The sequence below is a fragment of the Stegostoma tigrinum genome, chromosome 37 (genome assembly GCF_030684315.1).
Source record: "Stegostoma tigrinum isolate sSteTig4 chromosome 37, sSteTig4.hap1, whole genome shotgun sequence".
Lineage (NCBI taxonomy): Eukaryota > Metazoa > Chordata > Chondrichthyes > Orectolobiformes > Stegostomatidae > Stegostoma > Stegostoma tigrinum.
The window spans coordinates 4,926,322-5,070,500 of NC_081390.1; the positions used below are offsets into that span (position 1 = coordinate 4,926,322).

The 144,179-nt window shown below is 45.9% G+C and overlaps 2 protein-coding genes across 3 annotated transcripts in view; both read right to left on the reverse strand.

Moving 5' to 3' along the window:
* Positions 1 to 26,473: 26,473 nt before the first annotated feature.
* On the reverse strand, positions 26,474 to 84,001 carry LOC125467621 (E3 ubiquitin-protein ligase MARCHF4-like). Of its 2 annotated transcripts, XM_048563736.2 has the most exons (7): positions 83,577 to 84,000; positions 50,788 to 50,838; positions 42,478 to 42,557; positions 40,855 to 41,685; positions 32,666 to 32,846; positions 30,561 to 30,708; positions 26,474 to 28,562 (listed from the first exon to the last, which is right to left on the reverse strand). In XM_048563736.2, the coding sequence occupies exons 1-7, from the start codon at positions 83,604 to 83,606 to the stop codon at positions 28,258 to 28,260; spliced, it is 1,626 nt and encodes a 541-aa protein (XP_048419693.1). In that variant the 5' UTR covers positions 83,607 to 84,000; the 3' UTR covers positions 26,474 to 28,257. The 2 variants fall into 2 exon arrangements, with proteins under 2 accessions (XP_048419693.1, XP_059496302.1); XM_059640319.1 differs by lacking the exon at positions 42,478 to 42,557 and having other exon boundaries at positions 83,577 to 84,001.
* Positions 84,002 to 142,709: 58,708 nt separating this feature from the next.
* Positions 142,710 to 144,179, reverse strand: part of zfand4 (zinc finger, AN1-type domain 4) — an 81,411-nt gene continuing 79,941 nt past the window's right edge. The window contains exon 10 of the mRNA XM_048563738.2: positions 142,710 to 143,799. Within this exon, the coding sequence (XP_048419695.1) occupies positions 143,664 to 143,799 (136 nt within the window). The 3' untranslated portion in view covers positions 142,710 to 143,663. The remainder of the gene's footprint in view (positions 143,800 to 144,179) is intronic.

Genomic DNA, 144,179 nt, shown 5'->3' on the forward strand with positions numbered 1-144,179 from the left:
ACTTCAGTGCTTACGGCAATTAAAAAACCTGTCAGTTAAATTGCTGTAAATAATTACCATGGTGATCAGACATCAAGACCCCAGGGTCAGCCAGGTTTGAGGCTTGTCTCCATGTTATCGACCCAAGTCCAGTCATGGAAACATGGAGACTTTTTGGCCCATCATGATCACACCAGACATTTGGATATGCTAAGTCCCATTCCCCTGCCTTATCCCTAATTTTTTTTCCCTTCCTTTTTCAAGTATTTGCCAATTTTGAAAGTTACTGCTGGTTTCCAGCCTCCCATCATGGGGCAATGGCACCAGCACAGGGGTAGAAGGGAGCTGTTCTGCTGTGGCAGGCTTCACTTGATCTATGCTGGGACCAGTGTCTAGCGAATTGAATAACCAAAGCTGTAGACAAGGCTTTAAGCTAAAGGATGAGGGTAAGGAGACAGAAAGCATAGGCCTACACAGCAAAAGGATAAGTGGCTTTAATGGGGTGCCAATTTAGACAATAATACCCAGAGTGGGACAGAAAAGGACAGAGCATACAGACCTAAAAACAAAGAACAAATAGGATCAAAAGGGGAAAGAATGGTAAAAGCATTTAAAATTAAGTTCTGTTTAATCAAGGGCATGTAGTATTCAGAACAAATTAACAGCACAAATAGAGATTAGTGGGTATGAATTTATAAGCATTATGAATAGATGGTTACAGGAAGATCAAAGATTTGAACTAAATATTCAGAGATAATAGGAACTGCCGATGCTGGAGAATCTGAGATAACAAGGTGTAGAGCTGGATGAACACAGCAGGCCAAGCAGCATCAGAGGAGCAGGAAGGCTGACGTTTCGGGCCTAGACCCACAGGAAAGCTGAGGTTTCGGGCCTAGACCCTTCTTCTGAAGAAGGGTCTAGGCCCAAAACCTCAGCTTTCCTGCTCCTCTGATGCTGCTTAGCCTGCTGTGTTCATCCAGCTCTACACATTGTTAATTAAATATTCAGGTATTTGACTTTTCAAAAAGACAGGCAGGAAGATAGGTCAGATGGCCAGATAGCTTTGTTAGTATGAGATGGAATATGTACAATCAGAAAAAAATAATTTGGATCAGATGATGTAGAATCCATATGGATGGAGTGGGAAATAAGAGAAGATCCTGTGGGAATAGTCTGTAAGCCCTGTACTGTATAATAGGACAGGGAATAAATTAGGAGATAATGAAGGTGTATAAAACAACAGCAAATTAATCCTGGATAATTTTAATGCTCATGTAGATTAGCAAAGTCAAATTGGTAGAACCAGCTATGAGTGAGAATTCATACAGTGATTTCAGGCAGTTTCCTAGAACAATATGGTGTGGCTGTAACCAGGGATCAGACAATTTTAGATCTGGTGGTGTGTAATGAGGCATGGTTAACAATTCATCTCAGTAAAAGATTCCAGAAGGAACACTGACCCTAAGAAGGTAGAATATAGCATTCAATTTGAGAGTGAGGAACTTGGGTCAGAAACAACAATCCAACTATTCGTAAATATATAACTGTTGTAAATAAATGTAATTGTGTAGAGATAAGGCAGGATTGCCTACAGTGGCTTGGAAAGGAAGTTAACAGAAGAGAGGCGTGAGGAACAATAGCAGATGTTTAAGAAAATACTTTATGACTCACAGTGAAGATATTTCCCAATGTGAAAGAAGGGGATAAGTCAAACATGATTAACCGGAGGACTCGAGGACAGTATCAAATTGAAAGAAAAAATACACAATGTGGCAACGATTAGCAGTAAATCAGAGGGCTAGGAAAGTTTTAAGAGCTAATAAAAGATGATTTAACAAAGAATAAAGAAGGGGGAAATAAACTGAGTACAAATTAGCAAGCAGTATAAAAATGGGCAGTAAGAGATTCTTTAAATATGTTCAAAGGAAGAAAGCAGTCAAAGTGAACATAGACCACTTGGAGAATGAAGCTGGAGAACTAACAATGAGTGATTGGGAAATGGCAAAGGGATTGAATTTGCATCAGTCTTCATGGTAGAGGACATTAATAGCATTAAAAGATATTAAATAATTAAGAGACTAGAGTTGGAGGAGGCAGGTGAGGGTGATACATAAATGCAGTAACTATACCTAAAAGTACTTGGAAAACCTATGGGGCTAAAGCTCGATAAGTCCCCTGTACCTGACAGCATCCTCGGATATTAAAGGAAGTAGCTACAGAGATAGTGGATGGGCGTAATCTCCCAGAATTCCTTGGGCTCTGGAGAAGTCCCAGAGGATTGGGAAAATGTTCAAAAAGGGAGAGACACAAAATCATGCTAACCATAGGCCAGTTAGATTCACCTATGTCACTGGGAAAATTTTAGAGTTATTACAAACAGAGCACTTAGAAACACATAATATAATTAAGCAGAGTCAGCAAGTCTTCACAAAGGGGGGATCATGCCTGACAAACTTATTGAATTTTTTGAGTAGATAAAGGGGAACCAGCAGATGTAAAATTTTGGATTTCCAAAAGGCGTCATTCAGATACCATTCATAAGCCTACTTATTAAGATATATTAGCATGGAAAGAGGATCAGCTAACTTACAGAAGGCAGAGAACTGGGATAAAGAGAATTTTTCAGGTGGCAACCTGTAACTAGTGGAGTGCCCCAAGGTTCAGTGTTGTGGCCCACAATTATTTATCACATATATTAATTACTTGGATGAAAGTAAATTTCATCACCAAATTTGTGGTGACACAAAAATAGATGGGAAGGCAAGTGGTGAAAATGATATACAGTCTGCACAGGGATATATACAGGTTCAGTGAATGGGCAAAAATTTGGCAGGTAGAATAGAAAGTAGGAAAGTATGAGATTATGTACTTTGACAGGAAGAATAGAAGAGGTGAATATTATTTAATTGGAGAGACTGCAAAGAGTTGCAGCACACAATTATTTGCATAAATCACAAACATCGAGCATACAAGTTCAGCAGGTAAAAGGGAAGGCAGATATTGGCAGTTACTTCAAAGGGAATAAAGTATAAATTAGGTAAGTCTTATTAAAATTATACAAGATACTGTTAGACCACACGTAGAACACTGTCAACAGTCTTTAGATCCTTTATGTAAGAAAAGATATACCAGCATTGGAAACAGAGCAGAGAAGGTTTACTGGATTGATTCCATGTTTGGAGGGACGGTCTTCTTGAGGAGAGGTTGAGTTGTTTGAGCTTGTACACTTTAGAGTTTAAAAGAATGAAAGGAGATTTCATTTAAATATCAAAAACTCTTAGGGGACTTGACAGGGGAGAGGCAGTTCGCCTTATGGGAAAGTCTAGGAACAGTGAGCATAATCTCAGAATAAAGGAATCACCTATTTAATACAGAGATGAGGAGAGATTTTTTTCCTGTGGAATTCTTTACTCCAGAGGATTGTTGAGGCTGGATCATTTGGTATATTCTCAGCTGAGATAAACACATTTTTAATCAGTAAGGGAACCCAGGATTATGGGGAAAGGCAGGAAAGTGGATTTGATTTTCAGCCATGATCTCATTGATTCAATGGGCAGTGGCCTAGCTGTGTTTCACACCTAATGGACCATATCTCATCCAGATCCTGCCACCATTTTTCCCATAGCAGGCAGCTTTTCCTGCACAAGATGGTTGTTTCCAATGGGACGGCCACAGGACATTTTCACATCCCTCAAGCCTAAAGCCTCTCCAAGACTAGACCCCCTTTATGCCCATTGGTCTCACAGGCCCAGTTCCCAAACCACCCTCTCCTGCTCAGCCCAACTCAAGCCAAACCCACTCCGATAGACCAGACTGGCCTCCATTAGCTCCTTTTCTGCAGACAATGTCTGTAGTCCGCTGTTCTCCATTGTTGGGATGTCAGGACCGGTCTCTTGGGACGGGCCTTCTTCCCAAATTGAGTCAAGACCACACGGCCTTCTCATGGGTTTCAGTTTGGGAGGGATGGGGCACTCTGCAGGGAATGGGGTGGCCCGTAAATACAACCCTTGGATTCGAATCTCGCTGCAGTGGCTGGCAGAATTGCAGTCTGAAAAAAGTAAATATGGAGGTGAAAATCCAGTTTTAGTTACGGTGGTCATGAAACCACTAGATTGTGATTGAACCCAACTGGGTCCAGAAATGTCCTTCAGGAAGTCCAGTCTGCTGTCTTGACCTGGTCAAGTCTGTAGCTGCACATGACTCCAGACCCCACAGCAATGCAGTTGATCCTTAAATGGTCTTAACAAGCCACTCAATTGCATTCAAGAATCTTGCTCCCCAACACCTTCTCAAGGACAATAGGGAACAAGTTGCAAATACCGGCTGGGCCATTCCATCACTTATCAAAAAATCAACTTTGGGAAATTAAGATTCTGCTACTATGCAATGTTGCAACATCCAGATGAATTAATCCCACAGTTATGGACGAGATTCAAAATTTCTAGGGACAAAGTCAACAGCAAATAAACTATTTTAGTATGCCTGGTCATGAGGCTCAGAAGGGCATGCACAGTGTACAAGGCGAAAAACCAGTTGTAACCTCAGCCAGGAATTAACTCCTACTTTATCAGCAATAAAAAAGCTGCGGATTGATTAACACTTTGCAAATACTCTCACTGTGTACAGTGCTGCAGCATAAAGTAACTCAAGGCACACAGGTTATTTATTTTAAATATTGATTTATCACCGAGAATTATTTCAAGAATACGCTCTTGTTATAGTGTAGCAAACTGAACAATTCAGTTTCATCTAATTTCTTTTCATAAAATCGGTGGAGTGTACTCAAGGGTATTGGAGACAGCTTTAAAAGTAACATCAAAACAGAGTTATAAGTAAATCAGGAACAAAAGCAAAGTTGCTGGAAAAGCTCAGCAGGTCTGGCAGCATCTGTGAAGGAAAAAACAAGAGTTAACATTTCAGGTCCGCTGACCCTTGCTCAGAACTGCAAATATGTTTGGGTTGTGGAACGTTAACATGGTTCTGTCGGTCATTCTCTCACTTGTGAACGTTGAAATGGTTCCCAATCGCGGACTTGAGCTCAAAGGTTCAAGGCATGCTGAGAGGGTGCTGCACTGATGGAGGATGAGATGTTAAACTGACGCTCATTCTTTGCCCACTTGAGTGAATGGAAAAGGTCCCATTGACACTGTTTTAATGAAGAGCTGGTGAGTTCTCCCCGATGTTCTAGCAAATGTTTATCCATCCCCCAACCCCACGAAAGACAGACAATCTGGCTGTTCACGTCTGTCTGTAAATTGGGTTGCTGCATTTCCAATACAGCAATATTGATTCCACTTTAAATGTCCTTCTTTATGTTGAGGTATCAAGTGATTGTGAAAAGTGGCTGTAAATGCAGATCTTACTTTATGCATTTGGACACCTCTTCCACAGGGACATGGTGTAAGTGTCCATGTGATGCGCAGGCTCACTGAATCCACGGTATACTAGGCCTGGATGAGCAATCTAGATTTGCACCAGGTCAGTTCTTTGTTGTGAAGTTGAATTCAACAAAGTTGGTCACTTGTGAGTCAATAAAAGGTCTAATATTGTAATTGAGGAATTTCATTGACATCCCTTAGAGAGGTCATCCTCTGACCCCACCCGGTCTGGCCTACATGACCACAATCCGTACTTCTAGCATTATCCTCTCTGCTAAATTATTCCAACACGCCAGCAATCACAGAGACTGCCTCCATGAGGCATAGGCAATAAACATCATACAAGCCTAAGAACAATTTAAAAACCTGTTTAATGGTGCCATGTATTTTATTCTAGTCATGAACTGCCCTGCAGTCTTCAGTCCCTTTGGTGGTCTTGCTAAAGGGCAGGATGTGGGATACAAAATGGCTGCCCCCAGCTACGAATAGCCATACAATGACTGAAAGCCCGATTCTGATCAGGCACAATCCTGGATCTGATGGCAAGGCAGCTATCAGGCACTGGTCTATGGTACAAATGACTAGAGAACAATCAAATGTGTAACAGGGTGAACAAAAGGGCACTGCAAATGTTAAATTAGAAGAATAAGAAATGATCTAATTAAGATGATTAAAGGAATCGACACTGTGTATGGGAGAAACTATTTCGTCAAATATTTGTAAGTGGTGAAATTAGAGGGCTACGGAAGTAGAGATGGAGGATGGGGTTAGCTGTGTCGCTCTTTCTGAAGCCAGTACAGACTTAATAGGCCAAATGGCCTCCTTGTACAACGTAAAATTGTACAATTTTATGATATTAACTGGGGAAGCTCAGAACAACAAAGCATAACACTAAAATTAGCAATACACCATTTAGGAAAGACCAATAGTGATGGAAAGTGGAACTCAGCACTCCACCAAGAGAAAATATGTTGGGGGTAAAGATCAATGGTATATGTCAAAACTGAGAGTTCTAATAAAATTAAACATTTTGTTGAAAATTTTTCATTTTTCATACATCAGAATGTTTGTAAGAAATACCAACATAAAGGGGAACAAAATTTTTATACTTAGAGTATGAGAAGAGTATGATAATTGGCTGGGAAATGGTTTCTGATTGGTGACGGCATTGCATCGGTAATGCAACTGCCAGATGACAACTGACAGTTAACTACCAAGGTTTTTTTTAATTTAAACCAGGCTAGTTGACTCTTAATTTGTCAATATCCCTGAAAAATGAAGCAGACAATGGCTGTCACAGTTTTGTTGAGTTGAATCCTGTGGTTTGTATGTACATGTCCTTTCTGTCTGCTAAGATTTGAGCCTCACATATTAATGTACGTGACTTTCAGTAAATACCAGTAGACCACACTGTGAGCCAAACTGACAATCTTATAATCGTTGTCATCTTAATTAATAACACCATCTAGATTATTCGGCAAATAATGTCCAACTGCGTAGGTACATCTAATCTCAGACATCATTTTAAGTTTTGTGAACACAGACTGGTTGGGGGTGAACAGCTGAACAAATATACTGTTAGATACAGTGCCCTAGTCTTTGGGATTTCCGGCATGCATACCCCACAAGGTACTCCGAGGTAAGCTGGGTACTTTTCAGGACCAAAGATGACGACTTTGGACTCCTCTTTGTAATTTAGGTAATCTGCATGTTCACCACATGCAAAGTTAAAAGGTAACTTGTTTAAATCAATAATCTAGCAAATGTTCTAAAGAGTACACAATGACAAACTCTGACAAAATGCAACTCTCTCCAGCTTCATTCATGTTCTGTGACTACTGAGATTGTTCGTCCAGACTGTTGTTTTAATTCTCTCATGGGATGTGGGCATCACTGGCATGACCAAGGTCTGTTCCCTACCCCTAGATGACCATTTCAGTTAAGAATCAACCACATTGCTGTGGGTCTGGAATCACATTGTTATAAAGCAGAGGTCAACCCACCACCCCCAATAAGTAAAACCGAAACACCCAGAGAGGCTTGCCCTGCCATTTATTGAAAGAAGCTTGAAAAGTGGTTTAATCTGCCTCTCACCCTCACGCTGTGAGAAAGGGGAAGTTAAAGGAAGTGAACACCTGACAGTTACTCTGTAATCAACAGGTAAAAATTTATTTATTTAACCATAAAAGTGAACTAATTAACTGAACTACAAACAAACTGAATAATTCCCCCTCAACCACTAACTATTCCCAAAGAAAACAAAATTCTTAATGGTATGCTGTACCAATAAGTACAAGTCCCACTTATATAAACCAAATTCATTTAAAAAACTTAAAACGTAGTGTCTCGAAATTACAGCCAGGATACTTCTTCCAGAATGTTCTACGTCATCGCCGCAGTCCTTTGGTCAGGAACACCTTTCTTTGTTGAATTCTTGTGTCACAAATATTTGCTAAGAGTGCCACTATACCTTTAGTCAGATGATGGTTCCTCTGAGAGCTTAGAGTATTTTGAGAGCCAGTGATTTTCTCTTTAGGGTTGCTGATTGTTAACTCTAACAAATGGCAGTTTGCTCTCACACTGATTTTTCAAATACCCTCTTCTTTTATACCCTTTATGACCTATCAATTTCTTACAAGAGGATTGGTCCTAGATTGTCAAAACCATCAGATTTACATATAATTGGTTTTTAATCTCTAAGTGTCTGGCTTAAATTAATTGGCTGAATCAAACCGTTTGCCTCAATATCAAAACGAGACTGCTGCTTGGGTGCTAACCATATAACCTTTGATACAAATGTTTCAATTGCAAGAACTCTCTGTGGCTACTGCTGCTTTCAGACAATCTTATAAGTCTAAAAAAAAGCACATCCTGTCTTAAAGGGATCACATTCTTTTTACCACTCTCATTTTACAAACAATTTCTAACATCTTCCAATCCATAAGTATTCCATCCAACTTTACATTAACATGTCGTCCAGACCAGGTAAAGATGGCAGATTTCCTCCCCTAAATGACATTAATGAGCTTAATTTTAAAATAGTGCTCAATAATATAACTGCTATTACTGAGAGTAGCTTACAATTCCATATTTATTTATTAATTTAATTTAGATTTCTCCAGCCACCGTGGTGTGGTTTGAACCCAGAGTATTAATCTAGGCCTCTGAATTACTAGCCATTGACATGACTGTCATACCACCAGCATCCTCTGGGAGCACGTTGAGTACGTGGGTTTAACAGATATAAAAACCGTAGACCAATTGAATGGCAGAAAAGGGTGGTGGGGCTAATTGGCCATTGACATAAGTTCTACAGCCCTGCAGACAGGAGAGGAGTCTGAAAAAGAATCCTTTCAGAAACGAAACGTTAACTCTGTTTCTCTCTCCATGGGCCTGCTGAGTTTCTCCAGTGTTTGCCTGCAATTTTGAATTGCTTCAAATGGGTGCCAATATTTCACTTCACCTTACAATGACTGATAGAATCTGCCACTGCAAAGCTGGGCCATAAATTAGTTTGGAAGCAGGCCTCTCTACATGAGCATTAACAATTTAGCTCCTCCCAGAATCGTCAATGTCCCCTCGAAGCATGTTGGTGATGGGAACACCCACAGGAGTGGCAGTGTGCCGTGGGCCTAGACAAGGATGGGAGGGCAGCTCCTGGTGTGAAATTTGGCAGAGCGTTGACCCAGCAGCCACTCTATGATCTTTACTTAGTTTGAGCTTAGTCTCCTGTCCCCACTTGGGGGGAGGAGGCCCCCATCTCTAAGAGCCTATGGCTGGCAGCTCAGCAGTGCCACCAGAAGCCAAGGCGCCTTCTGGGATAGCAGCAAGTCGCAGAGGGAAACGATGGAGCCGGATCTGAAAGTAGGACTGGGGCCTGGTGAGGGAAAGGTTGGCATGTCCTTGTCAGAGGTCTGGTGATGTGGCCAGACAGGGGAGGGGGCAGAGGGAGAGAGGATTGGCAATGGACTGGGGTGTGTGGTTGGGGCTGGTTGAGTTTGTGATATCTGGGGCTAACTTCCTCTTCCTCCACCCTATGCCATGTGAGTCAAATCCCAGAGCAGGCCAGCAATCGGCTATTTTCTGCCTATCCCCAAATTGAGTGGCTTCTCAGGGCATTTCCAAGGGCAATCAAGAGATAACAGCTTTGCTGGGATCCTGGAGTCACGTGGAGGTCAGATCAGGTAAGAATATTAGTGAAGGATATTAGTGAAGAAGAGGGTTTTTTACAACAATCTTTTACAGATTGAATTACATTTGTCACTTTTCTGCTCCCTCTTCCCACTCCATTGATATATTCCTGCAGTTATGTTCCTGGCTATCAACCATGTTGTCTATCATTGGAAAGTCTTGTGACCACAGGCAGCGTGTTTAATTCACTGTTACATACATGTTATAAACAGCAAGAGAAACCGAACCGAGCTCTATGAAACCTCATCATGATCGGGAAGACAGGCCAATTCCTCCCCAGGCCTCCTTGAAATTGAAAAATACTCGGGATTACTAGGGAGTGGGATTAAGAGGATAGCTCCTTCAGAGAGCTAGTATACATGTGATGGAGGGAATGGCTTCCTTCTGTGACGTGCCAACCACTCGCAGACCAGACCGGGAGAGAGACTGAAACTAAAAGCAAAACGCTGCAGAAGCCGGAAATCTGGAATCAAACTGGGAATGTCGGAGAAACTCTGCAGGTGGAGAGTCAGAAACACGTCATACAGGACTCGAAACATTAGCTGTGTTTTCCCCCTCCACAGATCCTGCCCAATCCACCAAGTTTCTCCAACATTCTCTGTGTTTGCTTGACTCTGAACAGCCTCAAATTGACCCGGTTTCCTGAATTCTTCTGCACTTCTTGCAGAATTGGGCTTTGATCTTCTGGTTGGCGGGTTCCTGAGATCACCCACCCTGCATGACAATATTGAGCAGTAGGTGGCCGTGAGTGGAGATGTGGGGTGGATGCAGGTAGGGATTGTAGGCAGGGAAGAGCGAGTGTGGTGGGAGAGAGGGCAGTGAGCCGGGTGAGGCCAGCTGTCCATTTATGAACAATTGTACATGCCTTAGTGACCATCTCTTTGTTTCAGGTGGATTCACCTTATGCTGCAGGAAGAAGCAATCTCATTGCCTTCGATGTCCAACTTCTCAGACTCATAGAGGTAATGGAGCAGCCCCTGGTCGGAGCCAGCTGGGCCCTGCATGAGCTCTGCGATCACTAATGTCTGTTTCCATCTTGCGTCCACACTGACAGAGTCAGTCTGCTCAATGGGTCAGAGGTCAGGTGAGGTTAGAGGGGGTGAAACGTTACCACGTGAGGGATCGGAGGCCAGACACCTGAGCGGTAGATAATAGAAATGTGGGAGGTCAGAGTGTAAACAGAAGGGAGGTCAGTGGGCAAGCATGCGGGAGATCAGAGAGCAGACCCCAAAATTGGGATATTTTAACCAAATCCACAGGGTGGGCATGCTGTGGGATGGGACGAAATGCCAGATTTTTAGCCAGCCTAATAGACCCTTCAGCAACCTGCAAACAAACAGGAGACTCAACCCAGAGTTGGTCCTTCTACCACCCATCTGCCAAAGGGCAAGGCTGGGCTAGAGGCCTGCACCATCGCCCAGACTGTCCTGGAGTGAGAGGTGGGGTGGGAGGAACAAACATTCCTCAGAGTCACGGGAGGGCCGAGGGGAAAAGGCCTCAGCCATTGTCTTGGCATCCTCTTGCTGATCTAGAAACCTGCTCGTGAGCCTCTTAGTCATTTAAAATCACAAAAGAAAGTAAGAAAATTCCTCACTCTGAAATATTATACTTCAAACACAAAAATACCTGGGGTTACTGGGGAGTGGGATTAAGAGGATAGCTCTTTCAGAACAACGGTACTGGTTGATGGGTGAATGGCCTGCTTCCCTATCACATGATTCTACAATGCCAACCACTGACTGACCTCACCAGGAAACCGAAACTAAAGCAAAATACCACGTATGCTGGAAATCTGAAATCGAAACAGAGAATGCTGGAGAAACTCTGCTTCTGTGGAGAGAGAGAGACACGGAGTTAATATTTTTGAGAGCCATACAGGACTCGAAACATTACCCCTCTTTTCCCACTCCCAAGATTCGGTCTGATCCACTGAGTCTCAATTTCCCAAATTCAGTTACACATTCTTCAGCGCTGAACTTTGAACTCCCAATTTCTGGACTATGGATCTGATGGAACAGACTCCCCTCTCTCTCTCTCCCAGAGATAGTGGGAACTGCAGATGCTGGAGAATCTGAGATAACAAAGTGTGGAGCTGGATGAACACAGCAGGCCAAGCAGCATCTCAGGAGCACAAAAGCTGACGTTTTGGGCCGAGACCCTTCATCAGAAAAGGGGAAGGGGGAGAGGGTTCTGGAATAAATAGGGAGAGAGGGGGAGGCGGACCAAAACCTTTCTGATGAAGGGTCTAGGCTTGGAAGGTCAGCTTTTGTGCTCTTAAGACGCTGCTTGACCTGCTGTGTTCATCCAGCTCCCCTCTCTCTCCCTCTCACCCTGTTCCTTTAACGGACAGAAGTGAAAGAAAGAAAGAGAGAGAGAAGTAACTTTCAGCTCACATTGTCCTGTGCGTGCCATCAAATTCAACCCATCCAAGGAACCCTTTAGCTGGACTTTCCATTCTCTAACGGCAACCCTGGCTGGAGGCCATTCATACCAGACAGATGGAGGCCATTCATACCATTTTGCTAGTACTAATCTTTGAAAGAGCTACCCAATGTCTGAGGAAGGGTCTAAGCCCGAAACGTCAGCTTTCCTGGTCCTCTGATGCTGCCTGGCCTGCTGTGTTCATCTAGCTCTACACCTGGTTATCCCACTTAGTCCCACTCCCTGCTGTGATCACATCCAGAAGGAAAAACCGGTGAATGGGACACACCGGCCGGACTCGTACACTCCATTTCCCACTGCTACCTTTATTTATAATTGACATTGACCCTCAAATCCTTCTGATTTATCCACATCATTTTGATACTTGTTTGTGGCCTTTCTGGCAGTGTATTCCAAACCACTAAAACCTGCTGCAGTAAATATTCACCCTGTACCCGCCCCCCGGCCGGTTCAAGGCCCCACCAGGTTTCTAAAGCCTCTCCTGTGTGTCGCTGTGCTCTGAGGAGGACAGTGCCAGCTTTTCCAGCTTCTGGATATAATGAAGACCCTCATGTCTGGCACCATTCTCACAAGGTCCAAACTCGAGAGATGGATTGCTGCAATTCGCATCCCAGTCAAGAGAGGGAGCACTTTGCAAACTCTCCAATCGAGATGGCCAAGTCCCTGATGACATGTACATGGAGGGGATTAAGCTTCTGAACAGAATAAATCTCTCGGGGCACTCGGAGATAAAAAAATTGCAACATTTACGAGCTTGCCATTTCCTATCTCCTGAATGGAATCAAGAATAGATAGCTTGCAATGAGGTTCTTGTAACTCGGTGGAAATGTCCCTAGCTCTGAGCTAGGAAACCCAGGGTCAAATTCCACCTATTCCAGAATTGTGTCATTACCATCTCTTAAAAAATATCTACGAGGCCTGATCTGGCCAAGTGAAGCTGAATAAGGCCGTTGGTTCAACTCACCAGCACCACCACCAGTCCTTCCTCAGTACTGCAGCTAAAGCAAGTTTAAAGCCAAATTCAAAAAATCACCAAAACGTCAGCATTTTCATATCTAGTTTCTCTTTCCTTCAATTCTTCAGCCCTCCTCATCTGCGTATCCCACTGAGACAGAATCGCTGCTGAGATTTGCCCTGGTTTCCTTCCTAAATTGGGAGGGTTTGAGTGTTAAATGGAGATTAGCCATGCTCCCTTGCCCATGCTGACCTACTAAGAAGTGACAGTGGAGCGAGGTTGAGATTCTCAGCCTATCACAAGCTTCAGCGTTGGCATGCCAGGTTACCTCAAGCTGTTGGCCAACAGTACTGGGTTTGCAGGTTCACCATCTGGGGCCTAACCTGGAAGGGCTCTGCTGATGATGAGGTGGGTGACATTTATCAGCTTGCTGCAGGTTGGGGGGTGGTCACAGGAAATTGGGGGGTTGGGAGTTGACAGGGTTGAAAGCAAGGGCACAGGGTTCGCTTTCAAAGGCCAACTTCTTACCTGTGATCCATGTCTCTGATTGGTCCCAAATCAGGTCAGTTAGAGGCCCATCAACCGAGCAGGCCGGTCACCCCGGTTTCCCAAAAGTAGCCATTTAGATCATTGCGCGTGCACGTGTGTGTGCGTGTGTGTGTGTACGTGCATGTGTGTGTGTGTTTGTACGTGCGTGTGTGTGTTTGTACGTGCATGTGTGTGTGTACGTGCATGTGTGTATGTTCATGCATGTGTATGTGTGTGCAGGTGTGTGTTTGTACGTGTGTGTGTGTGCATGTGTGCGTACATATGTGTGTGTATGTGTGTACATGCATGTGTGTGTGCGTGTGTATGTGCATGTGTGTACGTGCATGTGTGTGTGTACGTGCGTGTGTGTGTGTATGTGCGTGTGTGTGAACATGCATTTGTGTGCATACGTGTGCGAGTGCATGTGTAACTGTGTGTACGTGCATGTGTGTGTGTACGTGCATGTGTGTGTGTGTACGTGCATGTGTGTGTGTGTACGTGCATGTGTGTGTGTGTATGTGCATGTGTGTGTGTATGTGCATGTGTGTGTGTGAGCATGAAAAATGCATATGTGTGCGATTGTGTGTGTGCGCGCTTGCAAGTGCGTGTGGGGTGAGGGCTGGGGGTGGAATCTCACAGAAAGCTATAAAATTCGAAAAAGATTAGACAGAGTAGATGCAGGAAGGATGTTCCCAATGGCTGTGGAGTTCAGAAGCAGGGGTTCACAGCCTGTGGATACAAGGCAGGCTGCTTAGGTCCAAGATGAGGAGAAATTGTCCTGAGAGTGGGGACCCTGTGAAATCTCTGCTATAGAAAGCAGTTGGGGCCAAATCGTTGAATTTTCTCAAGAAATTAGTTCTCAAGGTTAAAATAATCAAAGGATTTGGGAGCAGGGGTCTGAGTTGGATGATTAACCATGATCATAAGGAATGATGCAGCTTGCTTGAAGGGCCGAATGGCTCACTCCTGCTCCTATTCTCTAGGTTCCTCTCTTTCTTACCTGCTGGGAAGATGGTGTGTCAAATTGAGGCTATGAATTAATCACTAATTGGCCACTTCAGGGCCTAAATTGCTGGCAAGCTGAGAAAGTTCCCAATGGGCTCTCCTGTCTTACATGGTTTGGAGCAAAGGTGGCACGGAGGCACCGGGTTTCTCTCAGGGACGGAGGCAAACCCAGCCAATCGTCTCTGCTTCTCACCACGCACCTCTCATGCCACCAAAAGCGAGGGGAAAATACTGCCCGCTGTGTGTACATGACTAGGGCAATACAGGACAGAAACAGGCCATTCAGTCCAAAATACAGGACAGAAACAGACCATTCAGCCCATTCAGTCCAAAATACAGGACAGAAACAGGCCATTCAATCCAAAATACAGGACAAAAACAGGCCATTCAGCCCATTCGGTCCAAAATACAGGACAGAAACAGGCCATTCAGCCCATTCAGTCCAAAATACAGGACAGAAACAGGCCATTCAGCCCATTCAGTCCAAAATACAGGACAGAAACAGGCCATTCAATCCAAAATACAGGACAGAAACAGGCCATTCAGCCCATTCGGTCCAAAATACAGGACTGAAACAGGCCATTCAGCCCAAAATACAGGACAGAAACAGGCCATTCAGTCCAAAATACCAGACAGAAACAGGCCATTCAGTCCAAAATACAGGACAGAAACAGGCCCTTCAGCCCATTCGGTCCAAAATACAGGACAGAAACAGGCCATTCAGTCCAAAATACAGGACAGAAACAGGCCATTCAGCCCAAAATACAGGACAGAAACAGGACATTCAGCCCATTCAGTCCAAAATACAGGACAGAAACAGGCCATTCAGTCCAAAATACAGGACAGAAGCAGGCCATTCAGCCCATTCGGTCCAAAATACAGGACAGAAACAGGCCATTCAGCCCATTCAGTCCAAAATACAGGACAGAAACAGGCCATTCAGCCCATTCAGTCCAAAATACAGGACAGAAACAGGCCATTCAATCCAAAATACAGGACAGAAACAGGCCATTCAGTCCAAAATACCAGACAGAAACAGGCCATTCAGTCCAAAATACAGGACAAAAACAGGCCCTTCAGCCCATTCGGTCCAAAATACAGGACAGAACCAGGCCATTCAGTCCAAAATACAGGACAGAAACAGGCCATTCAGCCCAAAATACAGGACAGAAACAGGACATTCAGCCCATTCAGTCCAAAATACAGGACAGAAACAGGCCATTCAGCCCATTCGGTCCAAAATACAGGACAGAAACAGGCCATTCAGCCCATTCAGTCCAAAATACAGGACAGAAACAGGCCATTCAGTCCAAAATACAGGACAGAAGCAGGCCATTCAGCCCATTCGGTCCAAAATACAGGACAGAAACAGGCCATTCAGCCCATTCAGTCCAAAATACAGGACAGAAACAGGCCATTCAGCCCATTCAGTCCAAAATACAGGACAGAAACAGGCCATTCAATCCAAAATACAGGACAGAAACAGGCCATTCAGTCCAAAATACCAGACAGAAACAGGCCATTCAGTCCAAAATACAGGACAAAAACAGGCCCTTCAGCCCATTCGGTCCAAAATACAGGACAGAAACAGGCCATTCAGTCCAAAATACAGGACAGAAACAGGCCATTCAGCCCAAAATACAGGACAGAAACAGGACATTCAGCCCATTCAGTCCAAAATACAGGACAGAAGCAGGCCATTCAGCCCATTCAGTCCAAAATACAGGACAGAAACAGGCCATTCAGCCCAAAATACAGGACAGAAACAGCCCATTCAGTCCAAAATACAGGACAGAAACAGGCCATTCAGCCCAAAATACAGGACAGAAACAGGCCATTCATTCCAAAATACCGGACAGAAACAGGCCATTCAGTCCAAAATACAGGACAAAAACAGGCCATTCAGCCCATTCGGTCCAAAATACAAGACAGGAACAGGCCATTCAGTCCAAAATACAGGACAGAAACAGGCCATTCAGCCCATTTGGTCCAAAATACAGGACAGAAACAGGCCATTCAGCCCAAAATACAGGACAGAAACAGGCCATTCAGTCCAAAATACCGGACAGAAACAGGCCATTCAGTCCAAAATACCGGACAGAAACAGGCCATTCAGTCCAAAATACAGGACAGCAACAGGACATTCAGCCCATTCAGTCCAAAATACAGGACAGAAACAGGCCATTCAGTCCAAAATATTCGACAGAAACAGGCCATTCACCCCATTCGGTCCAAAATACAGGACAGAAACAGGCCATTCAACCCATTTGGTCCAAAATACAGGACAGAAACAGGCCATTCAGCCCATTCAGTCCAAAATACAGGACAGAAACAGGCCATTCAGTCCAAAATACAGGACAGAAACAGGCCATTCAGCCATTTCAGTCCAAAATACAGGACAGAAACAGGCCATTCAGTCCAAAATACAGTACAGAAACAGGCCATTCAGTCCAAAATACAGGACAGAAACAGGCCATTCAGCCCATTCAGTCCAAAATACAGGACTGAAATAGGCCATTCAGCCCAAAATACAGGACAGAAACAGGCCATTCAGTCCAACATACCGGACAGAAACAGGCCTTTCAGTCCAAAATACAGGACAGAAACAGGCCCTTCAGCCCATTCGGTCCAAAATACAGGACAGAAACAGGCCATTCAGCCCAAAATACAGGACAGAAACAGGCCATTCAGTCCAAAATACCGGACAGAAACAGGCCATTCAGCCCAATCAATCCAAAATACAGGTCAGAAACAGGCCATTCAGCCCAATCATCCATGCTACATTTATCCTCCACTCTGTCGTTTTCCCATTTCAACCCATCTTAGCCCTGTTCACCTTCATTTGTTCATCAAGCTCCTCCGTAATTCATTGTTGCTGTTCTCTTCAGAGACAGCCAGCAGGTTGATAGTGTATGATTGTATGACTGGGACTGAGAAGAGATATTTACAGCAGGGTGTGTGCATGTGCAGGGCTTTGCCCAACCTTTGGAAATATCAGCTGTGTCATTTTGACAGCTGCTGTCTCAGCTTCATTTCCTTTCCTATCTCGACAAAACCCTCCCCACTTCCCCTCAGACTGAACCAATCACACAGAGTTTCGAGCAAAGTGATCACACAGATATAATCTAACAGTGAACACCACAGTGAGCTTCACACTCTGTGGATGGAGAGGTTCCTTGTCCTAATTAGATTTTGTGACTGTCTCGTACCAGTTGGTCTGTCATTGTAGTACCCCTCCAATTTCAGCCATTCTTCAGTCCCCCCACCTGCTACCCCATTGATGTCAGCAGTCAGGACCCATGCTCTGGCAATCCACACCTCAAAGTTGCTAGCTCCCCAAATTTATTTCTGTCTTCTCCGTTCCTTTAGAAACTTATTCTGTCCTAATCTTTGTTTGATGTCTATTTTTGTGTGATCAAGCTTCTCCATAGTGCCTGGGGATGTTTAAGTAAGTTAAGTGGACAAGATATATGGGGAGTTAAATTGTGATCAGAGATAATAGGAACTGCAGATGCTGGAGAATCTGAGATAACAAAGTGTGGAGCTGAATGAACACAGCAGGCCAAGCAGCATCTCAGGAGCACAAAAGCTGACATTTCGGGCAGGGTGCAGTTGAAGTATGAACAAAGACACTGGAATAGAAGCTGTAAATGAAATTAATGCCTGAGTTCATTTGCCTTACATACAACATATGACTTGTGTTGAAAATGCTGCTCCAATGAACAACTACATCTGAAGCAAGTTTGTGTATGAGTTAACTAAACAGCAAGACACAAAATCATAGCGAGGCTGTGTCAAATCTGATTGCAGGTAAGGTGTACAGAATTCCAATGGGCCAAATGGCCTATCACTGCTCCTGTTTCCGAGAATGCACTACAGAATACACACAGGGGAGACACAGATTTCACACTGCAGTTTTAGTCCAGTTTAGTGCAGGTTCAGTTACTGATGGTTACAATTGCTTGTCTCTATCACTGGAGTCATTATGAATTAACAAACCTCACATTGAGATGGAGACTCAAGTGGTAGGTGGAGCCATAGAACTGAAGGTGATGAGATTTAATGATTCTCAGATCAGCCATCTTTGAATAGTGAATTAACCCCATGGACCCAAATTCTTATCTGTGCTCCTGTGTCTATGAGGAACCTCCTCCTGGGATCTACAGCCCCTCGGGATCATTGAGACTTGTTTAGTTTTTGATTTGAGAGTTAACAGTGATATGCAGCAATAACGTCAGCATTCATTTGAAGAGCAGAGGTGTACTGCTAAGGCTGTAAAAGGCTGTGGTCAGACTGCATTCAGGATATTGCCAGCAGTTTTGGGCCCTGCATTGAAGGAAGTTTGTGCTGGCATAGAGAATCTAGAGGAGGTTTACAGGAATGATCCTGGGGGTGAAGGGCTTGTCATGTTGAGGACGCTGGGTGTCTACTTGATGGAATTTAGAAGAATGAGGGGCTGATCTCATTGGAACTTACAGAATACTGAGAGATCTGGATCATAGAATCCCTACAGTGTGGAAGCAGGCCATTTGGTCCATCAAGCCCATACTGGCCTTCCAAGGGCACCCCACCCAGACCTAGCCCCTCACCCTATCCCTGTAATCCTGCATTTCCCAAGGCTAAGATAATAAAATGTGAGGCTGGATGAACACAGCAGGCCCAGCAGCATCTCAGGAGCACAAAAGCTGACATTTTGGGCCTAGACCCTTCATCAGAGAGGGGGATGGGGTGAGGGTTCTGGAATAAATAGGGAGAGAGGGGGAGGCGGACCGAAGATGGAGAGAAAAGAAGATAGGTGGAGAGGAGAGTATAGGTGGGGAGGTAGGGAGGGGATAGGTCAGCCCAGGGAAGACGGACAGGCCAAGGAGGTGGGATGAGATTAGTAGGTAGGAGATGGAGGTGCGGCTTGGGGTGGGAGGAAGGGATGGGTGAGAGGAGAACAGGTTAGGGAGGCAGAGACAGGTTGGACTGGTTTTGGGATGCAGTGGGTGGAGGGGAAGAGCTGGGCTGGTTGTGTGATGCAGTGGGGGGGAGGGGACGAGCTGGGCTGGTTTTGGGATGCGGTGGGGGAAGGGGAGATTTTGAAACTGGTGAAATCCACATTGATACCATTGGGCTGCAGGGTTCCCAGGCGGAATATGAGTTGCTGTTCCTGCAACTTTCGGGTGGCATCATTGTGGCACTGCAGGAGCCCCATGATGGACATGTCATCTAAAGAATGGGAGGGGGAGTGGAAATGGTTTGCGACTGGGAGTTAAGGCCTGTCATGGAGCACCAACTGGGTATGAACCTACAGGGGTTGCTGGGAGAGATGATGACTCGATAATCTCGGTGCCCCATTGAGTACGAAGCTCCTTCTTGTCCTGTCCTTTCTATTTGTCGTGCGTTACACAGTCCTGTGTTAGTGTCCTGCGTTACATACTCCAGTGTTAGTGTCCTGCGTTACACACCCTGGTGTTAGTGTCCTGCATTACACGCTCCGGTGTTAGTGTCCTGCATTACACGCTCCGGTGTTAGTGTTCTGCATTACACGCTCCGGTGTTAGTGTCCTGCGTTACACGCTCTGGTGTTAGTGTCCCGCATTACACGTTCCGGTGTTCGAGTCCTGCGTTACACACTCCGGTGTTAGTGTCCTGCATTACACGCTCCGGTGTTAGTGTCCTGCATTACACGCTCTGGTGTTAGTGTCTTGCATTACACGCTCTGGTGTTAGTGTCCTGTGTTGCATGCTCTGGTGTTAGTGTCCTGCATTACACGCTCCGGTGTTAGTGTCCTGCATTACACGCTCCGGTGTTAGTGTCCTGCATTACACACTCTGGTGTTAGTGTCCTGCATTACACGCTCTGGTGTTAGTGTCCTGTGTTGCATGCTCTGGTGTTAGTGTCCTGTGTTACGTGCTGCGGTCACTGCTTGCACAGAGGAATCCAGGGTGTGAACTTTCTTTCCTGACTGCTCCCTAATGGTTTCTCTTACAGCCAAGGCCACGAAGCTGTTGATACAAAAGTGCGCGAGATGCTTGAAGGAGAAACCTCACAGCCGCGGCAGAAAGCCCTGGAGTCCAATCATGCCCCTGCCTGGGGCATAGGGCGTAGCCCATCCCTCTGAAATCAGCAGTAAAAACTCACAGCAGTGAAGTTCATCAATCATTCCAATAACCGCACCTTCTGTCAGCAAGAAATATCTTTCTTTTTTTACAGCGCACCAGAATGGCACCATGCTTTCCCAATTATAGCACCTTCTGATTAAAATCGATTAGCTCATGTTGCTTATCTTTCATTCATCGCTTCCTCATTATTTGTTGAGATCATGACCAACAATCTGGTCCACCCACCACTCTGAATCCCTACAGTGTGGAATTGTCCCTTCAGGCCATCGAGCCTACACTGACCCAGAAGAGGATCCCACCCAGACCCACCCTATCCCTGCATTTCCCATGGCCAGCCTGCACATTCCTGATTTAGTTTGGCCAATTCACCCTAACCTACACTTGGTTGGACTGTGTGAAGAAACTGGATAAACCCTGCACAGATATGGGGAGAATTTGAAATTAGAGTTGTCAGTAACATATTCCAAGTTTGACAGGATTGGTTGCCCTGGGACACACGTTAGGTATCTGGAAACATGCACCTGAAAACAGTGGCTGTAAAACTCTAAATTTTAAAAAAAATGCATTCACAAGATATGGCCCTTACTGGCTGGAACAACACTTACTGCAATGCCCTAACTGCCCTTGGATGGAAATTCTTTCTGGTTACTTTGGACCTCAAACCCAAACGTTAGTCAACACTGAGGATAATCTCACTGATAAAGATGAGATTCCAAGAGGAATGAAGGGGTTGTGTGTGTGCATGTGCAGGAAACTAGAACTATGGGACACTGCTTGAAAACAAGGGCTCTCCCATTTAAGATGGAGAGGAAAGAAAATTTATTTTTCCCTTTCTCTGATGCCCATGAGTCTGCGGAATCCCCTTCCCCAGAGACCACTGTCCTTCAGCATTCTTTGGAGGTATAATCAGATCAATGATGCTCTGACTGAATGACAAAACCGACTCATGGGGCTGAATGGCCTATTCCTGCTCCTATACTTTTATATTTTTTACTGAATCTGAATCGCTAGCAAAGCAAAAGTTGAAACTTAACCACAAACTCTCTCGTGGTTTATATGTTTAATGTTTCGCCACTCCTCTGGTACCCCTAACCATAGCATTGTTCCATTGTTGTGGGGCAAGAGGTGGGGTGGGTAACATTGATGACAGAAACACGCCTGGGGAGTCCAAGGAAGGGCCATTCTGACCCGTGAAAAAATCCTTCCACCATCTCTTGCATGTTCCGTTGGTCGAACAGCTCATTCTGTTATTTTATTGGCACCGAGCCTGCAGATGCCGTCCAAATGATCCAAATGAGTTAAGAAGCTTTGATGGACTCTCTGAAGTCCATTGGTGTCAGATAATAGGCTTTAAGTGTCCTTGAACCGTGGAATCCTCTAAATCAGGCAGAGCTCCAGAGCTGTGTAACTGAGTCTGGGATACTGATAGGCCTGAACATTTCTCAACATATCACTGAGGCCTAAATATGCAGAACATGAACTTCGTAACTTGTCCAGAAATGTAACAAGATTTGCTCATTTCCAACTTCTCTGAAACTCATTGCTATCTCAGGAACAACCTGCGCTGGTGACTTTACAAAGCAACAAAGGACATTGGCACTACAATGTAACAATGCCATAGCGACAACATGTTTGTAGGTTTCTATAGCATATCTGTGATTAATGCCTGTGCATGAACTTGCGAATTGCGAGCATTTGATTCTTTAATTAAACACATTTACCCTTCACATGTTGCTTTCTTTGAGAAGTTGTGCTATTTAAAGAGAAAACGCTCACAACAATGTTCCGCAGAATCTGAACGTTTCTTGCGATCTCCTAAAGCCACATTTTCCAACCATTCAGAAACACATTGCATCAGCTTCAAGTCAAAGTTAAATGTTCACAAAGAGAGTGAGATCCCATTGAACGGTATTGTCTAAGGTCCAACTGTGAGGCGGTATGAGTTAGTCAATGAAGTAGGAGGCATCTGGGACTTGTTTGGCAAAGAGAAGGGATTTCAGGTGTAGAGAGGATGTTTCCCCCTTTGGGACAGTCTAGAATGGGAGGTCATGGTTTTAGGATAAGGGTTTGCAGATTTAAAACAGAGATGAGAAGATATTTCCCTCAAAGGATCGTGAACCTGTTGGAACTCACATTCCAGACTGTGGTGGGTGCTGGGCCACTGGAAAAAGTATAAGGAGGAGATAGATTTTGAATTAGCAATGAGTTGAAGGGTTATGGAGAGCAGGCATGAAAGTGGAGTTGAAGACCTAATGAGATCAGCCTGGTGGAGCAGACTCAAGGGGCTATTCTTAGTGTTAGCATGGGCCAGCATTTATTGTCCATTCCTAATGCCCCTAAGAAGGTGATGTGCAGTTGGGCCTGAACTGTCCAAGTAAGCCATACTGTTGAAGGTTAACAAACGACAAATTCTGGCATTGTCAGCAATGTCCATTTCCACGACAGAATCAAGACAATGAGCTTCCTCCTTAAACACTGCAGTCCACCTGTAACAGGAATACTGACACAGCTTGTTATGTTGCCGTGGTTTAATACAACTGCTGGGCACTTGCAGAAGCAGTGATTGAGAGTCACCACATTGCTGTAGCTGTCCTGTGGAGCCCCAACTGGGTCAGGAGCAGTATTGATGGGATCAGCATTGTATTCCACATTTATTCCTCACATTGAAATCCCACATGTGCCATGGTGTGATTTGAAGTCTTGGCTCCAAGCCATTTGGCCAGGCCTTGGAGTTAGGTTACCACCACGCTGTGAAACCCATTTGAGGAATGGCCAGTTTATTGTCCTAATGGGTTGCTATCTCTTAGCTGTGAGCAAGGGCAGGAAGATTCATGGGTATCGTTCATGTTGCTACTATCACAACGAACAGAATCCTACACAGAATTCCTTCCATGTGGGGATGGGATGTAAAGTTGGGGATGAAACACTACAAAAGGAAACTTGTTGGGGCTAATAACCTATTTCTACGTTTTTATTTATAGAGAGATGTCATTAGTCTCAAAAAGCTTCGCTTTATTGTGTTTCAGTTCCGAGGAAGGGTCACCTGACCCGAAACATTAACTCTGGTATTTTCTTCACAGATGCTGACAGACCTGCTGAGCTTTTCCAGCAACTTCTGTTTTTGTTCCTGAGTTACAGCATCTGCAGTTCTTACAGTTTTTATTTGACATTTGAGATCATAGAATCCCTACAGTGTGGAAACAGGCCCTTCGGCCCAACAAGCCCAGACCGACCCTTGGAGCATGCCCATTCAAAAGTCTGATAACAGTAGAGAAGAAGCTAGTCTTGAATGTATTCACATGTGTATTCAAACTTTTATACCTTCTGCCTGATAGAGGAGGCTAGAAGAGAGTATAACCAGGATGGGAGGAGTCTTTGACTATGTTGTTTGCTTTCCCGAGTCAATGGATGGGAGCCTGGTCTGGGTGATGTACTGGGCTGTGTTCACAACTCTGTAATTTCTTGTGTTATCGGGCAGAACAGTTGCCAAACCAAGCTGTAATTCAGATAGGATGCTTTCTGTGGTGCATTTATACAAATCAGTAAGACATGGTAAGAATTGGTAAAACTTCAAACAGGTTGGACACTTGTCACTTTTGGAGTGTTTGAGGGTTATTAGTCAACACATAAACGTTCCCTGAACCAATCTCAAAACAGCACTTACAAACATTAATCTCCCCCTGCGAATCATCAGCGAATAGCAAACTGATTCTTCAACACCAGCTCCTCTATGAATAAATTAAACTTGAATTTTCCTCAGCCTGCCCAGAGACACTTTCAAAAAGCAAGCAATCAATGAAACAAACAACGCCCCCACAAGGGCCACCGCAACCAAGCAGTAAAGGAACCTGATCACGTTAAATTGAAAGCGGACTCCCAGGTCCAGTAATGTTCTCAGGTTCCGGCAATGCCAGTGGGTTGTGAGATGCCTCAATGAGACAATGCGTGCAGTGCAAGGACACACCAGCTCCCACACAACTCCAGGTGATGGGGACAGACAGGTTGTTCAGCTGATCAAACCCCTCAGCAGCCATCTTGGCCAGGCTCTGGAGGAGGCCCACTCCACACTGAGTGCCCAAAGATCAGGAGCATTGGGCTGAAGTGCAATCAAATCCCTTCAAGCAACCCCTGTGAACGAAATATAAATTAGGTGCTACAATCTCAGAGCCTGCAGTTACATGGAACATGGGCTCGAGGTAACAAAGGAAACCGATCTGAGATCACCCTGATCATATTGGCCAAAGTGATTGGGAGAGAGCATGTGGGAACAGAGAGGCTCTACATAACCTCAGTTTTGAAGGTGTGGGACAAGTTAAAAACTAATTTTCAGGCGTTTTTGAAGAGAATGAATTAACTTTTGTTAAACTTTGAATAAATACAGGTAATGTCCCCGTTACTTTATTTTTTTTGGCATGACACTTTGAGAGGGATATCAAAACCTGGGAGATGCTGTAGAAGAGATTGACTAAAATGGGACCAGGGATGAAGCACCTCAGGCTGGAAAAGCTGAGGGACGTTGTTTTGTCTCGAGCAGAGGGGTCGGGGTAGATTTGATGGCAATGTTCAAAATTATCAATGGAGTAAATCAGGAGTTTCTGCTGCCGGATCAGATTCAGTAACCAGATTTTTTTTACTCATTCATGGGATGAAGACATCGCTAGCTAGACCAGCATTTATCATTCATCCCAAATTGTCCAGAAGGCAGTTAGGAGCCAATCACATTGCTGTGGGCCTGGAGTCATATGTAGGCCAGACTAGGTAAGGATGGTAGATTTCCTTCCCTAAAGGGCACTAGTTGTCGAGATGGGTTTTTCCCCTGACAATCAACAGTGAAATCATGGTCATTATTAGATACTTAATTCCAGATTCTTTATGGGGGATTTGAACCCAGACTTCAGAACATTATCTGTGTTTCTGGATTAATAGACTAGCAGTAATACCATGAGGTCATTGCCTCCCCAGTGGAATGTGGTTGGCAAAAATAAAATCAGAGGTAACGGGAGAAAATATTTTAAAACAAAAATGTTTTTGCGAGCTGATGCACTGCTCAAAAAGCTAAAAAATAATTGGATAAGTTTCATATTAAGAGAGGTATAATGTCATGGGGGTAATAGCACTGTGTTAGTAAACCTGAGGCATAGATTAATGTTTTTGGGACACAGGTTCAAATCCCAACATGGAATTCAAACGCAGTTAATAAAATCCAGAATTATGCACAAATCTCAGTGATGTGGACTTGATTGCCTGCTGTGAAGTTAAAAATCCCACCTGCTTCACCAATATCCTTTCAGGAAGGAAATCTGTGATCTGGTCCACATGACTCCACACCCACAGCAACGTGGTTGCTCTGAACTGCCCTCTGAACTAGCGCGCCATTCAGCTCAAGGCCAATTAAGGGCAGGAATAAATGCAGATCTCACCTAGCGCCATCCACATCCCACAAAAGAATGAAAAATAAAAGAGAGTAAATAGTCCCAGGGCTGGAGAGAGGTAGGATTAGATGTTGCAAAAGGGTTAGCCCGTGCACAATGGGCCAAATGACCTCATTCTGTGCTGTGGCATTTTGTGATGATTTCTGGTCGCCCCATTGGAATGCTTAGTTACACCATCCAGTGTGAACACCACTAATGAAAGACAGGTAGACACTGGAGTGTAACTCTGTCCTCAGGACGTCCAGATTGGGTAGGGAGAGACGGTCACTATTGTCTGACTTGCGGTAGAACGTGCAGTTGTGAATGTGAGGGTGAAAGCAGGGCTGATTTTCCCCTTAGTTACATGGCCTGTATTATGAGTCCCTACCTATTCCAGACTGATTCAGATCCAATCCAAGACCACAAATAAATCACACGCATACAACAAAGTCAAAGTTTATTGGTAAACTATGCAACAATGTAGTAGACTATACATTTAACACTGTACTGTGAAATAAAAACACAATGAAGTACAAAACTATACATTTTAAATACAGTTCAAGTAACTGTACCAAGAAATTCCTTTCACCCAACTAATGAACTAGGCGGAATTCTCATCCCAAAAGTGGCACTGACCACTCCTTGAACAGCCACGGAAATCCATTCAAAAAGGAGCCTCGAATTTAACTTAACTTTCTTTTTAAAAAAATGCAGAATTCCAAGTGCAGGCTAGAGCTATTTGTGACGACATTCACAAAAAGTCAGGATTGGTGATGGATTGCAGGATTATATTCGCAATGTAGTTAAAGAAAAAACAAAATGACAACATTTTTTGTTAATGAATCTTTTTCCCAGGTAATTATATCTTGTTTCTGTGCTGTTAAAATTATTTTCATTGAAGGAACGTTCAATTAAAAGTTCGTGTTTATAAGAAATTGGTTTCGCTCATTGACAATCCTGTCAATTATTGGGCATCATGGGAAAATGGAGAAGATTATAGAATTTTCTCCCCCATAAAAACACATTTCCAGATTCCCCAACAACAAAAAGGAGTTTGGCGTTAATCTCCATGTCAACACTGGCCTGGTGGTAAGTCGCCCATGTTGGAGCATGCACATAGGTACTGGGCCTTTGAGTTCAAAGGTCAGTGGTAAGTGGCCACATTGTGCCCTCAAGTTCAAATATTGATGGTGAGTGACAGTACAAATTTAGAAACTTTAGATGCAAAAAGCTGCTACATTTATAAACAAATAGAAATAAATGATATCTTAAAATTTATATTAATAACTTACTGAAGTAGTAATCGTTTCCCTTTCTCTTACTGCTTATAACAATGACTAAATAACAAATCTGCATATAAAAGGAAAGACTCTGGTCCCAGACTTTCCAAGTGCATTTTTTACTCATTAAATTTCCAATAAATAATTATCCAAAACAATGAAAAGACAACAGAAAGAGCTGGTTTCTAAAGATGGAGACATCATAAAATTAGAAAAGAAACAATTTAACAAAAATAGGGGGAATAATTGCACTTGAGATGTAGCCAGTGAGATTATCTTGGTAAATAAAATCTTTCTCAAGGTCCTTTTGGAAGAATCATTGAAAATAATAAACCTGACTGTCGTGAGGTTTAATTGTTCCCAGTCTGAAGATATTACAACTCTCATCAAAAACTTCTTCAAAGTGAAATAAAAAGTATTGGGAGAGTGACTTCCATACAATCAGAATTACACCGAAACATACTGTCACAGAACACATAAACTTTGATACAAAAGAAAGCCTCATTAAAAGTGCTAATTTGCTACTTGGTGTTTCCAGTAATTGTGGAGTCTTTTTTTTGCAAAGTCACTGGCAAAATGGAGTCTTTGATTGAGATTGCAGTGATATCAGCAAGCGATCACCTCAGCAGTATGTGCACTCTTGAAATGTCGATCTGAACAGGTGGGTTTCCAAAGATCAGAAGTCCCTCTCACCCTGTAGCAAAACTTTAGAGTCACAGAAAAACAGGGAGGAGACAGCAAGTGTGTGTGTGTGTGTGTGTGTGTGTGAGAGAGAGGGAGAGAGAGAGAAAGGGGGTTGGGGGAGCAATCTTAACCATAATCGCCAGGCATGACAAGATCACCCTGTCCAGTCCACCTTCAATGGAGATCAAAGTTAGGCCTAGCTGGCAATATAGTGTTGCACATCATCACAGCAGTGTCTGACAGGGCACATAAGGTCAAAACTGCACCCCCTTGTAGAGAGTCCTAAGTAGTGTAAACCCTACACATTCAGTATCCCCACCCCACAGTCCTCAGGCTCCGTGCAATGCAGGGAATTAATCCCTAACCGCTGTACTGAAGACGCTTCCTTGTTCTCCACATTCTGTTCAGTCAGTGGGGGCTTCTCCCCTGTGCATTTCCTGCTGCTCTCTGGGCAGTTCTGCACATAGATAACCCTGTTGTATGCCTTGAGCCTCTTCCACAATTGCACATACACTTTGCACTGCACGTACATGAACACAAGTCCCCCAGTGAAGCCAATTGCCACAACCACCAGCTTAGTCCAAAATGGCCACTCCAAAATACCTGCAGAAATGGATTTAAAATGCGTTAATTAATACACAGTCATCACTGCCTTATGTTGGGCTGGGAGATGGAATGAACACCTAATTATTCTTGGCAATATGTGACAGGCTACTTTCAAACCCAATGCACCACCTCAATATTTTTATCCCTTGGCTGTCGCCTGTCTGAATTCACAAATATACAATTCGCAAACTAGGTACATGAGGAACCCATTCAGGTCTGCTCTGCCCTTCAATAAGATTGTGGATGATCTGATTGTGCTTTGAATTCCAAATTCCACCTTCTCATCCATCTCTGATGACCTCTGATTCTCGGGCCTAACAGGAGTCGAGCCACATCAACCTGAAAAATATTGAAGGACTTTGCCTTTAGTGCCTTCTGAGGCTGTGTCCCCCAAAGTGTCTCAGAGAAAATAGAACGACCTCCGAGCTTTCCTTATCTCCATATCGAACCCTCAACTCCCACAGTATGCTCTGCCAATTCCGTGAGACATCTCTATCCCATTCACAGAGACAGTTCTGCACACCCTCTGATATCATTCCTGAATGCCCACAGCTCTTCAGGCTCCACCCATCTCCTTCACCTGTCCTCTTCACTCCTCAAATCTAGGTTCTTGTTTCTCCCAGTCCAACATCAGAATGAAGAGATGCAGCAATCTCACTGGACACACAAAGTCCCTCTCTCAACCCTGGAGCTGCCAATCTGACCACCTCATTCGTCAAAACTCCAATATCACACTGTGTGCCCTATACCATGCCCCAGTGTTATACAATAACACATCTGTACCAATGTTATACAGTGATATACCTGTCACCACCGGTACTGTACCCCAGTGTTATACAGCGACAGACCTGTCCCCACCGGTACTGTACCCCAGTGTTATACAGCGACAGACCTGTCCCCACCGGTACTGTACCCCAGTGTTATACAGCGACAGACCTGTCCCCACCGGTACTGTACCCCAGTGTTATACAGTGACAGACCTGTCCCCACCAGTACTGTACCCCAGTGTTATACAGTGACAGACCTGTCCCCACGGGTACTGTGCCCCAGTGTTATACAGTGACAGATCTGTCCCCACGGGTACTGTACCCCCCTGTATTATAGTGATAGATCCGTCCCAGTACCCCATCTGTATTGTATCCCAGTGTAAATAAGGACTCAGAGTCAGAGTCGATACAGTGTGAAGCTGGAGGAACACAGCAGCTCAAACAGCATCAGAGAAGCAGGAGAGTCTAGGCCCAAAATATTGATTCTCCTGCTGCTCTGATGCTGCCTGACCTGCTGTGTTCCTTCAGCTCCACACTGTATTCAACTCGTACCCCAGTGTTAGACATTGATAGACCTGTCCCCACCATCACTGTGCCCCAGTGTTATACAGTGACAGGCCTGTACTCAATGGTACGAAATAACCAAAGATCTCTTATGGTAAGGGGCACCAGGAACTGGCAGTTCCCAATTTTAACTTATCAGCTGAGGAGGTCGTATGAAGTGACACCGATATCTAATAGGGTCATGCGCCCTCATCTGCCCAGTGCAGCCAAGCTACAGGTTTCAGGAAATGGCTGAGATTTCCACTGGTGACCCTGACAGGAGCCCCCAAACAAAAACACTGGTCAAAAAGGGCTATACTAATGGGGGTTCTCCGTAAGGATCCATGAGGAGGATTGTGGTCTCCATCTCTACTTTTGAGCACATGATTCAGCTGAGCCTCAGCTGTCTCAGACCCCGAACGGGCAGGGTGTTGGTAGGTTGCTGAGGGAGTAGGTGAGGATTTGGTTGAGGTACAGATTACGAGGAAGTGCAGAAACTAGAAATATCCACAGACTTCATCCCTGGGGCAACAAGTGCATTTCTAACCTGGATCCCACGCTCAGTGATTAAACAGACTGTTCAGAGAGATTTACCTTTATATTCACGGATAGGAGCACAGACATTCTGGACGGCACAAAGAAATTATCAGTTATTTGGCGAGGAAGAGGAGGGGAATGCACCTACCGCTTGTCTGGCCTTGTTTAATCTCCTCTGCTGTCCTATCAATGAGGACATATAGTGACCACACCACACAGGTAATTGCGATGATATGGAATGTGACAGAACACAGTATCTTTCTCCTCTCACTGGAAGTCATCTGCAACCTCTCCCACTGTGTAAGGAAGATGATAACTGTTAGACTGAGAAGAGGCCATCAGACCATAAGACATTCAGCCCATTGAGTCTGCATTCGATCAAGACTGATAGGTTTCTCAACACCATTCTCCTGCCTTCCACATTATAACAAAGTGCCAACTCCATCCAACCTTCGTTTCTAGATTCAGAGGAACGTCAAACACTCAATCATTGATGGGCAGCTTGGCTCAGCTGGCAGGTCTCTCGGCCAAGCCTGAAGATGGTCTGTGCCAGACCAAGGCATGAACACAATCTTGACCAATACACCAGTGCTATGCCAAAGGCTATATTAAGATACCCCTGATGAGCTCAGAGCTAATTTGAATCCCAGATGTCTTCACAGGTACGTATCACTCAATGAACTTTGCCAGCTCTATCTGTGTGCAGATCTCGCTCTGCACAGATTGGTTGATATGCTTGTCCACTTCATGTACATTAGAAAACTTATGGAATAGTTTTGGACGGGTCAAAAATGCTACATATATATGGGTTCTCTCCTTGTGATAGGCAGACAAGCAAATGCATATTCAATCTTTGACCAACTCAGTGCTGGATCTGAATGGCACAGAGTGGGGGGCACCATTGGGCACACAGTGTGTTGTTTCCCTGCATCTGTAACCAGGACAATTTTCCCGGCTCTGCGAACAGGCTTTCCTCCTACACACATGTACTCACATACTCTCACAGACACAAACACAAGCACTGATATACACACACACACTTACAGACACACACATAGACACTGACATACACATACACACAGATACACACACACACATATACAGGCGCGCACACACACAGGCACGCACAGGCACACACACGGACACACAGACGTAGAAGCACACACAGGCACAAAAAGAACTGCACAGCAGAACAAGGAAAAAAATAATTTAAGAATAAAAATGAGACTTTGCATCTCTGAAGCACCTTCCACAGCCTCAGACATCCTGAAGGACTGCATGCCCCAGTGAAGTATGCTTCAGAACTACAATACAGGAGGGCTCAGGATAATGAGCCCACAGCAAAATCCTGCCGTTTTCGGGCCACCTAGTGCTTTTGAGGGGCTGGTTCAAGGAATAAATATCGGTGTGGGCACTGGGCACAATCATATGGCCCTCTCCTCCTAAACAATCCCCACGAGGTATTGCCAAGGCCAGGCACAGCAGAAATGACATAGTTCCCTTGGGCCACTGGCTGGTTTGTCTTGGTGCCAGGAGATGTGGGCAAGGGCTTCTGATGCCTGTTCCAGACGGCGTTAAAGTAAAACAAAAAGGAGGTGGCAAGGTGATGCCACACCCTTGAATTCCTTCCAGTGTTACTCCTGATTTGCTCAGTGTAATGTCTGCGTGTTTCAGAGAAAAAAAACAGAAATTGCTGGAAAGCTCAGCATGTGTGGTAGCATCTGTATTCACTGGAATTCACCATTTTTAAAATTGCCCCACCCTCGGCCTCATCCCATGATCAACCCTCTCTCTCAACCCCACCTCCTTGACCTGCCACAGGCTGTCCATCTTCTCTCCCACCTATCCGTTCCTCCCACCTCACTGTCCAATCCCCATCACGCCCTACTCGCACTCACCTATCACCATCCCACCGACCTTCCCCAGCCCCAACCCTCCTCTCTCTATTTATTTCTGAGCTCCTTTCCCCCCCCAACCATTTCCGAAGAAGGGTCCCGACCCGAAACGTCAACTCTCCTGCTCCTCTGGTGCTGCCGGGCCTGCCGTGTTCCTCCAGGCAGGAATGCATGCTTTAATTGTGGTGGGAGGAGAATGTTAGCTTCTTTCCTCGAGAAAGGCCAATTTCTCCTCAATGACCTTCTCCACTTCTGTAGGCATTGATGTCAAATGTAGGGGATCCCACTCTGCCATTCCCTCACTCCACATCCCCAAAAATCCCAGCAGAATCCTTTATTCCTATTGCTTCGTACATACTTTCCTCAGCGGTTTTAATTTGGTTTCCATGATGAACTCATATTTGCAGAGCTCGCAGCAGCGAGTATCGGAGCTCTTGATCCACTGCTGTAGACAGGCCTGGTGCACATAGCGGAGGCTCCCAGTGCAGTGACACGGCATGATGAGGGGTCCTTCATCATCTCCTTCGCAGTGACAGATCCTGAATAAAAGGTAGGGCCAATTAATCACAACCCAGAGCAATTTCACTCACACACACCCAAAATCAGAACCTCTATTTAACCAAAGCAGTAACCTATCACAGCTAACAGGGACGATATGCATTGCCTTCCCCTAATCAAAGCTTCGCTACCACTGCCAAGGCATCAGCACAAACTATTAACTATAGCAGCCACAAGAATTAATAAATAAATAAACACTTTATGGGGACAGAACTTGAGCACTGCTGAGGAAAAGACATTTTGTCACAGCTTTCATCAGGACACTTCACAAGAATGTGAGATTCAAATATTCATACCACATGAGAGGATAGCGCATATAGGTTGGCAATTTGAGTCTGATTGGTTGAGATTTTGCCATGGAGATTCCACCAATTAATTGACTAATCATTACTTGGTGAGTTGTCCATTGCAATGCCTCTGCCAATTGGGGCCCACTTGCCAATCTATTAACATTTTCCTGAGATAACACGGCGTGGAGCTGGATGAACACAGCAGGCCAAGCAGCATCAGAGGGGCACGAAGGCTGACATTTCAGGTCTAGACCCTTCTTCAGAAATCATTCTCTTGTACAGGCTAAATATCGACTTTTCTCTTGAATTGGTATTCTTGTGAATTGTCCTGATTCACCAATGTCCCACAAAGTAGTTTTCGAACAAGATTCATAAAGGCACCCGCATGAGAGCTGAGCTGTTGCTTTTGTCATGAACTCAACTAAATGAGGAACACGGAGTGGGTGCGGCCGGGGGACAGGGTTTGAGATTCAAAGAGGAGGCGGCAGGAGTTTTACGGAAATGGGGTAAAGGAGAGCTTCCCTTGGGGCAAGCCAAATGGGCTCACCCAAAGTGCAGGCCAAGCAGTTCAAAGTTCACAGTCACTATTTGACAACCACAGGCTTACAAAATGTCATGACTTCCTCCAGTTTGTTGGGCCTTCTGTACTTCGTTCAAGTCAACAAAGAAATACGGGTTAAAAGAATTCCCACCTGATGCCAGTCACTGACTGCCTCCTCCAGTCTATGCCAAAGTCCTTGGAAAATACCAGGACAGCTTTATCCTGAGGCCCGCTGGCCCATTGGCCCATTCTAGTCTAGATTATAAACTCCAAATCAGGCCTCCAGGATGACGGTCATTTGCAAAAAACATGAAAAACCAAGAAGAGCAGTATCCCATGAAATGCCGCTCCCTTCAAAATCTTTCCCCTCACTCTCATTTCCTCCATCTTTTCTTTTTGAAAGTCTATTCAGGTGAGACCCGTATTTGCAGCCCATCCTGCATACCCTAGAACACAGAGATTGGCTCAGCCAATTCAATTAAGAGTCAACCAGATTGCTGTGGGTCTGGAGTCACATGTAGGCCAGACCAAGTGAGGACGTCAGATTTCTCTCACTAAAGGTCATTAGTGAACCTGATGGGATTTTCTAACAACCATCATCATCACTGACTCTTGGATCACTTTAGGCATGCGAGAGCTTAACCATCTTTGGTCACTTAGTTCCATTAAAGACTTCCTTCAAGATCCTCAGTTATGTCTGCGCCTCTGCTTCAGAGAGTATTTGAAAACTGAGCTCTGATTTGGATAATTTTCCATCCCAATACAGGGTAAGGCTGACCTGGCACACTGCACCCCATCCCAGTGAGGAACATCCAATGCTAAGGAAATAACAAAGTCAGAAATCACACGACACCATGTTATTGGCCAACACCGGTTACAGGTCAGCGCTGCTCCCAAAGCTTGTGTTTTCACATAAACCTGCTGGACTATAACCCGGTGTCATGCGACTTCTGACTTTATCCAGCCCAGGGCAACATCAGCACTTCCACTTCAGGGAACCAACAAACACTTCATTACGTTTAAAAGAAAACTTGAGCTTGTCACCAGCTTTCACTGGACCCTAGAGGCAATGAAAAATCAAAAACAAACAGAGATCAGAATGTGCCTGCAATAACAATATTCAAATGGCTGCTCGTGACTCTCCAATTTCCTAATGGTAATTTCTAATTTAAGCAGAACACAAAATGTTTGTAGTACATGAGAGGATACTGCTTATTGGCTGACAAGTGGAGTCTGATTGTTTGATGTGTTACCATGGAAAATGCACCAAGTAATTGAGTGATTAATCTGGGAGAAGTGAAAGCTTGGCATCATCAAGCCCTACTGCACAGAACAAAAAAAAAGCCATTCAGCCCATCACTAATGGAACAGTGCGATCAAACTGCAGCCTGGACGTCACATGGTCTTTCTTCCCATTTCTGATGGGACCTCCACCAACGGTGAACCTGAGAAAGGCTTGGAGGGAGGTAGGCAAGATGTGATTGTTTGGTTGTTGCCCTCAGTCATGTTTCCATCCAGAAAATAAAATATTAGCAGTTAAACTGTGCCCCTCTCCAGCACCCCCACCACCAATCGTCCTCCCCCATATACTCCAGGGTTGTCTCTCTCTGACTCAGGACTGGACAGCCCTACTCATTAAAACTGAGAATACAGGAACATGTCATAGACGATAGACAATAGGTGCTGGAGTAGGCCTTTCGGCCCTTCGAGCCAGCACCACCGTTCATTATGATCATGGCTGATCATCCACAATCAGTATCCTGTTCCTGCCTTATCCCCATAACCCTTGATTCCGTCGTCCGGCTGAACCGATCCATTCTAGCACTTACACTCTACAGATGTTTCCTCCCACCTGCGAGAACTTTCTGAAATCCCTTTTACTTCACCGTTTCGTCCAACCTCCCCTTTAAACATTGAAGTTGTTGTCTTCACCCGCTCTTGGCAATACTGAGTTCCGTGTTATCAGTAAGTCTCTGCATGAAGAAGTATCTCCTGAACTCACTATTGGATTTATTGGTGATTCTCCCAGACCCACTGCCCCGGATTTAGAAGCCCCAAGGAATACAAACATCTGAATCAACTCGTCAACAAAAACTTACAGAGTGCATTGGGTATCGAGTACAGTCATCTATGGTAATGCAGGGTTACAACTGAAGAGTGTGTCAAGGCTAGGTATTGAGTACAGACATCTAGCCACGAGAAAGGAATAAGATGTTGTGAGGTCTCCTTCCTTCCCTAAGCTCCGAGGGCGGCCATGTTGAAAATTCAGTAAACAGTTACCTGCCTCATTTAGCCTCCGAGAGTTATTCTCTTTAGGGAGTCACTAGCACCTTGCCTCACTGCTGCTTCTACTAAACAAAGGCTAAAAGATCAGGCCTCAAAGGCGCTGGCAGTGTGGGGAATGCTGTCCCTTGGTAAATTAGTTCCCTGGTGCCCAACCTCAACATTGTACCCCAGCGTGAAGCACCTCACTGTGGACTGGCTGCCCATTAGACATGTCTAAGGCAATGGACGTAAAAACCTTGACAGATGAGCCTAAAGATGTACAGGATAAGTGGATTGGCCAGGCTTAATTTCCCCCTGGTGACCAGGGATGTGCAGGCTGGGTAGGTTAGACATGGGAAATATGGGGTTGTAGGGATAGGGTAGGGGTGTGAGTCTGGGTGGGATGCTCTTCAGAGGGTCAGTGTGGACTCGATGGGCCAGAAGTCCTGCTTCCAGACTATATGGTCTATGAATGTGCAGACTAGGTGGGCTAGCCATGGTAAGTGTGGAGCTACGGAGATAGGTTGTGGGTGTGGGGTTAGGTTGGGATGGGGTTCTCTTCAGAGGGTCCATGTGGACTCAATGAGCCAAATGGCCTCTTCCACCCTGTAGGAACTAGATGATTCTATAAGTGGCTGAGTTTTGGCTGACTGTGAATGACGATGGTACAACGTCAATACTTAGTCTCTGCCTCCAGACTCACTCTGTGATGCAGAAATCAATGCGCTGATAAAATGCCAACAAGCCAGTACATCAAAGAAAGAGAGAAACAGAGAGGGAGAGAGAGAGAGAGAGGGAGAGAGAGAGAGAGAGGGAGGGGGAGAGAGAGAGAGAGAGAGAGAGAGAGAGAGAGAGAGAGAGGGAGGAAGGGAGGGAGAAACAGAGAAAGAAAGGGAGAGAGAAAGAGGCAGAGAGCGACAGAGAGAGAGAGGGAGAAAGAGAGAGAGAGAGAAACAGAGAGAGAGAGAGAAACAGAAAGAGAGGCAGAGAGAAGGAGAAAGAGACACTGAGACAAGGAGAGAGAGAGAGGCAGAGAGAGAGAGAGGGAGAAAGGCAGAGACAGTGAAAGATATCTTAAGTCAAAAAAAAATCAACAGTCAAAGGTCAGAAAATCCTCATCTTACAATTAAATGGCTTATGCACAAGAAGCATAGCAGCAGGAGCAGGTCATTTGTATCTGCAACACCATTTGCTGGGATCACAATTACCGCCCCCTTGATCATGATCGCAGCCCCGACGACCAAACCATCTCCCAAACCATCCCCCAAACCATCCACAACCTCATCAGCTCAGGTGACGTCCCACCCACAGCCTCCAACCTCATCATTCCCCAAACCGGCACAGCCCGCTTCTATCTCCTTCCCAAAATCCACAAACCTGCCTGCCCTGGTCGATCCATCGTCTCCGCCTGCTCCTGCTCCACCAAACTCATCTCCACCTATCTCGAATCCATTTTCTCCTCCTTGGTCCAGAAACTCCCTACCTACATCTGTGACACCACCCACGCCCTCCACCTCCTCCAGAACTTCCAATTCCTCAGCCTACAACACGTCATCTCTACCATGGACACCCAGTCCCTATACACCTGCACCCCCATGCAGATGGCCTAAAGGCCCTCCGCTTCTTCCTGTTCCACAGGCCCAGCCAGTCCCCCTGCACCAACACCCTCATCCGCCTAGCCGAGCTCGTCCTCACCCTCAAAAACTTCTCTTTCAATTCCTCCCACTTCCTACAGATAAGCTGTGCCTGCCTCTATGTAGGTTACGTGGAACAATCCCTCTTCTGATAGGGTAGGGGTGTGAGTCTGGATGGGATGCTCTTCAGAGGGTCAGTGTGGACTTGATGGGCCAAAAGGCCTGCTTCCAGACTATATGGTCTATGGATGTGCAGATTAGGTGGCCCAGCCATGGTAAGTGTGGAGCTATGGAGATAGGTTGTGAGCGTGGGGTTGGGTCGGGGTGGGATTCTCTTCAGAGGGCCCGTGTGGACTCAATGAGCCAAGTGGCCTCTTCCATCCTGTAGGAACTAAACCCCACCTCTTCCTCCGTTACATTGATGACTGTATCAGTGTCGCCTCATGCTCCCCCAAGTAGCTCGAACAGTTCATCCACTTCACCAACACCTTCCACCCCAACTTTAAGTTCACCTGGATAACAAAGTGTGAAGCTGGACGAACACAGCAGGCCAAGCAGCATCTCAGGAGCACAAAAACTGACATTTCAGGCCAACGTTCACCTGGACCATCTCTGATACCTGTCTCTCCTTCCTGGACCTCTCTGTTTCCATCTCTGGCAAACACCTGGAAACCGACATCCATTTCAAGCCCACTGACTCCCACAGCTACCTACAATACACCTCCTCCCACCCACCTTCCTGCAAAAATACCATCCCCTATTCCCAATTCCTTTGCCTCCACCGCATCTGCTCTCAGGATGAGGCATTCCACTCCTGAACATCTCAGATATCCTCATTTTTCAAGGATCGCAACATCCCAGCCCTCAGTGGTTGAGAACGCCCTCGACCGTGTCTCCCGCATTTCCCGCAACTCATCCCTCACACCCCCTCCCTGCAATAATAACTAAAACAGAATCCCCCTCATCCTCATGCACCACACCACCAACCTCCAGATCCAACGCCTCATACTCCGACATTTGCCACTATCACAATCCGACCCCACCACTAAAGACATTTTTCCCTCCCCACCCTTATCTGCTTTCGGGAGGGACCACTCTCTCCGTGACTCCCTTCTCCGCTCCACACTCTCCTCCAACACCATCACACCTGGCACTTTCCCCTGCAACCGCAGGAAGTGCTACCCCTGCCCCTACACCTCCCCACTCAGCCCCATCCCAGGCCCCAAGAAGCCTTTCCACATCAAGCAGATGTTCACCCGCACATCTGCTAATGTGATATACTGCATCCGCTGTTCCTGTTGTGGCCTCCTCTACATTGGGGAAACCCAGTTGAGGCTTGGGGACTGTTTTGCAGGACACCTACGCTCGGTTCACACTAAACAACTGCACCTCCCAGTTGCGAACCATTTCAACTGCCCCTCCCACTCCTTAGATGACATGTCCATCCTGCAGTGACACAACGATGCCACCCGAAGGATGCATGAACAGCAACTCATATTTTGCTTGGAAACCCTGCAACCCAACGGTATCAACGTGGATTTCACAAGCTTCAAAATCTCCCCTCCCCTACCTCCCAAAACCAGCCCGGCTTGTCCCCGCCTCCCTAACCTGTCCTTCTTCCCACCTATCCCCTCCCCCCACCTCAAGCCCCACCCTCATCTCCTCATCCTGCCCCCTTGACCTATCTGTCCTCCCCAAACTAACCTATCCCCTCCCTACCTCCCCACCTACACTCACCTTCACTGGCTCCATCTCCGCCTCTTTGACCTGTCTGTCTCCTCTCTACCTATCTTCTCCTCTACCCATCTTCTATCAGCCTCCCCCTCTCTCCCTATTTATTTCAGAACTCCCTTCCCCTCCTCTGTTTCTGAAGAAGTGTCTAGGCCCGAAATGTCAGCTTTCCTGCTCCTCTGATGCTGCTTGGCCTCCTGTGTTCATCCAGCTCCACACCTTGTGATCTGATTGTGTCTCGACTTAGTTTTCGTGTCAGTATAGGCACAGGGTTAAGGTGAGAGGGGCAAGATTTAAAAGGGACCTAATGGGATAACATTTTCATGCAGAGGGTGGTGCGTGTATGGAATGAGATGCCAGAGGAAGCGGTGGAGGCTGGTACAATGACAACATTTAAAAGGCATCTTGATGGGTATATGAATAGGAAGGGTTTAGAGGGATTTGGGCCAAATGCAGGTCAATGGGACTAGATCAGTTTAGGATATCTGGTCAACATGGACGAGTTGGGCTGAAGGGTCGGTTTCCATGCTGCACAGCTCTACAATTCTCTGATTCTACGTAGTCTCACCATAACTGCATCAAGGGACAGCTGTTTTCAAAAACAGAAATATCTTAATTCAGTGAATGATCACTCATGTGCTACTGATCAATTAACTTTATATACAGAGCCACCAATTAAATCTCTATCACTGCCACACAGCCAAACTAAGGGAATATCCATTCTCTAACTGTTCAGACACTATGAGACATCTCTGGAGCAAGTGGGACTCGAATCCAGGCCCCTTGGGCCACAGGCAAAGATACTACTGCTGGGTCACAGGAACCAAAGCAAGGGATATCACAGCTGTAATGACACATCACTGGAGCAAGTGGGATATGAACACAACCAAGGCACATCAACAAACAAGCAACTATTTTTCTGTAGCGTGTTCACTTAAATATAGAGGCGTTCTACAATCTTTGCGGTGATGAAACAGGCTATTCAGCCCATCAAATCCACACCAACCCCTTGAAGAGCATCCCAGCCAGACCCAAGACACCCATCCTGTCTCTGTAGCTCTGCATTTCCCATGGCTAACCCACCTAGCCTGCACATCCTATGATGCTATGAAACAATTTAGCATGGCCAATCCACTCTAACCTTTGGACTACGGGAGGACGCCCACACAGACAATCGCCCAAGGCTGGAATGAAACCCAGGTCTCTGGCCCTGTGAAGGCAGCAGTGCTAACCATTGAGCCACCGTGCTGACCCGGGTCTCTCAGTTTTGGCTGTACTTCAGGCTCGTGTTTCAGAGTTATTCGATAAATCGTGCTCCTCCCAGTGGAAAAAAAAATGGCAGCTCCTACAACAGTCAGCGGCTGTCGCGAACGAAGAGCAGGAATCCATCAACGCTTGCAAAATTAAGTGCCTACCAAGCACAAACTAGGCAATCACTGAAGGGAACACAGGGGGGGGGGGGGGGGAGATACAGAAGGTTTTAATGTTTAAGGGAGGGTGGGATGGGGCTATTACTTGAAGCACCAACCTGCACACTTCCCAGGATGGTGAGAGAGGGGACGTGGGGCACCATTTGAGAGATGTCAGGGAAGGACGTTCAATGTCACTGTCTCTCTCGAACGAGCAGAGCGGAGCTCTCTGGCCTCGGTCGCTCCCTTCCAAGCAAGGGGCGGCGGCGTCGTCGTCGTCGTCTTCGAAAACATCATCGTCCCCGACGTCCTCGGAGCAGAAGGAGTCGGCAGGCGACCTGGTGGCGGGAAGCCGCGGGCCGCGCCCCCCGGGCTCCGGCACGGTCTTCAGAGTGCACGCGCTGGACGCGCGCGACGACGGCAAGAAGATGCGGTACAGGTACGACATCCGGCTGCTGGGCTCACCCTCGCTGATGGCAACCTCCACCACGCACAGGCCCTCCCCAGCCACCCGGCTGCCGGCGAAGGCCGAGCCGAACGGCAGCATCGGAGAGCTCAGGCTGTATCTCCGCGTCTTGGAAGAATGCTCTTGCTTCTTGCCGCGCTGCGGCTTCTTGGCCTTCGACTCCATCCCGAGCAACGGCGTCAGCTTTCCATCGGAGCACGTCTTGTCACCGAAGCTCAGGCCGCTGTGTGACCGGCCGCGGGCCTTCGTGTGCATGTCATTGAGGGACTTGGAGTGGTTCAGGTGCTTCCCGGGACAAAGGAGATGGGCTAACTCCTCTCCCACAGAGCTTCGCTTCCTGGGTCTCGGGGCCAGGCCTTGCCCAGTGACGGTGGCGGTGACAGCCCCATGTGTCGGGGAAGGGCTGCTATCGGGCCTACTCGGGAGGACAACCTCAGCCTGCACGGGACTGTGTGCCGCACGCTCACGGGGAACAGCATCTGAGCTGCATGCAGGGAAAGCAAGGAGCATGAACAAACAGGAAAAAGGTGGGGGGGGAGAAGAAATGAAGAAGAAAAACAAAAACTCAGGATAGATTGTATTTACACTCGGGACGGCTGTGCCGAAGTCGGTCACAGGAACCTTTCTTCAATCTTTGACAACACAAGAATGATGGAGGAAATGCACCGTTACACACTGGGCCATAGGGCCCCTTTCCACACCGTAAGAACTCTGTTGTGCCAAAATAAACACACGGTCACATTTTAAATAAAACACACTATCCCACTTTAAAAGGGATTGACCCACACCCAGAAAGGAAATTATTAGCACCAATTTACTCCCCTTTTAAGAAGGTATTGCGACATTTGTAATGCAATGGTTCAGAGCATAGGAGCATGGGTGATTTTAATCGCAAAACTGTCCTTTTAATCATGGAGCTGGGATCATGTTGTTATTTAACTACTGAAGCATTGCTGTCAACACTGATGAGAAATCCATACACGGGTAATCTCCAACAAAGGCTACTGGATTAAAGAGAAAGGAATTTTTATTTTACCTACTTCCTCCACTTCCAAGGAGGTAAATCCGAGCACATTGAATAATGTCACGCTGGGAGTTTAGTTTGTGCCTCACCGGACTACCTCGGGCACTAAAGCTGCAATGAATGCAGCCTATATAGCATCAGTGCTTCTCCAGACAGTCATGCAATGAGGTGGATGCTCAAAGGGAGAGAGGTAGGAGACCCCAGAATATGAATGGTGTTCATTCAATGAAGGAGCATGTTAGAGGGTATTACCTGCAGATGTCCTGATCCGACGGACTGACCGAGGTCTGGGAGAAACTTTGAGGAGCAGTCCCTGAAGTCGGGCTACCAACCTGCCATGACATCAGACGAGGCACATTACTACAACAATGTAGTCAGTCATTGTCAACTCTGTCAGACATAATTCCTGAGCCGAGAGAGACCCTCACCCAGTATCCCACACTTCCCTTCTGTTGCTGGCAGGATACCTCCACCCAGTGCCCGGGTGAGAACACGCAACCTGAAGGAACTGTGGGTTTGCCCCGTGGCACAATGTGCTGCCCAGTGGCAACGGTGACCCTCAGACACAGCAGGGCAGCACAGAACAGAGGGGCACTGCCAGGTTCACATCACCACCATCCCCCCTGCCCCCGCCACCCCCAAGTCAGCAAGGGTTTAATTGCCGATGACCTGAGGTGGTCACAGCTTTTAGATGAACTTCTGCCACTTTTCAAAGGATGGGCTTATAGGATGAGGGTGTTGCTAGATTGGTCGCCATTCACCGCCCGTCCCTAATTGCCCTGGAGAGGTTGGTGGTGAACTGTCTTCAGGAACCACTGCAATCCGTGTAGTCGGGACACAAGGACATTGTTAGGGAGGGAGTTCCAGGATTCTGACCCAGTGCTAAAGAAAGGATGATATATTTCCAAGACCGGATGGCTCGTGGCTTGGAGGGGAGTTTGCAGGTGGTGGTACAAAAATGGAAGTTGCGGGAAAAGTTCAGCAGGTCTGGCAGCATCTGTGAGGAAACGATCCAAGTTAACGTTCCGGGTCCAGTGACCCTTCCTCAGAAGTTTGCAGGTGATGGTGCACCCATGCTTCCCAGTATCTGCTGCCCTTATCCATCTAGATGGTAGTGGTTGTGGATTTGGAAGTTGCTAACAAATGAGTCTTCATAAACTTCTACAGCGCATCTTGTAAATGGTACACAGTGCCGCGACCATGCATCGTTGGTGGAGGGGGCAAATGATGATGGTGGTGGATGTGTGTAGAGCTTCTTGAGTGCTGTTGGAGCTGTCCTCATCCACGCAAGTGGAGAGTATTCCATCACACTCCTGACTTGTGCCTCGTCGATGTTGGACAGGCTTTTGGGAGTCAGTCAATGTGAAATTCCCAGCCTCTGACCAGCTCTTTTGGTCACTTGGCTGGTCCAGGTCAGTTTTCAAATTCGGTAACCCCAGGATGTTGATGATGGACGACCTTAAGTGTTGATCATGCAATGCAGCAGAACAAAAGAAAGTGTTGTTTCAACAGATATTTAAGACCATACAATGTTGGATGGGAGCCACCTAGAAGCCAGACCAGGCAAGGTCTTTCTTCCCTTAGGATATTGGTGTACCCAATGGGTTTTGATCACATCTTCATGGTCACTTTTACAGGCAGAAACTTTCACATTCCAGTGTTTATCAAAAGAATGGAGTTCACATTCTCAAACAGTGTCCATGGGATCAGAAGGACAATGTGCTGAATTGTCCCAGAAACATGGCCACAGTAAAGCTAGGCCTTTCCTGTCAAGTTGCAGTGTTACTTCAGAGTTCTTCCCTGGCAATGACTGTGCTCTGTTTAGTCACAAAGAAGCAAAGCCTGAAGGTGCAAGCAGGCCGCTGTGACACTAGTGTCGGTTGCCAGTGTCATTATGGCAAGATCCCCAGACCAGCAACCCAGAATGCCAAGCTAACGTTCAAAAGGCATGGGTTGAAATCCCACCATGGGAGCTGGTGGAATTTCAATTTAATAAATAAAATCTGGACGACCAAAGTTAGTCTCAGTAATGTTGACCATAAAACTATCATGGATTGTTGTAAAAACCCATCTGGTTCACCAATGTCATTCAGGGAAGAAACTATCTTTTTCAAGACACTGGGTCCAAGGGCTATTTGGAATAGACAATAAATGATACCCACATCCCATGGAAGAATAAAAAACAGGTGACTTAAAGGACCAGGCACCCTCATGGTGGGTAAACGTTACAAGCAACATTCTAAGAATGAGCAACTTCGGCGATGAGGATAGGTTGAAGAAGTGGGACTGTTCTCCTTGGGGTGGCATGGTGGCTCAGTGGTTAGCCCTGCTGCCTCACAGCACCAAGGGCCTGGGTTCGATTCCACCCATAGGTGACTGTCCGTGTGGAGTTTGCATGTTCTTCCCATTTCTGCGTGGGTTTCCTCCGGGTGCTCTGCTTTCCTCCCACAGTCCAAAGATGTGCAAGTTAGGTAGACTGGCCGTGCTAAATTGCCCCATAGTGTCCAGGCATATGCAAGCTTGGTGAGTAAGCCATGGGCAAGGCAGGGATAGGGTGGGAAGCTCTTCACCAGGTTGGCGTGAACTCGATGGGCCAAATGGCCTGCTTCCACACCGTAGGGGTTCTATGCAGGAAGAAGGCTGGTAGTTTTCAAAATTATAAATGGGCTGGTAACTCAAGAGAAAGAAGCTCTTTGCACTCTTAAAACAAACAAGAATAAGGTGCCGTGGATATAAAAGGAAAATCTAAAGAGGCAACGACAATGTGAGAATTTTTCTTTTTGCACACAACAAGTAGTTAGGGTCTAGAATGCACTTCCTGAAAACATGGTGAGGCAGGTTCAAATGAGGTTTTCAAAAGGGCATTGGTTGGTTATTTGGAGAGAAATGGTGAGCAGGGATTATGAGGAAAAGGCAGGAGATTGGCACAAGGGAATGGAACCTTGCTGAGCCTCTGGAGTTGCATGTAGGTCAGACCAGGTTAGAATGGCCAATTTTCCTGCCTAAAGGACATCAGCACAATGGGCCAAATGGCCTCCTCCTGCACCATAACAATTTCACGATTTGATGAAGTTACACTTTTAGACACTTTCCTATTGCTCTGGAGTCTTCTTAAAAGTGGTCTTTGAAACATTTTTGTATTTGGACAGTTTTTGAAAGTATGACACATCAGTCCTGTGAAAGCACAACCCTGCACCCTCGACCCTGCAGAGGAACACGGGATGAATATTATCCAGAACCATCATCATTCAGACAAAGAGATGGCAGGGCTATGAAAATCTCACTCAAACTACTGGGTTCTGAGGGAGGTGGTTAAAGGAGGAGGGAGAGGGTTTGGAGTCATGTGTAGGCCAGACCCAAGAAAGGTTGGCAGTTTCCTTCCCTAAAGGCCATTAGTAAACTAGATGGGTTTTTCCAGCAATGGTTGCCTGGTCATCAACAGATACCCTTATCTCAATTCAGATTTTTATTGAATTCAGATTCCACCATGGCAGGTTTTGAGCCTGGGACTCCAGAATGTTCTCTGGATTAATTGCCCAACAATAATACCATTAGGCCAACTCCTCATGGACTGAGTTTGTGAAGTGCATCTCACATTTTGACACCTGAAGACCTGACCTCAATTGGCAAGGCAAACAAAGTTTGGGGGTAGGGCCAGGACTCCAGAGAAGACCAGAGTCACAGGAATGGTAAGGGGCAAAGAAGTTGGCAGGATTGCAGGACATTAACACTACAGCTGTGTGGTCTACAGCATAATAAAGGGTAGGCACAATATCCCATGAGAGGGGAAGGGAAGGACCTATTTATCCCTCACATGATGGGTACTCAAGGTCAATGAGATGTGAGTGTTGCAGGCTAATTGCTACGATGCAGGGGGAGGGCGGGTGGTGGGGGCAGGCCATCAAGTCCACAGTAGTCCTCCATTGAGCATCCCACCCAAATCCATCCCCTATCCTATCCTATCCCTGCATTTCTCACCCTGAACACTACGGGCAATTTAGCATGGCCAATTCACCTAACCTGCACATCTTTGGACTGTGGGAGGAAACCGGAGCACCCAGAGGAAACCCACACAGACACAGGGAGAACATGCAAGCTCCTCACAGACAGTCACCCAAGGCTGGATTCGAACCCAGGTCCCTCGGGCTGCGAGACAGCAGTGTTAACCACTGAGCCACTGGGAACAAAGCTGTGAGTTTGAAATGAAAGCAGCACACATTGCAATCTGCAGCAGGGATTTCAATCTCTGAGTGTGCAAGAAGGTTAAAAAGTGACAAGACCCACAACCTGTTGTCCCTTAGTTCATTGATTTGCCAGAGGCATAAGGTTTTAAGGTTTCAGCAGCAACTTTAAAAGGAGTAGGCCGAAGAGGAATTCCAAACTTTCAGGCCAGGAGGCTGACAGCATGGCTGCCAATGGTGGAGCGATTAAATGAGTCGGTTTATAGCCCACCTAATGGCTACAAGGGGCATGAGACACAAGCGCATAAGAGATTCTGAGTGAAAGTTCCATCAGTGAGTTTGAAAATGGGTCAGTTAAGGCCCACACCTAAGGTTCATTTAGACAAGGCAGTTGGAGAATGGGTTATGACATCTCTCTCAGTGGTTTTTTTCTTCTAAATTCACTCACAGGATGGAGAGGGCGTCACTGGCTAGGCCAGCATTTATCCCATCCCTAATTACTCAGAGGGCAGTTAAGACTCAACCACATTGCTGTGGGTCTGGAGTCACATGTAGGCCAGACCAGGTAAGGATGGCAGTTTCCTTCCCTAAAGGACATTAGTGAACCGAATGTTTTCCCTGACAATGATTTCACGGTCATCACGAGATGAATCATGACATCAGACAGTAGACTTTCAACTCCGGATTTTTATTGAATTCAAATTTCACCATCTGCTGTGACGAGTTTAGAACCTGGGTCCCCAGAACATTCCCTGGGTCTCTGCGTTAATAGCCCACTGATAATACCATTAAGCCAACTCCTCCCCAATACAATATTAAATTTAACTTTTAAGGAAGTGATTATGGTTTGAATGTGTGAAGGATGCAGGCCCCTGAGCTGATCAATGCCTCAACTCAATTCACTTGAATCCCAAATCACCAGAGAATTTACTTCTGGTTTCTGGACCCTTTTATCATTGTTTGTTCTCTTACCGAATCCAATAGCTACTCGACCTTTTAGAAAGGGCTAGGCTGCAGCAATGCCATTGTCGCTGCCTGTTTAATTCCCTCAGCTTTTGTTCAATCATTTAACAGTGCTTTCAGAGACAACAAACTTGCAACTTCATTTCCTCCCTCACCCTGTAAAACGTCAAGTAAATAGCTGGTGACAACACAGTGTGGAGCTGGAGGAATACAGCAGGCCAGGCAGCACCAGAGGAACAAGAAAGTAGACATTTCGGGTCAGGTCCCTTCTTCAGGCTATAAAGTGACTGGTGCCTGTGTAGTTTGACCAGGAGTCTAGAAGAGCTTTCCTTTAACTTGGCTTCCCTTAACATTCCTCTTTCACCTCACAGTGAGCCCCTACCTCGCTGTATGTTGTGTCACTCTGACTCCAGCATCTGCAACTGTTTTTTTCCTTTTATTCATTCATGGGATAAAGGTGTCGCCAGCTGGGCAGAGGGCAGTTAGGAGTCAACAATTCTGGAGTCACATGTAGGCCAGATCAGGTGAGGGTGACAGATTCCTTCCCTAAAGGACATTAGTGAACCAGATGGGTTTTCCAACAATCATCAATGGGTTCACAGTCATCATTAGATTCTTAATTGCAGATATTTTTATTGAATTCAAATTCCACCATCTGCCGTGGCAGGATTCAAACCCCAGGCCCCAGAATGTTATCTGGGTCTCTGGATTAACAATCCAGCAATAATACACTGGCTATTGTCTCCTCTTGCTTTCTCCAAGTAGTCTGAGAATTCAACTTCCAGTCTTGAAAGCCTGGGAATGCAGCAGGTGGGTGTTTAGGATATGAGTGAAGTGGTTAGGCCTCAGGGGAGTGGGAAGAGGCCTGTGGTTAGACTTTGAGCTCAAGTATGCACAACATAGAACCCAGGTAAGATGTAGGCTGTGCACAAAGGAACCAGAGGCTACAATTAGGTACCTTGCAAAGAAGTATTGTTTGGCTGAATGTCTTTTAAAAGTTTTAACCCAGATTTGAGAAACTCTCAGCAATAGTCTGAATGATTCTAAACAATAAAAAGCTGACGTTGAAACAGCTGAATTATCGTGAATCGGATCGAGTCACAAGTTGCAAAACATCGCACCTTAGCCCAATATACCATGCCCATGTGACCAGGGACCTGTTGCCTCTGAATTGTAGAGACCTAGTGAGCAGCCATACATGAGCAGTAACTGCATTTCTGAAGAAGGGTTCCAGCCTGAAACATCAGCTTTCCTGCTCCTTTGATGCTGCCTGGCCTGCTGTGCACACTGTGTTGTCTCTGACTCCAGCACTGGCAGTTCTTACTAATTCCAAGCAGTAAATACTGGCCTTGACTGAGACACCCAAAGCATAGGACTGAACTTTCCAAAGGAAAGCCTGTGTGAATGTTGAGTCAGTTGCAGTCGTTCACAGGAGATTAGAACAGAACAGCCAAGATCCATCAAGATAAGTCAAGAAGGTGAAGTGTCTCCTGGAGGTTACTGCCCAGATTAAACAGATGGCCAACAAAGGAATTGGGCAGTTAAAATGGTCAAAGAACCAAGACAGGCAAATGCAGCCACAAGGCAGGTCAGACCTGGTTGAGTTGGTTAAAAATACCACACAGACGCTGGAAATCTGAAATAAGAACAGAAAAAGCTGGAGAAACTCAGCACGTCTGGCAATATTGGTGGAGAGTGAAACAGAGTTAACATTTCGTGTCTGATATGGCTCTTTCTTGGGCAAGATTAATTTGGCTTTTCCTAGATTCCCCTGAAGGTATGTTTGGGGTGGGGGGGGTGGTGGGGGCAGTCCCCAGTCAGTGTGTGCTTTGAAATTAAAACTAAACGAGAAGAAAACAACTCTGTTACTCATGCTGGTTTCAGAAATCATACCTCCCTGGCCCGCTTCTGCTTTAGTTGAAGTGGTGATTAACGGGTTAATTGTCCAGACTGCTAAGGACTGTATTAATCAGCTATTATCTTTAAATCCGAGGGAACACTGCTGTCATCTTTCTGTCAAGCCAATCAATCAGTGCAACTTTAACGAGAGGCTGATGGGACCAAGGCTTTTAATCCAAGGATAAATGAGCCAGGACATAAGGACCCTTGTGACTCAGTGATAGTGTCCCTGCCTCTGAGTCCAGGAGGCCCTGGTTCAAGTCCCACCTGCTCCAGAGGCTGATTTAAATTAATTATGTTAAACAGGAGTCCTGCACAGTGAAGCTGTTCTCAACAAAAAGACTGTTAGAGCAACAATAATTTACAATAAACTCACCTTCATTATCATCCAGCAGTGTCAAACAGATTGGCTCTTGAGGTGCAGTGGTAGGGTACCAAACTCTGAGCCAGGAGGCCCAGTTTCGAGCTCCGCTCCACCCACCCCGCACTCGCATCTGCTCCGGAGTTGTGTAGTAACAACCCCAAACAGATAGTTTACTAAACTGTCTCTGTCACCCCTTGTAGGGGGTTATGCTTCAGTTATACAGGGTACAAGTGAGACCACATCCGGAGTACTGCGCACAGTATTGATCTCCTTATTTCAAGAAAGAATGTGAACATGAGGGGCAACTTTTTCACGCAGAGGGTGGTGCGTGTAGGGAACAAGCTGCCAGAGGTGGTGATGGAGGCTGGTACAATTAAAAGGCATCTGGATGGGTACACGATTAGGAAGGGTTTAGAGAGACATGGGCCAAATGCAAGTAAATGAGGCTAGCTGAGTTTAGGGATATCTGGGTCGGCATTAGACTAAAGGGTGAATTTCAATGCTGCATATTCTCCACGACTCTATGTCAGAGGCAGTTCAGAGATGATTTATTAGTTTATTACCTTGCATGGAATGGAATGCCCAATGTGGAGGAGTTGGACAGGTTAGGCTTGTACCTGTTGGAGTTTAGAAGGTGCAAGACTCCGAAAGCTGTGTTCTTCAAATAAACCCTTCAGACTATAACTGGTGTTGTGTGAATTTTGACCTTGTCCACCCCAATCTGACTTTGGCACCTCCACATCACTGTTGGAGTATTTCAGAGGAGGAAATGACTGACTTCAATGCATGAGATCCTTGGGATGGAGGAGGGCGTTGACGGGGAAGAATAAGCAAATCTAGAAGTAGGGACAACTGCTAAATAATCGAAATTTTCCCCTTTAAAACAGAGATTGGGCAGCTTTGTTCTCTCACAATCTTCGTAACGCTCTTCCTTAAAAAATGTTGGAGAGTTCTTGAATATTGTTAAGATGGAGGTGAGTGGATCCTTGTTAAAGGGTGAAAGGTTATCAAGGGGACGACTGGAATGTGGATTTAAGGCTCCAATCAGTTCAATCTTGATCATATTGAACAACAGAGCATGCTTGAGGAACTGAATGGCCTACTGTTTATTGATATGTTCAATGACAAGGCAGGAATTGAAAATTCAGGACATACCTTTGAGATGTTGCTAGAACGACTGGCAGAATGGCCCAGAGTCTTTTCATTCTGTGAAGAAAATAAGCAACCATGTTATTTCTGCTCTTTAAGATGTCACCGAGCCAAAGGTATGCTTACGGAAACAGTTTTCTTCAAAAGTTGGCTTGAGAACTTCCACAGTTCTGAAAACCAAGCAAAAATCAAACAGAGATATCAGGAACTGCAGATGCTGGAGAATCTGAGATAATAAGGTGTAGAGCTGGATGAACACAGCAGGCCAAGCGGCATCAGAGGAGCAGGAAAGCTGACGAAGAGTCTAGGCCCAAAACATCAGCTCTCCTGCTCCAATGACGCTGCTTGGCCTGCTGTGTTCATCCAGCTCTACACCTTGTTATCTCTGAAAATCAAACAGAACCTGCATTTATGCAGCACCTACCACTGCCGCTAGATGTCCCAAAGCTCTCCACTTGGTCATCATTCCTCTGTAATTTGCAGGCACAGCAAGCTCCCATTATTAACAATGTGATAACCATCAGGTAATCGGATTTAGTGATCTGGCTTCGAAGGGTAACTTTTGGCTGGAACTTCAGAGTGAATTTCCCTTTTAGGAAAAAATAGCATCATGGGATGTTTTCCTGCCATCTGATGGTACAGACAGGGCCTTGGGGAGGCAATGGTCTAGGGGCATTATTGCTGGACTGTTAATCCAGAAATTCTGGTAATATGCTGAGGGCCAGGGTTCAAATCCTGCCATTGCAGATGGTGTAATTTGAATTTTTTTTAAAGTTTGCAAACAAGAGTCTAATGATGACCACTGTTCATTGTCGGAAAAGCCCATCAGATTCACTAATGTCCTTTAGAGAAGGAAACTGCCATCCTTACCTGGTCTGGCCTATAAAAGCTTAAACACGCATCCCACCAGATTCAAGAACAGCTTCTTCCCCGCTGTTAGTAGACTTCTGAATGGCCCTCTCCAATTTTAACTTTAGTATTGATCCTATCCTTTGTGCACCTTCTTTGCAGCTGTATCATTGGATTTCTCACTCCGTTCTATTACCCTAACGCACTTTGTATGGTATGATCTGCCTGTACTGCATGCAAAATTTTTCATACCTAGGCACACGTAACAATAAGGCATATCAAATCAAAACATGTGACTCCAGACTCACAGCAATGTGGTTGACTTTTAACTGCCCTCTGGGCAATTAGGGATCAGTAATAAATGCTGACCAAGCCAGCGACAACCATATCTCATGAATTAATGAATTAAAATAGGGAAAGGGTTTCAAAGATAGTAGGAACTGCAGATGCTGGAGAATCTGAGATAACAAGGTGTTGAGCTGGATGAGCACAGCAGGCCAAGTAGCATCAGAGGAACAGGAAGGCTGACATTTCAGGCCTTCTTCATTTCTGAACAAGGATCTGGACCTGAAACGTCAGCTTTCCTGCTCCTCTGATGCTGCTTGGCTTGCTGTGCTCATCCAGCTCTGCACCTTGTTAAAACAGGGAAATGCTCCTTCCACATTAGCAGCTTAGATTTTGTTCAGGTGTCAGTGGGATTTGAACTCACAATCTTCTGAAGCTGGCTGCACACTGAGCCACAGTTGATCGAATGGTTAGACTTGGGAATATTCACCTCCTTCAGCCTCACACTGGTAATCTGCCAGCAGGTTTGTTGAATGGGGGAAGAGACTGGGTCAACTGGGCTTGTATTCACTGTAGAGGTGAACTTTAAGAAATAGTTAAGGTTCTAGAATCTACAGGCATCGAGGAATTATCCTAATTGGGGTGGGCTTGATGGGCCGAATGGTTTGTTTCCGCACCTGGTTTAGAGTCATTGAATTCCTAGAGTGTGGCAAAGGCCATTCAGCCCATTGATTTTCAAACTGACCCTCTGAAGAGCATCAGAGATAATGGGAACTGCAGATGCTGGAGAAGCCAAGACAACAAAATGTGAGGCTGGATGAACACAGCAGGCCAAGCAGCATCTCAGGAGCACAAAAGCTGACGTTTCGGGCCTAGACCCTTCATCAGAGAGGGGGATGGGATGAGGGTTCTGGAATAAATAGGGAGTCCGGAGGGAGGAGGGTAACTTCTTCAGGTTAGGCATCCCTGGAAGAGGCTTCGCAGTGAGGTTAAAATAGTATCAGAGATAATGGTTCACCTGCACATCTGCCAATGTGGTGTACTGCATCCACTCTACCCGGTGTGGCTTCCTCTACATTGGAGAAACCAAGCGGAGGCTTGGAGACCGCTTTGCAGAACACCTCCGCTCAGTTCGCAACAAACTACTGCACCTCCCAGTTGCAAACCATTTCCACTCCCCCTCCCATTCTTTAGATGACATGTCCATCATGGGCCTCCTGCAGTGCCACAATGATGCCACCCGAAGGTTTCAGGAACAGCAACTCATATTCCACCTGGGAACCCTGCAGCCTAATGGTATCAATGTGGACTTCACCAGTTTCAAAATCTCCCCTTCCCCAACTGCATCCCTAACCCAGCCCAGTTCATCCCCTCCCCCCACTGCACCACACAACCAGCCCAGCTCTTCCCCTCCACCCACTGCATCCCAAAACCAGTCCAACCTGTCTCTGCCTCCCTAACCGGTTCTTCCTCTCACCCATCCCTTCCTCCCACCCCAAGCCACACCCCCATCTACCTACTAACCTCATCCCACCTCCTTGACTTGCCCGTCTTCCCTGGACTGACCTCTCCCCTCCCTACCTCCCCACCTATACTCTCTCCACCTATCTTCTTTTCTCTCCATCTTCGGTCCGCCTCCCCCTCTCTCCCTATTTATTCCAGAACCCTCACCCCATCCTCCTCTCTGATGAAGGGTCTAGGCCCGAAACGTCAGCTTTTGTGCTCCTGAGATGCTGCTTGGCCTGCTGTGTTCATCCAGCCTCACATTTTGTTGCCTCTGAAGAGCATCCCAGCCCTCTACCCTATCCCTATAGCCCCACATTTCCCATGGCTAACCCACCCAGCCCGCACATCCCTGGTCACCAGGTGGAAATTAAGCCTGGCCAATCCGCTTATCCTGTGCATCTTTGGGCTCATCTGTCAAGGTTTTTACTTCCATTGCCTTAGTCGTGTCTAATGGGCAGCCAGTCCACAGTGAGGTGCTTCACCCTGGGGTACACTGTTGAGGTTGGGCACCAGGGAACTAATTTATCAAGGGACAGCATTCCCCACACTGCCAGCGCCTTTGAGGCCTGATCTTTTAGCCTTTGTTTAGTAGAAGCAGGAGTGAGGCAAGGTGCTAGTGACTCCCTAAAGAGAATAACTCTCGGAGGCTAAACGAGGCAGGTAACTGTTTACTGAATTTTCAACATGGCCGCCCTCAGAGCTTAGGGAAGGAAGGAGACCTCACAACATCTTATTCCTTTCTCGTGGCTAGATGTCTGTACTCAATACCTAGCCTTGACACACTCTTCAGTTGTAACCCTGCATTTCCCACAGCCAATCCACCTAACCTGCACATCCCTGAACACTATGGCTAATTTCCCTCGGCCAATCCATCCTAACCTGCACATCTTCAGATTGTGGGAGGACACCTACACAGGCACAGGGCGAATGTGCAGACTACATCACAGACTGTAACCCATCAGTGGAACTGAACCCATGAGGCATCAGTACTAACCGCTGAACCACTGTGCCACGGTCTAGATTTTCTTGGTTTCTAATCTGAACCCTATGCCACAGAGGATTGTAAAGCATAAATCCACAGGGGATTTAAGTGAAGGAGCAGATCACAAGGGGGACTGAGCTCCTGCTGCGGGTGAAATCAGGCAAAGTTGAACCTGGTAACTAATTGGCTCTCTCATTCACTGGCTGCTGAAAATGGGTCACACCAAGCAGAGCAGAAAGGGCAGCTGGCCAATGGGGGGCACAGGTAAACAGGACATGAGAATGGGTAACCGCTAGGGGCATTCCGCTCAGTCACCCAGAGAAAACGAAGAGGACCATCTAAGTGATGGGATTCACGATTATCTGGTCCAACTACAACAACTTCTCCTATTTATGCTGCACCTATAACGTACAAAATAATCCAACCCCAGCGTATCATCAGATTAATTAATGCTGAGCTAAAGGCAGAACTCTTGGGTGGAGAAGTGAGGCCAAGCTTAATGTTGGCGGCTTCATTGATCAGATAATCCTACTGCAGCAACTTCCAGGGGCTCCAAGTGGATTGCAAGTTGGTTACACTGTGAGCTGCCTGTCACCAGGCCTTGAGAAGGTGAACAGTCCGCCTCCAAGCAGCAGGGGGAATGCTGCAGGCAATAAGACAGCCAGGCTTGCAGGACAGGGGCAGATGGTAGCCTCACTGAGGGGTGCAACCACACAAGTGTTACTGGACAGGGGTGATCAGTGTGAAGGGGTCGTGAGGACTCTTGGAGCAGGGGGATGGATGAATTTGCTCCAGAGGGTTACATCCGAGGCCCAACCCCCAAACACCACAGGATAATGCTAGCATGCACCTTCGCTCATGGAGCGGAACAAGGCTCGGCTGGTAAAGTAGCAGCGAAGATGGCACGAGATACAAGCCTTAGTTGGTCATCTCAATCAGAAGAATCTGAATTGGGGGCAGGGGAGAGGTTAATAAATGCCAGCCCACAAATCAGAATTGAGAGTAGGCCATTCGGCCCCTCAAGCATGTTCCAACATTCAATAAGTTCACGGCTGATTTGACTGTATCCTGAACTTTTCCCTTTGGCTCCATTGGTCAAACTCTGACTTAAAAATATTCCAAGACCCCATTCCCCAGGAAACAGTATTCCACAGACTCCCAACCTTCTGAGAGAAAAGATTTCTCCTTGCCTCCATCTGAAATGGGAGATTCCTGTGTCCCTATGTCTCAGCCTCATACCTTAAAGGTAAACTTAATTCCAGCATCCACATGACCAAGACGCTGAGGATCACCTTTCAACTGGATCTCTACCCCATGCCTGTCCACCCAACCACGTGCCTCCCCTCCATTTCCAGGACTCTCTTATGGGATATTAACTTCCTTAGAGGAGTTCTAATCATTGGGGAGCAGAGGTCACAAGGTTTAGGAAGGTCATTACAGTACCACCAATAGTGGAGCAAATCGAGAGCAGGAGATGAACAAAGGACCAAACAAGACCCTGGCAGAGAATTGAAGGAGAAGAAAAGCAACACACATGGTGGTTATACTTCAAAATCTAATGTGTCATTCCAGCTTACTTTTCTCCTTGCTGTGGATGCACTCAGTTTTCAATTTAGATTCAATATCGTCCCTCTGTTTATGTTGCAAAACTCCAAGTGGACATATCCTGGGTGGTCTGACAGATATAGGAGCAGAATTAGGCCATTCAGCCCATTGGGTCTGCTCCACCATTCAATGATACGTTGCCCAACCTCATCTCGTGCCTTCTCTCCATAAGCTTTGATCTCCTCACTATTCGGAAGGTACTTGTTTGCCAATATTTGCCTCACAGTTTTGAGCCAAGGGGTTTTGAGAAAGAGGCGTTTTCCTGTTATTGGGCAAAGCAAATTTGAGGGTACAAAGCTTCGCACATGTCCCGTCTTATTCTCAGCAATACCTGAATGATCTACCTGCTGTCCCAGCAGACTCCTGGACACTCATCTACAATCCTTCCACCATCGACAAGGCACAAGTGAGGAGTGTGATGGAATACTCCCCACTTCCCTGGACGGGTGCAGCTCCAACAACACTCGAGAAGTTTGACCCCACCCAGGACAAAGCAGCCTGTTTGATTGGCATCTCATCCATAAGCATTCACTCCCTCCACCATCGACACTCAGGAGCTGCAGTGTGTACTATCTACCAGATGCAGTGCAGAAATTCAAAGATCCTTTGACAGTACCTTCCAAACCCACAAACGCTTCCACACATCCACCACAAAGGGCAAAGGCAGCATATACATGGAAACAGCACCACCTTCAAGCTCCCCTCCAAACCACTCATCATCCTGACTTGGGAATATATTAATGTTGCTGGGTCAAAATCCGAGAATTCCCTCCCTAAGGACATTGTGGGTCAACCCACGGTGGTTCAAGAAGGCAGTTCAGCACCACTTTCTCAAGGGGCAACTAGGGACGGGCAATAAATTCTGCCCAGCCAGCGACACCCATGTTCCACGAATAAATGAAAAAATATTCTGGGATGGTTGACAACCCAATTTCTAACCTGTTTTTCGTTGTTTTTATCTGATATTTCAAATCAGTTTGTGCCTCAGCCTCAAGATTGATTACATTCCCTGTTCAGCCACAACTAAAAAGGATATCTTATTCTAACACAATCAGAGTGTTAAATATTACTTTTTCCCTGACATCTTTATGTCTGCACTTTATTATTTTCAAATGATGCCGTTGCTACAAATTACGATTTCACAGCTAGGGACACCATTAAGTTCTGTCAAGCCACAAGTCAGATGTAAAATACATTGGTTGTGTGCCCCAATATCAAACACTAACTTAAAAGCTTGAAATTTTAAAATAAAGTTGTGCGACAAAAATAATTGGAGGTAATTCCTAATTATTTAATGAATCAGGGTGAGAGGAGCTCCAGTACAGCCAATCTCTGATTAACTTATGATTGACTTCACGGGCAGGAAACACATTGAAGGGGCTTGTAGTCACTTCCATCACGTCAGTGGTTCTTGGTGCATTAGCCCAATGATACAGAAGGTGAAACTGAGTTGGTATTTTTATTTTTCAGTATTTTTATTGTTCTAGCATATCCAGAGGCAATTGTGTTGGCAATAGCCATTGACATTAACTGTTATCTCCTAACCATGACCACTAACCCTCCCAAGTAATTACTATCCCTAAACCCTCAACCAACCACTAACTTTCACCCTTAACCACCAAGCCCCAGAACTCCATTCTTAACCATAACCCTAACTGTCATCCTTAACCATTAACCCCAAATCCTCATCCCTAACCCCAAACCCCATCTTTAACCACTGACCCCTAACCTTCCATCTGCTATTCCACCACCCACTAGCCCATTTGACAAAGATTTTGTACTCTCCAGTAACCTTCTTCACTGCACATAATTCCACCAATTTTGGTGCTGTTCGCAATGAGAGAAAATGAATAAAACAGCCTCATCGCCATCCCACCTGTAAAGGGATCTGGTGAGATTGAGGACAGGGAGATCGAGTGAAATTGAATGTTGGAGGGACCTAGTGAGCTGGAAGATCTGGTGAGATTGAGGGTCAGGGAGACCGAGTAAGATTGATGGCTGGAGGAATCTAGCGATATCAAAGACAGGAAGATCTAGTGAGCTTGAAGTTCGGGGACATCTAGTGAGACTGAAAATGAGGGAGATCTGGTGAGACTGAAAATGAGGGAGATCTGGTGCGATTGAGAGATAGAGCAATCTGGTGAGAATGAGTGCTGGAGAGATCTAGTGAGTTTGAGGGTCAGGGAGATCTGGTGAGATTGAGGATGAGAGAGACCTCATGAGATTCAGGATGAAAAAGATCTAGTGAGATTGAGGGTAGCCAAATGATGCTGGGTGCTTATGGGACTGTTTGAATGAGGCTCCATTTATATAGCAACTCCAAAGCAAGGCAAACAGTCCAGTGAAGAGCCAAATGACCACAGTCCAGTCTGATGTGGCATTATTTTAATGAGATAATAAACCAAGGCATCAAGGTGGAAATTATTTTAAGAAGAGTCAGTGGGGGGGTGGTGGTGTGCGTGTTCTCTCAGACATTCTGGTCAATATTTATCTCTTGAGCTAAAAGTCACTAAAAACAGATTATCTAAGCAATGGCCAATGTGGGATCCTTTTTGTGCACACATGGGATACAATGTTCCCTATGATATATAAACCACAAAATCATTGAATTGGTTACAATTTGGGAGAGCAAGGGGTCAAAAAAGTTCATTGAAGATTTACTTGACTCATTCCTGGGATACATGTCATTTCTTGTCAAGAAAGATTCATCTGCCTGTCCCCACTGGAGTTCAGACGAACAAGATAGGGTTAAGATTAGGGTTTTCAAATTATAAATGCTGAGGGGACATGGACTGGGCGGATACGAGGATGATGTGAGAGACACTTGAACTAGAGAACATAAAAGAGGTTGCCCCTTTAAGACAGAGACAAGGAGAATTTATTCTTTTATCTCTGAGGATTGTTGATTGTGGAACTCCTAGAACACAAGGGAGGCTGCATTTTTGAATTTCTTCAAGGCTGAGTTAGATAGGTTTCTGATAACAGACAAGGGAGTCAAGATTTACAGACAGATAAGTGTGATTGAGACCACAAGCAGATCAGCTATGATCTTATCAAACAGCACAGCAGGCTTGAGAGGCCAAATGGCCTACATTTGCTCCTATGTTCATTAAAAGACTAAAATAGCTGCAGGTCTTCCCTTTGGGATCAGTACATGGTGAGTGGGAAAATCAATATTGGAGCAGTCACACAATGGATCATTGATTCTGACTCTGAAACACCTCCATTGGAAGTTCAAGCACACTACACACAAGTTTATAACTCCTTTTCACTCAGAACTTCTCACAAGCCCAGGCATCACCTGCCAACAAATACTAATTGTATGGAAATGTACAAAACAGACCATTCAACCCAATGAGTCCATGTTGTGTTGATGTTCTACACAAGCCTCCTCCTGTCTCTATTCATCTCACCTTCCAACATTTCCATCCTCTCTCTCTCGTGTACGAACAATGCTCTTTTCAAAGGCATCGATATTGTTGGACAATCAAAACTGCAGATCCAATTGGACAATCAAAGAGGTGAGGCCAATGCAACTCGAAAATTACAGTGTCCAGGGGGGATAGGGTTAAGGGCTGACACCAAAGCCTCAGACAAAACTAAGTGTGAAGTTAAGGGGCTAGATCTTCCCCATTTCAGATTGTTGAGGATGTGTGGGGTGGGGGGAGCAGGGGGGAGGGGGTTGTGTGTAATTGGGAACAGAACTACCCACAGTGTAGAATCAATTCAGATGACCACCCCAGGACCTTGGTGGGGGTGGGGAATGGGGGAGTGGGGGAATTGGATTTGCTGGAACCTTTGGCATTCAAGAGGAACTGGAGGTTAGGGGTGGGTGACCTTTGGATAGGTGAGAGTAGCATTGCGTGATTTACCTAAAGGGAGAGGAGGCCCAAAATGGTGTGACTAGCCCCAGGCTCCACACCCCCTAGGGACAGCTCTGATAGGCAGCGTTGAATACCTGTGTACTAACAGTGTGTAACCTTATGAAACAGTTCCCATTTAGCTAAAATATTCTTCTTTTTAGTTCTTTCATGGGATGTGGGCATCACTGGCATTTATTGCCAGACCCTAATTGCCCTTGAATACAGTGAACTTGGTAAGGCTATTTCAGAGGGCTGTGGGTCTGGAGTCACATGCAGGCCAGACCAGGCAAGGAAGACAGATTTCCTTCCTTTAAAAGGAGATTAGTGGATCGGATAAGCTTTTATAATAGTCAACATAGCAGACACTAGTTTTCAATTGCAGAATTATCAATTGAATGGTGGAATTCTAATCTATCGTCTCCAGAGCGCTACTTGGATTATTGGCCCAGCGACTTTACCAGTATATCTTCAGGAAACATGATAAATATTCAGCAGTCTGATGAAATGGCATTAACCTGGAAGGCTATCTCAGCATTTACTACCACAGATATCTTCCGAGCTGCAAACTGCTTCGACCACAATCTTAATTATAATGCATAACAAATTCCATAATAGGTTCGTCGCCAACCTTTCAGGATTCTAAAAGTGATTCCAGGATATAGCTGTGAGCAAGAGCCGTAGCACATCAAGAATACTGTGTTCATTTTAATGTATTTTTTTGAATCCGTTAGATTTTTAGCTGAACCTCCGTGGCTCAGAAGATTCACTTAATTGGATAAACGGATACTATAAGAAAATTGCTTTCATTATTCACTTGTGGAATGTGGGTGATGCTAGCTGGGCCAGCACTTACTGCCCCTTCCTAGTTGCCCCAAATAGGTGGTGGTGATCTGTCTCTTGAACTGCTGCAGTCCATGTGCTGTAGGTTGACCCACAATGCCATTAAGGAGGGAATTTCAGGATTTTAACCCAGTGACAGTGAAGAAATGCAATGAATTTCCAAGTGAAAATGGTGAGTTGCTAGGAGGGGAACTTATCGGGGGTGGTGTTCCCATGTATCTGCTGCCCTTGTCCCTCTAGATGGAAGTGGTTATGGGTTTGGAAGGTACTATCTGTGGATCGTTGGTGAATTCCTGCAGTACATCCTGTAGGTGGTACACACTACTGCTACTGAGCATCGGTGATGGAGGGAGTGAATGCTTATGGACGAGATGCCAATCAAACGGGCTGCTTTGTCCTGGGTGGGGTCAAGCTTCTCAAGTGTTTTTGAAGCTGCACCCATCCAGGCAAGTGGGGTCTATTCCATCACACTCCTGACTTGTGCCTTGTAGATGGTGGACAGGCTCAGGGGAGTCCGGAGGTATGTGGGACAAATGGTATCTTTGTCAGCATAGCAACATGATTCAAGTGCAGGAGAAGGTTACCTTGCTGCAATTGTACAGAGCTTTAGTGAGACCAGCCCTGGAGTATTATGTGCAATTTTAGCCTCCTTATCTGAGGAAGGATGGATGTTCCGGTTACGGAAGCAGTGCAACCAAGGTTTACCAAACTGTTTTCTGGGATGTTAAGACTGACATTTGAAGAGGGATTGGATGGGTTAGACTATAGTCACTGGAGTTTAGAAGAGTAAGGAGAGATGTGATAAAGCTATAAAGTTCTAACCGGGCTAGTCAGGGTAAGCTCAGGATGAATGTTCCCAATGATCAGGAAATCTGGAACCAAGGCTCTTAGTGTAACAATATGGGGTAGATCATTTAGGATTGAAATGAGGAAGGATTTCTTCACCCGGAGAGTGATGAACCCGTGGAATTCTCTGCTACAGAAGGTGTTTGAGGCCAAATTATTGAAATTTTTGAAGAAGGAGGAGTTAGATATGGTTTTAAGGGCTCAAGGAATCAAAGGGTATGGGGGAGAAAGTGGGAAAAGGGGACTGAGTTGGATGATCAGCAATAATCATGTTGAATGGGGTAGCAGGATCAAAGGACCGAATGGCCCACTGAAGCTCCTGTTTTCTTTGTTTCTGTGTATTCCTAACTGCTTGCTCTACCAGCATGTTAGCTGTCAGTGATTTATGAACAAGTTCACTTCAGAATCTCATTTAAGAAACAACCCTCTCGCTCACCTATTCAGCCCATGCAAATCCCCACGAAGGTCCTTTGCAACATCTCGTAACACATTCCCACCTTGTTTTGTGGCACTCCCATCTCCTGTGAAGGGAGTGCCTTCCATGCCTCCCCTACTCTTCATCATTGTAAGCTCCACATTGAAGAAATCATGGAACAGGACAGCACAAAACAAAGCCATTCAGTCCATCGACTCTGTACTTGCTCTTCAATGCTGCACCCATCTCTGGGTAAAACAGAAAAGTTGCTCCCGATTGGATTTATCAGCAGCAATTTTACATTGATTGTTCCCTCATTCTGGTCTCCCTGACAAAAGGAATCAGGTGTATGAATTTAAGCACTGGTGTAATACCAGGTAAGAAAATTGTAATTAAGATGGATTGTATCAAAATGCACATCTCTTCAAGCCTCCCAGAAAGCAAGAATCAGGGCCCATTACAGCTTTTCTGAATAAACAAATGCAAAAAGCAAACAATAACTCCCTGGTAAATTCACCATGACTCGTCACAGCTAACTTGCCAATCAATAAGTATTTTTCTCATGCAATATAAATGGTTATTCCCTTTGAAGTTTGCTATTCTTGCTTCCTATGTATATGTACAAAAAAATGCTTTGAAAGCACATTTGTCTTATCCAGTAATTCTTTGTAAAAGCTGTGCAAGATCAGACAACACTCTAGTTGATGTTGAACCAGTATTATTTTACAGTTCATCATAACATCTTTGGTTTTGTACTGTATACCTCAATTTTTATAAACTGCATGACATTGTAACTACTTTCTCTGCCTGGCCTGCCATGTTCAACATTGACATTCAAAAAGGATTTACAACTTGTATTTATCATTGTCCAAACACAGGAAACAAGTCTGCATGACATTGTAACTACTTTCTCTGCCTGGCCTGCCATGTTCAACATTGACATTCAAAAAGGATTTACAACTTGTATTTATCATTGTCCAAACACAGGAAACAAGTATAACCATAGGACCATAGGGTATAAAAGCAGAATTAGGCCATTCAGCCCAATGAGTCTGCTCCACCATTTCATCATAGCTGATGTGCTTCTGAACACCATTCTTCTACCTTCTCCCATTACCCTTAACGAATGTTACAGGGACAGGGGAAGAAAGACAACAAACATTACAGTGGAACAGGGAACTGGTGGGGCAGGAGGAGGACTAGAAACATGGTTAAGGATGGTCTGAAAAGGGCGATCTGGCAAGAAGGTTGATGGTTAACAATACAAGTGAAATTCTGTCCTAAAACAAAATGGGTAGATGTAGTGCAAGAAGGCAATAGCCTGTCCAAATATCAGGAATCGCAACATGATCATCTTCCAAAAACAAAATAGACAATCTCACTCCATCCACAGTAAGTTGCCCCATAAATAGAAAACCCATCCAGCTTCCTGATTCCCAGGGTGTCCCTCTTCACCACCAAGTCAGAAGGTCATGAGTTGAAGTCATCATTCAGAGTTGACAAGATTTATAGAGTCTGATACCTCAGAGCAATGCTGAGAAAGACATTCATCATCATAGAATCCCTACAGTGTAGAAACAGGCCCTTCGGCCCAACCAGTCCACAATGACCCTCAGAGCATCCCACTCAGACCCATCTCTGAGAACCCACCTAACGCACACATCCCTGAACACTATGGGCAATTTAGCATGGCCAATTCACCTAACCTGCACATCTTTGGACTGTGGGAGCAAACTGTAGCACCCGGAGCACACCCATGCAGACACAGGGAGAACGTGCAAACTCCACACAGACAGTCGCCCGAGGCTGGAATCGAACCCAGGTCCCTGGCGCTGTGAGGCAGCAGTGCTAACCACTGAGCCACAGTGCTGCCCACGTTGGTGAGGCTACTTTGAGAATACTGCGTTCAATCTGCTTGCCCTTCTGTAGGAAGGGTGTTGTTAAACTTGACAGGATGTAGAAAAGATTGACAAGGATGTTATGTGATGAGAGGGTTTGAGTTATAGGGAGATGCTGGATTTTTTTTTCCCTGGAGTATCAGAGGTCGGGGGGGGGGGGGTAAGGTGGTGACCTTATTGACATTTATAAAATCATGAGGGACACAGATAAGGTGAATAGCAAAGGCCTTTTTCCTAGGCTGGGGGAGTCCAAAAGTAGAGGCATAGGTTTAAGGTGAGAGGGAAAGATTTAAAAAGGACATACGGGGTAACTTCTTAAATGCAGAGGATGGTGCATGTCTGGAATGAGCTTCCAGAGGAAGTGGTGGAAGTAGGTACAATTACAAGATTTAAAAAGTATCTGATGGGCACGGAGTAGGAAGGGTTTCGACGGATATGCAAATAGGGCTAGATCGGTTTCAGATATCTGGTCAGCATGGACAAGTTGGTATGACTCTAATACTTTAAGAATCCACAACAACACTCTAAAGAACAACAAGGGAGTTCTCAGGCCGTTTCTGGACAATTTTCAACACCTACTCAATGTCACTTAGACGCATCATTGTGTAGCTGTTAGATATCTAGCCAACAGCTTTGAGAATCAGTCTCTTCCTCTCTATTCTCCAGAAAGACAATCCTTAAGATCTCTCTCTTTATTCAAGCCTCTTTTCAACTACTCTCATATGGTTCAGCATTAAATTTGATTCAGTCATCATATCCTGGCATGTTTGACTGCATTGGAATGAATAAATGCAGGTCGTTGCCATAACTGCTATTTGTGGAAATTTGCACTGTTCACTGAGACTTTATTTTTCGAACAAACTTGTTCACACGGTACAGTGTTGCCAGCCGAACCAGCATTTCTTGCCCACCTTTGTTGAGCTGCCTTCTTGAACTGCCATACTCCTTGCCCTGTAGCTGCACCTCACGGTGCTGTAGGGAAGGGAGATCCAGGATTTTGAACCAGTGACACTGAAAGAATGGCGATATATTCCCAAGTCAGGCGAGTGGCTTGAAGGGGAGTTTATAGGTGAGCATTGTCCCCATGTATCTGCTCCCCTGGTCCTTCAACAGTGACTACATTTCAAAACAGTGCTTCATGGAGTGTAAAGCATTTCATGATTGACTGTGGACATGGAAGCTGCTATGTAAATGCATATTCTTGCTTTTTAGGAGATAAAATTTCTGTCATTGAGAAAGTACTCCAAGGGGTTGTATTTTCAGATATATGTCGACTGTATCACCTTCTCTAAATGGCATGCCAACTGGGCAGCCCACCTTACCAGGGAAAGACAGCGGATTGCCTACTAATTGGCAGCTTTCTTTGTGCCAAGATACAGCTCACACTCAGGGTTTTGACACAAAGGAGCCCATAACACTCCATGTTAATGCGAACATTGCAGTTCTCTCATTTGGCAATGAATCTGGAACAAATCACAAAGGAAATCATCTGTGCGACAGTCGCTAGGATACCATGCATCCCAGGAGCATGTATGAGTGATCACCACACAGCACAGAGCGACTGACATATTCATCAGTATACCTTTTGAAGCAAAAAAAATGAATGGCAAGAGTAGAATTTCTAGTGATACAAACACTGCTTCAGCTTCCCAACCTCTCTGCAGGTTGTTTAGAAAAATAGGCTTTGTTTTCAGGAAGAATCAGGCACCTTCAGCATGAGGCCTACTTGCTCAAGCTTCATGTGTGGGCAATAAACAAGCTGTTCGACCACAAGTAACCAAATAGGGAGCTATCTGCTGGTTCTCTCTTCCTGCTCCAATGTCATCTGGTTTTAGCTTTCAAAACCCAGCCCAACTGGGAGGACTCGGAATAGGAAGAGCTGGGACCTTCCTGATTTATACAGTTCATTCCAAAACAATGTGCAGTAATTGTTCACCAAAAGGAATTAAAGGAGAAAGAATGAGGAGGAGGAAGAGGACAAAACAGGTTTACACTTGAATAGCACCTTTTGTGATACAGCGTGCCAAAATGCTTGGCAGCAAACTGAGCACCTGTGAAGTGTGGCAACTGCTACACTGTGTGAAGTCCCGGTGCTGATTTGTGCACAGCAAGACCCCACAGCGACTCAATATCACTAGATAATCTGCTCTTAGCATGTTGGTTGAGGAACAACATTGGGCATGGAACACCTCTCTCATCTTTGAACAATGTGGAAGGATCTGCTACTCAAGAGAATACCCACATCCTCAGTTTAACATTGCATTGGACAGGCGGCATCTTCCTGAGAGGGCAGGGACAATGCTGGGGCAGAGTGGAGTCTGAAGGTGTGAACGGCTGCATGTTGAAGTTTCCAACTCGGGGGGGCCAATGCCGTGTGCTCTTTGTAGCCCCCGGACGAACTGATGTGTCTGAGAGGAGGGGAGGTGACTGTACATCCACCATCGGCTGAATCTGGAAACTGCTTGGGGTTGTGGAGCCCAGTCAAGGTTTCGGGAATTCCTGCAGAATTAGTGGCTGGAGCTCTTAACGTGCTGATGCATTTGAGAACATGGTCCATGCGTTCACTCAGCAGGAGTCAAGCTTGCTCTTCTCAAACTCACTCTGAGAATGAGTTAGGGTTTCAAAGGACAAATCACTTTGATTAGAAAACTGGGTGAACTTCCAGCTTCACCAGAGGTGCCCGAGTTCAAGTCCCCTGGGGACTACAGGGTAGAGAGTTCCTCTGTAAAGTGACTATAGACATTCTGCAGAATACAAAATAAAATTCACTGCTCACACTCATAAGATGACGAACAAAAAAATCGAAATGGCAGCAGGGAGCTTGAGACTCCAGCTTAGTCGAGTCTGTCACTGTGCAACTGCAGGAGAAATCAAAAACATGACACACTTCCCCTTCTGTTGACCTGAATACACTAGACTAAGCAAGTCTCAAAAGAGACTTGGGATATAGCTGTTGTTAGCAAGACTGGCATTTACTGCATGCTCCTGTTGTGTGGGGCTGTTGGAAGATGCTACTGGGATGAAGTAGGGCTTAACCTCAGGGCAGAGCAGCCCAGGGAGATATCCAAATCTTTAGGTTGCTCTGTCAGACAAAGTTCACAGACTCAGCTCTGTCAGAGGCGACTTGACTGAAACATGCTGAGGCTTCTTGACAGGGGAGACGTGCAGAGGACGTGTCCTCCTGTGCGAGGCTCTAAAAAAAGGTAGCCTGTCCATCCCAGTCGCATCAGCGCCCACCCAACCCCAGCTCCTGCAGTTCCAAGTGAGGAGTCACCATTTCCCATGATGGGAATATGATTGTAGAGATGGAGAATGTGACTGATAGGAACGCTGTAAGGTTTGGGCCAACACTTTGCTGGAAGTCATTGTCAGACAGTTGTGGTCTGAAAGCACATGTGCACAAGGCCTGGAATCTATCCCGTCTCATGAAGTGACAGCAGCTGTTCCTGAGTTTCACAGGTTGCATTGTGTTGGCAATGGCACCATCACAGTGAGATGGCTGTGGTATAGTGGTGCTCTAAGGTCCTGTGATCAACTCCTACCATGGCAGATGGTGAAATTTCAACTCTGTAAAAAAAAGTGGCCTAAAGGTGACCGTGTAATCATTGCCAATTGTCATAAAAACCCAACTGATTCACTCATTCTGTTCATGGAAAGAAATCTGCTATCCTTACCTGGTCTGGCCAACATGTGACTCCAGACCCACTGCAATCTGGTTAAGTCTTAAATGTCGCCTGGATACTGGCCCAGTGCTGCCCACATCCAGTGAACAAATTTTTAAAGAAGAAAAATTTGAGCCCAATACACCTGTGAATACTAGATATTGTCGCTTTTTTTTAGTCCTTCTAAGTCATAAAGTGTTATATAGAAGCCCAAGCCTGAAGGCAGTCCTTGTGTTGGAAGGCGAGGGGTGCGGAATTGAAAGCAATAAAGAGGAGAATGGGCTTTGTGTTCTCAACCAGACCCCAGACCCACGGATGTGCGCCTCAAACCACATGACGCGTTGCCCCTCCCATGTATCATTTGTCAGTTGCAATGAGTCTCTGTTGCCCAAGCAGCAAGGGTTCCAGCCCACAGTTACCTGATGACCTCAATCCTTTTGTGGAAGAGAATGAAGAGGTGGCCACAAGTTGGTATCCTTGGCGACAGAAGCCTCCACAACTATATCAATGAGCTGAGGTCATGGGCAACTGGACCCACAACAGTCAGCCAATAACTAGTTAGGCAACGGTTTCATTTATAAACTTCAGATGGATAGACCTGTTGGGGGGGGGGGGGGGGTGGTTGGGGAGGTGTGCTAAGGTCTTTCCCACTCAGCTCCTGAGTGCCAGTAGTGGTGTTAGCTCTCAATGTTCTCAGCTCCAAACCAGAAGGTTTAGGTCTCACTGCACAGACTGTAACACTATCCACAGAGCCAGGGCCTCCTCCATTGAATTCTGGCAAACATTTTGCCCCTCAAACAGCACCAAAAACATTCTATCCCATCATTACTGTAATGTGCGAGCTTGCTGTGCACACCTTAGTCTCTCGCCGTTTCCATATGACAACATTGACTTTGCTTCAGAAAGTTTGACTGCAACGTTCCACCCTGAACGGTGCGCCCAGAAATTCAGATCCTTTGTTGTAAGATTGAACTCCACTGACCAATTCTCCTGGATCTCTGTCCTTCTCAGTGGTGTTGTCCCTAGGTTAGGTCTTTGTCCCTTCCCCTTCTGAATAAATCCCTCTGCTTAAAAGCTCAGATACAGGGCATGAATGTTGCACATAGGAAAAGTCAAATAGTCACACATGTGGTCCCCAAGCTGGGGCTATGTGGTTAGATGATAACGCTAATCCCAGTCAGCTCCTTAGCAGTTACAGGCGCACCCGGGTTTCGGGTGTCCTCCCTCGACACAGTGTGGGAAGAGCGAGATTCCTCGGAGGTTTGTAGTCTTTTTTTTAAAAATTGGACCCAGATGGACCTCTCTGTTCTTGGTTGTATTTTGGACAGTATCTCAAGTGTGAGTCAGCCACAAAAAGGATGGGAGAAAACACAGTCTCTCTGGAAGACCAAAAGAAAAAAAGCGCACTGCTTTGTTGGTTCTTAACTGGGAAAGTCCCTAAAAATGGTGCCGTCTCCCAGATACTGCAATCATTTTTGTTACGTGTTGCGACTGCTTTTCTTGGGACTCACCTCCTTCCCGGGAATACTAGGGACCCACTCCTTTCCTGGGAAATGCTCGGGACCCGCTCCTTTCCCGGGAATGGTCAGGACCCACACCTTCCCAGGAAATGCTCGGGACCCGCTCCTTTCCCGGGAATGGTCAGGACCCATACCTTCCCAGGAAATGCTCGGGACCCGCTCCTTTCCCGGGAATGGTCAGGACCCACACCTTCCCAGGAAATGCTCGGGACCCGCTCCTTTCCCGGGAATGGTCAGGACCCACACCTTCCCAGGAAATGCTCGGGACCCGCTCCTTTCCCGGGAATGGTCAGGACCCACACCTTCCCAGGAAATGCTCGGGACCCGCTCCTTTCCCGGGAATGCTCAATGCAACATGGACTCTGTGTTCTCCGTTTTTCAATACACCCCTCCATCAAACCAGTATGGGAACTGAAGAAGTGTTCTGAATTGGGTGCTGTCGGAACCAGCGTGAAATGGCTCGGCTGTGAAACAACAGGCTGTCAATTTCCAGCACCACACCCTTCCCCGAACCGAGTGCCCATTCCCGACGGTTTTGGACACCCCCATCCCTCCTTCGATCTGGTTGATGTAGCAAACTGTGTGCCCCACAGACCCCACAGTGAGTTGGGATTTTCCCACCACACCCTTCCTTAGAGCTGCGACATCCAGGCCGGAGTCTGACAGCTGGAGAACCACATCAGAAATGTCTCAACGCTGAACTAAAAAGCACAGATGCTGGAGGCGCTGAACCAAAAGCAGAAATTGCTGGAGATACAGACAATGGGAACTGCAGATGCTGGAGAATCCGAGATACCAAGGTGTGGAGCTGGATGAACACAGCAGGCCAAGCAGCATCTTAGGAGCACAAAAGCTGACGTTTCGGGCCTAGACCCAGCAGTTTATATTTCATGGTTACTCTAAAAACATTTGTTATTAAATAAAAGCTCAAAGCTGTTGCTTGACTGAATTTGATCTATTCATGTTGGTCAGGAGATTTGCTTTAAAAAAAACATGATCGTCTGACTGAAATAAGGTCCAACGTCATGTCTGATCACCACTTCCCCATGGGACCAACGATGGAACCAAAAGGTCAGATCTGGAGACCAGCGGTTACAGTCATTCCATGTGACTTTGCCAACATTACCCCCTCCCCTCCCCAAACAAACATCACCAACAAAAAACTGCACATAATTTGGTTGCCACACTTTCCGCACTTGTAAGTGAGTTCCAAAGCTCATGGCTGGTTTTAAAATCCCCTGAGGCCTCTTGAAATCAGCGAAAGCATTTTATAAGATCCAGCCTGTCTGTCTTTTCTTCATTTGAGCTCTCCACCCAGACATTCTCCAGATCAATGACCAGCAATAATTAATCACCACTCGAAAATCTTCTTCGATGAGCTCAACCACTGAACAGGTCGTTAATAGAGAGCAGACATCCCACTGCATTCCCTGCTGTTCTTCATTAATAGGATGATGCATCGTTGCCTCATGTAGGTTCAGGCAGAAGGTGACCACTGTCTCTCTCTCATTCTCCCTCTCTCTCTCTCCATCCAACTTGGCTCAAAACCAGCCATATGCATCTCTGAATCTATTGGCCCTGGGACCTGGGAACCTGCAGAGAAAGTGATTAGTACAGGAGCCTACAGGGTCTAGGGCCCAAACAGACTACTGAGCCTCCAGGAAGCTCATTATAAGCACAGAAACCACATATAAAATTAACGGAACAAATTGTTTCAGCCTTTCATAGAATCCCTACACTGAGCAGTGCTCATTCACATGCTTTTTAAAAATTGACGTATCCCATCTTTATTACTCTCTCAGGCAGTGCATTCCAGATTCCCACCAACGTTTGAGTAGAAAACATTATCCTCAAATCCCTCCTACCTCTCACCTCAACATTATAGGAGGATATAGATGGGTTGGTCAGATAGGAGATGGCATTTAACCTTGAAAACTGTGAGAGGTGGAAAGAGTAACAAGATAAGGGGGTACTCAAATGAATGGCAGGACACTAGAAGGCTCAGGGGAACAAAAAGTACTTGTCCTCAGACCTTTGAAGGGGCCAGGGCAGGTTAACAGGGTAATTAAGAAGGCATATGGGGTACTTGCCTTTATCAACATTAGTTTCCACTGGTGTACCACAGCAATCAGTGCTGGCCCCCTTATTGCTTGTGATAAAAACAAACCAGAAGAAGATGACAAGTAAGTTTGCAGGTGATGCAAAAATTGGCTGAGTGGTTAACAGTGAAGAAAATGGGAGGATTTTCTACATGGTTCACGCACTTTAGTACATGTCTGTGTTTCATGGAGCAGGAGGCCAAATTATTTATCCAGGAATTCCAGGACATTGTCTAATCCCTAGAATATCTAATTGAAGACATTGCTGTTCATCTCAGTCTAAATTGGCCTGCCACATATCCTGAGCCCCTTGTTCTGAAGCCCCAACCAGGAGAAATATCCTCCTTGCATCCCCTCTGTCCAGTTCTGTGAGCATTTTGTGTGTTTTAATGAGATCCCCTCTCATTCTTCCAAAATCCAGTGAATACAGTTGACCCAACTTTTCCTCTTGTGACAATTTCACAATCCTGGAAATCAGTCTGGCAAACCTCTGCTACATTCCCTCTTTGGTAAGTACGTCCTCTGACAGATAAGGAGTTGAACTCTGCACATGATACTCCAGGTACAGTCCCACCAAAGCTCTGTATGGCTGCAGTTAGACATCACTGCTCCTGCACTCAAACTCTCTTACGAAGAAGACGAACATACCAATTGCCTTCCTAACTGCTTGCTGCACCTGCATGCTTATTTTCAACGTACATCAATATTTCTGAAACCATCACTATTTAAATAATAAACCACAGTTCGCTTTTTCCCACTGAAGTGAACAACTTCACATTTATCCACATTATATCACATTTGGCAAGTATTTACCCACTCAACTACTTTGTCTGAATAGCCTTCAAGACTCTTCACGTTCTCTTCACCAATCGCTGATCACAATTACTTCTAGTTGTGTGGACAGCAAATTTGGAAATATCACATTTATTCCCTGATCCAAAGTATTATATATATATTGCAAATAGTTGGAGCCCCAGCACAGATTCCTATGGTAACCCATTGGTCACCACTTTGCACTCCAAAAAGAATCCATTTATTCCCACTCTGTTTCCTGTCTGCTAACCAATCCTCAATTAATGTCAGTGCATCTCCCGTAATACCATGTGTTTTAATTTTGCACATTAATCTTTTATGTGGGACTTTATCAGAAGCATCCTGAAAATCCACTGACTGGTTCTGCCTTATCTGTTCCACTAGTTACATCCACAAAATCTCCAGCGGGTTTGTCAAACATAATTACCTTTTCATAAATCCATGTTGACATTGCGTAATCCCATCAAAATTTTCTAAGTGCCTTGCCAACCCAGCATTTGCATTTTCCTTACTGCTGATGTCAGGCTAACTGGTTTGTAGTTCTCTGTTGTCTCCCTTCCTTCCTTTGGAGGTCACATTTGGAATATTGTGTGCAGTTCTGCTCATCACACTACCAGAAGGATGTGGATGCTTTGGAGAGGGTGCAGAGAAGGTTCACCAGGACGTTACCTGGTCTGGAGGATTTTAGTTTTGAGGAGAGGTTGGATAAACTCAGATTGTTTTCACAGAGGCTGAGGGGAAACCAGATAGAGGTCTACAAAATTATGGGAGGCATAGATAGTGTGGATATTCAGAAGTTCTCCCCAGCCCCCAACCGAGAGTGGAAAGGCGAGCTACAAGGCGGCACAGGTACAAGATGAGAGGGGGAAAGTTTAGGGGAGAAGTACAGGGAAAATCTTTCACACAGAGGGTGGTGGGGTGCCTGGAATGCACTGCCAGTGGAAGTGGTAGAAGCAAGTATGTTAGCGATGTTTAAGGTTTATCTTGAGAGAATGGTGAACACAGGGATAGAAACTGTGCATAGGCAATAAGTAACAGGACTAATATGGGTTAGATGTCGGCATGGAGCCTATTCCTATGCTATATTGAATTATACTGTTTTGTATTTTATTAGATATTTTGTTATTAATTTCCTTGTGTTCCTCCCTCTTACTACACCCTTGATTCCCTAGCATTTCTGGGAAGTCATCTGCATTTCCTTCTGTGAAGACAGAATAAAAGTAGTTGCTTGACTGCTCTACCACTTTCTGCTTCTCCATTATCCATTCTCTATTTGAGCTGTTTGAGAGCCTTTATTTGTTTTCACCTTTTGTTTTACATAATTACAGAAGCTTTTACAATCTGTTTTTATGCTCCTTGAAAGTTTACATCAACCTCAATTAAGAGTGGGGACAAAAGAAATCTATTGGCTCTCTGCTAGATTCTATACTGCTCCCAGTCCTCAGGCTTGCTACTTTTTCGAGCAACTTTGGAGAATTCCTTACTGGATCTAATACTATCCTCAATTCTTCGGTTAGCAATGGTTGAACCACTTTCCATACTGTGTTTTCTTTTATAGCAGAAAGGAGTGTATAATTGTGCATTAATGCATTATTTTTTTCAATATTTATCACTGCCTTTCCAGCCTCATGCCTTTTAATGAAGTTCCCCAATTTATTGTAGTCAAATCAATCCTCACACCTTCAGAATTTCCTTTGTTTATATTTAGGACTCTAGATTGTCCTGCCTCACTTTCCATCCCAATGGAGAATTCCAGATGCTATGAACAGTCTGAAGGATGCTGTGCATAAAAGATTGTTAATTAACTCCTTATCAATGCACAATGCCAAAGCTAAGACAGCCTGTTCCCTAGTTGGATCCTCAAAGGGCTGCCAAAACAAAATCCCTCCAGGTACTCATCACCACACTGTTTCCTGCTAAAGTGGCTTGTCCAGTCTATATATAAATTGCCATGATGTGGAGGTGCCGGTATTGGACTGGGGTGGACAAGGTCAGAAATCAGATGACACCAGGTTATAGTCCAACAAGTTTATTTGAAATCCCAAGCTTTTGGAGCGTAGCCTCTTCTTCAGATGCTGTCAACTTGGTCCATGCATTCAGATGCAGTACCTTTAGCTGTGGCATCCAACAGGACTGGGCAGGGTAGATACAGGGAGGATGCTCCCCATGGTGGGTGCGTCCAAAACCAGGGGTCGCAGTATGAGGATTCGGGGTGCGTGATTTAGGAGGGAGATGAGGAGCCATTTCTTCACCCAAAGTGCAGGGAGCGTGTGGAATTCATTACCACAGGAAGTAGTTGATGCTAAAACATCGAGTGTATTCAAGAAGCGACTAGATATAGCACTTGGGGCAAATGGGATCAAAGGTTGTGGGGAGAAAGCAGGACTAGGCTATTGAATTGGCCGATCAGCCATGATGGTGACGAATGGCAGAACAGGCTTGAAGGACCGAATGGCCTCCTCCCACTCCTATCTTCTATGTTTCTATTTTTTAAAAATACTTTTTGCACTTTTTTCTACTATATCTGTTACTATTCCAGTCCTTACACTTGTCCTTACTTGCTCTGCCTTCCTACTTTTGCTGTCTTTAATATCTATGTCTGTCTCATGAGTCCACACTTCTCGAAGCCTGCCCCATGGGACCGGTGAAAGCCCTTGCGAGGATATTAGTCCCCATCCTGCTAGAGTACAACCTATCCAGCTTCTACAAGCCCCATCTTCCCCACAATGAGTCCCAATGCCTCAGAATCTAAATCTATCCCTACTATACCATCTCCCCAGCCATGTATTCTTTGAATCTATTCTGTCATTCCTGATCTCACTAACACATGGCACTGGGACTTATCCTCAGAGTAAATGGGAATTGGAGCAAAATCTCTCCCCGGTTGAAGTGATATTTGGCATAAAGGAAGATGGACATGATTGACGGAGGTTAGTCATCTCAGCTCCAGAACACCTCTGCCAGTAGTATCTGTCTCATGGCGTGTCCTAGGCTCAAACATCTTTATCTGTTTCATCCATAACAATCCTTCCAACAGAAGCTCAGAATGGAGATGTTTGCTAATGACTGTCCAATGCTCAGCACCAACTCCTCAGTTACTGAAATCAGTCCATATCCAAATGCAGCAAGACTTGGACAATATCCAGGGTTGGGCTGATAAGTGGCAAGTATCATTTGTGCCATTCAAATGCCAGGCAATAACTATCTCAAACAAGAGAGAATCTAACCATCACCCTTTAACATTCAATGGCATCACCATCACTGAAAGCCCCACCATCAACATCCTCGGGTTACCATTGACCAGAAACTGAGCTAGATTAGCCATATAATTCCTGTGGCTACAAAAACAGAACAGATTCTTGGAATCCTACACAAAGTAACTCACCTCATAAATCCCTCAAGCTCATCAATCATCTACAAAGCTCAAGTGAAGAATATGATATAATTCACCCCACTTGCCTGGATGGGTGCAGCTCCAACAACACTCAAGAAGCTTGACACCATCCAGGACAAGGCAGCCGCTTGATTGGCACCGCATCCACAAACATCCATTCACTCCACTACTGACACTCAGTACTGGAGAGTGTACTGTCTAGAAAATTCACAGCCAAAATTCACCAAGGCCCCTTAGACAACAGCTTCCAAACCTGTGATCTTTCCCATTGGAAAGAACAAAGGCAGCAGATGCATGGGAACACCACCCCCTGGAAGATCCCCTTGTCATCCTGATGTGAAAACATATCGCTGTTCCTTCACTGTCACTGGGTCAAAATCCTGAGTCTACTCCCTAATGACACTGCAGGTGTACTTACAGATGTAGCTGCAGGAACAGCTCTCTGATCCTCTTCTGGTAAAATTCCCTATCTTTTTGCCACCCTACTCTTACTTCTCCATCGAAATGTAGTGTAGGTGAGCCACTCATGCTGCCGTGGACTTCTCTTGCTGCCTTCTCCTGTTAAACCATTTCCCCCAGTAATTTCCAAAATGCAAAATGTGATAGAGGGGCTTATGGAGTTTTTTAAACAATACAATGATATTTTCCCCCCGTTGAACATACTGGCAATGATAAAATGGCCGGAGGTGAGAATCATCAAACTGGGAACCAAGAGTCGGTTTGGATGCCAAGGAGTGTGTGTGAGCAGCAGACTGTGAGGATTAGCAAGTAGGGCATTTGATAGCAAGAGTAAGTGGGAAGGATAGTTCGAGGCAGCATACATCTGATAAAACTGCCAGATTGAAAACTCCAGCCTGGTTACTGAGTGAGCATTTTATATTTTTGTGGAATAGAACCTGCCTTTAGGATGGCACAGTGGCTCAGTGGTTAAACACTGCAGCCTCACAGCGCCAGGGACCCGGGTTCAATTCCAGCCTCGGGTAACTGTGTGGTGTTTGCACATTCTCCCCATGTCTGTGTGGGTTTCCTTCCACAGTCCAAAGATGTGCAGGTTAGGTGGATTGGCCATGCTAAATTACCCATAGTGTTCAGGGGTGTGTGGGTTATAGGGGGATGGGTCTGGGTGGGATGCTTCAAGGGGCAGTGTGGACTTGTTGGGCCGAAGGGCCTGTTTCCACACTGTACGGAATCTAATCTGAACTGACTGTTAACTTCCGCTTCCCTCAGTGTGAAATCTTCCAAATGGTAGAAAAGATCCCACTGTTGTTATATTTTCAACATTTGACTGGGCCTGTGCTAATTTCAAGTTTCCAGCTCAGCTGACAATCTGCCTTTGCACCTGCTTCAACATTTCTCTTTGCATTTCCTCTCCACTGGTCAATTTGCCTTCACTGTCTGCTGCTAGGATAGCTACCACCCACAAGAAAAGACACAAATCTGATCAAAGGCTCCAGGCGCAAAGAAGTTACAGGTCCCCAGTAGACAAAAAGTCCTTTGGGACTAAAACTCGGTGGATTCGGCAGGACTTCAATAATTTCACAGAATCTTGTGTGAATGATTGAAGATTCCAGCATTTGATAGACTTTTGGTTTCACTCAGTGAGTGAGGGCAGGTTAACATGTAAAATGGATGCTCATTGTCAGAGAAAACTGTTTAACAAATTGTTCGCTTGCTTTTGTTGTCCTGTAATTGGTAGCTTTTCCACTATTTTGCTGCAGTCACTGAGTAATGCTTTCTTTGATGTCATGATTTCTTTCTGATACTGTTCTAATCCACAGGGGATTTGAACCAACAACCATATTTTGTCTCAAGCTGAACTTTTAAAGGTGTGATGTCCTTTGAATAAGCATTAGGCAGTGACTTAATTACACAGGAGGGAAGCCTTGGGGTTTACAGCACGCCACTAAGAGCTCTCATCCTTGTGTTCAAATCCCTGCCAAGCCTGTGGGCTCCTCTAGCCTGACGCCCCTCTGAGATCCTCCAGATCAGGGTCCTTTTCATCCTCTTTCGCGGGATGTTGGTGACCCTGGAAAGGTCAGGATTTGTTGCCCATCTCTAACTGCCCTCGGACTGAGTGCATCTTCGGCCATTTCGGGGGGGCCGCAGTTAAGAATCGGCCAAATTCCTGTTGTTCGAGAGATGCATGTAGGCTAGATTAGGTATGGGCGACAGATTTTTAATCCTGAAAATGGGGCATCAGCCAGGCAGGAAAAATGTTCAATCACGAGATGTGAGCCACACTGGCTCGCCTTCTTTGGCCAGAGGGCACTGTTATGAATCTGGAGTCACGTGTAGGCCCGAGCAGGTAGGGATGACAGATTTCCTCTTCTCAACACCATGAATGAACCTAGTGGTTGTGGTACAACCTTTGGCATTTACAACATTGTAACCTTGAAATTAGCTTTCAATTCCAGATTTTTTTTTTTGCTTGATTAAATTCAAATTTCACCATCTGCCATGATGGGATAATGAACTCAATATCCTGGGAATTCCTTCCCTTAAGGGCATTGGGGGTCAACCTACAGCACGCGAACTGCAGCAATTCAAAAAAAGGCAGTTTACCCCCACTTTCACCAGGTCAACTCAGGTTGGGCAATAAATTTTGGTGCTGCCAGTGATGCCCATGTCCCTCAAGTGAATAAAACAAAACCCACAAAATTATCTAGGGTCATAGTAGTGTCCTAAAACACTTGACACACCCTCTAGAATGAAAGGCTTGCTCTTCTAAAGTGTACTTCATGATTTGAGACCTTCCAAACGCACTTTATAATTAGCAGAGTGCTTTCTAAGTGTAATCACTGTTGCAATGTAGGAAGCTGTAGCAACAATTTGCACGTTGCACACCACGGCCAACAGCAATGTGATAAATGATCTGATCACCTGTTTGAGTGATGTTGGTTGGGGGTCACACTGCCCTCAGGGAAGGCTTAACTGCTCTCCTCTGAGAAATGCAGTGGCACCGTTAATAACCATCTTAGAGTCAGTGAGGGTATCTGCTTCACGTTGTATCTGATAAGAGGCACTTTAGACAGTGCAGCCCTCCCTCAGTTCTGCACTCAGTGTCAGATAGGAACAAACCTTCAGAGGCATGGTAATGTTTAAAATTTGGTTCAGAAAGTAACAATTAGATCTGGTTACCATCAATATTTTTGGCAGCTTGCAAACTCCATCTCCAAAACCAGAGATTCACCGTGCTCAGTGTTAGCAACAGAAAGTTCTGCACTGCTCAACACAATCTGGCAATTGTTCAATTAGCTATTGGAGTGGGTAACATTCTTATGTTGGATTCCAACCACACTCCATAGGCTGGAGCACACAATCCAGGCAGACCTTCCAGTGAAGTGCTGAGGCAGTACTGCACTGTCAGAGATACCGTCTTTCAGACAAGAAAGTCACCCATAACACCACTGCCATTTTCTCTGAGGGCAGTAAAAGACCCCAACACTGTTTTATTTGCCACAAAGGTGTCCCCTGTTCCTTTCTTTTGGTGTCCTGGTCAACATCTTTCCCTCAATCCATACTTTACAACAACAGACACTCAACAGAGAATGCAGGAAGTACTCAGCAAGTCAGGCACCATCCATAGAGACAGAAACAGAATTAACATTTCAGGTTGATGGCTTTAGACCGTAAGACTTTTAAGAAATTGAAGCAGGAGTTGGCTGTTCAGCTCCTCAAGCCTGGGCCACCAAATAAGGTCCCACATTCCTCACATCCACTTTCCTGCTCTTTCCCCATAACTCTTGATTTCCCAATGTTCAAGGATCTATCGGATCCCTTAATGACCTGGTTCTTTATTGCATGGTGCTGTGCACACAGCAACTCCCATGTTATGTTACAAGCAACTTCCCAAATGAATTGGGGTTTCACTTGCAGAATAATCATCACAGTGGATCGCATGGCAATGTGGTAATGACGCTGATGTTGAGAAACTAATAAGTATTGCCCAAGGATAACTTCTCTGTTCTTCATTTTTCCAAAGCATTTTTCACAGACTCACACAGTTTTATCTTAACATCCCACTGGAGAAACAGTGCCTCTGACAGTGCAGAGCTCTCTCAACACCTGATTGCAGCATCTGAAAGCCCTAAAGTGTGATTCAAACCCAGAATCTTGAGACTCTAAGCCATGCTGAGACACATTATGGATGCATGTCTAGTATACATATAAGCTCATTGTCAAAACTGCCAAACCTGCCTCCTATCATTTGAACTTCCATCGCTACGCTGAACATTCCCAGTCACTTACCCTGCTTGCTCATCATTGAAATCAATCCTGGGCATTGGATACTCTGGTGCAGGATGAAGCCATTCAGCCCGTCATGTCCGCACTGACTTTCCAAATGAGGAGTCTGACCTAATGCCCATCTCCTGCCTTTTCCCTGTCCCTTGTACATTTTATTTGAAAAGAGGCAAATTTAGTTTCCAAAAGAATAACCAACTTGAATATCTCAACATATCTCCAGAAACTGGATTACAGCTAATTAATGCTGCATTAGTCAGTGTAACCCCCTCCCATTAGATAGGGAGTGTTAGTAACTACACTTGTCCATCCCTTTTCCAATGGGGCAGAATCAAATATCAATCTCGTGGGAGAGTCTAGGTCTGGGGGGCATAATCTCAGAATAAGAGGGTGTCCAAATTAAGACAGAGATGAGGAGGAATTTCTTCTCTTGGTGGGTCATGAATCTCTGGAACTTTTTTAATGCGCTGGCCTATTAAGATGAGGTCATTAAGTATAATCAAGGCTGAGATAGACCAATTTTAAAACAGTAAGGCAATCAAGGGTTTTGGAAAAAGACAGGCAAGTAGATTGAGGATTATTGGATCAGCTACGATCTGATTGAATGGCAGAGCAGACTCAATGGGCTGAATGGCGTACTTCCGCTCTTACATCTCATGGTCTTAATATGACACCACAAACGTTCATCATGATGTCCTTGATGTTGCCCCGGTGCCTCTATTTATAAAAGCTAGGACTCCACATGATTTTTAATCACTTTCTTGACCTGTTCTTCCACCTTTAAGAGCTTGTGCATAAAAGCCTCTGCTCCTTTCAGAACCCAGACCATACAATGGTTGCTTTGCATTCGATTGGGAACTATTATAATGTTACCAGTACCTGTACAGTATGACCTAACCCAGTCTGAGACTGCAAGCAAAGCATTCAAGAGGGAGTTAGACCATAACCCAAAAAGGAATAATGCGCGGGCGATACATGGAGAAGACAACAGAATGGCACTAGGTGAATCTGGAGAGTGAGTGCTGATAAAGTAGGGTGAAAGGCTGAATTATCACACTGTAACAAACCTGCGATTAGCTAAAGAAAGCATTTGGAATAATTGTATGTCAGCGCTGAGCAAGTAACTGTGCTACTATTTAGTTAATAGCCACACTAACTAGACTCCTGGTTAGTTAATTTGTCTGTAGTTAACACACTGCAAGTCTCCACTATGCATGTGGGGCAGCACGGTGGCTCAGTGGTTAGCACTGCAGCCTCACAGCACCAAGGGACCCAGGTTCAATTCCAGCCTCAGACAACTGTCTGTGTGGAGTTTGCATATCCTCCCCGTGTCTGTGTGGGTTTCCTCCAGGTACTCTGGTTTCATCCCACAGCCCAAAGATGTGCAGGCTCGGTGGATTGGCCATGCTAAATTGCCCGTAGTGTTCAGGGGTGTGTGGGTTATAGGGGTTGGGTCTGGGTGGGATGCTCCAAGGGGCGGTGTGGACTTGTTGGGCCACACTGTAGGGAATCTAATCTAATCATTTTGAAGCATTTCATTGAATAAATAGTTCCATCAAGGCAGTTATTTCTCAAGGATACCTACAGACATTTTATATTATCATTTTATAACTGGAGGTATAAATGAGAGGATTCTTAAAATAAACGCAGGTCAAAATTATCCAGTGGAAGATTGGAAGATTATCTCGACAATCTCCTGCCCTCCATCCCCCCAACCCCCGATCCGTGAGTTAGTCAGTTCGATAATTGCTGAACTGGTGGCGTGGCAGCTGGTATTGATAACCAAGAATAAACAGAATGCAGATTAAACACTGACACAGCATGAAATGCTAGCTGCCCAGCTCTACACACTTACCTGAGCCAAGATGGCAAACCTGATTCAGGTGCTATGCGTAACAACAGTATTTGTGAATTTATATAGCACCTCGAACACAGCTTTGTTTTAATTCATTCATAGGATGTTGATGCCCTGAGGGCAGTTGAGAGTCTACCATATTGCAATGGGTCTGGAGTCACATGTAAGGATGGTAGTTTCCTTCCCTAAAGTGCATTAGGGTACCAAATGGTATTCTTTAATTAAAAAAAACAACAATTAGCTCTTAGTTCCAGATTTTACTGACTTCAAATTCCGCCATCCACCTGGCAGGATTTGAACCAAGATCTCAGAGCCTTGGGACTAATAACCTGGTGATAACCACTAAACCATCACTAGCCCCCAGCAAACACTTAACAGCAGCATCATGAAGCAAACGACACACACAGCCTAACTACAGAAAACACCACTGAAACTGGCAATAGGTTTTTCAGGAGCCCTTTAAAAGGAGGGAAAGCAGACTGGCTTAGGTAAGGGATTCTGAAGCTTTGGACCAAAACAGTCAATGATGGGGCCTTCAATAAAATTGAGAATGCCCATGAGATCAGAATTTGATGAGTGCAGATGTCTCAAAGGGTTGTGGAAGTGAGACAGTGAAGGAGGGAGGAGCAATAGAGAAGTGGCAATAAAAAACGGATGAGAATTTTTGACACCGAGGCCCGGAACTGGTGTGGGTCAGTGAACCCTGGGTGAGTAGGACTTGGTTGTAACAGACTACAATTGGGCACCAGACTATCACGACAGTTACATTTGTTTTCCTGTTACTAACCTCCATATTGTGTAGGAGCTAAGCAAAATCACCAGCCATAACCACCATCCCCCTCTCACTTGCTGCTTTGTGGCAGCTCGCTGCGCAGTGTTGCACGGCTGCATTCCACTGATTGCCCGGCGCAACGGAGATCGCGGTTCCGCGCGGCGCTACATCAATGCAACTCTTCCCATTCACGATGTCTCGCTGCCGGATTGGAGTTCAGTAACACCGTCCCTTGCCCCAAACCTGTGCTAAAGGCGGGGGGGGGGGGGGGGGGGAGGAAGGGGGACAGAAACTATGGCACCAGTTGCCAAAAGTCGCCCAGCTCATCCGAACAAATGGTGTTGTTGAGACTGACCTGAAATGAGAGGTGCTGCATTTTAAATGACCCTCCTAGAAACACAAGCAGGAATATTGGATTTCAGGGACTGGCTCGTCAGTTTCCAGGGGTTTCTGATGCCACATAGGCAAGGCATGTCTTGACCATTCATTTTTTTTGTTACAAACGCTCACTGATCTGTTTTGGGGCTGAGGGGTAAAGGAACAGAGAGCAGCACCTGCTGTAAACCACACATACACACACACCCAGGTCCTGCTGCTGTAATATATATAGAGAGAAAAAAAACATGGGCAGCACAAAGTGGTAGCCTCCATAAAAACAAAGACAGCAGTAAATGAAGGGGAAGCCACGCTCACTAATTTATCTTGTCTCCGTGTCAAAAAAAAGCTGCTTCACATCTAATGATAGCTCACGGTCCAGCCTCCATTTTTATAACAACAGCTCCGAGGGAACACAGACACACACAAAATCTGCAGCAGACACCCTCTCCCCACCCCGTATCAACACAACCTCCTTCTTACTCATTCCAGCAATCCCACTCCGCCCCCTCTCCCTCCGGGAAATGGAGGGGGGGCGGAGGGTGAAATCTGCCATTCCAAAATTGACACATTTCAAAACAAGAAGGAGACTGTATTCTCAATCTTCACACCAACTCATCCCGACTAGGACGACAAACTCAAAGCTGCACTTATCAAAAGCTGGTAAGCTTTCAGCAAAAACGGGGGTGTTGGTGGGTTGGATGGAGAAACACTCGAGCAAATCTAATGTAAAAATGTCGACCCTCAGAAATGAGCTGCTAGATCAGACTGGGCCAATAAACAGGAAGAGCAGACTGGATCTTAAAGCCGAGTAATGATAAAGCCAGCTGGAGAGATGTCTGATTCCACCAGCAACACAAGCCCTTTTGTTCAGGCTGACTGTGGTAAGGCTACAATAGCACAGTGGAGCTGCCCAGGATTGTATTCCAGGCTATCACTCCCATAGACGCCAGAAGAGAGCATTGTCACAGTACCTGCAGTTTCATTTTCCAGCAGCTTTGCATTTGCGTTCCCGGAGTCTCAAATATTTCCTCCCTTCGTTATCACATTGTTTCTTTGTTGGGGTTTGGGGTCGGAGGGTGTGGGGGATGAGAGATCGTTGACCCAGACCGACTGCCCTACATTTGTCAGCGAGAAGCCGGTCGAAACCAGAAGCTGCCTGGGCTTGTTTCAAAACGCTGCTGTCAAACCTTTGTCATCTTCAGCCCCCACGGTGCGCTCCCTTCCTCCAGCTGATTGCCAATGGAAGAGGCGAGAGTTATCAATTATTCAAGCCACTCCTACCATTCCCCTCCCTCCTCGGTCTCACAAATCCTGCTGCTTCTCTGCAGCAACAGAGAGAGAGAGAGCAAAAAAAATGACATATTTCCTGTCCCTCAAACAGAGGAAGCTCAGCTTTGCTGCTGGCCGCAACTCTCCAGTTTCTCTCTCCCCGTCTGCAGATTTTAACCCTGTCTAGCAGCTGCCAACTCTATAGCACGGCTCTGGAGTTTCCAGGAATGAAACGTTTCCTTTCTAGGATGTAAAAACAATTCGAGGCTGCCCAACCAGTCATGGAGCAGCACAGGAAAAGGCCCTTCGGCCCAACAAGCCTGTGCCAGTCGCCATCTATTCTGATTCCATTTTCCAGCACTTGGCCCATGGCCTTGTCATTGCACATATCGTGACTAATGGCGTTCTTCAGGGACCACCGCTGTTTACGATATAAATAAATGACGTGGATGAAAGTGTAGATGGGTGGGTTAGTACGTTTGCAGACAATAGAAAGATCGTTGGAGTTGTGAATAGTGTAGAAGGTTGTCAAAGGACACAACAGGATATAGATCAGTTGCAGATATGGGCGGAGGAATTGCACATGGAGTTTAATCTGTGTCAGGTTGCTGCACTTTGGGAGATCAAATGTTAAGGGAAAGTATACAGTTAATGGCAGGACTCTGAACAGCATTGATCTACAGAGGGATCTTGGAGTTCAAGTCCATAGCTCCCTGAAAGTGGCCACGCAAGTAAACAGGGTGGAAAAGAAGGCATGTGGCATGCTTGTCTTTTTTGCTCAGGGAATTGAGTACAAGAGTGAAGATATCATGTTGCAGCTTTATAAGACTTTGGTTAGGCTACACTTAAGAATACCACATCAATAGAAAGGTGTGGAGGCTTTGAAGAGGGTGCAGAAAAGGTTTACTAAGATGCTGCCTGGATTAGAGGGTACGAACTATAAGGAGAGGCTAGAAAGACTCAGGGCATTTTCTGTAGAGTGGCAGACGTTGAGAGGAGACTTGATAGAAATCTATAACATTATGAGGTGCATGGGTAGGGCCGATGGTCAGAATCCTATTCCCGGAGTTGAAATGTCTAAGACGAGGGGACATACATTTAAGGCAAGGGGGGGAGTTCAAATGAGATGTGAGGGGTGACTTTTTACACAGAGTGGCAAGCGTGTGGAATGTGCTGCCGGGGGTGGTGCTGGAGGTAGATATGATAGATGCATTTAAGGGGCTTTTAGATTAGTACATGAAAATGCAGGAAATGGAGGGATAAAGAACATGGGAAGGCAGAAGCGATTAGTTTAATTTGGCATCATGTTCAGCACAACAACGTGGGCTGAAGGGCCTGTTCCTGTGCTGTACAGGTCTGTGTTCTGTTCTATGTTCTAAATCATGGCTGACCAACTCTGTCCCCTCTTCCTGCTTTCTCCCCGTTCCCTTATAGAGGTTTATAAAATTGTGGGGGGCATGGATAGGGTGAATAGCCAAGGTCTTTTTCTTAGGCTGAGGGATCCAAAACCAGATGGCATAGGTTTAAAGTGAGAGGGGAAAGATTTAAAAGGGACCTGACACGTATCTTTTTCACACAGAGGGTAGTACATGCATGGAATGAGCTGCCAGAGGAAATGGTGGAGGCTGGTACAATTACAACATTTAAAAGAAACCTGGGTGGGCACATGAATAGGAAGCATTTAGAGGGATACGGCCAAATGCTGGCAAATGGGACTAGATTCATTTAGAATATCTGGTCAGCATGGATAACTTAGACTGAACGGTCTGTTTCCCTGTATATAGCTCAATGAGTTTCATTTCTTTAGAACTGTACAACACTGTGGCAAGCAACAATCCCAGGAAAGACAAAATTAGAGAGGCTTTTTAATTCCCTTTCTCTATTTTTTTTGTCCAAGGCTATGGATTATTATTTCCAAAAAGGTAATAAGGACTTACAGTCAAATATCAGCCAATCCTTTGCTTTCTGATTGGGGACCGTCATTGAGATGGACATGTTGGGTGACCCATGGCTGGAGGAAGTGGGAAGATCTCCAGGAATACGTCCAGCTAGAGTTGGCAAGCTGCTCCCAATGGAGATGGGTTACCTACTATGCACTGTATCCTGTGACTTTAACCCACTTCCTGCAGCAAACAAGAGATTGAGTTAATAAGTATCACTTCATGTGATTCAGGCACAGCTCTTACGCAATTGTCCTCAAACCAAGTGGTTTATCTGCAAAAACCAAAAAAACTGTAGATGCTTTAAGTCAAGAACAGAAACAGAAGTTGCTGGAAAAGCTCAGCAGGTCTGGCAGGATCTGTGAAGAAAAAAAATCAGAGCTAAATTTTGGAGTCTGGTGACCCTTCCTTAGAACAGCTCTGAGGAAGGGTCACCGGGCCTGAAACGTTAACTCTAATTTTACAGATGCTGCCAGACCTGTTGAGCTTTTCCAGCAACTTCTGTTTTTGTCCTCGGTTTACCTGCAAGTTTGGAGTCCACCACATTGCCAAGCTTCAGGAGTCACATGCAGACCAGGCTGTGTAAGCTTGGCCGATTTCCTTCTCTAAAGGGCATGAGGGCAGCAAGATGGGTTTTTAACAAAATAAAGATACTTCTGTGCTTACCATTCTTGGAACTGCCTTTTAATTCCCAGCATTTTTGCTTGAGTCATTGAATTTAAACTCCAGCCAGTTACCTTGGTGAAATTTGAATCCAAGTTCTGAGAATATTGAACTAGATTACTATGGCCAGTGCTATTTCTACTACACCACACTCTCCCCAGTGTTGTAAATGGTGACTTGTAAACTTTTCACTGTACCCATGTGAGTCCGTGTGACAATAAACCTAATTCATTTAGTCACTCTGACATGAGGAATTGTGACCAGGAAAATGGGAGGGTGCCTGTGGTTTCTAATGGGTCTCCAGGAGTCCTTGGGCCTCCCTTATCCCAAACTGACTTCCCAAACACCTCCATTCCAAGCAAGCCAGCCAAATGGACAGCAGGACAAAACATCGACCCAGTTCGCCAGCTAAAACCAATTGTAGAGCCTGGGACTTACGATGGCACAATCTCCTCGCTGTGTGAAAACAAAATGACAGTCGGGCTTCAGTAAGGTAACCCAGCTCAGGGTGAATCGGGAGGCTGACAGCAACTGGTGGATGAAACAACAGTGCAGGTTGACGTTTTGTAGCTTTCTAAAAGGTGCTAGTGAAGAGCAGAGCATCGGCTCTACCATTTGTAGACAGTTTTAGCTAAGAGGGAAAGATTTAAAAGAGGCAATTTTTCAACACAATGCATATATGGAATGAGCTGCCAGAGTAAGTTATTAGAGGAGGCTACAATGACAACATTTAAAAGATATTTGGACAGGTACGTGGATAGGAAAGGTTTAGAGGGATATAGGCCAAATGCAGGACAAACGGGACTAGTTCAGTTTGGCAAACCTGGTCAGCGTGACGAGTTGGGTTGAAGGGTCTGTTTATGTCAAGGGCTACGGGGAAAGTGCAGGGAAGTGGAGTTGAAATGCCCATTAGCCATGATTTAAGTGGCGGAGTGGACTTGATGGGCCGAATGGCCTTACTTCCACTCCTGTGTCTTATGGTCTTATGGCCTATGTAAGACATAATTCTATGACTCTAGGAGGGAAAAGTTTATATATGTTGAATAGCTGGAAGATGTAGATGTTCAGACAAATTTGTTGGGAAATTTTGCAGCTATTTCCAGCTGAAGACAATATCAGGAGGGTTGGTGATGCAGTGGTAATGTTACTGAGCTAGCAATCTTGAGCTCCAGGTTAGTGCTCTGGGTCTATGGTTCAGATGGAAGCTGGTGAAATATAAATTTATTTAATAAATCAGGAGTGTCAAACTAATCTCTGTAATGGCTCATGATCCAGTCTGACCTCCTTCTGACTCCAGACTTACAGCAATGCAGTAAGTTCTTAATTGCCCTTGGAAATGGACTACACTCATAGGGTCTTACAACTTGCAAACAGACCCTTTGGTCCAACTCATCGGCACCAACCAGACATCCCAATCTGATCTAGTCCCACCTCAAGGACAGTTAGGAATGGCTATCAAATGCTGGCTGCTTTTTCTTCATTCACAAGATGGAGGTGTCTCTCGCTGGACAGTATTAATGGCCTATCCACTAATTGTCCTGAGGTGATGAGCTGCCGTCTTGTATTGCTGTGGTCCATGTGCGTAGCCAAGCCACACTGCTATTAGGAAGGAGTTCCAGGATTTTGACCCGGCAACAGCAAAAGAACAGGGATATATTTCCAAGTCAGGACAATAAATGCCTTGGAGAGGAGGACACAACTGGTGCTGTCATACAGTTGTTGCTGTGGTCCTTTGAGATGATGGAGGTTATGAGTTTGGAAGGTTCTGTTAAATAGGTTTGTGTGAGTTAATGCAGTGCTGCTTGTAGAGGGTACACACTGCTGCTACTGAGCTTCGATGGTGGAGGGAGTATTGGTGTTAGATGAAGTCCCAATCAAACAGGCCACTTTGTCCTGGATGGTATCTAAGTTCTTGAATTTATGAAAGTGGAGGGTAATCCATCATAAAAACATCAAAGATAGAGCCAAGACTAGGCCATTTGACCCCTCAGGCCTGCTCTGCCACTCATTATGATCATGGCTGATCATTGAGCTCAATACCTGACTCCCATACTCCCATTCCCATATCCCATAATCCTTTTAGCCACATGAGCTGTATCTTGAAAGTACATAATGTTTTGGCCACAACCACTTTCTACCGTAATGAATTCACCCCGCTCTGGGTGAAGACATTTCTTCCTAGCTAAAAGGTTTACCCCTTATCTTTAAACAATGATCTCTGGTTCTGGACTCCTGCACCATCGGGAACATCCTTCCTGAACCTAATCAATCTAGACTTGTCAGAACTTTACATATTTCTATGAGATCCCCCTCATTATTCTAAATCCCAGTGAATATAATCCTAACTGGCTCAATCTCTTCTCATGCATCGGTCCTAGGAATCATTTTGGTAAACCTTCACTGCATTCCCCTTATAGTAAGAATATTCTCAGATAAGAAGATTAACACTGCGCACAATACTCCGGCTGTCATCTCACCAAAACCCTATACAATTGGAACAAGATATTTGGGACAAGCTAGGCAGAGACAGGAACAGGAATTCCTAGAAGCCTGGTACTCCACAAAGAAAGCCATCAATAAACACACAGAACTTGACCCCATATACACTCCACTATGAAGGAAACCTGGAAGTGAGGCAATCCAGCTCAATGGACCCCAGAGTTTAAAAACCAGGCGGGAAAACACACCGACGCTTCATTGGAGACTACACTGAGGATGTTACCCAGCATGGTAATGAAACATCTGCAGAACAACAAACCAGCTCAGCGAGTCAACCAACCTCAAGACATTCCTGCTCCAGTCCTCAAATCCTCTCGCTATGAAGGACAACATGCCGTGTGTCTTTTTCATTGCTTCCTTCACCTACATGCTCACTTTCAGATGACTGATGCAGGAGGACACCCAGGTCTCACTAAACATGCCCCACCGTCAATTTACAGCCATTCAAATAATAATCTGTCTTTCTGTTTTTGCTACCAAATGTATATTTAGCCACATTGTACTGCATCTGCCATGCATTTGCCAAGTCACTCAGCCTGACCAAACCACACTGCAACATCTCCGTATCCTCATCACAGCTCAGCTTTCCACTCAGCTTTGTGTTATCTGCAAATCTTGAGATATTACATTTCAATCCTTCATCTAAATTATTAACATATATTGTGAATAGCTGGACTCCGAGAACCAATCTCTGTAGTGCTTCATGAGGCAGAAAAGATCCGCTTATTCCTACACTTTGTTTCCTGTCTGCTAACCAAATTTCTACCCATCTCAACACACCACCCCCAATCTGATATGTTTTCATTTTACACATTATTATCTTGCATGGGAAAGTTTACCTTTTTCCTTTATTTTTCCACTTAATATTAGGAAGGGCTGTAATGTTAAACATTAACTTTATTTCTTTACTACTTATACTAAGAACAACAGTCATGCTTTATTTTTAATTTTGTTTCCCTATGTTATTATTTGTACCCCCATGCCTTTATACCTAAGACAGCGCAGTGTGCGATGACATTATACACTTATCACTGTACTTCTGTACTTAAATACATGTGACAATAAAGCTTAAATCTTGTTGAAAGCCTTCTGAAAGTCCGAATAAACCACATCCACTGGCTCCTCCAATCAATTCTACTAATTACATTCTCAAAGAATTCCAGTAGATTTGTCAATCATGATTTCCTGTTGTAAATCCTTGCTGACAGTGTTTGATTCTACCACTGTTTCTGAGTGCTCCACTGTAAAATCCTTGATAATGGACTCTAGCCTTTACTCCACTACTGACATCAGATTCACTGGTCTACAATTCCCTATTTTCTCTCTAACTCACTTTTTAAATAGTGTGGTGACATTAGCCACCCTCCAAGCTGTTCCAGAGATAATAGAATCATAGAAGATGACCACCAATGCATCCATTATTTCTAGGGCCACTTCCTTAAGCACTCTGGGACGTAGATTATCAGGTTCTGGAGATTTATCAGCTCTCAGTCCCATCAATTTCTCTAACACCATTGCTATACTAATACAGATATTCTTCAGTTCCTACCTCTCACTAAACCTTGTGTTCCCCTATATTTCAGACATGTTATCCGTGTCCTCCTTTGTGAAGACAGAAGTGCAGCTTGTATTTAGTTTGCATCCATTTCTTTGTGCACCCCTATTATAAACTCCCCATTTCTGACTGTAATGGATTTGTATGAATAGAGTCATAACTATGGAGCCATAGAGATGTTCAGCACAGAAACAGACTCTTCGGTCCAACTCATCCTTGCTGACCAGATATCCTAAATAAACCTAGTCCCATTTGCCAGTATTTGACCCATAACCCTCAAAACCTTTCCTATTCATATACCCATCCAGATCCTTTTAAACACTGTCATTGTACCAGCCTCCACCACTTCCTCTCGCAGCTCATTCCATACACGGACCACACTCTGTGAGAAAATGTTGCTCCTTAGGTCCCGTTTAAATCTTCCTCCTCTCACCTTAAACCGCTCCCCTCTAGTTTTGGATTCTCCAAACCCAGGGAAAATAGCCCCAACCTATTCAGTCTCTCCCTATAGCTCAAACCCTCCAAAACTGGCAACATCCTTGTAAATCTAAGGATTGCAGATCTGGGATTTTGACCATTGCGTCAAACTCTATTTCAGCTGCTGTTGGACAGTTTTCCTGTCTGGTTAGGGGCAGTGAGCTGACTCAAAGCTGGAGAACCAATCAAAGGTCAGCAAGCTTCAGAGAGACAGTCAATTGCAGACCAGGGAATAGACCACACATGGAATATTGCATACAGTTCAGGTCACCACGCTACCAGAAGGATGTGGACGCTTTGGAGAGAGTACAGCAAAGGTTTACCAGGGTGTTGCCTGGTATGGGGGATTTTAGTGATGAAGAAAGTTTGCATAGACTGCGTTTGTTTTCACTGGAGCGCAGGAGGTAGTTTATAAGACTGTGAATGGTATGGATAGAGTGGAAAGTATGAGGCTTTTACCCCAAGATTGATCAATTACTAGGGGACATAGGTGCAAGGTGTGAGGGGGGAAGTTTAAAGGAGATATGCAAGGCCCATTTTTCACACAAAGGGTGGTGAGTGCCTGGCACACACTGCCAGAGGAGGTGGCAGCATTCAAGAAGCACCTGGACAAATACATGAATAGGAAGGGAATAGCGGGATATGGATCCTGTAAGTGAAGACAGCTTTAGTATGGAAGGGCGAAGTGTGTCAGCACAGGCCTGGAAGACTGAATGGCCTGTTCCTATGCTGCACTGTTCTTTGTTCTTTGGTGAATCACCAAGAGAGGCCTTCAACAAATGAGGGTGTCACCCCACATCCTCTTTAGAAATTACAGTCATAGAGATCTACAGTGCAGATAAAGGTCCTTCGGCCCATCGAGGGCTGTTAGGGAATAACAAATGCCTTGCCAGTGATGCCCATATCCCATGGAAGTGTTTTTGAAAGTCATGTCTGAAATAACTCAACAGAAGCTGGTATCAATCACAGAGTCACCCTTCATTTCCGCATGAGCAGCCCTTCACTCTAATACTGCCTCATTCAGAATCAGGGACCAGAGTGTCACTATGGTTGCCTGGTTACTGCCTTCGACAATGGTTATTTACTTCACACAAGAGGAAAAGAGTTAAGTCTGTATTAGCAAACAATCAACTTTATTAGTTTTGTTTAACTGACATACAATTCGCACTGTTTGGTTAGGGAAGGTTAAAAGCAGAAACACAATTCATACAAGTCTAAAATCAATGCACACACTCATTTGGTTTCTCAGACATTCCCTGGACTCTCTCAGAAAATAAAGGCTAATACCTGAGAGTGAGAGTTCACACTGGCCGGCTCATTCCCCTGGTGCATAGTATAATCCCTACCCTTCCAAGCATGGGGTTCTCCACTTAGGAGAAGGTTGACCTCCAAAGTTTCCACTGCCAGCACATCCAAAATCCTTCATTTTTCCCCTTTTCCCTCACCTTCCTGAGCTGCTGTGTCTTGCTGTAGATGGTTCTGGTTCATCAGCTGAATTTGTGTCTTTTCTTGTGTAGGCTCCAGCCCAAGGACCCGGATAGGATTACCTCATTTACTCTTCCACCAACAAAAGATTTACAGCTTATGTCACTCCTCTGAGCTGTCCTGATTCAAACTGGTTCCAGCCAGCACAAGATCTTGTGTCAGATAGGGTCTTGGGTGACTTGAATCCACAATCCGCTGCTTTTATGTGTGAGCAACCCCAGGCCAACACTATCTACGACATTGACCCTTTTTGTATGTCAACCAAAGCTCCCTGATTGGACCAAATTAACAGCCCCCGTCAATCAGGAGACTCATATTTTATGAGGCCCAGCTAGTTGGTATCATTAGAATCACCACAACACACCTACCTGGGCATAGGTTCTGTGAAGTGGCTATACTTAACAGAGCTATCCCTGTGCCCTGACGGTATTCCCTTGCCTACTCCTCCTTGGAAGAGGCAGAAGAGTGGAGAGTCCTGAATCCATTCTATTGTTCAAGGCAAGGCCCACATTATAACAGTGATTTCAAAGAAAGAAGCGATGGACCACAAGTGGTTCCTCAGCCTTTGTCTCGATACAGTTGAGTGATCAAACTCTGATGGATAACAGATCAGTGAGTTATAGCTCACCAGACCTCCGCTAAATTCATTTCCTTGCTCAAATTCCATTGGGTGCATAATCTGCAGCTAACTGCAGAAATGGCAGATTAATGGTGATAGCTTTCCGTGGGATGCATGAAACATGTTAAAAATAGAATTCTGTACGTGTATTGACAGGCCCAATTTAATCGACTTGAACCAGACATTGCATGTATGTGGACATCTGAAATACTTTATTCATTAAAATTCGACATACAATGACTATTTCTTACTGTATACAATTAATATGGAGGATGTGCTGTAACACAGACAGCTGGCATTGGATCAGATTAATGCTAACAACACGGGGTTTGTTTTCTACTCCAGCTTAGGCAGATTCAGGGCTTCTCTAAACAAAAAGAAATACAAAAGAACGGCAGTAACTGGAAATCAGAATCAAAATCATAAATTGCTGGAAAAATTCAGCAGGTCTGGCAGTATCTGTGGAGAGAGATCAGAGTTAACATTTTGGGCCAGTGACCTTTCTTCAGAATTCAAAGAAGGGCCTATCCTGAAGAAGCATCTCTGGACCCAAAGAGTTAACTCTGATTTCTGTCCACAGATGTTGCCAGACTTGACGAGATTTTCCACCATTTTAAGGTTTTGTTTCAGGGCCTCTCATCCCAACCAAGAATGGCTCAGTGCTCACCACTGCTGTCCCACAACACTGAGGGAGCCGGGTTTGACTTCAGCCTCGGGTGACAGTCTGGGTGGAGTTTGCACATTGTCCCCTGGCTGGGTTTCTTCCGGCTTCCTCCCACTGTCCTAAGGTGTGCATATTACGCTGGATTGGCCGTGCTAAATTGTCCAGGGATGTGCAAGTTAGGCGGATTGGCCATGGGAAACGTGGGTGCATAGAGTAGGGAGTGGGTTTGGGTGGGATGACCTTCAGAGGGCCAGAGAAGACTCAATGGGCCAAATGGCCTCTTTCTGCATTGTAGGGATTCTAATCTATCTGTATTTTTACTTAAGTGGTTCAGTGTGTAATCAGCAGGGACCTGCCACCAGGGAGTGGACTGAAGAAGGAGTTCAATAATTGCATCAATGCATCAAATACATAAAATTAGACTTGTGTCAACTTTACAACTCTTCCGAAATTAATGTTTATGTGGCTTTTATATTTTATGTATTTTCTTTACTTTATTTTTAACAAACTAATTGAAGACTTTACTGCTTCAAACACGATGCCTGTTTCTGTTTGGTTTAGCCCTCTCAAATAATCCAAATACTTTGCTGCTTCTTTCTGTTGATTCTTGCTGAGCTGGAAAAAGCCTGTAGTTTATCACAGACTGTAAAAGACGAAGGCTAATGTACAGACCAAATGAACCTGACAAGGGGCAACACACTGTGTTGTGTATGGAAGTAGGAGCCTGTGAGCAAAAATGGTCTAAAAACCAGGGCTTGAAGCAGAACCACCAAATTGTTACAGTCGGAAGGAAGCAATTCAGCCCAAAGTATCACTTCAAATCAGGAATCTTTATATGCTGCTAATTTCTTTTTCTTTGTCATGTCCTTGTACATTATTTCTGTTTAAATAAACATCTAATGCCCTTTTAAATGCCTCTATTGAACTCCATTTCCAGGCAGTGCATTCATACCCCGACTACTTGCTGTATGAAACAAAATATTTTCCCTATCACAATTCCTTCTTTTGCAAATCACTTTATCTATTCCCTTTTACTCTTGTTACGTTTTACAAGCTTCTCCCACTCTGCCCAGTCCACTCAGGATATTGAGAACCTCGGTCAAGTCTCTCCTCAGCCTTCTCTCCAAGCTTAACTAGTCCAGCTTCTTTAACCTAACTTCTTCACTGAAGCGAATCCATTGCCAATTGTCGGAAAAACCCATCTGGTTCAATAATGTCCTTTAGGGAAGGAGACTGCCGTCCCTACCTGGTCTGGCCTACATGTGACTACACACCCACAGCAATGTGGTTGACTCATAACTGCCCTCTGTGCAATTAGGGGTGGGCAGTTATTGCCAGCAACGCCCTCATCCCATGAATGAATAAAAAAAAGTTTCTCATTCCTGGAACAATTAGAGTCACAGAGTCAGAGGTTAAAGAATCATACAAAAACTGACCCCTTGGCCCAACCAGTCTGTGCTAACCAAAATCCCAAACTAAACTAGTCCCTCCTGTCTGCACTTGGCCACTATCCCTCCAAACCTTTCTTATTCATGTACTTATCCAAATGTCTTTTAAATGTTGTGACTGTATCCACATCCACCACTTCCTCTGGAAGCTCATTCCATGCAAGAACCACCTTCTGTGCAAAATAAAATTGCCCCTCGTATTTTTTTAAATCTTTCTCCTCACTTTAAAAATATATCCCCCAGTCTTGGAGTCCCCCACCCTGGGGAAAAACTCCTGCCTTTCACCTTATCCATACCCCTCGTTATTTTATAAACCTTATAAGGTCACTTCTCAACCTCCTATGCTCCAGTGAGAAAAGTCCCAGCCTATTCAGCTTCCCCTTATAACAAAAACCCTACTCTTGTAAATCATTTCTGCAGTTATTCCAACACACCCACGTCATTCCTGTAATGTGGCTCCCACAACTGTACACAACACTCCAGTTAAGGTATAACAAGTGTCTTGGTCCAAGTTCAGGTATCTCCTACTCCAATGTTATGTAATAACATTTCTGAGCAGGTTGATTAGAAAATTGTTGATTATCTATGTGTTCTTGTACTTTATACTCCTATTAATGAAGCTGAGAACACTGTATGCATTATTAACTGCACTGTCTATCTGTTCTGCTACCTGCAATGATCTGTGCACATATACACCCAGGTTCCCCTCTGCTCTTGCACACCTTTAGAATTGTACGACCTATTTTGTATTGTCTTTCAATGTTTATTGTACCAAAATGTAGTATTAGGATCTTCAATTTAAGTAGGCCACAGTTTATGTACACGCCACGTCCGTGGTAAATATTCCAAGTATGGCCAAAGAATACCTCTGGTGAGGCTGTGTGCCAGGATAGAGGGGATAAGTAAAAACATTCCTTTCTGTAGATGGGATGCAGGATGAGGAGAACAATAGCAAAGAAAGGGGGAAAGGATGCAGGACGGTATAAAAGTGTTCTGGTTGCGTTGTGTATATACAACTTGTGATCCCATACAATGTTTAGGAAAGCTGTGCCTTCCTCCCTCTTTACTGTCTGCCGCCTGGCAACTCTGGGCAGAGCTCAGGACGGGAGCTGAATTTTAAGATTGCATGTTATTGCCAAATGCATCCTGCTGTAGTTATCCCTCTTGTCTGTGTTAAACTCATTGGCTGATGATGTGTCACTCCAACAAATCGACCACCACTTCCATCCGAGCTCCATTTTGCCCTCACCATCCACCGACACTTGATCAGCTGCCCCTGTCAGCTCAGTGCTGATGAGAAGTGCCCGCTGGCAAGGATTCTGCCAAGTATTCAACTGTGTAAAGATCTCCTCTCCCTCCCTCCCTCCCTTCCTCAGTGCCTAACCTTCTGTGCTCTTTCAATCTAATCTCTACACTGTCCGGCTGATCTGAGATGACTCAGACTGTCTTTGGGAATTGAGCTGGCACTTTGGCAATTTTATTTGTGCATTCTTTCCGCATTTCTCTTAAACAGGAAATAATATGGGATATCATATCCAGGGAGATGGATCGTGCTTCTCATGGATTTCCTCATTGGCTCTCCTTTACCAAGTTTAGCAGTGGTAACAGGTAATGAGGAGATGATGACTGTGTGATCTTATCAGTGGACTGTTAATCCAGATACCCAGGTAACGTTCTGGGGACCTGGGTTTGAATCCTACCACAGAATTTGAATTCAATAAAAATCTGGAAGTTGGAATCTAATGGTGAAGACATTGTTGGGGGAAACTCCAACTAGTTCACTCATGACCTTTAGGAGAAGGAAAAGAGTCCTTAAATACCATCCCACCAACCTCTAAATACAATGTGTTATCCCCCAACATTTCCACCACCTACAATAGGCCCCACCACCAATGTTCCTTCACACCCATCTGCTTTCCACAGGGACCATACACTCCATGACTCCCTCATCAGCTCCATATTTCCCACCAACCCCTCCAACACACCCGGTACCTTTCCCTGCAATTGTAAGAGGTGCTACACCTGCCAGTACACTTCCCTCTCACCTCCATCCAAGGCCCAAACAATCCTTCCAAATCCAGCAGAGATTCACCTGCGCTTCATCCAACCTCATCTACTGTATCCGTTGGTCCGGATGTGGTCACCTCTATATTGCAGAGACCAAACACAGGCTCGGGGATCAGTTCATCTTGCACCCATACCCTGCATGCACCAAGCAACCTGACCTTCTGGTTGCCATCCACTTTAACTCCCCCTCCCACTCTCCTGGTGACATCTCCATCCTTGGCCTCCTCCACCTGTCACTATCCCCCGATATTTTGCTCGGGAGCTTACAGCCCAATGGCCTGAATATTGACTTCACCAGTTTGAAAACTTCTGCTCCCCCTAACCGTCCATCTTCCAACTCACCTCTCTGCTCCACCCTTCACACTGTCCAACCGCAATAACCCCCCAGCTGCATCCACCTATCTCCATTCCATCTACCCTCCCCCCAACAACCCCACCCCGCTCTCTGTTTATTGCTGGGATTCCCTCCCCCTCCCCAGTCCTGACAAACAGTTTCAGCCCAAAACGTTGACTTCCCTGTTCCTCCGATGCTGTCTGACCTGCTGTGCTTTTCCAGCTCCACATTTACTGACTCTAGCTTCCAGCATCTGCAGTTCTTACTGTCTCCATGAAACAGCCACACTTACCTGGTCTTATATACATGTGACTTCAGACCATAGCAATGTGGCTCGCTCTGACTGCTGGTGGTAATAACTTGCCAATCAATGCTGATCTGGCTAGTGGTGACTTCATTGTGTGATCGAACAAATGACTTAAAGAAAACAAAATTCTGGCAGGGTGGATGCAGACAGGAGTTACCCTTTAACTGGAGGTCAAGGAATTTCTTTGGAATTCTCTGCCCCATGAGCATATGGAGGCTCAGTTACTGAATATATTCAAGACAGAGATCATTAGACTTTTAGATATCCAGAGGCATGGGACTAGTGCGGCAAATGGTGCTGAGTTAGAAGGTCAGCCGCACTTTAGTTGAATGCTGGAGCAGGATCAAGGGGCAGAATAGCCTACTCCTGCTCTTATTTCCTATGTTCCTAACACCTTAACTGAGAAGCTGTCAATAGACTGGAGAAACAATGCATTGTGTCAAATGGCTATGTACACAAAATTACCACTCAGTTGGGTCAGACTGCTCTTCAGAAGTCAGAAAGTCTCACTAGCATCTTCTCAGGGAAAATAGGAATTATCAATGATTATCAGCCATGTCCAAAATAGTTCATTTTTATAAATAACAGATAATTTTAAAAAAACATTGGTTCAGGCAATTAACAGAGGGACTAGCATAGATAAACCATTATGGAAGACAAAAACAGTGATGCTAATCCAGAATTTGATCATGTGAGAAATTTTTTAACCTACTCAAATTGATATGCTCTAACACAACAGGAGAGAGTTGATCCCAGACATTGGGACATTATCACTGTATCACAGGGAGGTTTATAACAGCAGGCTGGACTGTGTTGACTTGTATCCATGTGGATTTAGAAAAATAATGGCTAATCTTATTGAGACATTTAAAATCCCAGGTGACTCAACAGCCAGATGCTGAAAGGATGTTTCCCGTTGTGGGAAAGATATGATGGAAGACAAACACAGTGACGCTAATCCAGAATTTGATCATGTGAGAAAATTTTGTAACCTACTCATTTGGATACTCTCTAACACAGCAGGAGAGAGTTGATCCCAGACATTGGGACATTACCACTGTATCACATGGAGGTTTATAACAGAAGGCTGTACAGTCTTGACTTGTATCCATGTGGAGTTAGAAAAACAAGGGCTAATCTTATTGAAACATTTAAAATCCCGAGCGACTCAACAGCCGGATGCTGAGAGGATGTTTCTCACTGTGGGAAAGACTAGACCTATGGAGTACAATTTAAAAATAAAGTCACCCTTCTTGAGACAGAGAGGAGGAGAAATTTTGGACCTGTGATGTTCCTGAGTCATTAGAACGTTCTTCTGCTGAAAGGGATGGAGACGGGGTGCCTGAACATTTTTGAAGTCGAGATGGGTAGATTCTTAATCAGCAAGAGGGTGAAAGGTTATTGAAGATAGTCAGGAATTTGGAATAATCAGATTAGCCATGATGCCATTGGATGCTGGGGTAGGCTTGAGGGCTGAATGGCCTACTTACGCTCCTAACTTGTAAGATACAATCTTGTTCCGAAATACTTTGTCTTACATTCATCATCAAGTAATTGAGAAGAGTCCTATTAATCTAATGTAAAGCCAGCATTGTCTGTGAGGCAACGATAGTGTAGTGATAATGGTTTGTTTGATTAAATACAGGCACTTAAGACAGCAATGGTTTGGACAAATCTGGTGTTGTAATGGAAAGGCAATCAAGACAATATCCTGGGATAGCAAGCTCATGCTCTGGGGACGTGAGTACAAGTCTCTCTGTGACAGGTCATTCAATTTTAACAAAACAGAAAACTGTGGATATTGAAATAAAAGCAGGAATGGTTGGAGAAACTCAGTGGGTCTGGCATAAAGAGTCACAGAGTCATACATCACTGGAACAGACCCTTTGGTCCAACCCATCCATGCCAACTAGCTTTCCCAAACTAAACTAGTCCTATTTGTCTGAATTTGGCCCATATCCTTCTTATCCTTTCCTCTCCATGCATTTGACCGAATGCCTTTTAAATGTCGAGACTGTACTCGCCTCTACCTCTTCCTCTGGCACACACCATGGTCTTGTGAAAAAATTGCCCCTGGGGTCCTGTTTATATCTTTCCCCTCTCTCCTTAAACCTATGCCTCCTAGTTTTAACTCTTTACTGTAGGGAAAAGACCTTGACCATTCACCTTATCTATGCCTCTCATGATTATATAAACCTCTACAAAGTCGGCCCGTCAGCCTCCAATGCTCCAGGCAACAAAATCCCAGCTTATCTAGCATCGTCTTGTAACACGAACCCTCTGGCCTCTGTAACATCCCTGTAAATCCTTTCTGCACCCTTTCCAATTTAATACTCACCTTCCTATTGCAGGACGACCAGAACACTATGCAATACTCCAAAACTGGGCCTCACCGATGTCCTGTACTCCTGCAACAACTCCTGCACTCAGTGTCCTGAACAATGAAGGCCAGCACTCGAAACGCCCTCTTTACCACTCTGTTTACCTGTGACACCGTCTTCAAGGAACTATGTATCTGAACCTGCAGCTCTCTCTGTTCGACAACACTCCCTATGGCCTTACCATTAACTGTGTAAGTCCTGACCTGAGATAATGGGAACTGCAGATGCTGGAGATTCCAAGATAACAAAATGTGAGGCTGGATGAACACAGCAGGCCAAGCAGCATCTCAGGAGCACAAAAGCTGACGTTTCGGGCCTAGACCCTTCATCAGAGAGGGGGATGGGGGGAGGGAACTGGAATAAATAGGGAGAGAGGGGGAGGCGGACCGAAGATGGAGAGTAAAGAAGATAGGTGGAGAGGGTGTAGGTGGGGAGGTAGGGAGGGGATAGGTCAGTCCAGGGAAGACGGACAGGTCAAGGAGGTGGGATGAGGTTAGTAGGTAGCTGGGGGTGCGGCTTGGGGTGGGAGGAAGGGATGGGTGAGAGGAAGAACCGGTTAGGGAGGCAGAGACAGGTTGGACTGGTTTTGGGATGCAGTGGGTGGGGGGGAAGAGCTGGGCTGGTTGTGTGGTGCAGTGGGGGGAGGGGATGAACTGGGCTGGTTTAGGGATGCAGTGGGGGAAGGGGAGAAAATCTCCCCTTCCCCCACTGCATCCCTAAACCAGCCCAGTTCATCCCCTCCCCCCACTGCACCACACAACCAGCCCAGCTCTTCCCCCCCACCCACTGCATCCCAAAACCAGTCCAACCTGTCTCTGCCTCCCTAACCGGTTCTTCCTCTCACCCATCCCTTCCTCCCACCCCAAGCCGCACCCCCAGCTACCTACTAACCTCATCCCACCTCCTTGACCTGTCCGTCTTCCCTGGACTGACCTATCCCCTCCCTACCTCCCCACCTACACCCTCTCCACCTATCTTCTTTACTCTCCATCTTCGGTCCGCCTCCCCCTCTCTCCCTATTTATTCCAGTTCCCTCCCCCCATCCCCCTCTCTGATGAAGGGTCTAGGCCCGAAACGTCAGCTTTTGTGCTCCTGAGATGCTGCTTGGCCTGCTGTGTTCATCCAGCCTCACATTTTGTTATCTAAGTCCTGACCTGGTTTGTTTTACCAAAATGCAACACCTCGTGTGTATCTAAATGATACTCCCCCTGCCACTCCTTGGCCCAGTGTCAAAGAGATTCATGCAGGGGATACTGACAATTTTTTTTTCACATGAAATGTGCTGGTTCATCCAGAATTTATTGCCCGTCCTTCATTGCCTTGCGAGGGTGATGGTGGAAATCCTGGAGTTCGAATTGCTGCAGTGAAGTGCAGACCCTGGCTGTCAGCGAGACTGTGCAGTAAAGGAGCATGTTTCTGCAAACAAGTGAGGCAGAAGATGCACTGCTATGACTCAACAAGGCTCCTTCAGCAGCATCTTCTAAACCCACAATCTCTACATCCAGAAGGACAAGGGCAGCATTCAAACCTTGGATGTTCCCCTCCAGCTTAATTTACTGTGACTTTCAGGTCTTTTCTGATCCACCAGGACTTTTCTTAAATTTTGTAATTTTCTTTAACTTATCTTTCTTAAAGCATATTCCCTTTAACATCTAAATGTTGAGCTCAGCTAGTTTTATCAATGTGCTGAGATAATAAAATGTGAGGCTGGATGAACACAGCAGGCCAAGCAGCATCTCAGGAGCACAAAAGCTGACGTTTCGGGCCCTGATCCTTCATCAGAGAGGGGTCCTCTCTGATGAAGGATCAGGGCCCGAAACGTCAGCTTTTGTGCTCCTGAGATGCTGCTTGGCCTGCTGTGTTCATCCAGCCTCACATTTTATTATCTTGGATTCTCCAGCATCTGCAGTTCCCATTATCTCTTTATCAATGTGCTGTCCTTTTAAGGTTTGTTTGCACATACTTGCTCATTAACCTCAGCCTGTACTTTAACCTGCTTCATCTGCTCATTCTACTATGTACATTGATCATAAGGGGGTTATTTGTGACTTCAGAACTCTTTCCTCCTCCTTAGGCTGTAAAACGTTAGAGCAGGAGTAGGCCATTCAGCCCATTGAGGCTGCTCTGCCACTAAATGAGATCAGGACCGATCTGATAACTTTCAACTGCACTTTTCTGCCTTTTTCCTACAACCTTCGATTTCCTGACCAACTAAAGATCTATCTCAGCCTTGAATATTATTAGTGACACATCCTCAGGAGCCTTCTGCGATAAACTCTTTACCACCCTCAGGGAAAAGTTTTACTCCTTGTCTCTGACTTAAATGAGCAACTTTTTACTCCTAGAGACCATTGTTACAACCAAATGAGGAAGGGCCTCAGCTCCCCTCTTTACCAACCTCCCAGTTATTAGATTAGATTCCCTACAGTGTGGGCCCTTCGGCCCAACAAGTCCACACCATCCCTTGGATCATCCCACCTAGACCCATCCCTGAACACTATGGGCAATTTAGCACGGCCAATCCACCTAGCCTGCATATCTTTGGACTGTGGGAGGAAACCGGAGCACCCAGAGGAAACGCACACAGACTCGGGGAGAATGTGCAAACTCCACACAGGCAGTCAGCTGAGGCTGGAATCGAACCCGGGTCCCTGGTGCTGTGAGGCTGCAGTGCTAACCACTGAGCCACCGTGCTGCCCTAAATGAATCCTTTCCCTTTTGTCTTTTTGCGCACTGTTGTCACACTTAAATAAAAGTTAGCTAATCAGATCAAACGTGAAGGAGAGCCAATCCAGAAGGTGGATTTAATTACTTACCATACTCTCAAAAAGATAATAAGATTCAACATCAAACCTGTGCACAAACATGGGCAACACTAGGACGCAAGGGCACAGCTTCAGAGTGAAGGGACAACTCTTTAGAACAGAGGTGGGAGGAACTTCTTCAGCTGGAGGGTGAGCTTGGGGTTCGGGTTAATGGAACACATTGCCACATAAGACTGTGGGGACCATTTCACTGAGTGGATTCATGACAGAAATAGATAGGTCATCGATTGGTATGGGAATCAAGGGTTATGGGGAGAAGGCAGGAAACAGGGCAGAGAAACATATCCCATGATCAAATGGCAGAGAGACTTGATGGGCTGAAAGCTCTAATTCTACTTCTATATCTTATGTTCTTATGGTAATGAGCTTACAAAGGAAGGGAGGGTTATTAGGTGCAGACTGTTCAACATAAGATCAATGCAGATCTTAAGATTGTTTGGGTTGTGGGAATGAGAAGGCCTGAATTCAACTATTCAGCATTTGTCCTGTTTCTTCAAAATTTGAAGTGAGCTATGACATTTCTCCTCATTTTTTTCACTGCCACTGCTTTTTGCAGTTGTGACTAGGAGAGAGAAGAGCTTCCAGTTTTCTTGATTTTATCAGTTCATGTTGTTTTCTCTCTCTTTTTGGTCAAAGGGTGTTGTTGACATCGGGTTCCTTTGTGGATTCTGCTGTCTTGAGTCATTGTTCCATTTTAAGCTGGGTAGCTATAGGTTACCTTTCGTGTGTGTGTGTGTGTGTGTGTGTGTGTGTGTGTCTGTGTGTGTGTGTGTGTGTGTGTGTGTGTGTGTGTGTGTGTGTGTGTGTGTGTGTGTGTGTGTTGCGCGCATGTGTGTGTATGTGTGTGCACGTGTGCATGTGTGCCTGTGTGTGTGCATGAGTGTGTGTGTTTGTGCGCGTGTGCACGCGTGCATGTGTGTGTGTGCACATGTGTGTGCATGCGTGCGTGTGTGTGTGTTTGTCTGTCTGTCTGTGCATATGTGTCTATCTGTGTGTGTGTCTGTGTGTGTGTGTGTCTGTGTGTGCGTGCCTGTGTGTGCCTGTGTGTCTGTGCCTGTGTGTGTCTGCAAGAGCGAGAGTGTGTGTGTGTTTGCATGTGTGTGTGTGCATATGTGTGTGTGCGCGCATGTGTGTGTGCATGCACATGTGTGCAGGCGTGAGTGTGTGTTTGCGTGCATGTGTGTGTGTGAGTGTATGTGTGCACGTGTGCGTGTGTGCCTGTGTGTGCGTGTGTATTTGTGTGTGTGCGCGAGTGTGTGTGTGTTTGTGCGTGTGTGTGCACGCATGCATGTGTGTGTGTGCATGTGTGCGCACGTGTGCGCGCGAGTGCGTGTGTGTGTGTGTCTTTGTCTGTCTGTCTGTATGTGTCTGTCTGTCTGTGCGTATGTGTCTGTGTGTGTGTGTGTGTGTGTGTGTGTGTGTGTGTGTGGTTAGCATTCAAATAGAAGCAAAGCAAAAAGTGCAAATTTCTTGCAACCACTCCACTTTACAGTGCCACTTGACTAAAATGATCGTTCCAAGGCAGATCAAAAACTGCTTCAGCATGGAGGGAGTGCTGCACTATTGGTGCCTTCTGAAAAAGAAACTAAACTGAGTCCCGCTCCTCTGGGCTGTTCTCTCAAGTAAGTGTAAAAGATCAAATTTATTTCAAATAAGAGAGGTTATCGCTGGCATCCTGGCCAATGTTTATCCCTCAATTAAAATAAAACAGACTATCTCAGTATTTGAGATAATGGGAACTGCAGATGCTGGAGATTCCAAGATAATAAAATGTGAGGCTGGATGAACACAGCAGGCCAAGCAGCATCTCAGGAGCACAAAAGCTGACGTTTCGGGCCTAGACCCTTCATCAGAGAGGGGGATGGGGTGAGGGAACTGGAATAAATAGGGAGAGAGGGGGAGGCGGACCGAAGATGGAGAGTAAAGAAGATAGGTGGAGAGAGTGTAGGTGGGGAGGTAGGGAGGGGATAGGTCAGTCCAGGGAAGACGGACAGGTCAAGGAGGTGGGATGAGGTTAGTAGGTAGCTGGGGGTGCGGCTTGGGGTGGGAGGAAGGGATGGGTGAGAGGAAGAACCGGTTAGGGAGGCAGAGACAGGTTGGACTGGTTTTGGGATGCAGTGGGTGGGGGGGAAGAGCTGGGCTGGTTGTGTGGTGCAGTGGGGGGAGGGGATGAACTGGGCTGGTTTAGGGATGCAGTGGGGGAAGGGGAGATTTTGAAACTGGTGAAGTCCACATTGATACCATATGGCTGCAGGGTTCCCAGGCGGAATATGAGTTGCTGTTCCTGCAACCTTCGGGTGGCATCATTGTGGCAGTGCAGGAGGCCCATGATGGACATGTCATCAAGAGAATGGGAGGGGGAGTGGAAATGGTTTGCGACTGGGAGGTGCAGTTGTTTGTTGCGAACTGAGCGGAGGTGTTCTGCAAAGCGGTCCCCAAGCCTCCGCTTGGTTTCCCCAATGTAGAGGAAGCCGCACTGGGTACAGTGGATGCAGTATACCACATTGGCAGATGTGCAGGTGAACCTCTGCTTAATGTGGAATGTCATCTTGGGGCCTGGGATGGGGGTGAGGGAGGAGGTGTGGGGACAAGTGTAGCATTTCCTGCGGTTGCAGGGGAAGGTGCCGGGTGTGGTGGGGTTGGAGGGCAGTGTGGAGCGAACAAAGGAGTCACGGAGAGAGTGGTCTCTCCAGAAAGCAGACAGGGGAGGGGATGGAAAAGTGTCTTGGGTGGTGGGGTCGGATTGTAAATGGCGGAAGTGTCGGAGGATAATGCGTTGTATCCGGAGGTTGGTAGGGTGGTGTGTGAGAACGAGGGGGATCCTCTTGGGGCGGTTGTGGCGGGGGCGGGGTGTGAGGGATGTGTCGTGGGAAATGCGGGAGACGCGGTCAAGGGCGTTCTCGATCACCGTGGGGGGAAAGTTGCGGTCCTTAAAGAACTTGGACATCTGGGATGTGCGGGAGTGGAATGTCTTATCGTGGGAGCAGATGCGGCGGAGGCGGAGGAATTGGGAATAGGGGATGGAATTTTTGCAGGAGGGTGGGTGGGAGGAGGTGTATTCTAGGTAGCTGTGGAAGTCGGTGGGCTTGAAATGGACATCAGTTACAAGCTGGTTGCCTGAGATGGAGACTGAGAGGTCCAGGAAGGTGAGGGATGTGCTGGAGATGGCCCAGGTGAACTGAAGGTTGGGGTGGAAGGTGTTGGTGAAGTGGATGAACTGTTCGAGCTCCTCTGGGGAGCAAGAGGCGGCGCCGATACAGTCATCAATGTACCGGAGGAAGAGGTGGGGTTTGGGGCCTGTGTAGGTGCGGAAGAGGGACTGTTCCACGTAACCTACAAAGAGGCAGGCATAGCTGGGGCCCATGCGGGTGCCCATGGCCACCCCCTTAGTCTGTAGGAAGTGGGATTTGGGAAGTGGGTCAGTATTTTATCTGTTTGTGGAACTTGGTGTGAATGAATGAATGATTTTATTGCCACAGTACAGCACCATTTTGAGTTACAAAAAGAATAAGAACAAATTACTTAAATAAGAGTGCATCTTCTATTCAAATTGGGATCTGAGGCGCGGCTATAGGACTTCAGCAGGGTCTCCACAGGGAATTCCAGGCCTTAAGGAGTCCTGCTCTGGATACACTAATAACAATGCTAATGCACCTGGAGATGCTGCATCTACTGCTGCCGCCGACACCTCACCAACACCGCCAGGAGACCCCACTCCGGGCCTACCGCAGCCAGGAGACCCTGCTCCGGGCCTACCGCAGCCAGGAGACCCCACTCCGGGCCTACCGCAGCCAGGAGACCCCACTCCGGGCCTACCGCAGCCAGGAGACCCCACTCCGGGCCTACCGCAGCCAGGAGACCCCACTCCGGGCCTACCGCAGCCAGGAGACCCCGCTCCGGGCCTACCGCAGCCAGGAGACCCTGCTCCGGGCCTACCGCAGCCAGGAGACCCTGCTCCGGGTCTACCGCAGCCAGGAGACCCTGCTCCGGGTCTACTACAGCTAGGAGACCCTGCTCCGGGCCTACCGCAGCCAGGAGACACTGTGCCATGCCTACTGCGCCAGGAGATCCTGCTCCGGGCCTGCCGTAGCCAGGGGACCCAACTCCAGGCCTACTGCAGCCAGGAGATCTGGCTCTGGGCCTACCACAGCCAGGAGGCCCCAATCCATGCCACCGGCACCGCAGCCACTGACTCACTGAAACCGTTCCGGCCTCAAAGATGAAGAAAGAAAAGAGAAAAAGATAAAGGACAAAAACGGGAGCGAGAAAAGCATGCCACTGGCCTGGAATGGACAGTGTCAGGAGCCCGGACACTACCTACAGGTGTATCTATGGAGGTACACAGGTGTGAGGTGTATGCAACAAGACTCTGTTAGTCTGGGTGGACTAACATGTGTTAGAAAGGTGTTCAATGCAAGCTTTTTCATTTTTCAGTCCAATGGATTTGACCATGTGACCTGTCCTTCTCTAATTAGTGTCACTGAGGGTTAAAGGTTTGTATTTAAAGAAGACACATTAAACCCATGCTTGTCTAATATACTGTACTAAGTTCTGAGGAAAGGCCACTGGACTCAAAATGTTAACTCTGATTTCTCTCCACAGATACTGCCAGGCCACCTGATCTTTCCCAGTAATATCTGTTTGTGTTTTTGATTTATAGCATCTGCAGTTCTTTGGTTTTTTTTTCTGTTCTTTTTCATTACTGTTCTGCATCAGCATAATGTAGAAGCATGTCTGGGCTCTTACAACATATGGCAATCCAGTTTTAACCAATCGACAACTGGATGATAGCAGATAGAAGCTAAAAAAAATTGACAAGAATCACAAGATTGTGTGGACATTAAACTTTATTTATTTTAAGAACCAACAGTGCAGTTCTCACGTCCCTAACCCAAGCCCCAGGCCTGTAGTTGGTTGTGGCTCAGCAATGAACACTTGTCTTTGATTCAAGAAGTCAAATGTTTTGGAGTCTTGAGCACAGAACCTCTCATGATACTTGCCACTGCAGTCCTGTGAATGCTATAATTTGGCTGATGTTTTGAAACCTCAGATGGAATTTAACATGGACGGGCATGAGGTTATCTATCTTAGTCGGAAGAATAGAAAAGCAACTTTTTTTATCTTAAAGGAGTGAAACATCAAAATGCTTCAATGCAGAGGAATCTGGGTGTCCTTGCGCATGGATTACAGAAAACTGGTGTGCAGGTACAGGAATTAATAAGGGCTACATAAAGAACTAGGTGTATGAGTAGGCAGTTTAGGCCCTCAAGTCTACTCTGTCATTCAATGCAATCATGGTGAGTCTCATCAAGTCCTCAACTCCACTTTCTTTTTCACTTCCCCTTACTCTCATATTTATTCAGTGTCCTGGTCAGGACTAAACTGCGGGGCCATGAATTCTATAGATTCCTATTCCTTTCTCTATCTCTGTTTTAAATCTGCCGCCCGTCAGCCTAAACTGATGACCTCACACTCTAAATTGCCCCACACGAGGAAACATCATCTCTATGCCTACTTTGTCAATCCCCTTTAGCATCTTATATACCTTAATCAGATCACCACTCATCCTTCTAAACTGTAGAGAGTACAAGCCAAAATTGCTCCATCTCTCCTCATAAGACAAGCCTGTTGCCTCTGGAATTAATCAAGTGAATCTCCTCCAAACTGCTTCCAATGGCAATTTCATCCCTCCTCAAGAAATGGGACAAAATCTGTATGACTACTCCAGGCGCAGTCTCACTACTTCTTTGTACTGTTATGGAAACCGTTCCTTAATTTTATGCGCTATTCTTTTTGCAGTTCTGGTCTCCTTGCTGTACGAAGGATGTTGTGAAACTTGAAAGGGTCCAAAAAAGATTGACAAAGATGTTGCCAGGGTTGGAGGGCTTGAGCTATAGGGAGAGGCTGAATGGGCTGGGATTTTTTTTTCCCCTGGAAGGTCAGAGGATGAGGGGTGACCTTACAGAAGTTTATAAAATCATGAGGGGCGTGGATAAGGTGAATATCGAAGGTCTTTTTCCTGGGATGGTCGGGGGGAGGCCCAAACCTGGAGGACAGAGGTTTAAGGTGAGAGGTGAAAGATTTAGAAGGGACCTAAGAGGCAACTTTTTCACACAGAGGGTGATGTGTGTATGGAATGAGCTGCCAGAGGAGGTGGTGGAAGCTGGTACAATTACAACATTTAAAAGGCATCTGGATGGTACATAAATAGGAAGGGTTTAGAGGGACATGGGCCAAGTCCTGGTAAATGGGACTAGATTAATTTAGGGTATTTGGTCGGCATGGATGAGTTGGACCGAAGGGTCTATTTCTGTGCAGTACGGCTCTATGACTCAATAACTGCCAAAGTCCCATTTGCCTCCCTCATTATCTGCTGTATGTGCACACTACTTTTCTGCAACTCATGCAGAAGTGCACCCAGCTCCGTCTGCACCAAAACATCCTGAAGTTTCTCTCCATTTTGACGATAAGTTGCCTTCCTATTCTTCTGACTAAAATGATAACCTCACACCTATCCATGTTATACACCATCTGCCACATTTTGGTTCATCCATCTAACTTATCCAGATCCTTTGGTCAATTTCTCATTTTTTCATTGCAACATGATTTCCCACCTATTTTAGTGCCATCTGCTAATTTGGCTACAGTACTTTCTACCCCAGCATCCCAGTCATTAATATAGATGGTAAATAGTTGGGGCTCGAGGACTAAACTCCATGGCACACCATTAATCAAGTTTTGTCCACCAGGAAAAGATCCATTTATCCAGAGTCTCTGCTCTCCATTGATTATTCTGTCCAAGCTAATAAATCTCTGTTGACCCATGCGATCTTACTTATGTGTTAACCTCTTCTGCATTATCTTATCAAATGCCTTCTGGAATTCCAGATATACTTTATCTACAGGATCCCCAACCTATTTTACTTGTTACATTTTCAAAGGACTCTAGCAAATTCATCAAACATGATTTACCCTTCAAACTGACTCTGATAGATTGTGTTTTGATTTTCTAAATGTCCTGTTATTACTTCCTTAATAATGGAGTCTAACAATTGCAGTTGTTAAACTGCCTGGTCTGTGGTTTCCTTTTGTTTCCTCTTTCCCTTCCTGAATAAGGGTGTGATCTTAGCATTTTTCCAATCCACTGGAACCTTTGCAGAATCCAGGGAATTTTGGAATATTATAACCAATGGATCAACTGCTGCCACTTCCTTCAAGATCCCACAGTGTGGGCCATCAGGCCCTGGGGACTTGTCTGTATTCAATCCCAATAGTTTACTCTGCACTTTTCTCCCCTGTTAATGGCGAATGGCTCCGCAGACTGGTATCCACTGAGATGGATATATCACATTTATGGAAGTATGATGTGCCGCACTTTATAAAAAAAGAGCAGAAGGATTATCTCCAGTGACCTCACCAATGGCTGCCCCTCAATCCCAATCTTAGAAACAGATTGTCCAATTATTGTCACAGTGCTCTTCAGGGGATCTTACTGTGCACAGCTCAGCAGCCACACTTCTTGCCTGACAGCAGCAACTGCACTTCAAATGTTACACGTTGACCACAAACTATGGAAGGTGTATGATTAATGGCGGCTGTTCTTTTCTCCGTATATGCCTTTTCATACAAACTTGCCCAAGTGGTCTACCCTTCATGAACGAGTTTGTGTTGCTTTTTAAAATTCATCCATGGGAATGAGAGTGTCTCTGGCTAGGCCAGCATTTATTGCCCATCCCTAACTGGCAGTTGAGTTGTGGGTCTGGAGTCACATGTTGATTCCCTGGGAGTTGTTGGTTGGTTCACCAAGCTGACTGGTTTTCATGCAAATGTCTTGTCTCCCTTCTGGGTGACATAATCAGTGCTGTGTAGCCTCCTTTGAAGTGCTCTTGTTCTATCCTGCTCTGAATTTGTATGCTCTGGTCTGTCATGGTGGGCAGTCTTGTTTCCAGTTTTGTACTAAATGTGGTATGTAGATGGGGTTTATTCAACATGTTTGTAAATTGCATCAGTGGTTGAAAACCAGGCCTCCAGGAATTCTTGAGCTCGTCCTTGTCTTGCTTGTCCTAGTACCGTGACTTTGTCCCAGTTAAATCAGTGTCTTTTTGTGTCAGAGTTTATTGAAAGAAGGCAGAGTTGGTCATGCTGTTTTATTGTTAGTGTTCATGTATCTTGGTGGCGAGTTTGCTGCCCACGTTTCTTGTAGTTGCCGCATGCTACGTCATGTATCACATTTGTCCCACTCATTGTGGATATGGGGTGTTTTGTCTTTGAGAGTAACTGGCTGTTGGTTTGTGTGTTATTCTTATTCCAAGAGGTTGCAGGAGCCTTGTGGTCAGTTCAGATGTGTTTCCAACACAGGGAAGGGTGGCCAGTGTGTTAGGGCATACAGTGTTTTCTTGGTGTCGTTTGTTTGCCAGGCATCAGCAGATGAAGCTGTTGGAATAACCATTGTTTGCACAGACTCTGTATTCCTCTTGCTTCTTAAATCTGTGCCACAGCTCACAGATCCTTCCACCGTGGGAAGTGTTATTCTTGTCTAAAGCATCTATGCCCCTCATAACTAAATACATGTCAATCATGCGCCCCCACCCCGCCCGTACCTCTGCACCTCAACTAATAAAGGTAAATACCTCATAACTTAATCATTTTCCTGTGCTTCTACTTCATGGGTCGTTAAGTCTATTTAAGGCCAATTCTCAGTAAGTGAATTGAGGCTTATGGGGAAAAAGCAGTTGAGGATTATCTGATTAGCCATGATCTCTTTGAAAGATGGACTCAAGGGCCTGAATGGCCCACTTCTGCTCCAGTACCTTATGGTTTATTGAAAGCGATATGCAAATGACGCAAGGGTGATGTGAGAAAAAGCAAGTAGTTATGGGATGCAATGCACTGCCTTGGAATATAGTGGACACAGAATTCAATTCAGTCATTCAAGAGAGGCATTGATAGTTATTTGGATAGAAATGATGAGCAGGGATACGGGGAAAAGGCATGAGATTGGGATGAGCTCATAATACTAGTACATGCGTGCTGAGCTGAATGGCTTGAATAGCCTGGAAGGAATGGGAGTTGAGGCCGGAGATAAAGAATTTTTAACTCAGGCTTGGAGTCACTTGAGCGGCACCCAGTGAGAGAATTGAAACAAGTCCAGTTCTTTCTGGCGTGGGGGGGCAGGGGGTGGGAATGTGGAGGGGAGGAATGTTAGTGAATTTTAACACTACATTGGCCCAGTCGACAGATCGAACATTGCTTTCCAAAAGTCTCCTGGTGAATGACTGTTCAAATCACTGAGCGTGGTCACATCGGGTTCCAAATATCAGAGATAATAAAATGTGAGGCTGGATGAATACAGCAGGCCCAGCAGCATCTCAGGAGCACAAAAGCTGTCACTATCAAACAGGTTCCAGCTTCAGACTAGACAGTTCCTCTTTCCACACACACACACACACTGAGCAAAACCCAAGCCCCCCAACCCCTACACACACACACACAGACACACGCACACACAGAGCCACCCCTTACCCACACACACACACACACACACACACACACACACACACACACACACACACACACACACACACGGTTCAGTTGGAGATAATTATGCTGCTGATCCACTGGTGCATTTACACAGTAGGTTGGATTGTGTGAAATGGGACCAGCATTGGCTGGAAAGGGGAGAGTCATTCAGAATCCAACACTCCATTCCAGAGCCAGGCTTCCATCCCAGACTCCGCATGGGGGCTTGGCTACAGTCCAGGGTCAGCCTGCAGGGCTCCAGTCATTTCTCCTGGAAGTTGTTGTTAGGGGCATCTGACAGAAAGGTGCTGGAAAGAATTCTTGTCTTTCCATTCTCATGCTGGGAGAGCAAGGTTGGCGTAGGTTAATCACTGAAGTAACCAAGGAGAGACCAACACCACCCTTCACCTCGTCTGCAGCAGAGTGTGCGCAGCCTCTGAAGGTGGCTTCATTATTTCAGTGGGCATTTAAGTGAACTCCTGTCTCTGATATCACCTCTGACCCCCTCCCAAGCAATCCTGACATTCATCACTTCAACATTGGCAGCTGGGATTCAATAGTCCTTAGCTGTGGAATTACCAAAGTCTCCAACTGCCCTTTCTTTCTTTATAAAGCCCATTTAAACTTACCTCTGTGCCCATGATTTTAGTTATGGGTTCTAATTACTCTTTATGTCCTTCAGTGCCATATTCTGTCTTTAACCATATGTTAAGCACCTTGGAAGATTTTACTACCTTAAAAGTGCCAAATAAATAAAGTAAGTATAAATACGGTTAGAGTGTATAAAGAAACAGTAATGTAAATAATACTAACTGGGCAGTATGATGGTTCAGAGGTTAACACTGCTGCCTCACAGTGCCAGGGACTCAGGTTTGATTCTACCCTCAAGCAAGGACATGGGTGAGGCCCCATCTGGAGTATGTGTGCAGTTCTGGTCACCCAGTTATAGGAAAGATGTTATCAAACTGGAGAGGGTTCAGAAAAGATTTACCTGGGTGTTGCTGGGTGTGGAAGGTGTGAGTTTTAAAGATAGGCTGGGACTTCTTTCACTGAAATGTAGAAAGTTGAGAGGTGACCTGAAATATGCTTATAAAATAATGCGAGTTATAGATAGCGTTAATGGTGGCTGTCTTTTCCTGTGGATAGGGGAGTTCAAGATTTGAGGGAACATTTTTAGGGTGAGAAGATAGAGATTAAAAAAAAGGCATAAGAGGTTTACACAGAGGGAGGTTCGTGTGTGGACTGGACTTCCTGATGAAGCACTGTTACAATGTTTAAAAGACACTTGGATAAATACATGGATAGAAAAGGCTTGGAGGGATTTGGGCCCAAGCACAGCCAAGTTGCACTACTTTAGTTTGGGATTATGTTTGGCATGGACTGGCTGGGTCAAAGGGTCCGTTACTGCCCGCGTGACTCTCTGACTCTGTAACAGTCTGTGTGGAGTTTGCACATTCTCCCCGTGTCTGTGTGGGGGTCTCCTCCGGGCACTCTGGTTTCCTCCCACAGTCCAGAGATGTGTAGGTTAGCTGGATTTGCCATGCTAAATTGCCCTATAGTGTCCTGGGATGTGGGTTAACCAGGATAAATGCAAGGTTACAGGAATAGGATGGGTCTGGGTGCGATGGTGTTCGGATGGTTGGTGCCGACTTGATGGGCTGAATGGCCTGTTTCCACACTGTAGGGATTCTATGAAATGCATTCTGTTTTATTAAAAGTTACTGGAGGGGCTCGGAATGTGGGCCATAATTTGACACACCATGGTCTTACTGAATGGCAGAACAGGCTCTAGGGGCCCAATAGCCCACTTCTCCTCTTAATTTAAATGTATGTACATGTGGATGGATGTAGGGGCACTATATGATTATAAAGTTTTCCTCCCACCACATCCATATCATTCACATCACACGCTCATTTCACCTGCAAACATGCTGTATTTACAGGGAACCCCTGCACCGTGTATCAATTAAACAGAGCTCCTCAGGGACACGGTTGATATTTATGATGATAAAATGTGAGGCTGGATGAACACAGCAGGCCAAGCAGCATCTCAGGAGCACAAAAGCTGACGTTTCGGGCCTAGACCCTTCATCAGAGAGGGGGATGGGGAGAGGGAACTGGAATAAATAGGGAGAGAGGGGGAGGCGGACCGAAGATGGAGAGAAAAGAAGATAGGTGGAGAGGGTGTAGGTGGGGAGGTGGGGAGGGGATAGGTCAGTCCAGGGAAGACGGACAGGTCAAGGAGGTGGGATGAGGTTAGTAGGTAGCTGGGGGTGCGGCTGGGGGTGGGAGGAAGGGATGGGTGAGAGGAAGAACCGGTTAGGGAGGCAGAGACAGGTTGGACTGGTTTTGGGATGCAGTGGGTGGGGGGGAAGAGCTGGGCTGGTTGTGTGGTGCAGTGGGGGGAGGGGATGAACTGGGCTGGTTTAGGGATGCAGTGGGGGAAGGGGAGATTTTGAAACTGGTGAAGTCCACATTGATACCATATGGCTGCAGGGTTCCCAGGCGGAATATGAGTTGCTGTTCCTGCAACCTTCGGGTGGCATCATTGTGGCAGTGCAGGAGGCCCATGATGGACATGTCATCAAGAGAATGGGAGGGGGAGTGGAAATGGTTTGCGACTGGGAGGTGCAGTTGTTTGTTGCGAACTGAGCGGAGGTGTTCTGCAAAGCGGTCCCCAAGCCTCCGATATTTATAGCAGGTTCTGCAAATGATTATTTATTCATTGAGCATGGGCTTTCCGAGTGGGTTAGCATTTATTGCCCGTCCCTTGTTGCCCTCTTGAGAAGGTGGTGGGGAGCTGCCTTCTTGAACTGCTGCAGTCCATGTGCTGTGGGTTGACCCACAATGCCCTGCAGGAGGGAATTCCGGGATTTTGACCCAGCAACAGTTAAGGAATGGTGATATATTTCTAAGTCAGAATGGTGAGTGGCTTGGAGGGAAACTTAAAGGAGGTGGTATTTCCATGTACATGCTGCCCTTGTCCTTCTAGATGGAAGTGTTCATGGGTTTGGAAGGTGCTGTCCAAGAATCTTCGGTGAATTTCTGCAGAGCATCTTATAGACAGTACACACTGCTGCTACTGACTGTCAGTGGTGGAGGGAGTGGATGTTTGTGCATGTGGTCCCAATCAAGTGGGCTGCTTTATCCAGGATCGTGTTGTGCTTCTTGAGTGTTGTTGGGGCTGCACCCGTCCAGGGAAAGGGGGAGTATTCCATCACACTCCTGATTATGGCTTTAGGGAGTCAGGAAGTGAGTTACTCACTGCAAGATTAGGGGAGGTGACAGCCTAGTGATATTATCACTGGACTGTTAATCCAGAGACCTAGGAAATGTTCGAGGGACCTAGGTTTGAGTCCTGCCGTGGCAGATGGTAGAATCTGAATTCGTAGCAATTAGGAATTAAGAGCCTAATGATGGCCCTGAAACCATTGTTAGTTGTCAGGGAAAACCCATCTGGTTCATTAATGTCCTTTAGAGAAGATATCTGCGATTTTTACCTGGTCTGGCCTACATGTGGCTCTAGACCAACGGCAATGTGACCACGATGTGACCCTCTGAGCAATTAGGGATGGCAATAAATACTGGTCTAGCCAGAGATGCTCACATTCTGTAAATGAATTTTAAAAATGGATTCCTAGCCTCTGACCTGTTCTTGTGGCCACGCTGTGATATAGCTAGTCTAGTTCAGTTTCTGGTCAATGATAACCTCTAGGATGTTGATAGTTGGAACGTTGGCCATAATTAAGTTCTCTCTTGTTGGAAATGGCCATTGCCTGACAGTTGCATAGTGCTTATCACTTGTCAGCCCAAGCCTGGATATTGTCCAGAACTTGTTGCATTTGAACATGGACTGCTTCAGTATCCTGAGGAGTAGCGAATGGTGCGGAACATTGTTCAATCATTGGCGAACATCCCCACTTCCGACCTTACAATGGAGGGAAGTTCATTGATGAAACAGCTGAAGGTGGGATTAAGACGCTACCATGAGGAACTGCTGTGGGGATATCCTGGAGTTGAGTTGACTGCCTTCAAACAACCACAACCATTTTCCAAATGCTATGATTTATTCCAACCAGTGGAAGGTTTTTCTCTTACTCCCAATGATCTGGTTTTGCCAGGACTCCTTGATACCTCACCCCAGTAAATTTGACCTTGATATCAATCCTACATCATCTCTGGAATGCAGCTCTTCTGTCCATGTTTGAGCCAAGGCTGTAATGAGGTCAGGAGCTGAGTGGCCCTGGCAAACTGAGCGTCACTGAGCTGGCACTGTGGGTGACAGCTTCCATCACTTTAATGATGATCAGGAGGAGACTGTTGGGATGGTAATTAGCTGGGTTGGATTTCTCATGCTGTTTGTGTAGCCAGGAAATACCTGGGCAACATTCCTCATTGCCACACAGGTGTTGCAACGGCACTGGACAAATTTGGCTAATCTTCAGTTCTATTGCCAGAAGAATGTTAGATCCAATAGCCTTTGCAGGATCCATTGGCATCAGCTGGTCATTGGCAAGTCTGCCCCATTTCATTCCCTTCAGACTTCTTGGTGTTTGATAAAACTGAGCTATTTGCCAGTCCATTTAAGATATTGCTGCGGGTTTGGAGTCAAACTAACCAAGGACGGCAGATTTCCATCTGGAATAAATTAGACAGTTTCATGGTTTTCATTGGACTTCTAATTCCAATTTCTTTTTCAAATGTAAATACCATCATCTGGTGCGGTGGGATTTAAACCTCAGAGGCAGGGTCAATACCATCCCTTTTGGTTCCTAGTACAACACCATCACTTTCCTCATGGCGTGTGCCTGTGTTTAGGTGCCTGGTGGCTCAGTTGTTAACACTGCTGCTGCAAAGTGCCAGGGACCTGGGTTCAGTTTCAGCTTCAGCCAACTGTCTGTGTGATCTTTGCATGTTCTTCCCATGTCTGAGTGGGTCTCCTCCTCTCATCTTCCATTTTTCCAAAGGTTAGGGTGGATTGGCTGTGCTAAATTGCCCATAGTATCCAGGGATGGCTTGCTGTGGGAAATGCAGGGTTGCGGGGATAGGTAGGGGAGAATGCTCTTCAGAGGGGCAGTGTGGACTCGATGGGCCAAATGGCCTGCATCCATACTGTAGGGATCCTATCATATGCAATCTCCAGGGTCTATGTTGTCAGGGAGTGCATTGTTATTTTGTGGTCGATCCCCATGGAGTATGTCAGTATTGACAGAGAGGCCAGCACTGCGCAAGTATTAAACCAAGGACACCAATGAGTTTGTGGGAGGGGGCCAGTATTTACAGGGGCTCCTGGGTGGGTAGGGGGCCAGTAGTTACAGGGGCTCCCGGCTGGGGAGGGGGCCAATATTTACACAGATTCCTGAGTGAGGAGGGGGCCAGTATTTATGGGGTTCCTGGATGGGGAGGGGGGTCAGTATTTACAGGGATTACTGGGTGCGGAGGGGGTCAGTATTTACAGGGGTTCCCGGGTGGGGAGGGGGTCAGTATTTGCAGGGGTTCCCGGGTGGGGAGGGGGGTCAGTATTATAGGGGTTTCTGGGTGGGGAGTGGGTCAGTACTTACACAGGCTCCTGGCTGGGGAGGGGGGTCAGTATTTACAGGGGTCCCCTGTACAGGGGTTGGGTGGGGATTGCGTCAGTATTTCCTGGTGATTCAAAAAAGGTTTTCTTCTCTGACCAGCAGAACCGTCTGCCATTTGTCAGATGCAAAGCCTTCGATCAATGGGAATCTGCAGTTGAATGGAGGTGCTGATGTGAGACTGTGAGTGATTGCAGTCACTGCTGGTGCTGGATTACTGCTTCGTCCATGTCTGCCTCCTCCTCCACTCCATCTGCCCACAAGATCATCCTTTCAACAGCTCCTTCGCACAAGTAAAGATCTTAATCCCCATCTGCCACGTATAAATCCCCAGGCCTCGACACTCAGACACAAGTTCTCTGTCTTAACCATCGCAATCAGTTCAATCCCAGGCTCCTAAAGACTGTTGTAAGCATGACCTGAGCCAGCAGGAAGAAGTCACATTTTATGTGGGCCAGTTCTCACTGGGACAACCCAACCGATGCCAAAATCCCAATGTGCCAAACAGCCATGTTCATCAGTAGCTCAATGAACAATTCAATATAATTTTTCAAATATTCTTTACGAGACATAGGCATCACTTGTTGCTGGCCAGTGATTCCTGAAACCCTGCGACTGTTGCATTGCACTGGATTTCTGTCATTCCCGGCCAGTGTGCCCCAGCAGGTGCAGCGACAACCCACTTATAGCAATTTTAACTCAGCAATTTAAAGGCAGGCTCCAAAGATGCCATTCAAAGGGGGTCAGAGAGCCAAAGTGTAAGGAGGGGCCCAGAATGGAGTCCACAAGGTGAGAGGCTGCGTCTCCTCTCAATGACAGCTGGAGACTGTGAGAAATCTATTGTTCCCTCAGAACAGGAGGAAGAAACTGACCTGGGACACTGAGATTGCCAGATAGGAGATAGCTCAAGAGGTCACTGTGTGTGCTGCCAGACTATGATCCTTGTGGCACTGCTGGTCACAGCCTCCCAGTCCGCACTGAGGATTATTTGATTGATAGGGAGTTAAAGACAACAAATAGTTTAGAAAAAAGGGGCGGCACGGTGGCTCAGTGGTTAGCACTGCAGCCTCACAGCACCAGGGGACCCAGGTTCGATTCCAGCCTCGGGCGACTGTCTGTGCGGAGTTTGCACATTCTCCCCGTGTCCGTGTAGATTTCCTTTGGGTGGTCCGGTTTCCTCCCACAGTCCAAAGATGTGCAGGCTAGGTGTTTTGGCTGTGCCAAATTGCCCGTAGTGTTCAGATTAGGTGGGTTATAGGGGAGTAGGTCTGGGTCGGATGCCCTGAGGGTTAGTGTGGACTTGTTGAGTCAAAGGGCCTGTTTCCACACTGTAGGGATTCTACGACTTCTGGACTTTAAACTAGGGAAGTTCAATGATTTATGTAGCCAAGGGATGGTAATGGAGCATTCACCTACGTCCTGATGTGTGGGTCACCCTAACCTCCACCAATCTGCATTCTCACTGCCCCAGTCACACACCAATCTACCCCATCCCTCTCTTTCTATGCATTTCCTCACTGTCCCATCTGTGTCATTCTGAATCAATTCCAATTCTCTTCTCCACAGGCATCTCGAACAAAAGCTCAGTGCTCACCTTTTTAAAACTTGCCTTTTCACTCCACTCACAGACCTCTTCTCTCCTTCCCTGGAAGGGAGACAGCCTGACAATCTGTATGCCATTAGTCTCACAGTTACCCAAGGGCAGAATTAAACATCATACACACGGTACACATTCACTCAGTCATGGTGGCTTGGTGCAAAACAGCAAGTGAGCTACCATCACCAACAGAATGATCATTTCTAACATTCTTCCCTTGGCACAACTCATTCATGTATTTATTCAGCCCAACCATCTTCGGCTGCTTCAAAAATGACCTTCCCTCCATCATAAGGTGGGGATGTTCGCCGATGATTACACAATGTTCAGCACCATTTGTGACTCCTCAGATATTGAAGCAGTCCATGTTCAAATCCAACAAGATCTGGGCAACATCCAGAACTGGTTAAGTGACATTTGCACCACATATATACCACACAATAAGAGAGAATCTAAACATTGTCCCTTGACATTCAATAGCATTATTATCACTGACTCCTCCACAGTCAACATCCTGGGAGTTATCATTGACCAGAAACTCATCTGGACTTATTATAGAAATACAATGGCTTCAAGAGCAGTTCAGGGGCTAGGAATTACGCAGCGAGGAACTCATCTCCTGACTCCCCAAAGCCTGCCTACCATCTCCAAGGCACAAGCCAGGAGTATTCCTCACTTGCCTGGATGGACGCAGCTCCCACAATACTTAAAAATTTTTGACACCATCCAGAACAAAGCAGCTTCTTTGCTGGCACCCCGTCTGCCACCTTAAATAACCATTCCATCTAGCACTGACACTCCATGGCAGTCATGTGGACCATTTAACTGTCTGTAAGCTGCACTACAGAAATTCATCAAGGTTCCTTCGACACCACCATGCCCAGTGTTCCCCCTATTATCTAGAAGGACATAGGCATTCGATACATAGGAATATTATCCTCTGCATATTCCCCTCTAAGCCACTCACTATCCTGCCTTGGAAATATATTGTAGTTCCTTCAGTGTTCCTTGGTCAAAAAAGTTTGCAGAAAGTACAAATGCTCAGAAAAGGAAGAATGAAAATTTATATTTACACAGGAGGCTGTACATGAATCTGCTGCACGTTGACAGTTCACTAAGCTTCAGTTCTATATGTCAACAAGGTGAATAATATTCTCTTGTGTCATTTTGGCCTGTACGGTGGCTCAGTGATTAGCACAGCTGCCTCACAGCATCAGGGACCCAGATTTGATTCCACCCTCGGGTAACTGTCTGCACATTCTCCCCGTGTCTGTGTGAGTTTCCTCCGGGTGCTCTGGTTTCCTCCCACTGTCTAAACATGTGTAAGTTAGGTGGATTGGCCATGGCATAGTGTCAAGGGATGTGTCGAATATCCATGGAAACTGCAGGTTACAGGAATTGGGTAGGGACGTCAGACTGGGTGGGATACTCTTTAGATGGTCAGTGAGGCTTGATAGGTTGAATGGCCTCTTCCTGCATTGTAGGGATTCTAGGGATGTTCATTTGTGCACTAATGTATGGAAGATATGATTAGTCACTGTGCAATAGGAACATGGTGAAAGGAAAGCTTAATTATTTTAGCTTTGAAAGTATTTCAAGTGTGTGGGATCAGTGAGTGGTGGCCTATTTTGCATACCAAGTGCGTTTTACATTTGGTCATTAATTTGGTGTACTAGTGGATTAAAGGGTGAAAATGGGTTAAGTATTTAAGAGAATTTTCTTCTAACAGGAATTGACACTCCTTGGAACTGGACGTGTGTTTGTGTGTATCTCTGTGTGAATGTGTGTGTCAGTGTGACTGTGTGCATATGTGTGTCTCCTTATTTGACTGTGTGAGTGTGTGTGTCTATGTATGTGGGTCTCTGTGCATGTGTCTGTGTGTGTCTGTGTGACCATGTACATGTGTGTGTCTCTATGTGTGTGTCTCTATGTTCCTATGTTTTTGTGTGCTGCTTGTGTGTGTGTATCTGTGCGTGCATGCATGCATGTTCCATGGGTGTCTGTATGTGTCTGTGAGACCATGTATGTGTGTCTCTGTATGTGTGTGTCTGTGAGTCTCTATGTTCCAATGTTTTTGTATGTGCTGCTTGTATATGTGTGTGTATCTGTGCACGCATGCATGTGGGTGTCTGTGTGACCATGTATATGTGTGTGTCTTTGTATGTCTGTATGTGTGTGTCTGTGTCTCTATGTTCCTATGTTTATGTGTGCTGCTTGTGTGTGTGTGTATCTGTGCAGGCATGTATGTCTCTGTGTGTGTATGTCACTGTTCCATTAAAATAGTCTCAGATTTTTAGTTCATAAAATACTTTTACGATACTCAATACGAGCCCCAAGCTGATGTGTCTTCAGCTAGCGTTCTTTGCCCTTCATCCTGTTTGATATGACCTTCACGCGATCTCCAGCCACCTAGTGTTGAGCTCCACACACTGAGCCACATGACAACTGGTGACATTTGACTCAAAACTGGAAATGCAAGGCCTACAGTGTTAACAGCAATGCGCTGGATTTGAAAATTCCCCTACACCCGGGAAGCCTCGTTTACATTCCTTGGCATTGCTGCCTGGGTCAACATTTGTTGCCACCTGAATCGCCCTGGAGGAGGTGGCAGCGAACTGCCATCTTGAACCACATCGACCACATGGCACAGGTATCGCCAACATGGTGCCAAGGGGGTTTGTTGTCCTCAATCACTAGAGCACAATCTGAAACCACAACCATTCGGGAAGGAGTCCTCACCCAACCTGGGATAACATGTGACTCCAGCCCCACACCAACTCTTGGTTCACTCTTAATGTCCCTCCAAGCCAGTGAGAAAAGGACCCGTGGGTATTTTTAATGGCCCAGCCAGATCTCGTGGAGGATGGTTGATTTACAGAAGCGAAAAGAGAGGGGGTTGAGGGTGGGGTGATGGTGTGGAGGGGGTGACGGTGGGGGGAGCTGGGAGAGTGGAGTCAATCTCTGTACCAAGTTAAGGTTTCCCTAGCTGCTCACTTTCAAATCAAATCAAAATCACTCGCCTCAGCTTGTAACAACCCATAGGATTAGACATTGCACATCAGACAGCGACCTTCTGAAATAATCTCAAAGAGAATGACCAAATTACGGTGGTCACAAATGTCTCTGAGCCCTCAGGACTGAGGTGCAGAATGTCTGAATAAGTAAATACAATTGAACCACACACATTCCTGGTAGCAAGGTAGGATGGGGATTTTGATAGGGGTCAATATTTTTCACTGCCAGGTGGGAGGGTTTTACCAAGGAAAAGCTGGACAAAGTGAGCTGTGTTGTGAGACAATCTCAACTTTTCTGATCAGGAACCAAGAGAAAACAGACAGCACAGCGTGGAGCTGGAGGAATGCAGGACCCTTGTCCTGACTCGAAATATCAACTTTCCTACTCCTGTGCTGCCTGGCCTGCTGCGTTCCTCCATCTCCACACTGTTGTCTCTGCCTCTAGCATCTGCAGTTGCTGCTATCTGTAAGTTTGAGAAAAGACCTTCTCTATCTCAGCCTCCACAGAAACCAACAGTCAACTCAGCAGCAGGCAACGCCACCTGCTGGACAACAAGATCATCTCTGAAACAATTTTAACCCCATTGCGAAGCCACATTTCTGAAGAAGGGTCTAAGCCCGAAACATCAGCTTTCCTGCTCCTCTGATGCTGCTTGGCCTGTTGTTTTCATCCAGCTCTACACCTTGTTATCTCAGATTCTCCAGCATCTGCAGTTCCTACTATGATTGATTTACTGGTCCATCGAGTTTCATAAGATCCTTTAGCCCATCAAGGCTGTACTGACAAAAACACACTATTAGTTCCACTTTCCTGCACTAGGCCCAACATTTGTTGACAATTCAAGCACTTATCTAAGTAATTTTTAAAGGTTGTGACATTTGCTGCCTCAACCACCCTCCCAGGCACTGCATTCCAGACTGCCACCACCGTCTTCAGGAAAAATGTTTCCACATAACCCATGTAAAACCCATGCCTCTCACTTTAAAAGTGTGCCCGCTTGCTCTTGACCCTTTGAGTGAGGAGATAGCTGCTCTCTATTCACTCTGCCCATGCCCCTCATCATCTTATACACCTCCAGCAGGAATCACCCCCCTCAGCCTTCTTTGCTCCAAAGAAAACAACCCGAGTTAATCCAGCTTCTCTTCATCTCTGAAATGCTCTAACATCCAACATCATTGTGAAGCTCCTCTGCAAACCCCCTCCAGCGTAGCCACATCCTTCCTATAGTGCATTGACCAGATCTGCACACAGCACTTCAGCTGCCGTCTAACCAAAGTCCCGTACAGCTCCGGCATAAACTTCTGCTCTTATAAACTATGCCTCGGCTCAGTGCCAGGATTACCCATGACAGCCTGGATGGTAGGCAGCCTGTCAACATGTACTCAGCCTCAGGGACTGGTACAGGAGGAACAGCCAGGCCCCACCCTGCATCTTCATGACACGTGTGGAATGGAATAAATAAATAAACACCCTACAAAATTCCATGGTGGAAAAACTCCACTGCACTACTCCCCTGTTTTCAGCTCCGAGTCCCATCTAGGTCTCACACACACACACACACACACAAACACAGCGTTGTGGGCATTAGGACTGTACCACTTTAGAGCAGGCAGATTGGGACATGAGTCCATGTGGAATGCTTGGAATGACCAGCTGGCATTATTGGGCACACATTCACAAACCAGGTCAACTAGGCAGATTTAATGGGGTCAACACCTGCTTTCAGTTTGGTGGCCGCTGTGGGTTACGTCGGAGTTTGGTTAAGAGTGGGAATTTCCTGCTGCTGGTAACGGATGGTGACCTCAACAACACTAAGTGGCACAGCTCCTGGTGAAGGCTATGGTTCTGATGTGAAGGGCTCAGGTTAAACCATTGACTCCTACTGCTGGCTGGTAAAGTCAGCATTCCCCTCACCCCATGCCCTGGTTTGTAGTGCGACAGCGAGAATAAGCAGAGGTTACACAGAGAAAGTCAAGCCGCTTGAAGTGGGAGGAGGAGCAACAGTCAAAGCATGAGGACTATCTACTTAGTCTACATGGAGGATTTTCATGTCTGTATTGGCCTCTCCTGTTTACAGAGGATACCTTCACATGAATCTGCCACCCTGAAGCCTCTGGGCGGGATGAGAATGGCATTGCATCATGTTGAAGTTGTACTGGGCTGGCAACACCTTTATCACCTCCTAGTATGCCATCCACGTCTGTTGGAGAAGGGAGGAGATCGATACTGTATTTGCCAGGACAAGGGAGCCCTTTCTGACCAGAGAGAAGTCTGTGGCTTCATGAAGATTTCCAAAGGCGTAGACACCATTGACTACATGCCTTGGGAGTACCTTATCTCAACTGAGGAATGTACTGCAGCCTCAGTGCCTGGAGGTCCACTGGTATGAGTTTTTGCTCAGTACATTTTTGCCACTGAATGCCCGCTATCCTGGCACCATGCCCTCATTCTGCTGTACCATCAGTATTTAAGTTAGCCCCTTAAAACGGGGGTGCCTGATAGATGGCACAATGTATCCACTGAGTGACTCCCATCCATATGCAAACCACATGTGGGCAGTGAGACAAGAAACAGAGCCACATGGACGCACATACTCCAATGGGGAGGTGCTTGGGTCACTCAGATTCCATCCACATTTTTGCAAGGTTTCACCAACACGGACAGAAGGAATAATTGCACTAATATGACACCTTTCATGACCAAGTGACATCTCAAAGTGCTTCACAGACAATGCAGTGGAATTTGGTCATTTCAATTCGGGCAATGCTGCAGTCATTTTGTACACAGCAATCTCCCACTGACAGCAATATCATAATCAAGAAACTAAAGAACTGCAAATGCTGGAAAGCAGAAACAAAGACAGAAATTGTTGGAAAAACCCACCAGATCTGGCAGCATCTGTAGAGAGAAAGCAGTTAACATTTTGGGTCCAGACATACTTCTTCAGAACAGAGTTATGAGCTCCGCAGATGCTCTCAGGCCTGCTGAACTCTCCCAGCAATTTCTGTTTTCGTACTTACATAGAACATAGAACATAGAACAGTACAGCACAGAACAGGCCCTTCAGCCCACAATGTTGTGCCGACCATTGATCCTCATGTATGCACCCTCAAATTTCTGTGACCATATGCATGTCCAACAGTCTCTTAAATGTGCCCAATGACCTTGCTTCCACAACTGCTGCTGGCAACGCATTCCATGCTCTCACAACTCTCTGTGTAAAGAACTCGCCTCTGACATCCCCTCTATACTTTCCACCAACCAGTTTAAAACTATGACCCCTCATGTTAGCCATTTTTGCCCTGGGAAATAGTCTCTGGCTATCGACTCTATCTATACCTCTCATTATCTTGTATACCTCAATTAGGTCCCCTCTCCTCCTCCTTTTCTCCAATGAAAAGAGTCCGAGCTCAGTCAACCTCTCTTCATAAGATAAACCCTCCAGTCCAGGCAGCATCCTGGTAAACCTCCTCTGAACCCTCTCCAAAGCATCCACATCTTTCCTATAATAGGGCGACCAGAACTGGACGCAGTATTCCAAGTATTTGAGTAACAAGATAATGACTGGATATTCCAGTGAAGGATAGATAATGGCAAGAGAGAGCCACCCTCTCCCACTGCTCTTCTTCAAATTGGTGCCATATGATCTTTTACATCCTCTTAATGGTGATGCCTCATTGGAAAGTCAGTGCCTCTAACAATGTGGCATTTCCTCAGCACCGCCCCAAGGTTTCAGCCTTGTTTGTGGCTCAGGCATATTTTACGAAGAATGCACATTACAATCATGCACTTTCTCTGCCAGCCAGCCCAGTTTCAGTCTGTTCTATTTCAATATGGGGAGACAGTAGCACTCAGCACCAGGGACCTGGGTTCAATTCCACCCTCAAATGACCATTTGTGCTGAGTTTGCATCTTCTTCTTATGACTCTGCGGGTTTTCTCTGGGTGTTCTGGTTTCCTCTCACAATCTAAAGATGTGCAGGTTGGTTGGATTGGGAATACTAAATGGTCTATACTGTCCAAGGATATGTGGGTTAGCCATGGGAAATGCAGGATACAGGGATAGGGCAGGGGAGTTGGCCTGGGTGGGATGCTCTTTGGTGAGTCATTGGAGATTCAACGGGCCAAAATTGATGAAAATGGCCTGCTCCCACCCTGAAGGGATACTATTTCTACTTATCCCACTTTCGACGAATCGGTAGCCAAATAACTAATGACTAGCCAGTTGTAATAAGCAATGTGATGACAACCACATAAATCTCTATACAAGATGCTTTTTCAGGAACTCCCCTGACCTCATGCGAATCGTTCTTTGGGATATTTTCCTTTTATCTAATTGGGTAAATGAGTTAACATCTCATCAAGAACACAGACGGTAAAAACCGCAGATGGTCCTGACCCAAAACGTCAACGCTCCTGCTCCTCTGATGCTGCCCAGCCTGCTGTGCTCCTCCAGCTCCACACCCTAATCTCATGAAGAACAGCATTTTTGTGGAGCAGGAGCAGGGCTTGAACAAACAGTGTCGGAGTCCAAAACAAGCAGAAAGCTTACAGGCCAAGGAGATAGTCAGGGCTGTAGGGAGGTGTGTGAAGGTGTCAATATTCAGGGTGTGGGGAGGTGTGTGACGGTGTCAATAATCAGGGGTGTGGGGAGGTGTGTGACGGTGTCAATAGTCAGGGGTGTGGGGAGGTGTGTGACGGTGTCAATAGTCAGGGGTGTGGGGAGGTGTGTGACGGTGTCAATAGTCAGGGGTGTGGGGAGGTGTGCGAAGGTGTCAATAGTCAGGGGTGTGGGGAGGTGTGCGAAGGTGTCAATATTCAGGGGTGTGGGGAGGTGTGCGAAGGTGTCAATAGTCAGGGATATGGGCAGGTGTGTGATGGTGTCAATAGTCAGGGGTGTGGGGAGGTGTGCGACGGTGTCAATAGGGGTGTGGGGAGGTGTGTGAAGGTGTCAATATTCAGGGGTGTGGGCAGGTGTGTGACGGTGTCAATAGTCAGGGGTGTGGGGAGGTGTGCGACGGTGTCAATAGGGGTGTGGGGAGGTGTGTGAAGGTGTCAATATTCAGGGGTGTGGGCAGGTGTGTGACGGTGTCAATAGTCAGGGGTGTGGGGAGGTGTGCGACGGTGTCAATGGGGTGTGGGGAGGTGTGTGAAGGTGTCAATATTCAGGGGTGTGGGGAGGTGTGCGACGGTGTCAATAGTCAGGGGTGTGGGGAGGTGTGCGACGGTGTCAATAGTCAGGGGTGTGGGGAGGTGTGTGAAGGTGTCAACTGTTAGACACAAAAGCACTTTGTCATCTCTTCAGTTATATCATACACGTGGTGGCTATTTGACCAATTTACTCTGGATTCATCCCCAGGCTCCTGGTGTGATATGCCCCAAGTTTAACACACCTCACCACACCCCTGACTATTGACACCTTCACACACCTCCCCAAACCCCAGAATCTCCAGCCCCAGCAGCACCAGAACTAATGTGCTCAGCAGTAAGCCGACATAATATCAAAGCAACTGACTTTGAGGGCAGGCAAGCATGTTCTGGGAATGTGCATCTGAGGTTGGCTGGGTTAAGCAGCTGTGAATGGAATCAGAAAAGTATGGAAGAACAGTGTTCCAAATCTACACATTGGAGGTCAAGCAATTGCTTGTGGAACATCCTCAACAGCAGGAACTGGAGAAGGCTGTGAGTTTCAGAGGTAACTTAATATCAATAACGCAGAATCATACAGCACAGAAACAGACTCTTCAGTCCAGCCAGTCCATGCAGACCATAATCTCAAACTGGTCCCATTTGCCTGTGCTTGCCCTAGATCACTCCAAACTTTTGCTATTCACGTCTTTTAAATGTTGCAACTGTACCTAAGCCCACCTTCTCTGGAAGTTCACTCCACACGGAAACCAATCTCCCTGTAAAAAAAAATTGTTCCTCAGTCATTTTTAAAACTCTCATTTCTCACCTTAAAAGTATACCCCCTAGTTTTGAACTCCCCCACCCCAGGGAAAAGACCCCAGTCAGTCATTCACCTTGTCTATGCCGCTCATGATTTATAAACATTTATAAGTTCACCCCCTCAGCCTCCTCCACTCCAGTGAAAGGTGTGCCAGCTTTTCTAGACTATTTTTATATCTCAAACCTTCCATTCCCAGCAACATTCTGCGTACATCTTTTCTGAACTCTCTCCAGTTTAATAATATCCTTTCTACAGCAAGGTGCCCAGAACTGGACTCAGTGCTCCAGAAGAGGCGCACCGATGTTCTGTACAACCTTAACATGATACAACAACTCCTTTCGTTAGCATTTTCCATAGGCTTTCATAGCACAGGTTTGAAGGTGATAAAGTGGGAGTTGGAAGAATGGTGGGTGAAGAAGGTGGGGCAGGTCTACTTGCTAAATTATTAGATTTCTTACTTAAAATGCCAAGCATTAGACTCTTCATTGGCTGATATTAAGGTGATTAGTCCGATGGTTGGCTGTAGAAGGTTCGTCCTCAGCAGCATTGTTTCTGTCTGTTCTCAAAGGAATATGGGCTTTGGTCTGATGTCCCTGTGGAGCAGACTGACTGCACTGGGGCTCTTTTAAACAGGTTGCATTGTCACTACAGCCATTCAAAGGGTGACATTTGCAAAATGCAGCTTGTCACAGGAACATGTTAGTAACTTTTCACATTTCCATTTCCTTGGTCCAAAGAGCATCTTCAAGGTGCAGGAGAAACACCATTCCATAAAGTGAGTGAGTTCCTAAAACATACAACATAGAACCGCACAGCACAGGAACAGGCCCTTCAGCCCATGATGTCATGCTGGCCATTACATCAAGTTAAACTAATCCCTTCTGCCTGCCCATGATCTATATCCCTCCATTCCCTGCTTATTTGTGTGCTTATCTAAAAGCCCCTTAAACGTCCCTATCGTATCTGTCTCCATCACCTCCCGTGGCAGCACATTCCAGACTCATACCACAATCTGTGTAAAAAAAAACTTGCTCCTCACATCTCCTTTGAACTTCCCCCTCTCACTTTAATTGCACGCCCTCTCGTGTTAGACATTTCAATTCTGGGAAATATATTGACTGTCCATATTAACTATACCTCTCATAATTTTATAAACTTCTCTCAGATCTCCCCTCAGGCTCTGCCATTCCAGAGGAAGCAACCCTGGTTTGGCCAGCCTCTCTGTGTAGCTCATACCCTCTAATCTATGCAGCACCCTGGTAAATCTCTTCAAAACCGCCACACCTCTGCAGCAACCAGAATGCAACAGCCCTATTTAACAATGATTGCATGATCCTCAGTTTCCTAAAGTCACAACTCTTGTAATCAAGTCAGACCCAGCTGGTGTTGCATTACCTCACCAGAGAGTTATTAACGCTCGGGGACACTCTGGGATTGAGTTTGTCCAGTAACTCCGCTGTTTCAAATTTCCAGCACTACTTGGGTTTTTTGGCTTCATGGAGGGAAGGCTGTGCTTCTGGAGTTGGGCCAGTGCAGGGGTAGGGATGACTGGAGCCCAAAGGTCATGAGACACAGGAATGCACCCACCCTCTAGAGTACAGTCTGCAGAACCAACATTGGGGTGTCGGGGGGGGGGGGGGGGGGGGGCGGGTTGGTCTTTCTTGGGAAATAGTCAATTCTCACTGACCATGAAACCCTGCCATTCTTACTGACTCCCATTAGCACGCTGGAAGGATTTAAAGGTTGACAATCTACCACCTCAGCCTGGAAATAAACACCCCTTCTTTGTGGGACATGTGACACCATCCACTCTACTACAGGACTTCCCTAATTCTATCTTAACTACTGACAATGTTGCAAAAAAAAATGCACACAATAATATTAACGGTCCTCACACATCTTTCTCCTTCAGTGGGAGAGGTTCCTGTGCCATCTACCAGCTTCTAGTTTGTAAAAATATGCCTCTCAGTCAAGTTGTATCTTTCATGTTTCAACACAACATTTTCCTGTTAAACATGTCACACCAAATACATCGGACACTTAAGTCTGAATGATCTAAACAGAAGCGTTGTGAAGGGCATTAGTGTTTTCTTTTCCTTAGTTATGAGTACCGTTTGCACTGCTCTAGACTGACTGGCACTCCCAGTGAACACAGCAATTTCACTTGGCCACAAAAAGACCATACGTGAGGGCTGTGTATGTCAGAAATGGGTCTACTACTCAACAGTTCTCTGACCTCTATGTCTCCCGCTACAGTGCGGAAAACTGTGGTATTTTTCTATCTATAGGCTGTTTCGCCGGCCTTTACAAAGTGCATGGAGATGTGTTTGGTAAATGCACCTACTGTGTGTAACCTTTCTGCTTTAACTACCTGTTCTTTTACACACTGTGCACTCTGCGTGGGAGAGCCTTAATCTACTTTGGCTTTCAGCATGTATATGCAGCATGCTAAAAAGGGAAACTATATAGGCAGGCTTAGTTTACACTTCATGTGGGGTCCGTAAACTAATAATTACATTCACCCCAGTTGGTTAACCTTCCCCAGCAAAACTTCAGTTGGAACAAAGGAGCCAATAGTCCAGTTGCTGAGTATAATTCAAGGTTGCTTCTCAAAAGAATTCTTTAGCCATCTCAAATTATATTAACCACAATACATATCAAATTCTAATTGATAGGATTCAAGGCTTGCATTACTCGTAAGATGCAAACATCACAAGCCATTTTTATTTCCTAAGCTCATATCCAACTCTGCTACTTTGCAGTTAACAGCCTAGCATTCTTTCTGTTCATTCAAGGCTAATATATTGTGAGGGGGTCCATAACTGCGGTTTTCTTATTTCCTTCTCTGGTATATTCCCATTCTGATAGTGAACAAAACAAGCAACATAATTAAGGAACCCAAACTGAAATATTGGGATACAGTTAACAAGATCCAAGAGAGAGAGGTGGTGGCAATATAGTAATGTTACTGGACAATTGGATTACACTATTGAGGTCCTAAATTGTTGGATGTAAGGGTTTAAATTCCACCTTTGCTGTTGGTGGATTTTAGGTTATATTAATAAACACCAAAACTATAAATCCATGGTATCTACGAAGTTATCTTCGATTGTAAAAATCCATCTGGTTCACTAGTTTCCTTTAAGGAAGCAAACCAGCCATCCTTACCTGATCTAGACTATCTGTGACTCCAGACCCACAGCATTGACTCTTATCTGCCCTCTTAAATGACTAAGTGACTCAGTCCAAGAACGATTAAGAATGGGCAACAAATAGTTGACAAAAACAGAAATTTCTGAGGAAAATTAACAGGTCTGGTAACACCCGTGGAGGGAAAACAGAGTTAACATCTCAAGTCCAGTGACCCTTGAACAGAACAGGGCTAACAATTCAATGGTGTCTCATGCACTTTCCATCTCCACTGGAAATCCAACAGGTTAGTGCTGGTTCTTTAAAGAGCCACGCTTTCAGTTTCACTCCTTCCCCACTGTGTCTGACCTAGCTCACAAACACGCTTACATTTGAATCACTAGCTTCAGGTTTTTACTTCTCACTCCAAGTATTGAGCATGAAAATCAAAACTGGCATTCCAGAGCAATGCCAAGCTGAACAGTATTACCAGAGAAAATGTTAAACCAAGACTCTATTTGAGTGCAAATTAGTTGCCATGAAGATTTTTTTATACATTGACATGAGGAAGATATTGCTGACTGGCCCAACATTTATTGCTCATCCTTAAGTCTCTTTGAGAGTCATAGAATTTTATAGTATAGGAGGCAGCCATTCAGCCCATTGTGTCTGTACCAGCTCCCAAAAGAGCTGCTCAGCTACTCCGATTCTCTGGTTCTCTCTGTAGCCATCTGCAGGGAGTGTGAGCCAAATATAATTTTGTTAGAAAAAGGTGGTGGTGAGCTGCCTTCTTGAACTGCTATAGTCCATGTGCTGTAGGTTACCTACAATGCCCTCAGGGAGGGAATTCCAGGATTATGACCCAGCGACACTGAAGGAATGTCAATCCATTTCCAAGCCAGGAAGGTGAGTTGCAGGAGGTGGTTTGCCCATGTGATAGCAAGAGCTGCGGATGTTGGAGAATCTAAGAAAAAAAAGGTGTAGAGCTGGATGAACACAGCAGGCCAAGCAGCATCAGAGGGCAGGAAGGCTGACGTTTCGGGCCTAGACCCTTCATCAGAAATACTCCTGAAGAACAGTCTAGGCCCAAAACATCAGCCTTCCTGCTCCTCTGATGCTGCTTGGCCTGCTGTGTTCATCCAGCTCTACACCTTGTTATGAGAGATAATGGGAACTGCAGATGCTGGAGATTCCAAGATAATAAAATGTGAGGCTGGATGAACACAGCAGGCCAAGCAGCATCTCAGGAGCACAAAAGCTGACGTTTCGGGCCTAGACCCTTCATCAGAGAGGGGGATGGGGGGAGGGAACTGGAATAAATAGGGAGAGAGGGGGAGGCGGACCGAAGATGGAGAGTAAAGAAGATAGGTGGAGAAGGTGTGGGTGGGGAGGTAGGGAGGGGATAGGTCAGTCCAGGGAAGACGGACAGGTCAAGGAGGTGGGATGAGGTTAGTAGGTAGCTGGGGGTGCGGCTTGGGGTGGGAGGAAGGGATGGGTGAGAGGAAGAACCGGTTAGGGAGGCAGAGACAGGTTGGACTGGTTTTGGGATGCAGTGGGTGGGGGGGAAGAGCTGGGCTGGTTGTGTGGTGCAGTGGGGGGAGGGGATGAACTGGGCTGGTTTAGGGATGCAGTGGGGGAAGGGGAGATTTTGAAACTGGTGAAGTCCACATTGATACCATATGGCTGCAGGGTTCCCAGGCGGAATATGAGTTGCTGTTCCTGCAACCTTCGGGTGGCATCATTGTGGCAGTGCAGGAGGCCCATGATGGACATGTCATCAAGAGAATGGGAGGGGGAGTGGAAATGGTTTGCGACTGGGAGGTGCAGTTGTTTGTTGCGAACTGAGCGGAGGTGTTCTGCAAAGCGGTCCCCAAGCCTCCGCTTGGTTTCCCCAATGTAGAGAAAGCCGCACCGGGTACAGTGGATGCAGTATACCACATTGGCAGATGTGCAGGTGAACCTCTGCTTAATGTGGAATGTCATCTTGGGGCCTGGGATGGGGGTGAGGGAGGAGGTGTGGGGACAAGTGTAGCATTTCCTGCGGTTGCAGGGGAAGGTGCCGGGTGTGGTGGGGTTGGAGGGCAGTGTGGAGCGAACAAGGGAGTCACGGAGAGAGTGGTCTCTCCGGAAAGCAGACAGGGGTGGGGATGGAAAAATGTCTTGGGTGGTGGGGTCGGATTGTAAATGGCGGAAGTGTCGGAGGATAATGCGTTGTATCCGGAGGTTGGTAGGGTGGTGTGTGAGAACGAGGGGGATCCTCTTGGGGCGGTTGTGGCGGGGGCGGGGTGTGAGGGATGTGTCGCGGGAAATGCGGGAGACGCGGTCAAGGGCGTTCTCAATCACCGTGGGGGGGAAGTTGCGGTCCTTAAAGAACTTGGACATCTGGGATGTGCGGGAGTGGAATGTCTTATCGTGGGAGCAGATGCGGCGGAGGCGGAGGAATTGGGAATAGGGGATGGAATTTTTGCAGGAGGGTGGGTGGGAGGAGGTGTATTCTAGGTAGCTGTGGGAGTCGGTGGGCTTGAAATGGACATCAGTTACAAGCTGGTTGCCTGAGATGGAGACTGAGAGGTCCAGGAAGGTGAGGGATGTGCTGGAGATGGCCCAGGTGAACTGAAGGTTGGGGTGGAAGGTGTTGGTGAAGTGGATGAACTGTTCGAGCTCCTCTGGGGAGCAAGAGGCGGCGCCGATACAGTCATCAATGTACCGGAGGAAGAGGTGGGGTTTGGGGCCTGTGTAGGTGCGGAAGATGGACTGTTCCACGTAACCTACAAAGAGGCAGGCATAGCTGGGGCCCATGCGGGTGCCCATGGCCACCCCCTTAGTCTGTAGGAAGTGGGAGGAGTCAAAAGAGAAGTTGTTGAGTCCGTGACACCACCCACGCCCTCCACCTCCTCCAGGACTTCCAATTCCCTGGCTCCCAACACCTCATATTCACCATGGACGTCCAGTCCCTGTACACCTGCATTCCGCATGGAGATGGCCTCAAGGCCCTCCGCTTCTTCCTGTCCCGCAGGCCCGACCAGGCCCACTCCACCGACACTCTCATCCGCCTAGCGGAACTCGTCCTCACACTCAACAACTTCTCTTTTGACTCCTCCCACTTCCTACAGACTAAGGGGGTGGCCATGGGCACCCGCATGGGCCCCAGCTATGCCTGCCTCTTTGTAGGTTACGTGGAACAGTCCATCTTCCGCACCTACACAGGCCCCAAACCCCACCTCTTCCTCCGGTACATTGATGACTGTATCGGCGCCGCCTCTTGCTCCCCAGAGGAGCTCGAACAGTTCATCCACTTCACCAACACCTTCCACCCCAACCTTCAGTTCACCTGGGCCATCTCCAGCACATCCCTCACCTTCCTGGACCTCTCAGTCTCCATCTCAGGCAACCAGCTTGTAACTGATGTCCATTTCAAGCCCACCGACTCCCACAGCTACCTAGAATACACCTCCTCCCACCCACCCTCCTGCAAAAATTCCATCCCCTATTCCCAATTCCTCCGCCTCCGCCGCATCTGCTCCCACGATAAGACATTCCACTCCCGCACATCCCAGATGTCCAAGTTCTTTAAGGACCGCAACTTCCCCCCCACGGTGATTGAGAACGCCCTTGACCGCGTCTCCCGCATTTCCCGCGACACATCCCTCACACCCCGCCACAACCGCCCCAAGAGGATCCCCCTCGTTCTCACACACCACCCTACCAACCTCCGGATACAACACATTATCCTCCGACACTTCCGCCATTTACAATCCGACCCCACCACCCAAGACATTTTTCCATCCCCACCCCTGTCTGCTTTCCGGAGAGACCACTCTCTCCGTGACTCCCTTGTTCGCTCCACACTGCCCTCCAACCCCACCACACCCGGCACCTTCCCCTGCAACCGCAGGAAATGCTACACTTGTCCCCACACCTCCTCCCTCACCCCCATCCCAGGCCCCAAGATGACATTCCACATTAAGCAGAGGTTCACCTGCACATCTGCCAATGTGGTATACTGCATCCACTGTACCCGGTGCGGCTTTCTCTACATTGGGGAAACCAAGCGGAGGCTTGGGGACCGCTTTGCAGAACACCTCCGCTCAGTTCGCAACAAACAACTGCACCTCCCAGTCGCAAACCATTTCCACTCCCCCTCCCATTCTCTTGATGACATGTCCATCATGGGCCTCCTGCACTGCCACAATGATGCCACCCGAAGGTTGCAGGAACAGCAACTCATATTCCGCCTGGGAACCCTGCAGCCATATGGTATCAATGTGGACTTCACCAGTTTCAAAATCTCCCCTTCCCCCACTGCATCCCTAAACCAGCCCAGTTCATCCCCTCCCCCCACTGCACCACACAACCAGCCCAGCTCTTCCCCCCCACCCACTGCATCCCAAAACCAGTCCAACCTGTCTCTGCCTCCCTAACCGGTTCTTCCTCTCACCCATCCCTTCCTCCCACCCCAAGCCGCACCCCCAGCTACCTACTAACCTCATCCCACCTCCTTGACCTGTCCGTCTTCCCTGGACTGACCTATCCCCTCCCTACCTCCCCACCCACACCTTCTCCACCTATCTTCTTTACTCTCCATCTTCGGTCCGCCTCCCCCTCTCTCCCTATTTATTCCAGTTCCCTCCCCCCATCCCCCTCTCTGATGAAGGGTCTAGGCCCGAAACGTCAGCTTTTGTGCTCCTGAGATGCTGCTTGGCCTGCTGTGTTCATCCAGCCTCACATTTTATTATCTACACCTTGTTATCTCTGGTTTTCTTATGTATCTGCTGCTCTTGTCCTTCTAGATGGAAGCGGTTGTGGGTTTGGAAGGTAATGTCTAAGGATTTTTTAATGAATTTCTACAGACCATCATTGATAACCTATAACCACCAGACCAGACCATCAACTTATAATAATCTTGAAATAAAACAAAACTAAACTGCAGATGTTGTAAATCTGAAACTGAAACAAAGACTCGTGGAGAGAAAAACAGTGTTAATGTTTTGAGACCAGAGATTTTATCAGAATTGCGAGATCTGCTGAGTTTCTCCAGCCCTTTCCATTTTTGCACAATGTATTGATATCATTGATAAAGAATATTGTTGGGGTAAGGAAAGTTTATTTATGGAAACAACTTTTGAGTGTTTTCATCTTCGCAAGAGTGCTGCATCCTGTGTCACATCACATATTGCATTATTAGCATATCAGTCAGATTTAAACCACTTTTACTTCAAAAGAGAAGTTTGTTTCATGAACGCTCCATCAGCTCTCTGACATCTGCCTTGCCCTGTCCTACTTTTGCTGTACTTTGTCCTTTAACAGCTAGACCCTTGAATTCCTTCAGTAAAGGTCCCTGTCTCCCAAGTCCTTCCTTAAACCCCAATTCCTTAAATATTCTATTACTCTATCTCTCAGGCCCTTTTTTGGCTCAGCATCTGTTTTTAAGTGATTACAGCAGTGAAGTGTCTTACAACAGATTTCTACAAGATTTCTAAAGATGATAAGTAATATAAATTATTATAATTTAACTTTATAATTAATTATAGGTGTAATTATTTATATAAATCAAATCAATTTCATTCATCATGTCCTGTTGTTGACTTGGAAAATCCCAACTCATGTAGGTGGATTACTTTAAGTTCACAGAATATAGGACGATGATAACCAACCCCACGGCCATCTCCTTTGGTCCCCTGTGATATACATTATCAGGTCTTAGGGGCTAAACAACCTTCAGTCTCATTAAGTTCTCTAGCTCTCTCTCCTTAAAAAAAAAACTAATATCAATTTCCGTCAATTCTTCCTTCCCAAAGACCCTTGTTTCGCTAGCACTTCTGAGAAATATTTTGTATCTACTTCTGTGGAAGCAGAATAAAATGTAATTGTTTAAATTGCTTTACCATTGCCTTATTTTCAAAACTCAGACTGTAAGAGGCCTACCTTTGTTTTCACAATTTTTTTCATACTTACAGAAGCCCTTACAGTCCATTTTTCTGTTCCTTACAAGTTGGCTGTCATATTTTACTTGTTCCCCTCTTAACATCTTGGCCCTCTTTTGCGGAATTCTAAGCTGTTTCCCGTTCTTAGGCTTGCTAATTTTTTTGAGCAATGTTATCTGACTCCTGTTTGGATCTAATATTCTCCTATATTTGCCCTGTTAACCAAGGTAGCCACTCACCCTGTTATATTCCTTCACCCAAAACAAAGGAGCAATGGGTCCAAAGCACATACACATTCGCCCGTTGGGGGTACGGAGGCAGGAGAGTCTGGCTCTGGGTCAGGCTGGGGACACACTGTTTCCTCCTTCCTGCCTGGAAGTTCCGGGGGGCCCTCCAGGGCCCCAGCAGCATGTGGCTGGGTGTCAGAGGGAGCCTCAGGATGCCTCCCGTCACCTGGAAGCGGGGTGCTGCTTTCCCTCTCCCTTGAGATCTTTAGCTTCTGCTTTGGGCGGGCCTCCTCCAAATCTCCCTCGTCAGAGGAGCTCTTATAGCCCCCCTGTAGCTGCCTCTTCCGGCCTGATGGTTGTGGTGCCTGGGCCCGCCGGCGCGCCTTCCTCCTCGCTTTCCAGACCATCATCCACTCCTCTGGGTCACCTGTTGCCGCCTCCATCGACTCCGGGTTGTTGGGTGGGGAGCGGAGCCTGCAGGGGTGCTTTGCTGGCCTTGGGTTCATCCTGCGGGGCTGGGCCCTCCTGCACGACCTGGCCCTCCTGCACATTAGTGGGGTCCTTGCAGGGCGCTGGTGCCTTCCACTCCTCCAGGGGTGGGGAGCCTGCCCTGCATTGCCCCTGCCGGCGACCTGGGCATAGGTGGTCCCCCGCCACGGGCATGCCCTATGGAGGCGGCCCGCTTCCCTGAAAAGGTTGCAGCTTTTCTCTTGTGGGCAATCCTTTGCAAGGTGTCCCTCCTCCCTGCAGATGGTGGCTTTGCAGTCGGCCACCACGTGACCTGACCTACTACAGGCATGGCAGACTTTAGGTTGCCCTGCGTAGGTCAAGTAGCCCTTGCTCCCGCCGATCACAAAGCTGGACGGTGGGTGTACAATGTTCCCGTCTGCGCCCATCCTCAGCATCACCTTGACCTGCCTCTTACTGGTCCAGATGCCAAAGGGGTCCATGATGTCAGTTAGGTCCCCTTTCACCTTCACATACTTTCCAAGGAAGGTCAGGACAACAACTGCTGGCACATGCGGGTTGTACATGTGTATAGTCACCATACGGCTCCTCTGCGCTGGCATCACGAACAGCGGGACAGCAGTCAATACAGAGAGGGGGCCCTCAGCTCCTTTCTCCATGAAAACCTCCAGGAAGCGCTCGCAAAGTGTGGCACTCCTGAAGGTTACATCGTAAAAACCTCCTCTGGGGAAATCCTGCAGGCAGCAAATGTCTGCAGCAGTGAACCTACAACAGTCCAACAGGACCCTCTTCACGTAGAAGGTGCGGTCCACAGGTGCACCTTCATCCACCTTCACGGAAACGCGGATGGTGTTCCGGGCCCCCTGACCTGGGGCACGAGCACTTGCCACAGCCATCGTTGCAGGTTGGCTGCTCCCCTGAACCAGCGTTAGGCCGAAGCCAGCATTAAGATCCACCGGTTGCAAGGGTGCACAGCCAACCCGACGTCTTCCTTCCACCTCCGACACAGCGCTCTCCTCCTCTCAGTCCACAAAGAGTGGGTCTTTATTTTGTTCCGGATATAAGCTGGTTCACTGAGCTGGAAGGTTTGTTCCCAGATAATCAGTCACCATTCTAGGTAACATCATCAGCGAGCCTCCGATGAAGCGCTGGTGTTGCCCCGCTTTCTATTTATCTGTTTAGGGTTCCTTGGGTTGGTGATGTCATTTCCTGCATTGGTGATGTCATTTCCCCTTCTTTTTCTATCACTCGTATCCTTCCATACAGATGAGGAAGGACACCACTTTGATTGGGACAACATACCCATCCTCGGACAAGCCAGAGACACGCACGAGAATTCCTAGAAACAAGGCATTCCAACTGGAACTCCATCAACAAACACATTGATTTGGAGCCAATCTACCATCCTCTGAGAAAAAGAACGGGAAATGACATCACCAACACTGGAAATGACATCACCAACCCAAGGAAACCTAACCAGATAAATAGAAAGCGGGACATAACACCAGCGCTTCGTCGGAGGCTCACTGATGTTACCAGACGAAACGTCTGAAAACTAACTTTCCAGCTCAGCGAGCAAACTCACATCCAGAACAGACTGCAATCACCAGACACAAACATTCACATTGTCAATGGGCAGGGAAGAAAAATACCAACTGCTCTTTCCTGAAGTAGAACAAGTCACAGGTTAGACCCTATTAAGGACAGATATAATAGTGGCAGCATAGTGGCTCAGTGGTTGCATAACTGTATCACTGCACCAGGGACCCAAGTTTGATTCCACACTTGGGCAACTGTGTGGGACGTCTGCACATTCTCTGCATGTCTGTATGGGTTTTTGCTGGGTGCTCTGGTTTCCTCCCACTGTCCAAAGATGTGAAGGTTGGACAGATTGGCCCTGCTAACTTGTCCATAATGTCCAGGTTTGTGTAGGCTAAAGGGATTAGCCACAGGACATGCAGTGTTACAGAGATGGGGTAGGTCTCAGTGGGATGTTCTTTTGTCAGTGTGGACTCAATGGGCAGAATGGCTTGCTTCCACACTGTAGGAATTATGTAATGAACTTGCTGTGTGCTGCTAGTGATGTAATTAAACAAAAACATTTAATACACCTCCTGTGACTCTCACTCTAGTTGCATTGCACAGGTTTACTTGAAAAGACTTTGCCCAGTTCAGTAAGATTTCAATAATATTTATAGAATTATGTCTATAATACTATAATAATATTATAGCAGGGTCAGGAATGGATGTTGCAGACTCCAGGGTATAAATCTTTCATTAAGATCAGGGAAGGTGGTAAAAGAGGGGGAGGTGTGGCTTTGTTAGTCAAGGACAGTATAACGGTGGCTGAAAGAACTTTTGACGAGGACTCGTCTACTGAGGTGGTATGGACTGAGGTCAGAAACAGGACAGGAGAGGTCATACTGCTGGGAGTTTTTTATAGGCCTCCGCAAAGTTCCAGGGATGTGGAGGAGAGGATTGGCAAAACGATTCTGGGCAGGAGTGAAAGGAACAGGGTGGTCATTATGGGCAACTTTAACTTCCCCAACATTGACTGGAATTGCTATAACTCTAGTACGCCGGATGAACCAGTTTTTGTCCAGTGTGCAGGAGGGTTTCCTGACTCAGTATGTTGAAGAGCTGACAAGAGGGGAGGCCACACTGGATCCGGAACTTCGTAATGAACCAGGCCAGGTGTTTGATTTAGTGGTAGGTGTCATGCAGTCATCCTCTTATTCCTCACATACCTATAGAAAACTTTAGGGTTTTCCTTTATTCTACCTGCTAATGACTGCTCATGTCCCCTCCTTGCTCTTCTTAACTCTCTCGTTAAATCCTTCCTAGCTAATCTGTAACTCCCCATCACCTCACGTGAACCATCTCACCATCACATAAACCTCTCTCTTCCACTTAACAAGAGATACAATTTCTTATAATAACTATAATACTAATACATTCACATATGACCCTGTACATAGATCCCTGAAAGTTGCCACCCAGGTTGATAGTGCTGTTAAGAAGACATACAGTGTGTTAGGTTTTTTTTGGTAGAGGGATTGAGTCCTGGAGCCGTGATGTCAAGCTGCAACTGTACAAAACGCTAGTGCGGCCTCACTTGGAATATTGCGTACAGTTCTGGTCGCCCCATTACAGGAAGGATGTAGAAGCATTGGAAAAGGTGCAGAGGAGATTTACCAGCGTGTTGCCTGGTCTGGAGCAAAGGTCTTATGAGGGAAGGCTGAGAGACTTGGGTTTGTTCTCATTGCAGAGAAGAAGGCTAAGACGGGATTTAATAGAGACATACAAGATGAGTAAATAGGGTGGACAGTGAGAGCCTTTTTCCGAGGATGATGATGTCAGCTTGTACGAGGGGGCACAGCTACAAATTGAGGGGTGATAGATTTAAGACAGATGCCAGAGGCAGGTTCTTTACTCAGAGAGTGGTAAGAGCATGGAATGCCCTGCCTGCCAATGTAGTTAACTCAGCCACATTAGGGGCATTTAAACAGTCCTTGGATAAGCATATGGATGATGATGGGAATAGTGTAGGGGGACGGGCTTAGATTAGTTCACAGGTCGGTGCAACATCGAGGGCCGAAGGGCCTGTTGTGCACTGTATTGTTCTATGTTCTAATTATGGACCAAAAGTGACGTAAACTGCAGTCAAACTTATACATATAGTTTTCACTTTCACACATCATGATCATCATGCCTTTAACTCACCAGACGGTTTACATGAAACTGCAAGAAATGCTCTTTAAGTTCCACTGTTTGATTTACTGCTGCTTCTAGTCATGTCAGCCTTCAAATTCTATTCCTTTGCTGGTGCGATTTTCATTGGCATTTTTCAATCCTGTTGACCATCTGTGTGGGTCTTCTCTCTTTTTGCAGGGGTACGTACCTGATAAGCCACATTTTGAGAGGCACAGAGTTCTGACCAAGTCTCTATATGGCGTATCAATTGCCTTTCCCAATGTGTCTCATGTGTTAGTTATGGATTTCTAGCTCAGTTGATACACTTACAAAATCTCCAAAATTTGCACAGTTGAATTTTATCTTTTTCATAAACTGCAATGAATGGGACAAAACTTTAATATTAAAGCAACAAAGTACAAACTCAAAAATGTTGTTATGGTTTTAAATATAAATTAGTTTAATATTGGTTAGATGTTGCCCACACACACTAGAAAAATTATGCGTGCAAATAATAAATTCAATTTATATTCAAATCTTGTTAAGAGCAATCTAATCTTTATTTGCGAAAAACAAATCAACAGCACTGTGTGTAGAGTGTTACGTTAAAAAATTGTGAGAAGAATACAAAAAGATTCACTTTGCCAAAATGTGTTTGATATGGCGATGGAAGCAAAGAATTATGTAGCAGATAATTTGTGAGGATCAGAGACAGACAAATGAGTTTTAAAATCACCTCAGAAAAGGGTTTCCAGTGAGGTGAATGATAATCTTGATACAGTGCATAAAACTTGAAAGAATTTTTTTAAAAAAAATCTACAGATATTGCACAACCAACCCAGTGTGGGAGCTAAGTACAGTTTTCACTGAATCCTGTCATCAATGGTGTCAACATCTGTAAAAGCAGCAGAAAAGCAAATGCTTCACTGAAATAAATAGACTTGTAACAAGAACTTGCAATGTTAAAATGGACAAGTAATTAAAATGTTATTACTACAAAGACATTATGCACATGCCTTCTTTTTCCATCAAAAAAGCTCCTCTCTTCCTTAGGGCTTGTTTTAGTCAAATAGTAGTGACAAGTTTTTAATAAAGTGCATTTTTGAAATATTTGCCAGAAAAGCATTGTCTGCACCAAATATAAAGTTAACAAAACATCTGCATTCATTAGAAACTAAATTCACAGCATAAATCTTCAAGAAATTCATTTTGTTTTTACACTGACAATTTACTAAAAAGAATTAAGATGCAAACTAAAAACCCACAATAGTGTTTACATAATACATAAATACCGAGCATCAATTGTGTGCTTCTGATTGGCAATTTTGTCTTTCCAGACCAATGTCAAAATTAAGCAAACAGTTAAATACTTCTTATTGTTCTTTTAGCACAGTCTGACAAGAAGAGTTGCACATAGCACTAAATGGGTCAGATTTTTGGAAGCTTTGGTGCACTAACAACAGGGTTGGTCTCCTGTAAGTATCTCCTTCCTGCTGTCTTGTAATCATACGTGCATTCATGAGTCTCGGCATAGCGATGTGTTGCACAGAAGTTGTTTCCACACCTGCAAACAGACGGATGTGATTTAGTTCTCTAATGATCAGGCGCTTCAACCATGTGGTATGGAACATGCCACCTTTAAAGTGGTATCAATCAATCATCACAGGCCCCAATCCTAATGCAGCAATGTCATTTAAACAATTATCATCTGAGAGGGAAACCTTTAACAAATGAAGATTGTGATCCTTTCAGCAGTGAGAATGTAGGCATCAATACAGTCCTCTAGGATGTGAGAGAGTCACCTCTTTGTAGGACCTGTTAGTTTCGTTAATCTCAGGTCAGTTTGTAAGAAAACACGAGGACACAGACCAAACCACTCAATCTGGTAACTGTGTGCAGGGATCTCTAGGTTACCTGGTACAGCAAGTTCTGTTGCACAAGTTG

Coding starts and splice junctions, on each gene's coding strand:
- LOC125467621 (XM_048563736.2), bottom strand. CDS start 83,606: ATGCAAAGCTGCTGGAAAATGAAACTGCAG. Junction 41,686..42,477: donor TCGGATCAGGACATCTGCAG/GTAATACCCTCT, acceptor CCCTGCATGCAG/CTCAGATGCTGTTCCCCGTG. Junction 28,563..30,560: donor TAAACAAGGCCAGACAAGCG/GTAGGTGCATTC, acceptor CCATTTCTGCAG/GTATTTTGGAGTGGCCATTT.